The sequence below is a fragment of the Hipposideros armiger genome, unplaced genomic scaffold (assembly GCF_001890085.2).
Source record: "Hipposideros armiger isolate ML-2016 unplaced genomic scaffold, ASM189008v1 scaffold_44, whole genome shotgun sequence".
Classification (NCBI taxonomy): Eukaryota; Metazoa; Chordata; class Mammalia; order Chiroptera; family Hipposideridae; genus Hipposideros; species Hipposideros armiger.
This window is the reverse complement of record NW_017731394.1, coordinates 967,936-1,099,535: the sequence shown is the minus strand read 5'-3', so window position 1 is coordinate 1,099,535 and position 131,600 is coordinate 967,936. Positions and strand designations below refer to the sequence as shown.

At 36.7% G+C, this 131,600-nt stretch overlaps 2 protein-coding genes and 1 pseudogene across 3 annotated transcripts; 1 reads left to right on the top strand and 2 right to left on the bottom strand.

Annotated features, from left to right (window-relative positions):
* Nucleotides 1-33,067: 33,067 nt before the first annotated feature.
* LOC109381127 (40S ribosomal protein S3a pseudogene) lies at nucleotides 33,068-33,865 on the bottom strand (annotated as a pseudogene).
* Nucleotides 33,866-36,939: 3,074 nt separating this feature from the next.
* On the top strand, nucleotides 36,940-62,191 carry CCDC73 (coiled-coil domain containing 73). The gene is made up of 8 exons (XM_019639486.1): nucleotides 36,940-36,996; nucleotides 37,902-38,006; nucleotides 45,261-45,371; nucleotides 49,815-49,949; nucleotides 51,276-51,465; nucleotides 53,045-54,556; nucleotides 57,045-57,178; nucleotides 61,777-62,191. Exons 1-8 carry the CDS (start codon nucleotides 36,994-36,996, stop codon nucleotides 61,993-61,995), a joined length of 2,409 nt encoding a protein of 802 aa, XP_019495031.1. The 5' UTR covers nucleotides 36,940-36,993; the 3' UTR covers nucleotides 61,996-62,191.
* A 102-nt stretch (nucleotides 62,192-62,293) lies between these two features.
* EIF3M (eukaryotic translation initiation factor 3 subunit M) lies at nucleotides 62,294-80,050 on the bottom strand. Of its 2 annotated transcripts, none has more exons than XM_019639487.1 (11): nucleotides 79,913-80,050; nucleotides 77,353-77,485; nucleotides 76,251-76,389; nucleotides 75,897-76,020; nucleotides 75,649-75,743; nucleotides 69,642-69,725; nucleotides 68,577-68,676; nucleotides 67,925-68,006; nucleotides 64,017-64,160; nucleotides 63,011-63,071; nucleotides 62,294-62,563 (listed from the first exon to the last, which is right to left on the bottom strand). In XM_019639487.1, exons 1-11 carry the CDS (start codon nucleotides 79,952-79,954, stop codon nucleotides 62,443-62,445), a joined length of 1,125 nt encoding a protein of 374 aa, XP_019495032.1. In that variant the 5' UTR covers nucleotides 79,955-80,050; the 3' UTR covers nucleotides 62,294-62,442. The 2 variants fall into 2 exon arrangements, with proteins under 2 accessions (XP_019495032.1, XP_019495033.1); XM_019639488.1 differs by having other exon boundaries at nucleotides 63,011-63,068.
* Nucleotides 80,051-131,600: the final 51,550 nt, after the last annotated feature.

The following is a 131,600-nucleotide window of genomic DNA, read 5'->3' as shown; positions in this document are numbered from 1 at the left end:
ATGGTGCCAACTTGGACCAGTGAAGCAACGTCCTCCACAACTAGACTGAAGAACAAAAGGACAGCAACTTGTCTGTTTCCCTTCCCCCAATTCCCCAGCACTGTTCCCATCCCCCCAATTCCCCAATAAAAAAATCTTAAAAAAAAAAAGTAATTTGGCATTTTAGCATTGTATCAGTAAAACGTCATTAAACATGTAAGCTAGCAAAACAAAGCTAGCAAAAAATTCATATATGATACATAATTTAGTACTTTTTTCCCTGAAAGTCTGTAGTTTCAAATTAGAAGGATTTTTACTTCATTTTTTTATTTTGAAAAGAAATGTTGAAATAACTTTTATTATTTCTTACAGTAATACAATTAAATAGATAGATATTGTTTTGAATACTTTATAGATTTCAAAAACAAGTCAGGCCTATATATTATAACAAATTAACCCATGGTCCTTAAAACTTAAAATAACATTGATTGAGTCATTATTATTTGCTAAGTAATGTGCCTATTTTCTGTAAATACAAAGACGAAGAAAACATCACTTTTGCCTCTAAGTTGTTCACAGTCTCATAGAGAATACAGAGATATACAACTCATGATGTTTTATCTCATATATATCTATTGAAGGTCTGTTGTGTTCCAAGTACTGTTCTAAGCACCGGGGATACAGCAATGAATAAAAAGGACAAACACCTCTGCCCTTGTGGAGCTTATATTCTGGTAGGGAAGACAAACAATAAAATGAGATCAAACAGTAAAATAAAGATTGTAGTGGGGGAAGATATTCACATGATTTCTAAGTATCGCCGTAAAGATAACATTAATTACAAAGAATAAAATATATTTTTATGATGGAAGGCTCCTGATGGTCACTACCTTAATTAGATAATTCACACTGTCATGTGGACTTATTTAAGCAGATGATAAACTTTCTTCCTTTAGTCTGATTAAGGTAGTACAAAGGTTCCCTTTTCTTCACATCCTCACTAACGTTTATCTCTCGTCTTTTTTATCATGGCTATTCTAGTAGGTGTGAGATGATACCTCATTGTGGGTTTGATTTGCGTTTCCCTGATGATTCGTGATGTTGAGCACATTTTCATATTCCTATTGGCCATTTGTGTATCTTCTTTTGAAAAATGTCTATTCAGGTCCTCAGTCCTTTTTAAATTGGGTTGTTTGTTTGTTTTTGGCTGTTGAGTATATGATTTCCTAATATATTTTGGACATTAACCCCTGATCAGATACATGGTTTGCAGATAGATGTTTCTCTCATTCCGTAGGCTGCCTTTTCACTCTTTTGGTTATTTCCTTTGCTGTGCAGAAGCTTTTTAGTTTTGTGCAATCCCACTTGCCTATTTTTGCTTTTGTTGCCTGCATTTTTGGTGTTATATCCAAAAAAATCATTGCCTAGACTAATGTCAAGAAGCTGTTTTCCTATATTTTTTCTTCTAGTAGTTTTACAGTTTCAGGTCTTATGTATAAGTCTTTAATCCATTTTAGAGTTGATTTTTGTATATGGTGTGAGATTTTCTATATGTTCTGAGATAAGGGTTCAATTTCAATCTTCTGCTTGTGGTTATTCAGTTTTTCCAACACCATTTGTTGAAGGCTATCCTTTCTCCATTGTGTATTCTTGGTACACTTATCGAAGATCAGTAGGCCGTAGATGAGTGGATTTATTTCTGGGCGCTCTATTCTGTTTCATTGGTCAATATGTCTGTTTTTATGGCAGTATCACACTGTTTTTTTTGTTTGTTTGTTTGTTTTTAGCTGAGCCATCCTGCCACCTGTTGGCAGCTCAGTGGCATCTCTGCTCGGGCTGGGACTCAAACAGCTGTTACTCAGAGCTCAAACTCTTGAGCGAGCTCTTAACTGACTGAGCCACTCGTCCGGCCTCCTGTATCATACTGTCTTGATTACTATAGTGTTGAAATGTATTTTGAAATCAGGAAGTATGATGCCTCCAGTTTGTTCATCTTGCTCAAGATTGCTTTGTCTATTTAGGATCTTTTGTAGTTCCATATGAATTTTAGAATTGTTTTTTCTGTTTCTGTAGAGATTGACATTATAATTTTGATAGGGATTGCATTGAATCTGTAGCTCACTTTGGGTAACATGGATGTTTTAACAATATTAATTCTTTCATCTATGAACACGGGACATCTTTCTATTTATCTGTGCTTTTTCAAATTTCCTGCATCAGTGTTTCATAATATTCATATACAAGTCTTTTACCACTTTGGTTAAATTTATTCCAGAATATTTTATTCTTTTTATTGCTATTGTGAATGGGATTATTTTTTAATTTCTTCTTCAGATAGTTTGTTGTTTGTATATAGAAATCTCGCTAACTTTTGTATGTTGATTTTGTATCTTGCAAATTTACTGAATTCATTTGTTCTAACAGTTTTTTTGTTGTGGTTGAGTCTTTATAGTTTTCTACATACATGAACATGTTAACTTCAAACAGATAACTTTACTTCTTCCTTTCTGATTTGGATGTCTTTTTTTTCTTGCCTAATAGCTTTGGCTAGGACTTCCAGTACTGTGCTAAATAGAAGTGGTGATAATGGGTGCCCTTGTCTTATACTAGATTGATTATGATTTTTACTGTGTGCTTTTTATATATGGCCTTAATTGTGTTGTGGTAAGTTCTTTGTACACCTATTTTGTTGAGAGTTTTTATTATGAATGGATATTGAATTTTGTCAAATGCTTTATCTGCATCTATTGAGATGAACATGTCTTTTTTTTTTTTTCTTCATTCTGTTAATGTGATAAATCACATTGATTTGCTATGTTGGACTACCCTTGTAGCACAGGGATAAATCCCATTTGGTCATGATGTATAATCCTTTTAATGTGTTGTTGAATTCATTTTGCTAGAATTAAGAATTTTTGCATCTGTGTTCATCAGGGATATTGACCAAAATCTTTTTTTGTCTTGTGTCTCTGTCTGGCTTTGGTATCAGAGTGATGCTGGCTTCATGAAATGGATTTAAAAGTATTCCCTCTTCCATATTTTGGAAGAGTTTAAGAAGGATTGGTATTAATTCTTCTTTGAGTTTTGGTAGAATTCATCCATGAAGCCATCTGGTCCTCGGCTTTTCTTTGTTGGGAGGTTTTTAATGATTAATTCAGTCTCCTTGTTTATTATTGGTATGTTCAGACTATTTCATCTTTCTTTAGTTATGTTAGGTTGTATGTTTCTAGGAAATTTAGGTTATCCAGTTTGTTACCATATAATTGTTCATAATAGTCTCCTAATGATGTTTTATTTCTGAGACATCCATTGTAATGTTTCCTTTTCATTTATGATTTTATTTATTTCAGTCTTTTTTTCTTAGTTTAGCTAAGGGTTTGTTGACTTTGTTTACTCCTCTAAAAAACAACTCTTAGTTTTGTTTGTTTGTTTGTTTTTTTAGCTGAGCCATCCTGCCACCTGTTGGCAGCTCAGCGGCACCTCATCTTGGGCCGGGCATTGAACCGCTGTTGCTCGGAGCTTGCACTTTTGAGCGAGCTCTTAACGAACTGAGCCACTCAGCCAGCCCAACAACTCTGTTTTGTTTATTTCTTTTTTCTGTTGCTTTTTTACTCATTATTTGATTTATTTCTGTTTTAGTCTTTATTATTATATTCTGATTTTGGTTCTAGTTTGTTCTTTTTCTAGTTCTTTGAGATGTAGAGTTAGGTTATTTTATTTATATATACATTATTTATTTTTTATTATTTATTTATTTATTTATTTATTTTTTTTAGCTGAGCCATCCTGTTACCTGTTGGCAGCTCAGCGGCTGCTCAGCTCAGGCCAGCCTCAAACCGCTGTTGCTCAGAGCTCAAACTCTTGAGCGAGCTCTTAACCAACTGAGCCACTTGGCCGGCCCTATATATACATTATTATTTTTAATGTAGGCATTTATCACTATAAAATTTCCTGTCAGTACTGCTTTTGGCGCCTCCCATAAGTTTTGGTATGTGTTACTGTTGTCATCCGCCTCAAGATGTTTTTAAAACTCCTCCCCCTTTTTTGACATAATGATTATTCAAGGGTGTGTTATTTACTTTCCATGTATTTGTGAATTTTGTTACTGTTTTCTCACTGTTATTGATTTTCTTTTCTTACTGTTATTAATTGTTAGTTTCATTCTGTTGTGGTCAGAAAAGATACTTGGAATGATTCGGTTTTTGTAAATGTGTTAAAGACTTTTTTTGTGTGATCTAACGTGATTTATCCTAGAGAATGTTCCATGTGCTTTTGGGAAGAACGTTGGATGGAAAGCTCTATATGTGAAATTTCTGCTGTTCATGTCTACGAGGTATGATAAAATAATACAGTGAATGTTTAAATAACAAAAAAATTATTACGGTAAAAGACACATTGCCATTAATCATCCTCAGAATATTCCCCTTTCCTTTAAGCACACTTATCCCATCATTCTTGCCAGTTTCTGAAGCAGTTCTGGAAGTCCTTTTTCGTGAGTGTCTTTAGTTGCACTGTCATGGCTGCCTTGATGCCTTTAATCAATTCAAAACGTTTACCTCTCATGGTCATTTTGACTTTGGTGAAAAGCCAGAAGTCACATGGTGCCAGATCTGGTGAATAAGGTGGATGAGGACACATCGTAATGTTTTATTTGACAGAAATTGCTGTACCAGAAGCTGTACCTTTAACTCTAGAGACAGTTTTGACTTAAAGTCTGTTTTGTCTAACCTAAGTATAGCCACCCCTGCTTTCTTCTGGTTATTATTTGGTATATCTTTTTTATCCTATTAATTTTAGCCTATGTTTTCTTAAATCTAAAGTGTGTCTGTTGTAGATAGTATATCACTGGATCTTGTTCTTTTAATCCATTCAGCCACTATGTGCCTTTTGATGGGAGAGTTTAATCCTTTTACATTTAAAGTAATTACTGATAAGTGAGGAATTATTGTTTTCAGTCTGCTTTGTATCTGTTTTATACATCTCATTTCCTCTTGTCTTCCCCCACACTTTATGTTCTTCTAGCCAGTTTGCTTCTTTTTATATTGTGTGTCCATTAACAAAATTTTGTCTTTTACTTTTATATTAGGGTTAAAAGTAATTTATGCATTACCATTACAGTCTTACATTTTTCTATATTTGTCTACTATATATTTACCTCTATGTTTACCTTTACCAGTGAGAATTATGCTTTCGTATGCTTTTGCTTTGCTGTTTGGCATGTTTTCATTTCAATTTTAAGAGCTTCCTTAAGTATTTCTTATAAGGCTAATCAAGTGGTGACTGACTCCTTCAGTTTTTGTTTGTCTGGGGAAGACTTTATCACTCGTTCATTTTTTAAATGATAGTTTTGCTGGATGTAGTATTCTTAGTTGGCAGTATTTTCTTATAAGTACTTTAAATATATCATCCCACTCTCTCCTTGCCTGCAGGGGTTCTGCTGAGAAATACAGATAATCTTATGGGAGTTCCTTCATATGTGACATGTTGCTGTTCTCTGGCTACTGTCAAAATTCTTTGTCCTTCACTTTTGACAATTTGATTATAATGTGTCTCTGTATTCTTGTTTTGGGATCCTTTGAGCCTCCTGAATCTGGATATGCATTTCCTTCCCAAGATTTGGGAAGTTATCAGACATTATTTCTTTAAATTAGCTTTCTGCCTCTTTCTCTTGATTCTTTTTGTAATATTCCATAAATCTCACAGGCTTCCTTCACCCTCTTTTGTTCTTTTTTCTTCTCTGAATGGATAATTTCAAGTGATCTATCTTTGAATATATTGTTTTTTCTTCCATTTGATGGAGTGTTCTGTTGAAGCTCTATATTGCATTTTCATTTTATTTATTATATTCTTCAACCCTAGAATTTCTTTTTTTTATGATTTCTATGTCTTTATTGAACTTCTCATTTTATTTGTGTATTGTTTTCCTGATTTCTTTGAGTTTTCTGTGTTCTCTTATAGTTTGCTGAGTTTCTTTAAAACAATTATTTTGAATTATTTGTCAAGTAGTTCATATATCTCCTTTTCTTTGGGGTCATTTACTGGAATTTTATCATGTTTGTTGATGTCATGTTTTCTTGCTTTTTCAAGTTGCTTGTAACCTTGTTTTAGTGTTTGTACAACTGATGAACTCTTCCAGAGTTTTAACAGTAGCTCCAGTGGGTATAGACTTTCACTTACTGGTGGGTGCCAGGATGCTGGCTGGGTTGGGTATGTGGCTGTACCAGGGGTGGTACTGGGTCCAGCAGCTCTGGATCAGTGTGGGGAGCAGTGGTGCCTCCGGCTCCCAGGAGGGGCACAGTGGCATGGACTCTAGGCATCTTCATCAACTGGGGTCAAGGTAGGCCTGGTCCTTGGCAATTAAGTATGCTGGTATCCATAGAATGGTAAGGTCTGTGCTGGGGTCCTCAGTGATGAAAGCTGTTGGTGCCTTCCAGCTCTCCTTTCCCCTCATTGGGAAGGAGTTGGCTGAGGTCATTCCTTTTGGTGCCTAGCCGCCTGAGCCTATAAGATGCATGACACAGGTAAAATGTTTCCCACACTTTTTTATTCAGCCATCCTTGTCTTTTGTGCTATACTGGGTTGCTGCAGCTTCTTAATTATACTCCAGAGCTCTTCCAGAGCTGCTTTCATTTGTAAGTAGTAGTTAAATTGTGTGTGTGTGTGTGTGTGTGTGTGTGTGTGTGTGTATGTGTAGAAGGGCTGGGACTTCCTAGTCTGCCATCTTGCTATCACTCCCAAAAATTCTTTATATTTCTCGGAAACAAGCCCTCACTGTCTGTGTTCTGAGCTTCAAATAGTTTCTTAGTTTGTCATTTGTGTTTTGATTTTGTTTGTTTTGCATTTTTGTTTAATTTTTGCCATGCTATTTATTTATTTTTTATGGCTTTTGGATTTTGTCATGGTTAGAAAGGCTTTCACCACTCCAAAGTTATAAAGGGATTTGCCCATGTTTTCTTTTATTACTTCCTATCTACTAAAATTTTACATTATATCTTTGATCATTTTAAGTTTATTTTTGTAACAGAATATGAGATATGGATCTAAGTCTGTATTTTTCTAGATTATTATCCAGTTGTCTTTACACTGTTTAGATTCTCCTTATTTGAGATGTTAGGCAGTTTTTATTTAGGATTTCTTTTGTTACTTTGATGTAACAAAATGAATAAAAATTAAGTACAACAAAATGTCAATGAGTTCCAAGAAGAATGTCTTCAATAAAAATAAGAGAATGGATTCCATGCCTCAGATTGGATGAATAAAAGGCTGGAAGATATTAGTGATATAGTAAAGAATCCTTGTATCTTTTTCAGTAAAAAAAATTAGAAAGTGATTAAAAACTCCAGAGAAAATAGATGACTGTATAAATAAGGCATAAAGCAATTAAAATTTGGAATGGTTTTGAGCAGTTGATGGAATATTAAAAGAGAGAAGGTATTCAGGTCCTGATCCTTGTAAAATCATCTTTCATATAGCTCATTGGACCAATAGAGAAGGATATGTAGTATTAGCACCCTGTTGGCCTCTTTGTTAAACAGTATCTATATTGATTGTAATAATGTAAACACTGTGGACTCCATTTTTAATAATTAAGCTGTAAATAAAGGCATGGAAGACTTAATTGTGGTTACAGAACAAAACATAAATATTACCTTGTTGATGAAAAAGTAAGGGTATGGTAAGATGAAGTTGAATCTGATATACAGAAATATTCATTAAAGTTGATGGAACAAAAATAGAGGTTTAAGTCTCCTATTTAAAGTTTATATAGTTATGTAGTTTAGTGATTCTTATCACACTTCAGATATTCAGTTTAAAGTGGCCCCACTAGGTAAACTTTTTCCTTAATGATTTATAGAAATTAAAAAAAATTGTTCTTGTAGTATAGCAAACAGAAATTACCATTGTAGCTATTGTAAAAGATTTCCTGATTGTTTTCTTACAGTATCTGAAACTAGGCATAACTTATCTCTTGTTTTGCCTAATGTCTTAAAAAATGTTACATTTTTATTTTTTTTTAAGATTTTTTTTTTAAATTGGAGAATTGGGGGAGGGGAACAGCATTGGGGAATCGGGGAAGAGGAACAGACAAGTTGCTCTCCTTTTGTTCTTCAGTCTAGTTGTGGAGGACGTCGCTTCACTGGCCCATGTTGGTATTATCATTGCGCTCTTCCCGGGTGAGGCAGATCAGTCGCCGGCCCCTGGACGGCCACTCACGGCGGCTTTTGGCAGCTCATGCTAGCTGCCAGCCTCTTATGCTGGCTGCCAGCCACTCACGGTAGCTTTACGGCAGCTCACTGAAGCAGGGGCTGCAGACTATGCTGTCACCACGATTCACAGAAGCCCAGCTCCAGGTGGAGCTGTTGTTCATCACCTTCGCTGTAGAGGGCGCAGCATCACTGGCCTGAATGTGGGATCCGAACTAGGGCCCTCTGGTGTCCCAAGCCAGCTCTGAACCAACGTGCCACACGGCCGGCCCAAAAAGTGTTACATTTTTAACTACTAAAATATCAACAAAGAAATATGTCAATTTTGTTATAAGTGCTTTGTTTTTTAGCATTTCTTCTTAAATTGTTTTCATTTGATATTAATATCATTCACGCATGTTTGATTATCTGGATAATGTAGTGAGTAATTTCAAAGTAACAAATTCTTCTTGCACAGGCTGACCCTCTGTGGAAGGGCTGTAAGTATTTGTTTTGCCCTGTTGAACCTGTGTCATAATACAGGTGATGTATAGGATACTTCATGGTCTGCTGAACATGATACATGAAAAGTGTAGAGCAATGAAGATACTTGTGATGTTTTCCCTCCAAGTTAAAGAAGCTTAAGGAAAGTTTGTGTTCAATTATGGATCTGATGTAAATTCATTAAGCAAAAGAAGTTCACAGCCTCTTAACCATCATGTAGCAACCTCCCTGTCTCGTTTATTAGGAAGTTACTTATTTCTCTTCCGTTTTTCTTTTCATAATGCATACCTACTATGTGCTAAGTACCAGGAATAAGAAATCAGATAGTGTCTTTTCTTAAAGAGCTCATAGCCAAGGGATTCTACTTACTAAATTCCAAAACAAAGCAAAACCGCCACACACCAAAAGATCAATTATTGTTGCTTTAATGGATTCTTTGAATGTATTCTGTTTCTCGTTATGAGCATGATACCTTTTTACTTGATTTCAGAGGGATTGGTTTAGAGCAGGGCAACCTGCCTGCATCTGTTACCTGACAAATTAAACTTTGTTTATGTAAACAGTATGCCTAGAGGGCTAAATAAAGAGACCTTGCTGATTGTCCTGTCGATTTTAAGTAAACTGTTTTTGCCTATTATGACTTATTACATGATCCTCTGGTAAGACACTTTGTCTTCCTGAGCCTTAGTTTTCCTTTAGGTGAAATGAGGAAATTGAAAAACATCAGCATTTCCCAAACAAGACTATTTTGTGAAGCAATAACATCTACATTCTCTACTCTGGACATCAGGAGTAAGGAAGTTTGGGAGAGGTCTTCATTCACTCTCCCAGAAGAGGCATAAATGAGAGCGCATAGATATAACCTGGTAAAAACTGAATGGGAGTAATGGGATAGATGACCTCTAATATTTTTAACTCTAAAGCTCAACGATATCATGTTATTTCACTAAATTTTAAACTTAACTGAATTTATAAATAAAGATACTAATTCCTCTTACAGAAGTGAAGGCATATTTAATATATAATACGTTGTTTCTACCATTGAAGCTTAATTTTATTAGGGCTTACCTAACCACAGTGACAAAAGGAAATGAAATTCCTGGAACTTTAAGTGTATATATAATTTATTCATAGGGAATCCTTAGACATTTTGGGTAATTTTGTTGTTTCTAAAATCATAAAATTACAGACATGTTGGAAATATAATGCAAAGAACTTATTTTTCCTGAATGATTTAAGAGTAATATGACAATCTGATAGTTGCCTGATCACCCCAAAAACTGTAGTATGTCTTTCCTACAAATCAAGGACATGCTCCTACAAAACCATTTACACAACCATCAAAATTAGGAAGTGAATATTAATATACAACTATAATCTTAATTCTCACACACCATTGCGGTTTCACCAGTTGTCCTAATAAGGTTGTTTATAACAAAAGAATCCAGTTTAGAATCTTACGTTGCATTTAGTTGTCATCTCTTTAATCTCTTTCAGTTGGGAGTAGTTCCTGTGTCTTTCCATGATTTTTAATACTTAGATAGTCTTGAAGATTACAGACCAGTTATTTTGTATACTGTCCCTCAATTTCTGTTTGAATGATGTTTCCTCATGATTAGAGTTAATGTATCTTTGACAGGTATATTACAGAAATATGCCTTGTTCCTATAATTGAATCCTATCAGGTAGTTTATAATTTCAGTTTGTCTCATTATTGTTCACTTTGATAATTTTATTAAGGTAGTATCTGACAAGTTTCTCTATTGGAAAGTTATTCTTTTCCCTTTTGTAATCAGAATATTTTATAGAGAGGTACTTTGAAATTATGTATATATTCTGTTCCTCATCAAACTTTTAATATACTCGTTTATTTATAGACTGATAGTCTTTTATTTATAGACTCCATGGACTCACTATAGACTCATAGTTTATTTTATTCAATGGATTAAAATCTGTGACTATCATTATTCTGATGCTCAAATCATCTTTGGTTTGGCCAGTGGGAGTCTATCAAGCTGATTTCTGAGTCTTTTGGATATGTCTTCATCATTCTTTTAGCACTTTCCTGCTTTCAGATAAAAACAAAATGTGCCAGGATCACCTTGTTATTTACCTGACCTTATCCTGGAACAAAGCATTTCTCCATGTTGCTCTGGTTCTTTTTAGAGGAAAATGGTATGTAGAACTTCTAACTTATTACTCTTGGGGTGTCACTGTGCTCAGACCCTCTCAATGATCAGAGCTAGGGAATTTATGCAGGTATTTATACACACACAAATATATGTACACATTTATAATTATATTTACTTCTCTATCAATCATGTATATTGAAAACCACGAATTCACATTACCTCCAATTCCAATCCAAAACCACAAGGTTAATTTTAGTTTATTTCCCTTTTGTGTTTATGTGCTTCTTTCCTCTTACAGTGAGAAATATTACTTTCATTATCCTTAATATATTTACTGACTTGATAAATTACCCTGTATATGAGCAGTTCACCATGCTGCTACACCTGCCTTCCTCGTGTGGATGTCCGCTTCTCCCTGCTTGGACCCTCACACCTTGAGCTGGGTTTCTGAGGGTTGCTCTCCTCACCCTACTCAGCTTCTGACCCCCCACAGTAGATTGCCCTCCACCTCAAGGGGACATCTTCTTTGCCCCTACAGTGCCACTACCCTGTCTGGAATGCTGCCCCCACGACCCCTTCACCCCTTCTCCATGGACACCTACCTTGTCCTAGCCCACCTAATAGATTAGGACTAAATTGTTCAGGAAGGGGAGTGAGTTAAATGTTTTTAACATAGTATTTTGAGGGACTTTATTCCCAAGTAGCATAAATCTAATTAATGGAAAAATAAGGTTTGCTCTAAAGAAATGTACTTTACAGTCAACTTGCCATAAAATTTTCCATTAAATGAAGGAGAACTATAAGAAAACATTTGTACTTTATCTTTGAAATTGCCTTTTTTAGTTAATACATTAGTTAGTGTCAGTATAATTTTATTCCTGTGTTAGAAAGGTGCTTATATCTGATGTTGTGAACCAATTTTGTGATTTTTTTTGAATAAAAAATCATAACATACAGCATCCATAAAAAGATTTCATGTCAACCAAGGTAAGATATAATCAAGTTCGACTTACCTGTCATAGGAATGCAGATACATTGTAGCTTTTGAAGTTGATGTTGATAAAGTATAGTTTTGAATCATGATTCAGAAAGAATAAAATGCAGAAGTACTAATGTCTGAAGAACAGTGACCTGAAAGAATTTGGTAAATTTTCTCTAGGTGTGTTAGTTTTCTGTTTGGCTAATAGTAGCTGTATTAATGAGGGCTCTCCAGCGAAACAGAGATGTATATCAACAGGAGATGTGTGTATGTATATATATGAAGATATTTATTATGTGGAATTGGCTCACACAAGTAGGAGGCAGAGACATGCCATGATCTGCCATCTGCAAGTTGGGGGCCCTGGAAAACCAGTGGTATAATTCCAATCTGAGCCTGAAAGCCTGAGAACCAGGGGAATCAATGGTATAAATCCCAGTCCAAGGGCAGGAGAAGATCAGTGTCCCAGCTCACTCAGGCAGTTAGTAAAGAGGAGGAATTCAGCCTTTCTCAGCCTTTTGTTCTAGTCAGGTCCTCAACAGATTGGGTGAGGCCCACCCATAATGGGGAACATAACCTGCTTTACTGAGTTTACTGCTTCAATGCTAATCTCATCCAGAAACACCCTCATAGACACACCCAGAAATAATGTTTTGTTTTTTTAAAGATTTTATTGGGGAATCAGGGGAATGGGAACAGACAAGTTGCTGTCCTTTTATTCTTCAGTCTAGTTGTGGAGGATGTTGCTTCACTGGCTCATGTTGGCATTATCATTGCGCTCTTCCCAGAAGAGGCAGATCAGTCGCCGGCCTCTGGACGGCTGCTCACAGCGGCTCACAGCAGCTCACGGCAGCTCACGGCAGCTCACACTGGCTGCCGGCTGCTCACGCTGGCTGCCGGCCACTAACAGTAGCTTATGGCAGCCCACTGCAGCAGGGGCTGCAGCCTACGCCATCATCGGTGACTCATGGCAGCCCAGCTCAAGGTCGAGCTGTTGTTCAGCATCTTAGCTGTAGAGGACACAGCATCACTGGCCCTCATATGTGGGATCCGAACCGGGCGCTGCTGCTTAGAGCTGGAGTCCCAAGCCAGCTCTTAACCAATGTGCCACTCGGCCGGTCCCCAGAAATAATGTTTACTGTGGCCCTGTCAAGTTGACAAAAAAATTAGCCATCATAGTAGCAGATAATAAATTCAGGATTAGAATGAAAGTCTTCTGAATTTTTTTTCCTTATTTTTCTTGATGAGCTACCCTTTTACTTTTCTTTTGTCTGTATGCCTTAAGAAAATACTCGATTTCCTCCAGTCTCGTGTCTTTAAATGGGATCTAGATGCAGAGGACTTCCAAATGTACATCTCCAGCCCCAAATCCATCCTGGATTGCCCATTGGATGTCGAAAAGACATCTCAAACTTGACATGTTCAAAGCCAAGCTCCTAAAATCTTCCTCTCCTGAAAACTAACTTCTTTGTCTTTGCTTTCCTCATTAATTACAACTCCCTTTTTTTCTGTTGTAAATTTTTTTCGGTTTTCCTCTCAGAGTATATCCAGATTGCGACCACTCTAACTCCATCTATTACTAACATCCTAGCCCTCTTTCATCATCCTCTTTCATTGGGATTGTTGCAGTAGTTTATGGTGATCTCCCTGCTTCCACCTCTGTTCTTTGTTAGCATTAACATAACAGAGTGATCCTTTAAAAGAGTAAGTCAGGCTTGGAACTCTTCAGTGGCTTCCTGGCTCATTCACTGTAAAAACCTAGATTTGTATTATGCATTGAAAGACCTACAGTGATTTGGCCCTCCCACTTTCCCTACTCCTGCTCTTCTCTGAACTCATCTTTTGCTTTTCTTCCCTTGCGTGCTCCCTTACAGCCACATTGGCTTCCTTGCTGTTCTTTGAGCACACCAGACATTTTCCCATCTTAGGGCCTTTGCACTTGCTGGAATTCTCTTCCTAACTTCTATCAAGTCTTTACTCAAAAGTTGCCCTCTCAGAAAGGACTTTCTCAGCCATCGTATGTAATTCATTCCCCTGATATATTATTTTTATTTTAGCACTTACGAGGTGTGATTGAAAAATATGGTGAATGTTTAAATAAAATGTATTACAGTAAAAGACACATTGCCATTAACGCCCCTCAAAATACTCCCCCTTGCTTCAAACACACTTATCGCATCATTCTTGCCATTTTCTCAAGCAGTTCTAGAAGTCCTCTTTGATGAGTGTCTTTACTTCATCCTCCATCATGACATTGCTCCGTGTCAGACATCTCTTCTGGTATGGCAATTTCTGTCAAATAAAAACATTACAGTGTGTCTTCATCCACCTTATTCACTGGATCTGGCACCGTGTGATTTCTGGCTCTTCCCCAAAGTCAAAATGACCATGAAAGGAAAATGTTTTTAATCGATTCAAGACATCGAGACAGCCATGACAGTGCAGCTAAAGAATGATGGTATAAGTGTGTTTGAAGCAAGGGGGAGTATTTTGAGGGGGATTAATGGCAATGTGTCTTTTACTGTAATAATTTTTTAAAAAAATTAAATATTCACTGTATTTCTTGATCACATTTTGTATCAATATCTAATAGATAATATATTTTATTTATATTGCTTATTATCTACATTCTCCAGAATTTAAGCTGGACAGGATTTTTTTGTCCAATATTATATTCCCAGTGTCTACATTAATGACTTACTTATAGTAAGCATTCAATATTTGTTGATGAAATTAATCACATACAATCCATTCTACCAAAATGAAATAAAAGGATCAGCTTGTTCAAGGCAATGTGCTAACAAATCTATTTCATAGGAAATATGAAGTGATTTGTTGTATTTTTGCTTAAAATTTAACAAATATAAGCAGGGTTTAAGAAAATGAGTACTCATACATAGCTGGTTGAACTTTAATTTGGTCAGCTACTCTGGAGGACTATATAAGAATTGTTAAGTCTATGAAAATGAACATATCTTAGGAATTCTGCTTCTTGGAGTTTGTCCTGCTAAAATGAATAACCACAGAGCTCTTGGTACAAGCATGTTTATTTCAGAATAGTTTCATAAAACTGAAAACTAGATAAAGCTGCAAAAGTTAAAGTGGTTTGGTAAACTATGGTATAAACAGTGGAATACTATGTAGCCATTAAAAAGTTACATTGTAGATTAATTTGTCATAGAAAAGTGTTTGTTATATATTTGGTAAAAATAAGGTACAAAATAGTACATATGTATATATTATTATTTCTCTCCCCACTGGCTTTCTTTTGAAATATAAATGCATAGAAAAATAATCTGTCAGTACCAGAATATTAATGATTATTTGTGAGTTGTGAGATGATTTGTTTAAAACAACTTTTTTCCTTATTCTTTTTTCCCTATCCCTAATTTGTTTTATCAAATTTTCTTCAATGAAGAGCTAATGTTAAGTAGCAAACTCTAGTAGACTGCTCTTGCTGTCCCTCTTGCTTTATTTTTCTTCATAGTAGTTGTCACACTTTAGCTTCTGTACTTTTTACTTATATTTTATTGTCTGTCTACTACTACCCCTACTGGACATAAAGATTCTTAAGGAGATGAACTTTGTTTTGTTCACTGCTGTATCCTAGTATCCTAGGAAAATGGCTGGCATATAGTAGGTGTTCCATAAATATGTGTTAAATAAATGAATGTGTTGTTTTTGTTAAAAGGAAGAAAGTTATAACATTTTGAAAAAAATGTCACTAGAAAAAAATAATGCATAGAAGATAAATACTACATTTATAGCATACAATTTTAACATGAGGAGGAATTTGTAATAGATAATTAAAGAATTTTAATGAGATTTTCCTTTTATTTTTTCAAGGTTTCTAAATATTCTCTACAGAAGAAAGTTAGTGAAATGGTAAGGAAATTACAAAATATACACCCACCCACAGATTTATACATAATGTGTATAGTATTTTTGTCAATATGAATGTGACATTTATATTAAAAACAAACAGTTGAAATTGGATACTCATATCCTCTTTAAAGGACTGAGATACAATTTCAAATATAGCTTAAATGAATTTATTTCACAAATTTATTTCTAGATTAAGTAGTGTTTACATATTATAAAATAAATGTAACAGTTCCCAAATTATTAGTAGAAATCTTTTATTAAAATAAAACAATACAGAAATAAGAAAACAAAACCTCTTAATGATATCTTTTCTAGGTATTTATGCAAACATAGAGTTATTAATTATAGCCTGCAAAATTAAAATAGTATGAAGTAGCATTTGAATACAGCACTTGAGATATGGTACCCATCCTTTATTCAACAAGTGTTTATTTGTTGTGCATTCCTCTTCTATAGTATATTAAAAGTTAATATTTGCATTTTTATAGCATAACATTTTATGGAATATTTACTTTGATATTCCCTTTTTATTCTTATTTGATTCAAAAAGATTTTTTTTTTAAATTTTGATTGAGCAAAATTCTTCTATATGCACTTAAATCTTCAGAGGGCTTCATAGGTGGGTTTCCTGTATTTCAGTTTTCCTTCTTTGGGCAGATGGTAAGGCAAGTAAAATTAATTTTTTAGTAAGGTTTATATATTATATACTTGAGAAGTAAGAAATGAGAAATTATTCTTATGACATTAAATAAAAAAAATATAAAGTAAGTATTTTCTTCTTGAAATTGTTTTGGTGTGTTAGAAAATAAAGGAGCCATAGAAAGATTGCTAAGCTTGATTGAATAAAAGATGTGAAAATTCTGTCACTGTTCAACTGGAAAGAATAAAGATAATATTGTCAGACTGTTTTAAACTATGATTTTAATTAAGAAGCTGAAAAACTAGATTCTGGTTTAGGTTTAAGTACCATGACATTTGTACTGAAAGTCATCTTCAACGCTACGCTGGTTTTACACAAAATACAGTGAAATTGAATAATGTGCCCTCTGACCCGGGAGATGAGGCTACAAGTTAAAGATCAAAGGCAACATAAAATGTGTTTTATTTTATTTCACTTTAAAATTTCATCAAACAGATATTTATAATCTTAAAAAAACATGGAAACATGCAGTACACTAATGGTCTTTTTTGGTCACTTCTGAGCATTTTGTTAATATGAATTATAGCCTCTTAAGAACCTACTAAAATGATATTTGAATTACAGTTATAATATTTTTTCTGACAGTTCAAAGCATAAAATCAATTTACATTAAAATAATTTTATATATTGAGAAGTACATTCAACATTTTATGCTGTTAGAGAATGTTATATGTATTTTAAATAATTGATCTTAAAGTTAAAAGTAATCTTTTTTCTAAAGATTCTTATATTCTTCTTTCTACATTATTTTTGTATAATTCAGATGACCTTTTCTTTAAAGTGCTATACAGTATGCAGTAATTCAGTTAATCTTATTTTACTCAAGTCAGTACATTATTCTTTATATTATTTGTCTGTGTGGGCAAGACATAAAACAAGATGGTCAGTCACTTGTGTCAAGGCAGGACTTTGGGGAGTAATTGATAAAGCGAAGTGTCCTAAAGGAAATAATTTTAAAAATAGTATTAAGGAACTTTTAAAGAAGTTCATGATCTTCAGTAGGCAAGCCCTTAAGTACTAGTAAGTTTCTGTCTTTTGCAAATTCAATAAGCTCATCTTTGTGTAGTGGTAGTGATAAGCTCTAAGTAGAATAACACAGTTATGAATCTAGAGATTCATCTACTTCTAAAAGTACCCAAACCTTCTCTTGAACAAATGATCCCATTGATCATTAACAATAAAAGGAATGCAACAAAACATGATAAAAACAAACTATAAAACATCAAATTAACTGCCATTACGATTTGGTCATTGTTGAAAACCTTCCCTTTGTGTTCCCATGATTACTTGTATTAGGTGACTATGTTGTCTAACTGAGTAGGTAAGAGAGCTTAACGAATGAAGTAAAAACTTATCCAATCATCTTTTAGTTATATTTTATTCCTTTTTTTGTATATCACTCCCCTCTAAAGAAAAGACTTACAAGATTTATTTTTCTTTGTTAAACTAAAACAAAGTTTTAATATTGAAGGTTTTTGTATAATTTGGCATTACCACATATTTTCTTTTAGTAGAATAGTTTTAGACTGAAGACTTGTCTGTAAATAATCTTCATGATTATAAATATGATGTATATGTACAAAAAGTAGGTGTAACTTTAGATTTTTTAAGTAGGGTATATCTTATATTTGTGACTAAAAAGGTAAAAGTATCTTAAAGATGCCATAGTTTTTTAAGAAGTGAGTTTTATAACCCCATTGATTTATTTTGGGTTCACATTGAAGAAATTGAAAGGTAAGTTGCAAAAATAGAAATGAAGAATGTGTGATGTTTATTTTTGGGTTTTTATTTTTTCCTCTAAAATTTACTTATAATGGAATAATTATTTTAAGGAAAATTAATTTTATCTCCAAAGGTTTTTAAATTGGTCTCCATAAGGAAATAAGAAAAAGGGGAAATGAACAGCTATGTCATTAAGTAGTAAATGTAGCTAAAAAGTTGTGTAAATATTGTTTTAAAATGATTCCTATTTTAAATGTCTTGAGGCTTTTAAGTAATAGACACACACACACACACACGCACACACATACACACACCTATTTATTAATTATGTATGTGCTATGTTTTCTTTCTCTAATCTTGATTTTCGTAGGTTAGGTTTGTTTAAAATGAGGGACATATATATTTGGAAAGCAGTGAATCCTGACATTATTTTCTTGTGGACAGAATCTTTGCATTTAGTAGTAAAATCATGTAAAAGAAAAAATAACTTGAATGAATTCACAGAGGTGAAAAGAGCAAAACCGTATGTACTTAGCTACTTCTTAGCCATCTCAATAAAATAATCTTCATTTATTATGGTATATTATGTGATACTAAAGTTTTAATAATAACACCTTCAATTTATTTGTATTACTCTTTAAAGCCTTAGTAGGTTTCTCAGCCAGGTGTTACCCATCTACTTTTTGCTTCCCAAAGAATTTAAACTATTTGCTGACAGTCATACAGTTAATGGCAAACTTGACAACTGGCCTCTTCATCTCATTATCAAAACTAAATCAGGGCAGCTAACAACATTCATATATGAACAGTCCCATATGGGCCTTTATGGGCTATTGAGCTATATAAAGTGCCCATGTGATTTGAAATTGTTTATAGTATTTATGGCCATTGAATAAGCTAATGTATTTGATAATCAGAATTATGTTATGCAAACAAATGAAACTACATTTTAATTTAATTCAACTTTGGCCTCAAGCAAAGGATGTTGTAATAGAGTATATCAGAAATTGCTCTAATGTATATAGAGCTGTATGTATGTATGTATGTATGTATGTAGAGAAACCTGTAAAATCACTTGATCTTTGCTGCATTTTTAGTTACCAGGACATTTAACTTGTGCAGGCGTTGATGACCTATTTTATTCACTGCTTTTTAACTGAAAGGTTAAGGAAGGCTGCATTAATATTTAGGGCAAAATATTCTTTTTTTTATAATTAAAATTTATTGCTGGGACAGTGGCTAGTAAAACTACATAGGTTTCAAGTGTACAATTCTGTAACACATCAATCTACAGAGGGTGCCAAAAAATGTATACACATTTTAAGAAAGGAAAAAACTATTACAATTGTAATACTCAATATATACCGTTAACAAAAGATAAATACAAGTCACGTTTCACTTCTGCAATTTCTAGAGGTGCTCAAAGTGATTACCATCAGTGTCCAGACACTTCTGATTAAGGTGAACTACTGCTTGAGCAACGTTCACCAAAGTGTTCACTTGTATACATTTTTCATTTTTTTGGCACCCCTGGTAAATATCACATTGTGTGTTCACCACCCAGAGTAAGTTTTCCTTCCATCACCATATATTTGACCCCCTTTACCCTCTCTGTCCCCCCTCCTCTCTTACCCTCTGGTAACCACTAAACTATTATTGTTTGTGTCTTTTGAGTTTGTGTTTATTTGTATTGTTCCTTTGTTGCTTTCAGTTTTATATCCCACATATCAGTGAAATCATATGGCTCTCAACTTCTGTCTGACTTATTTTGTTTAGCATAATAATCTCAAGATCCATCCATGTTGTCACAAATGGCACTATTTCATCTTTTCTTATGGCAGAGTAGTATTCCATTGTGTATATATACCACATCTTCTTTATCCAATCATCTATCAAAGGACACTTTGGTTGTTTCCATGTCTTGGCCACCATAAGTAATATATATATATATATATATATATATATATATATATATATATATATATAATTTTATTTTATTTTATTTTATTTAAAGATTTTATTGGGGAATAGGAGAAGGGAACAGCATTGGAATCGGGGAGGGGGAACAGACAAATTGCTGTCCTTTTGTTCTTCAGTCTAGTTGTGGAGGATGTTGCTTCACTGGCCCATGTTGGTATTGTGATCATTGCGTTCTTTCTGGCTGAGGCAGATCGGTCGCCAGCCCTTGGACGGCCACTCATGGTGGCTCACGGCAGCTCACGCCAGCTGCGGGCTGCTCTCGCTGGTTGCCAGCCACTCACGGTAGCTTACGGCAGCCCACTGCAGCCACACTACAGCCTTCGCCATCACCGGTGACTCACGGCAGCCCAGCTCCAGGTTGAGCTGTTCACCATCTTAGCTGTAGAGGGTGCAGCGTCACTGGCCCATGTGAGATCCGAACCAGCAGCCCTGCTGCTCAGAACTGGCGTCCCAAGCCGACTCTTAACCAACGAGCTACTTGGCCGGCCTAGGGCACCATATTCTTATGAAGGCTGTGTAAAAATGGATTTGAATTGTAAAATTCCTTGAATTGAAAAAATACCTTTAGACAGGTTTTCAGTGAAATCATATGAGGTTTCTACACATCTTCTGAAAGTGAATATAATTCTCTACATTAGAGAATTAAGTTATTTTAGAGGATTGGAGTATGGCTCATTAAAAAAGTATCCTTTTAAAAGTTAAAATTATCAGATTTGCCAAGATAATAGAGTTAGACACAACTTAAACTGTAATGTGTGCTCTTTATTAATATTATAGAGGGCTGGCTGTTCTTATTTCAAATAAAAATTTGAACTATTGAAGGTACTTTCACCAGTTAAGGAGTAATAATAACAAAACATGTATTTATTATGTGGCAGGCTATATTCTTAGTGCTTTATATATATTAATTCATTTTATCCTACAACAATCTTATGAGGGAGATACTATTATAATCTTTATTTTAAAGACAGTGTAGATGATTTTTTTCCCAAGTGCACACAGCAACTAAATTACAGAGGCAGAATTTAAACATAGGCAGACTAGCTTTTGACCATTCTACAACACTGTACTTTGATTTTTAGAAGTATGAAGTGGCTCTAGTTAATTTATGCCAATGGAAATTTAGTGGAGGCACTCACAATCCATCAGAGAGTGAAGACTGGGTTTGAGAATGAACAGGGACCAGAGTAAATTCCAGAGTTTGTGAAGCAGGATGTAGGAACCCAGGACAGAGGTCTCATATTAGTCTGGATATGATCATCATTGAACTTCTTTAGTGTTATAGTCTTTTTTCTCAAGATGCAGATTCCCAAAAGGCAGAAATCAATTGGTTTATTTTGAGCAATATGCTCTTTGCTTGATTAGGGAAGAATAGGACCCTTGAATTTTGGTCGTACTAGGTTGTAATAAGGAAAAATTATTCTAAGTAAGTACCTCAAATTGTGGTACTGCTGGGTAAGGGAAAAAAATGGCCAGGCAAATCTAATAAATATCCACTGTTGGAACTCTGGAACTACAAGAGTTCATTCATAAAACAGTTACTGAGTGCCAGGTGATGAGCCTATACTGTTCTCTATCACTGCTCATCATAGAAGCTGAAGTATGTGGCAAAAGTGAATGTAAGTTGTGAAACCAATCAATGATTCTTCTAACACAAGTCAAGATCAAAACCTTCAAAAAATGTTATTAATTCATTAAAATAATATTTCTTTTTAAAATTTAAAGTCATATTTCTAAGTATGGTAAAAACAAGCTCCATAAGCAGCGAAGGCTCATATTATACATAGGGTCCAATTTTTACCAATTATATCTCTAAGCATAAGTAGACTTTTTACTATAGTGTATTGCCTTCCTGCCACTGATAGATATTGTTCTATTTATACCATTTTTTAATGCAGTGAGAAGGTGCTATATTCATGAAAATTAATCTCAGAAAAATTACCTGAATTTTGATAATGCACATCATAATTATGCCAGCAAATTTAGAGAAAAAAATTCTTCCCTAAATTACCAAAAGTATTGCTTTAATATTCTCCCCACAGTGCTTAGTGTTGGACTGGACTAATTAACTTTTCTATAAATAAATCAATCAGTTGATGTTTGAAAAAGAAACTGTGAACAAGGGTAATATAACCTTAAGTGACCGTTTTGTTATGGAAAAAAAGTGCTTTAATTTTACATAGATTTAAGAATATCTCCTAACATTTCCTCCCTGTGGTGGACTCAGTATTTTTTCATTACATATTTATGTTAATAAAAACAATAATTTTTTATATGTTTAATATATACATGTGCATATATGTATATGTGTGTGTGTTATATGTATAACATTTAAAATAACTGTTCAAAATAGGAGCAAAAAGTCCAGTTACATCTTCTGGCTAAAGAAGATCATCAGAAGCAACTGAATGAAATTGAGAAATGCTATACCACAATAACAGGCCAGTTTGGATTGGTAAAAGAGACTCATGAAAAGTTAGAACAAAATGGTAGGCTCTATCTTATTTAAACTTATATATTTAATAGGAAATGTTTAAAATGGATTTATTTATAATTAATAAATTGAACTTAACTGATACTGGTAAATAGTAAATGACAGTTTAGTGAACATTATTTTATTTCAGTAATAATTATGTACATTGCATTGAGACTACTTTTCCTTGTCCATGTTAGTGATACTTTCCTTAAAATGTAAATCAAATATAATATTTTCCTAAGTGTCTTTCCTATTGCAGTACAGGAAGCAATACAGCTAAACAAAAGACTTTCGGCTTTAAATAAAAAACAAGACTCTGAAATATGCAGTTTAAAAAAGGTATGATACAATTATATATTATTAAAATTATAGCCTAAAGCAACTAGTTTTAAGTAATTAGTTCTAAAGTTGTTAGAAAAAATTGGGTAGATTTTTTTGTTGTAAAGCTAAATAAAACATTTTAAGTACAGATTCATAAACTTTTAGTTATGATTCTAGTAAATATAATGAATAAACTTGTTCAGACCTATTCAAAATACTGTCTCTTTGACTTGTCACCAGTGGCATGCATTTTTATGGTGCTGTGAATAACCTATAAGGATTCACTATATGTCAACCTCATTATTCATTTATTCAATATTTGAATGACTCTGTGTGCTAGATACTTTGTGGCACTGAGGATACAGGTATGAAGAAAATAGAAAACATGTCCCTACTTTTTTGAAATTTGTAGTCCAGTGGAGAGTTAGACATAAAACAATCACATGGATCCAATAATTTAAAACTGTTATAAGTGATGTGAAGAAGAAGTAAAGGATGTATTAACATTTTAACAGATGACATTATTACATTGGAGGTTAAGGGGTGGGGAAGGGAAGAGAATAATGTTTCAGGCAAGTGGAACAGCAAGTGCAAGAGCCTTGAGGCAGGTTAATGTATGCGAGGAACTAGAAAAGGTGTGGTATGGCTGGAGCATCATGAGTGAAGAAGTGCATTGGACATTTATTGGTTGCTCACGAAGCATCAGTATTCCCTTCCTGCTTCCTAAACTCATCCAGAATTTTTTTTTGATGCCTTCATCTTTTATAGATGAGCCCTAAATTGGCAGAAAGCCATAAACGTATTTCATTCCTCTGACCACAGTCATTGGTTCAGGAGTGGACAAATGACCTTATCTAGTGGTTAAACCAGAAAGAATATAACTTCACAGTGTCTCTCAGTCATCCTACAGCCAAAAGAGCCAAAAAGGAGGAGCCTGACAATGTGAATACCAGATTGATGTGATAGAAAGACACCTGTTCTTTGATGACATTTTTGAGTATCTGGCTCAACCAGCCTTACCCTTTTCCTACCTCTAGACTTTTCAGTTATGTGAGTCAATAAATCCTCATTTTTATTTAGGCCAGTTTGGTTAGGGCCAGTGTAATTTTCCATTATTTGCAACTAAAAATATCCCCACTGATGCAAGGGGAGAGAAAGGAGCAGAAGGCAAAGCCTTGTTTTGCTACAGAGACATCTTTTTCTCTTCACTACTGTCTTCAGAGCCCCATCTGAAATCGTTCCACTTTGGACCACCTTTCTATCACTGACAAAATTAAGTGCCTATTCTTACTAACACTCAATAAATGCTTTGAAACTGCATTTGAGTGCCATTTAAATATTTATTTAAAAAATTACACTCACTTTGTACAGTTATTTCATTTATTGGTTTAAAAATATCTTCCATTTGTCTGTGCAGATCCAGACTTACCCTTCCTTCTCTCCTTGTAAGGCTTACCTAGACAGATTGATTGCATCAATGCTCCTGTATCTCCTGGCTTCCTATTAAGTTGGCCCAGTGGAGAGAGAGCCTGGGCAGGAGAGAGGAGGAAGGAAAGAGAGCGAATAGTATATTTATTCTTCCTGTTCGCTCCCTGGGAGGTGACTTCAGGGTGGCCTTGCCCCTGAACACATCACTGCTTCTCTCAAGTTGGCCTACTCTACGTGATGCTCTCTTTCTGGGTTTCAGGAACTTCTTCTTATCCTTTTGGGTCTGGGCATGGTGACAGCTCCATTGCTGCTAGTCCCTAGAACTTGCACCATTTCTTATGGTTCCTTTATTTGGATCCACAGTTTGGCAAATAAATCATCTTCAAATTAGTCCAATTTATGTGTACCATCTGTTTCCTGTTGGGATTCTGACTATACACTTGGTTAGAGTATAACATTAGGGAGGCCAAGGTTGTGAATTCAGTTTCCTTACAGGCTAGTTGATTCAGTACAGAGAATTTTTTTTTCATACTGATTACACCCCAAACCTCAACTAGCCATTTTTTACATACATATTTTGGACTCAAAAGATAAATGAATATGAATGATGTTCAGAAGCATCATTAATTTGAGGAAAATTTAAATTTGGGGTCAGTGTTTTCATCTTGATTCTAAAGGATTCTGATTCTGTTTTTAAAAGGGGAAGAAACCCCCTCCCCAAGCATTTATAGCTTTGTGTATACATCAAATTTCACTATTTTTATTTATTTAAATTAATAAACTTTATTTTTTAGAGCAGTTTTACCTTTGTAGCAAAATTGAATGGAAAGTAGAGAGAATTCTCATACTCCTTGTCCCATTATCAACATCCCTTACTAGAGTGGGGCATTTGTTACAGTTTGTGAACCTACTGTTGCATTATTATCATCCAGATTCCATAGTTTACATTAGGGTTCACTCTTGGTGTTGTACATTCTCGCGGTTTGGACAAATGTATAATGACACATATCCATCATTATAGTATTATACAGAAGAGTTTCACTGCCCTAAAAATCCTCTGTGCTCTTCCTCCCCACTAACCCTTAGCAACCACTAATCTTTCCTCTGTCTCCATAGTTTTGCATGTTCCAGAATGTCATATAGTTGGAATCATAGAGTATGTAGCCTTTTCACATTGGCTCATTTCACTTAGTAATGTGCATTTAAGGTTCCTCTATGTTTTTTTATGGCTTGATTGCTCATTTATTTTTAGTACTAGATATTCTGCTGTCTGGATGTACCACAGTGTATTTATCCATTCACCTACTGAAGGACTTCTTGGTTGCTTTCAAGTTTTGGCAATTATCAATAAAACTGTTATAAATATCTGTGTGCAGGTTTTTGTGTGGACATAAATTTTCAACTCCTTTGGATAAATACCAAGGAATGTGATTTCTTGGAATGTATGATAAGAGTATGTTTAGTTTTGTAGACCTGCAAACTGTCCTCCAAAGTGGTTGTACACTTTGCATTCCCACCAACAATGAATGAGAATTCCTGTTGCTCCACATTCTCGTCAGCATGTGGCATTGTCAGTATTTTGGATTTTGCCCATCCTAATAGGTGGATAGTGGTATCTCTTTGACATATGAATGTTGAGTATCTTTTCATAAGCTTACTTGCCATCTATATATCTTTGGTGAGGTGTCTTCAGATCTTTTTTCCATTTTTTGATTGGGTTGTTCTTTTTCTTATTGTTAAGTTTTAAGACTTCTATTTGGGTAACAGTCCTTTATCAGACGTGTCTTTTGTAAATATTTTCTCCTAGCCTGCGACTTGTTTCTCCTTTTGAAAACAATAAGATTGTCTTTTCTCAAATGCAATTGTGTTGCTCATGAACACACTTGCCATTTTTTTGCTTAGGTCTTGGAGCCTAGACCACGGTTACCTAAATGTACTGATGTGTCTTGCATTGGTGTCGTCTGTCACTCTAGAAATTATTATTCAGTGACCATTCTGTCAAATAGTTCTTGGAAGAGAGATTATTGTGTGGAAGGGTAAAGAGCAGGGAATATTACTACCTTTGAGAGTTCTGAGTATAAGTAGCTGAAAGAGTGAGAATTTAAAAATATGTATTTTAATAGCCAATTTTTAGTATTTTAGACATTCTAGGTACAATAACTTTGTTTTTTAGTTTTTATGTAGTCTAGATTTTTAACTTTTTAAGACATTTCTTTTATTTTTTCATTTCCTTTTTCAGAAGCCAATTAAGTCTAGTAACATTGGTTATATCACTCATTTAAAACTGTAATCATTAATTTTCCCAGAGATAATTTTTGTTTTTCTTTTATACTGTTTTATGATTTTGTCCAGAGCAGTTAAGTTATTGGTTTGTGATAAGATGGAATTCTCTTTTTTGTGGAGCAGAGTTAAACAGGCCAAATCGAATGTTAGATTAAACTAGGTATTACAGTTCTGAATGCCGGGTTCACTATTATGGCAATCATGAAGAATTCCCGATACTATCTGTGAGCAGCATTCATAACCTCTGTTGTTTGTCTGAGTAAACGTCAGAGCACTCAAGGAGATAGTGATATTTAACAGACTACCCCGGACCAGAAAAGGAGGGGTAAAGGAGAAAAGGGCACAATATTTATGACTCTAGGAACTATAAGTTGTAATTTAATGAGATCAAAGCATGTGCTGTTTATTTGCTGCACTAACAGCTTTGAATAAAACGGTTAGAAAACAGACTATGTACTAAAAGTTCAAGATATTTAAAAGCTTATAAGGGCTATAAAATCACAAGCATATTTTCAGTGGAGAATCATTTCATGGAGGTCTCTGATTTTAATTTATTATGCTCTTAAGATTAAGTAATTAATATATAAGAGAAAAAGAAAGGCATAAGAAATGATTGGTTTTTACTTTTGTCAACCATATACTGGGTTCTCACCCCTACCTCCCGCTTCCTATTTCTTGTCGTTTCATAACAATTACATAACAATTAATAGGAATTGATGCATTTTAGAGACTTTGCTATAAAACTTAGCTGATTACAACAGCTCCATGTTTTCAGTTGTTGAAAAATGTAGAAAGATATGGAAGTTTGTTGCACTTTGTAACCTTGACAGAAGAAAAACCTTTTAGAAAATCAATTCTTTATTAATTCAGAGAGTTATAAGCCACTTTGTGAATATAAGTTTTAGCCATATATCTCAGCTTAATTACACTTTCTTTTAAAATTGGGGAATTGGGGGATGGGAACAGTGCTGGAAAATTGGGGGAAGGGGAACAGACAAGTTGCTGTCCTTTTTGTTCTTCAGTCTAGTTGTGGAGGACGTTGCTTCACTGGCCCAAGTGGGCACCATCATTGCGCTCTTCCCAGGCGAGGCAGACCAGTCGCCGGCTTCTGGATGGCCGCTCACGGCGGCTGCTGCCCGCTCACGCTGGCTGTTGGCTACACACAGTAGCTCATGGCAACCCACTGCAGCAGGGGCTGCAGCCTACGTCGTCACCGGCGACTCACGGCAGCCCAGTTCCAGGTTGAGCTGTTGTTCAGCATCTTAGCTGTAGAGGGCAGTGACACTGGCCTCATATGTGGGATCTGAACTGGGGCCCTCTGGCGTCCCAAGCCAGCTCTTAACCAACGCGCCACTCGGCTGGCCCTTAATTACACTTTTATCAATAGGACATTGTGTCTTAGGAGTGAACCTAGAAGAGTTCACTAGTATAAAACAAGCCATCTAATAATTTACTTTTCCCGTTTCTTTTCTTTTTTTGCTGAGCTGAGCCATCTGCCACCTGTTGGCAGCTCAGTGGCAGCTCAGCTTGGGCCGGGAATCGAACCGCTGTTGCTCAGAGCTCACACTCTTGAGCAAGCTCTTAACCAACTGAGCCACTCAGCCGGCCCTCTCATAATTTACTTTTGAAGTTGTTTGAATATTTATTTACTTCATACAGGTGTATCTTGCTTTAGGAAAACCCAATACAAAAAAATAAAAATTCAAAAATTGTTGCAAATTTTATTTTAAAAATCATTTTAGTGCACAAAAGAGCAGCTTGAAAACAAGTGTTTAGGGACACCATTGTATAAGGAAAGATGTACATTATTTTAAACCAAATATTAGTGTCTTTTAAAAAAATAGTATCAATTGAGTATAATTGATTTTTATTACTCAGAAGATGTTTGACCAAATAATTATATATATAAATAATATATATATCAAGCATCCTATAAATATCTGAGTTGAGATTAATATTTGAGGTCCTCTAACAGATCTTTTTCCTTTGAATTAATCTCCTAATTTTTAAGTAGGTCAATTGCTGAAATGACTAGATTCATTTTTATATCATAAAATGTCCATAGTCAATTTCTCATTCCATGTTTTCAAATATTTATGCAGGTGAAAACAATAAGATCAATAAATTATTTTGTTCAGTAAGTTTAAGTAAAAAACCATCTGGTTTATGAACTAGAGTAATGTTTTATTATACTCTTTTATTTCTGTATTTGTTATTTTCTAGCATATGTTGGATCTGCACTTATAATGCAGAATCAACCCATTTTAAACTCAGAAGTTTAGGGCTATTGATTACAACAAAAGTATACTGTTCTCCTAAAGTTAATGTAATTCTAGTGACTCACCAACTACTGAGCTTTATTTTTCCATTATGAGGAAGAAAATCGCACTGGTTTGTTCACATTTAAACCAGGAGCATCAATCTGTAACATGGTTGGTCTACATGGCCGTGGTTGTTGACTCGATCGGAGGTGAAGCCAGCTGGTTCAATCAGTGGTTAAACCCTCAGCACTATACTTACACAATTCTGCAAATTGACTATGAACTATTGTGTCATTAACAACAGTCTGTTTCGCCATCATTGCGCTCACCAAGTATTTTTATTGTTATTTATCCTGCATAAAAGAAACTTTTGTTTCATCAAATCTTATTTTAAAAAGATGTCACATTTTTTTCATATCGTGTTCATCACTCTTTTTCTTTTTTTATCTTTATTTATTAGGATGACATTGGTTAGTAAAATTACATAGGTTTCAAGTGTATATTTCTATAATACAGCATCTATATATTGCATCATCCCTCTTTTCCTATGTTCATCATAATTTTTAGTTCCTCTATATCCCTGAATGTATTACAGTGCAATGGTATAAGAATGAAACATGGTACCTTTCCTTGAGGAGTTCATAGTCTTCAGGGAAACTCTGATAGTTAACAGCTATGAAAGTAGTAGTCTTAATTCTTTATCTAAAAATTTTTTTTAAATAATTAAAATTTTTTTTCAATTACAGTTGACATAAAATATTATATTAGTTTCAGGTTTACAACATAGTGATTAGACATTTATATACCTTATGAGGTGATCCCCCCAATAAATCTAGTACCCCTGCCAGGCACTATACACAGTTATTACAATATCATTGACTATATGCCTTATGCTGTACTTTATATCCCTGTGACTATTTTGTAACTACCAATTTGTACTTCTCAATCCCTTCCCTTATTCACCCACTCCCCAACTACCCTCCCAGCTTGCCACCATCGAAATGTTCTCTGTATCTGTGAGTTTGTTTTTGTTTTGTTTGTTTATTTTGTTCTTTAGATTCCACATATAAGTGAAATCATATGGCAGTTATCTTTGACTTAACTCCACTTGACTTAACAATACCCTCTAGGTCCATCCATGTTGTTGCAGATGGCAAGATTTCATTCCTTTTTATGGCTGAGTAATATTCCATTGCATAAAATATATATACCACTTCTTCATCCATTCATCCATTCATGTACACCAAGGTTTCCTCCATATCTTGGCTATTGTGATTAATACTTCAATGAACATATGGATGCACATGGCCCTTCAAAGTAGTGGTTTGGGTTTTTTCAGATTAATACTCAGAAGTGGTATTAATTCTTGAAATAAATAAAGATACTTAATTATTCATACCACTATTAAGAATTCAGACTATTTTAAAAGTAGAGAAAATAATCATAGATTCCCTTGGATTCATCTAACTAGTACTAATAGGCAACAGTGCCTAACACATAGTAGATGCTCAATAAATACTTGTTGCATGGAGTATTACATGCCAGGCACTTAATCAGTTTTTAAAAAATATTATATCCCCATTTTACAGATGAGAAACTTGAGACAGAATAAAGTTAAGTAAGTTATGTAAAGTTACACAACCAGGAGAATAGACTCATAATTAGATCCCAGACAAATTTGGCTTCAGTACCTGTGATCGTTTTTTTTTTTTTTTAAGATTTTTTTTTTATTGGGGAATTGAGGGATGGGAACAGTGCTAGGGAATTGGGGGAAGGGGAACAGACAAGTTGCTGTCTTTTTGTTCTTCAGTCTAGTTGTGGAGGACGTTACTTCACTGGCCCAAGTTAGCACCATCATTGCGCTCTTCCTGGGGGAGGCAGATCAGTCACCGGCTTCTGGACGGCCGCTCACTGCGGCTGCTGGCCGCTCACGCTGGCTGCTGCCCACACACGGAAGCCCATGGCAACCCACTACCACAGGGGCTGCAGCCTACGCTGTCACCGGCGACTCACAGCTGCCCAGCTCCAGGTTGAGCTGTTGTTCAGCATCTTAGCTGTAGAGGGCAGTGTCACTGGCCCTCATATGTGGGATCTGAACCGGGGCCCTCTGGCGTCCCAAGCCAGTTCTAAACCAACGTGCCACTCGGCTGGCCCAGTACCTGTGATCTTAACCATTCAACTAATAACAGTAGCAGCATAAATGATTTAGCCACCTAAGTTTCTTCTCTCCTTCATTCCCCATTAGAAAGCATATGTTTATTAAAAGGGGACATTGTTAACTAGTCATACTTCTGAACTACCAGCTCTTTATATTGCCTTGACTCTGCAGATCTGTAAGGTAGCATGTCCCTACCTTGAAACTCATCATTAAACACTGCTTCCTTTGGGCTCTGTCATTCAGCCCCCCTCTTTCTCCATACAGAGCATCTTTTTCTATCATTTGTAACATTATAGTCTCAAATCTGTTTTCTTTACCCCTAGTCCTTCAGACCCCACTATTTCACCCAGTCCATTGGCCAATTTTTGCCTGCACATAATTCCCTGAATAATATTTCTAATTCATTCTGTTTGTCTTAACTCATCACTTTACCTTTTTCTTTAAAACTAGACCTTTCACCTATTGTCATCCCAAGGAAGAGCATGACTCAGACCATACTGGTGTCGCTTTTTCCTTTTCCACCCTTTGCAATATGAGTATAATGATACTGGCCTTTCCTTTTATATATATATATAAATACATAGAAAAAGCACTTCAGAAAATTTAACATGCTGTAGAAATTTATGAGATTGTTGTTACTTGCAAGTGGAAATTAAGTTAAAGATTAAGTTTTGGTTGATTCACCTTTTCTGCACCATATCTATAGGTGGGTTATTTATTTGTAAAGCCTTTCAAGACAACTAAAACACAGCATCATTTGCCTCTAAATTTCTTATCAGATAGTATAAGTCTGGAATTTCAGCTGACTCAGCAATTGCTGTTTCTCTCTTCATGTGCGGACTGTATCCTGTTTCTACAATGATGAGCTCTCTCCAAACTACTTACCTTTTTCAGATCATCTCATTGTAACTGATACTGACACTTGGTGTTTTTCATTACAGAACATTGTGTTTTGTACAATATGGTAGATGTTTAAAATGTAAAATTTGTTCCTTTTATAACATCTATGTGATAGTTCACTTTTTAAGGGTCATGCTACCTATGAAGGTGAACCATCAGTGGTACATTGAAACTTCATTTGGAGGAATTCATCATGTGTAACCTTTTATAATTTTTAAAAATATGAATGAGGGACCTTACTTTTGAGAACAGTAATAGCCTATGGCTAAGTTTTAATGATTTGTGCTTTTTGGCTTTCTTTTTTTTTTTTTTCTTAGCTGAGCCATCCTGTCACCTGTTGGCAGCTCAGCGGCAGCTCAGCTTGGGCCGGGACTCGAACCACTGTTGCTCAGAGCTCAAACTCTTGAGCGAGCTCTTAACTAACTGAGCCACTCGGCCGGCCCTTGGCTTTCTTAACAGTCAGTCTCAAAACATTGTATGTCTCTTGTTTCTTGTTGTCTTAAATACATTTCTTATCTATTTCATCACTGAAGCAGACTTTCCATTTTCTTTGCATTGTTATGTGTCTCTCTTTCACGTTTCATGGTCCCTCTTTTCATTTCTTCTAGCTTGACCTAGATGCTCTGGAATCATCTTTTTCCTTTATTCCCTTTGTCTACTAGATTTTATCTTCCTTTAGTATGTTTCATATTTTCCATTCTCCATTTCTCAATAGTATAGACATTCATCATCTCATGCCTGGATTAATAAAATAGCCTCTTAGCCAGTGTTCTTTTCTCTAGTTTTTATTCAGCCTTTTTGCCAGACTAACCTGACTAGTTTAATTTATTGCTTCTATGTGCCAGACATATGCCAGATACTTAGTATATGTAGAAGGAATGATAGATTGAATAGTTCTCCTTTGCCTGCTATATCGAGTCCCAGACTTGTTTTCCAGCTTTATTGAGATTTGATTGACATATAACATTGTGTAAGTTTAAGGTGTGCAACATGTTGATCTAGTCCCAAACTTCTTTAATTGGTCTTCCATAGCTTCCATGGTCTGGCCCCATTCTATATCTTCAACATTGTTTCCCACTACTTCCCAACAAGCATCTAAAATATTTTTGCCATTATCATAATTTTTTTTTTAAACATCAAGAACAGGTTTTATTTGTCGTCATGAAAAGTTGGATTTCAAACAGATTTTTGGACTGGGAGCTTGTATCTATTAGCTTGTACAACTTTAGCACCTGTCTCATCCCCGGTAGCTTTGCCAGAACTGCTTCCTTCACCACAAAACTCCATGAGTTTTCCCAATTCAAATGTGGGCTTCTTCAGCATTTTGACTTTTCTAACAAAAGACATCATGGAGCAGATAAATAGATTGGCAAGCCTTTTCTATGTCTTTTCCAATGCTACCGGAATCAATGTATTGACCACTTCTTTCAAGTCATTTGTCTGCACCTCTCGGGTCATGATTTCCATCATCTTCTTCTGGATTTGGCGGACCTGTTGATGCTGAGCATAAGAGGTCTCCCGACTCTGATTGTTGCGTTTTTTAGTGAAACCAACACAGAATAGACGAAGCAAATAACCATTGGTAGTCTTGACATCCACATGAGCTTCAGACATGGTTGGCCATGTTTTGACCATGGAGCGTTTTGACCATTTTGTCACGGGTGAGATCCATGCCATGGAAATTAGGCAGTTTTTGCCTTGAACATCCTCAGTAATTACCTTGAATTTTCTAAATGCAACGTCATCATTCTGCAGATCAGCTAGGCTCACTTCAAAAACACGACCCTTGAGACCATCAGATGTGATTTTGATTCCTTGAGTTCTCATGACTAGTATTTCCCCAATATTTCTTACATGGAGCATAGCTGGTGCTTTCACATCATACCAATCTTTCTTAGAAAATGGGTCAGTCATTTTCTTCTTGACTCCCTTCTTGCCGCCTTTCGTAAGGTGCTTGTTCTTGCTGACCACCATGGTGTTGCTCAGAGAGCCAAAGGTGCCTTTATCATAATTCTTAATTCTTCCTGCCTTTTTGCCTTTGCTGTCCTCCACATTCCCTACCCCGACTTGAAATGCCTTCTCTCAATTTATTTGTATTAAATAGGATTGAGGCAGAAAACCGATGGCACACTGGAATAGGTAATTGAGGAAAGTTTGATGAAGAAGCTGTTTACAAAGTTGTGGGCAGAGTTCAAGGAAAACAACAAGGGGTAGTGAAGCACCCCAGGGATAGAAGCAGTGGGGGAATGATATGCCACCTAGACCCGAAGGGGCAAGGGAAGGAAGCAGACACTGGAAGCTGGAGAGAGCTGTAGGCACAGCTGTAGAAGAAAGCTGCAATTCAGAAGCTTTTCCAGAACTGCTACCTTTACCATGAAATTCCATGAACTTTCCCAAATTCAAACTTGGGCTTCTTCAGCATTTTGACTTTTCTAACAAACGACATCATGGAGCAGATAAATAGATTGCCCTTTGTTAAAGGTTCAGAACTGTTGCCAGTTTATGGTCATGTAGGGAGGGAGCTGGGGAAATACCTCAGTCTCTCTCTCTTTCCCCAGCATACTGACTTACTGGTACCTCCTACAGAATGAATCCAACCAGGAGCCAGAGGGCAACAGAACCTGTTCGCTATATCCACAGATACCAGCCACACAGGGCACAGAACAGTGTGGAGAAAGGGTGGAGAGAATCAGGGGAGACAAATAAATGGAGGCCAGATGGGACAAACATACCACTCATTGTTCAGTGCCTACCACCTTCATTCAAACTTGTTTTATTACTCAGTACATACCTGTTATTTTCTCAGTACCAGACATTAATTTGTCTGCCTGCTTTTCCGAGAATAGAGCCCTATCTCTTGACCCACAAGTTTACTTTAACAGTAATTTTATGTAATGCTTCTAAATGCTTAGATATGCAACATATCTAAAGGGGATTTGCAGTCTAAGACCAACGAATCCTTCCTCCTGGATTTTGAACTAGGGGGTTAAGAGATAATTAGGTGAGTTTCTCTCTGGGTGGCGGAGACTGTAACAACCTTGAGGTATTGGCAGCCCCGTTTTCTGCTGCTGCTTTTTCAGTTTTCTTGATAACCACACTTGCTGGGTTTTCCTCCTACCTCAGTTGATTGTACTTCTCAGCCTTATACTAGCTGCTTTTCTAATCCATTAATATTGGAGTTCTTTAGGACTCAGTCATTCGTCATCTTCTCTCTTTGAACTAATAACTCTAAGTGATTGTACCTGTTTCCATAGCTTTAAATACTATTTTAAAAACTGATACATGAGAAATACGTTTGTTTTAGAAAACAATGAGAAAATACTAACTGGCACAATGAAGAAAATTAAAATTTCCTATAATCTCACCACCCTAATAAACCAGCTTTTTTCTACAAAAAAAGTTATTATTTATTCAGTCCTTAAATACAGCCTTTTAAAAATTGAAGTATATGTCAGGTTTCTTAATTGTAAGATGATTTTGTCCGAACAGGAGTTTGGATGTTGGTCATCTCAGACTTGGAAAATGGTCAGAAATAAGGGAAGCTATACAGTATCCAAGACCACAGCATGAAAGCAACTTCTACTACTGAGCACTGTACACTGCAGCTTGTACCATCCCTGTTGCCTGTAGTGGATGCTGCGACTGCTGTGGTGCTATCACTGTTTCCCATAGATGCTTCACATTCCCAGTACTGGCCCCATTGGTGACCAACACATGGGTTTGCAACAGTTCTTGTTCTTTGTGATACTAGCTTCTGATCCAGTGTCCAAGATAGGTGTATCTGATTGATCAGCAGAGCCTGCCCTTATGCTTATAAAGCTAGTGCCTGACATTTCTAGCTTCACTAGTGGGCTCTTAAAATGTAGAGTTCCTAAAATTCAAAGGGAATTCAGATGCTGTGTAGTCAAGAATGTGAAAATCAGATCCTTGAGTATTTAACATAGTCAGTATACACAGAACAGCAATACAATAAGTACACACCAGCTCAGAAGTTGTTAATTCAGGATTTTAATGTGTTTGGATGGTATCTGTTAAGCTCAGTGGACATGTAACTTCACAAGTTAAGACTTCTTTTATATCCCCTTCAGTTCTATCCTCTATAATGATGCCAGACTTATTATTTTTTTTAATGCAAATCTTATGTTGTTCGCCTACTCAAAACGCTTCAGTAGTTAATTCCTCATTGCCTGTAGGATAAAATTAAAACTCTTTAGTTTGGCCTACAAATCCCCTTAATATTTGAATCCTGCCACATGTCTAGCCACAACTACCAATAATCCAGTTATCCCCTTTACCCATAACAACATATTAGCTCTAGCCATGTCATATTAATTCTTTTCCCTGAAAATTATTATGCTTCTTTATGTTTCTGTACCTTTGTGCATGTAGAACCTTTTTGCTTGGAATGACTATTCCTTTTTTGTCCTCTTTGCAAATTTATTTTTAAAGACTTAATTCAGATACCACTTTTCCATGTAATGCCTTCTTGATGCCCTCAACCGAACTGTTTCCTTCTTTATACTTCTATATGTTCCTGTAATACAGCACTCATCATGTTATATTGTAACTATTTCTTACTTTTTTTTTCTTATTAGATGCTAATGAACTTGGGAATTGGTAATCTTTTATCATCTCTTTATTTCAGAAGATTTTTGTTGGATAAATAATGAATGAAAACACCCTACTTAGTTTATTTAGTTAGTCGCTGTTTTTAAGAGCAAAGAACATGCGTTCTATCCCTGTATCACTGTGTTTGCCTATTCCATAGCCACAAATAGCATTCTCACCTTGGCTAATTATCGTGCAGTGGAACTAGGGGAAATACACCTTGATGGACCAGAAATATTATCTTGATATATGACGTATAGTACATTATCATGATAGCTTTAAAAATGGACTTTAAAACTGTCAGAAAAGTACCTTACTTTGATGAAATATTAATACTGAATTTTGTGTTTCATTTGTCTTATGTTAAGGAACTAAAAAAAGTAAACTCAGACTTGATAAAGTCCAAAGTCACATGTCAACATAAGATGGAAGAAGAAAACATCAATTTAACAATTAAAGAACAAAAATTTCAGGAACTTCAAGGAAGGCTCAAGATGGTATTTAATTAACTGTCTTCATGTTTATAAAATTAATATTTTTTATAAAATCTATGAGAATTTCAGGATTATAACACAATGTTCATTTTGTCAAGTTAATACATAGGAAAAAGTATTGTGAATTTTTTTTAATTGTTAGATATTTACTATTATCAGCAAGACTTTAAGACATTAAAATTTGTCTGTAATCATTTTATTTCCACTTTAATATGGTGTCAGGTCATCTTATGGTACAGTGGTAGCTCCAGAAAAGCTTTTAGAGATGAGAAATTCTGTGCTTTTTAACATTAAATTTGTAAGTTTGCACCAGCCTATATTGCCTATCTAATACCATCTTTAGTTTACTAGAGTCACTGCTTCAACAGCAAACAAATGTTGGTACTCTGAAGTTAAATAATAGGTATGACACTCCCAAATTTGTTGAGCACTGCATTGAATGTAGAATTTGCTGGCTTTTACATCATAACCTAAAATTTTTCAATTTTTTAAAGGAATTGGAATTAAATAAGAAGATTAATGAAGAGATTACCCATATTCAAAAAGAAAAACAGGCAAGCAATCCTAAAATAGCTTGGAAGCTAGTAAATATTTTCAAAACCAGATACAAATGTGGGCAAACACATTAAGTTAAATAACAAATGGAATCATGCCTACGTCAATTCTTAGCACATAGTAAGCACTCAGTGTATATGAAATGTATACATTGTACCTTTTTAACCAGGTCTCACATATACTCCCATTTAAGAACAAAATCAGAGGAGAAATGTGGAAATGTTCATCAAAGGGTACAAACTTCCAGTTATAAGATGTGTAAGTTTTGGGGATTTAATGTACAGCATGACTTTAGTTAACATACTGTCTTAAAAATTTTTTAATTGATATATCATATTTATACTTTTTTGAAGGGTATCATCATTTCTTTCCAACATATGCAGCAGTTACTACAGCAACAGACTCAAGCTAATACGGAACTAGAAGGAGAATTGAAGGTGCTAAGAGAAAATAATCAGGTTATAAATATATATGTATTTTAAAGTATATTTCCATCTAATGAGCTTTACCTGTTTAGTTGCAGTCATTTGTCCAACTTTATTTGAGATCATTTTGAATTTTGCGGGTAAGATATTGTCTTCTTCATCAACTTGGTATCAATATCTAAGATAATGAGCATATTTTTTAACATTTAAGTCACTATTTAAATGTTCAACTGTAAGAAATATCTGATTTCATTTTGTAACAGATCGAATAGGATTTTTTTCTTTGTCTTAAAATTGTGGCCAAGACTAAAACTGAAAATAAAAAGCGATGAGTATCACCACGTTTTAAGAGAGTAATCAGTGAGCTCCCAGTAATTAGGGGCAGAGTGCTCTTTATAGAAATGTGATAGAATTGACCCTATTATCGCAGCAATCACCCTGTCATCTTCTTTTCAGCACATATAAGAAATGATGGGGGAATGGAAGAAGTTATGGTCACTGATGTTATGGGAGTGAGGGTTCAATAAGAGGGTCTTTTCTCTTACATTCCCAGTGGAGGGGCATACATCTCCCCTCATGAAGCTAAGTGAAGGAGTCTACAGAAAATCCCTTGTAAAGACAGGAGTACGAGAAGGGGAGGGGGAGACGGCCATCTTGTTTTTAGATGGATACTTGAAATGCTGTGGAAACCTGAACATCTGCTCCGGTGTCACCAGTAGAGTAGAATGTGATAAGTTCATGTGGAATAGCTTGACATAATGTTTCCTGAAGTTTGGAAGTGTTGCAAGAACATGTAAACTAATATCTTGTCATAGTCTAGAAATTTCAAGTAGTAAAGTTTTGTAGTAATCTGTGCCAGTGGGTCTTGAAGTGTATTATACTTGTTCCAATATTATACCTGGAAGGATGCAGAAGAGAGAACTTTGGTGGTTTCTTGGATCCACTGGAAGGAACATGGAGGTTAGTGGAAGGGCGGGCACTGCCCTTGGTGTTACTGGGCCAAGTGATGTCCGACTCAAAGAAGGAGCTGGGGACATGTCCCACTGAGTTGGCCAGTGGAAGGTATTTATGCCCCTCTGAAGGGACTCTTGGTAATAAAGGATCACGCTGAACATTTCCCAAGAAAACTATAATCTTCCTATGTAAAGACCACCATCAGCAGAGCCAGGGCCAGCTTCATGGTTACGTAACCAGTGCACGTACATAAGGACCCATACTCAGAAGGGCCTCATGCTTCAGGTTTAATGTTCTGTGGTTACTGTCTTGAAGTTTTTATTAATTTTTATCCTTGAATTTATGTTTTGTAAATTCAGTCTGATGGGGATGGTGAATTAAGCCTGATGATGCACTGGGCTTAGAGCCTCAGCTCAGGCACTCTCCGGCCTCCCAGGACCAGTCCTTGGCTGCTGGCTCTTCCACCCTTTGGTGCCCTGGGCCCTGCCTGGCCTCATACTCGCTGCTCCAGTCTCACCACTGCTGTGGCCTGGGCCACGTTGTGGGGAGAGGCCTGTGTTCTCTTGCTGCCCTTTACCCCTGGTGCAGGCCTGGACACAGCAGGGAGGGTCTGGGTGGAGTGCGTGTGCCCTGCAGCATCCTTTGTCCCAGGCTGGCAACACCTCGGCACTTCAGGTAGGTGACTTGGCAGGGAGTGAATGCCCGTCCAGGTCCTGAGGTGCATCTCTACGTGGCAGTTGCAATCTCTTGGGGGTTACCCATCTGCCATGGGTTGGGGCAGAGGGCCCATGGGATGAGAAGATTTACTTCCACACCCCCAGCCAGCACATGGTACCCGAATCCAGCCACTTGTAAGAGGCAGGAGCCAGTAGCTGGTGGATCACACTTGTGCTGAGTTGTGTGGTGAGGCCTTTAGGCATCTGTGAGGATCTGCATTTTCCCTGTGAGTATCCTGCTTCCCCAGGACCGTGACATTAAATGGAAAATAAAAAGTCCCATGATGGTTGACACGGGAGAAAGAAAGGGAAGGGACCATGAAGAAAGGAAAAAGTTTCGATTCTAGTATCTTTAATAGCACTTTTTTTTCTGCTTTTTGCATTTTGTACCAGGCCTCACAAATTATGTTGAGTCCATCACCATTGAAAAGAACCAAATCTGATCTGAACCATGCGAGATTTATCTCACCATTGATGTTCTGTGAATAGTCACATAAAGAGGCTTTCACCTTCCTTATTTCTCTTGCCTGCCCCCAGTACTATAGGAGTTAGACCTGGGAGAGGTGTGCTAGTGTCCAACCTCTCCTTCCTCTTAACCGCTTTACCTACTCCAATGAAATACTAGTAAAAAGCATTTCTCTCAAAGTCTAGTTATTATATAAGCAAGTAATCCCCCACCTCCTCTGCTCACTCTACAGACGGATAACTGAAACTATTTCTCTGATATCTTCAACCTTCTCCCAAGAAACACATCATTTACTCACATTCTTTATCAATAGCAGTTATCAGGATTTTTTCCTAATCCATTTAAAAGAGTTGAAACAGATTTTTAGGGTGATCAAAATATTAGAGATTAGCCAGTCCAATCATTTCATTTCACGATGAAGTAGAGATCCAGGAAGTATAAGCAATGTAGTTTAAGGCCTCCTAATTAGTGGCAAAGCAGGGTTAAATCTTTGTCCTGATTCTACTCCAGCACCTTTTCTACATTACATTATTATTGTATTTTTGCCAGACCTATGAGGGCTGCCACTTTTGTTAGATCAGTTATATGAAAACTACAACTTTTAAATTGCCTTTCATGGGCTCTAAACCCAGTGTTTATGTACTGTTGAATTCTACAGGGCCGATAGTAGTTATAGATCTGAGTTAATGATGACTGTAACTATGGTTCCAGGATCTTTTAACTACACTGTCAATATCTTAGATAATCCAAAAGCCTCTGTCTCTAACTGGCACCATTATTAGCTGAGCCTTGATAGTACATAAACTAGATTTTATATAGTAAAATTTAAAACAGTATTGGCAAGAACAGGGTAGAATTGTCAGCTTTTTATTTTGATAAGTAAAGATGTTAAAAAATAAACAATACTATCATTTTAATTTTATAAAAGAACATTTGAACACTAAAAGTATATTAAGGATGTAATCTCAGGAAAAAGTACAGTCTGTTATAGGAAAAGACACTTGATGACCTTGTATTGACATTTTTTGCCATGGACTAGTGAAATTTTGTCACAGATCAGTACTTGTTTGCAGACTGGTATTGGAGAACCACTGATATATAGTATAACAAAATATTAATGTAGAACTGTTGCTGAGGATTATGCTGCATAGATAGCTCAAGTGTTTTCTCAAGGAGCATTCTAATTCCTCCTGTACTAAAAGGGGTCATTACTCTTCATAATGGCCTGCTCTTTTTCAGTGATCTGCTATCATGCTGTCATCTGTCTTATCTTTTTAATAGTACAATTTGGAGCATAGAGAACTGCAGTCTTATGATAGAGAATATTTGCTACTGTGATTTAATTAATAGTTTTGTCCAGATGTAAGTAGTTATGCTACTATAGTCATAGTATCACCATGGTATTAACCAGGATAATTTACTCCGTTTTGGGTATACTAAAGTATGAACAAATCGTTTTATTTTGACTTTCCACAACATCTATTTTTTCAGAGAGGGTTTTTAGATTTGTTAATCCAGATGCAAATAATACCAAATAATTTCCTGATAGAGTATAAATTCCACGACAACAGTAACATTTTCACTAATGTAGCATAGGGGCCTAAAAGAGTATGTGGCACATAGTAGGAGCTCATTCATATTAAATTAACAAAGAATAAATTCAGACCCTTTGCAAGTTCAGATATTGCCAGGTTAGGGCTTCTAGTTAAATATTCAATTGAACCCACACATTCATTTCTATGTCTTTCTGAAATTGCAATAAAATGACGTTGTTAAATTCACAAGGACAAGAAATAGGTAGAGGAAATAACAAAAATAAAGGTTTAAAAGTGAGAACCAGATGGAAAATTAGGAATTTACTTCGTAAATGATAGAAAGTAGACACATAAGCCAAAGATGCAAAAATGGTCAGGAATTGCAAGCATTGTGTGCCTCTACGGAAGCCTGGAACTGGACGGTCTGTGTAAGAAGCTACCACACCTCCAGATTCTCTCCCCTACCCTGCACAAACAGGCACTGCCTGTCTCCTACTTGGCAGACGATTGGAGGTTTACGTTGGAGAGTCTGAAGGACAGCTGAGGTCAGGGAGAGCCAGTGGTGTGCTGGAGACAGCTTATACCAGAGAGACCTGGCTGTTAGAGCTGGTGCCACTTTGTGAGCTGTTCTTTCTACAAATGGTAGCTTGAAATTGACCATGGTGGGAATATTGAACACTATTGAAATTGGCAAATGCTGCAAATCAGGCTTCCTTTTTTTTTGAAAGCCTATTTATTAGCATACCACTTATAGTATTATATTGAAAACAGGGTGGAAAGTCTAAATACTGAATTCTGAGATCGCTCAGCCGTTTCCCCTTGTAAAGGGCAGCTAGCCTTATAACGTCCAGGCAGAGAATGGAAGATCCCTTTCTGGGGGAACTAACCTGCTCAAGAGAAAAGACTGTAGCTGTTGCAGTTAAGTTTTCCCAATAAAATAGCTCAGCCAGATCAACTTTCAGTGAAGCCCACCATTTGGCAAAGCTTTCAACCAGCCTTTTAGTACTTCATCCTTAAATATGAACAGGCAGTTAAGGATCATTGGACATTTGAAAGTCTCCAACATGAAAAACAGACCAAACCAAACAGTAATGAAAAACAGTTGAAGAAACTAAGAAAACATACTTATGTAAGAGAATTATATTTTTTAATCCACAAAACAAGAATTCGAAGTCTATGAAAAAAAAACATTCATAGAATAAAAGAGAACCCTTAAATATATTAGCAGAAATAAAAACTACAGTGCAAAAGTTGGAAGATGATATTGAGATAGTTTCCTAGAAAGTAGAACCAAAAGACACAGAGATGAAAAATAGGAAATAAAATTAGGGGGTCAGTCTAACAGGTCTGGTGAGTTTGAGAACAGAGAAAATGGAAGGAGAGGAAATGACCAAAGAAATAGGTCTCACTAGAACTATTTCTTTGGTCATTTCAAAACAAACTCAAATCCTTCAGCTCTGGGTTACTTTCTTGTAACCCAGAGCTGAAGGATTTGAGTTTGTTCTGCCCAACACCAATGCATATTATGAAATTTCATACTAAAAGAGAAAATTCTAAAACTCTGTAGGAAAAAAAAAAGTTAGGTCACATACAAAGGATTCAGAATGAGAATGGCAACATAATGATTTCAGGCTTCTCACTGGCAGCACTGGCAGGTAGAAAATAATAGAACCAGGTCTTTAGAGGTTGGGGAGAAATTGATTTCCAAAGCAGAATTGGGCCGTATTCAATGAAATGAATTGTTAAGTGTAGGTAGAATAAAGATATTTTCAGATATGCAGGGTCTCAAAAATGCACCATCTGTTGACTCCTTTATCAAGAAGTAATAGAAAGTTTGCTTTACCAAGAGAATGGAATAAACCCGGAAAGAGGAAGCTATGGGATCTAGAAAACAGGAGACCCACCACAGAAGAGAGAAGGAAATCTTGAGATAACCTGATCAATGTAGCCGACTAAAAGAACAATAGGTCCAAATTGTGATGGAAGGATGGAATGTCTCCAAAAAATGGAAACAGAGAGAATACCTGATATAGGCAGTTTTTTGGTGTTTTTTGTGTGTGTATGTTTTTCAGGTTGGGGTATGGGTAAGGACAGGAAATGATTGACATATCTAATGCACTGTTTTAAGAACATAATGTTCTTGATCATTTATTATTACTAAGATAGAGACTGTGGTATATACTCCCATATCTCCTCTAAACTTTGATTTGTCTATATTTTAAAATACAGTGTTGACAAGATAAATAGATACTATAAAATTAGAATGTTAAAGTGTTAAGCATCTATTAAATATATACATTGTAAATATATATAAACTGCCGTATTATCACAATAGGTACCTATAAATTAAGAAAATATGACTTCTGTAAAAGTATTTATGTGATCCTAAAGTAGAGGCAATCATAATAGGAATTCATGGAGTGCTCTCAAAATGCACAGCTCTTTATAAGCTAGAAGAGAATCTTCTTGTTAAAGTTATAAAATGTTTGTATTATATGTTTCCATAATTTTGGATAATTATGTCTGCATACTGACATTCTAGATATAATTGAGAACTCTTTAAATAGATGGAATACTATGAAGCCTTTAAAATGAGAGCTATATATAATAATATAGAAAGTAAGACATAGTATTATTCATCTTTAAAAAAAAGTGATTTGCAGAATAACATGGCATGGATGATGTGGTCTCATCTGTATTTTAAAAATACATTTTATATACTTGTATGCTTCTAGACAACTTCTGGAAGGATACATCAGAAACTGCTAGAATGGTTACCTGGGGAGGAGAATTGGAGAACCAATAGAGGAAATCTTTACCTTTTCTTTCTGTATCCTGTGTGTGGCTTGTAATGTTTACACTGAATGTATATAGCTTTCATAATGATGAACAAATGAACTTAAAAATCCCAGATGTATTAGACATGTAGGTAGAGTTCTTACTATTTGTCTTTTTACCAAAGTTTACTTGGATTATCAGCAAAAATTGAAAAAAACTAATAATACTGGTGACACTGATTTAATAGCTTAAAAATCCTAAATGTCTTAGAAAACACTTAGTACTGGTTTTACTCTTTAAGAGTTATTTTTGGGAGAGAGGGTAGTGTGATGGTTATATTATGTTAATTTATTATCTAATAAATTAATATAGTAAATATTGAACCTCTACTAAATTGTTAATTTGAAATTAAAATTGTATTTAAGGGTTTTCTAGCTAGTTTATTTTCTAAAATAAACAGATACGAAAAAAAATGTTCTGTGGTAGTTAAAAATTTTTAGTACGGTTAGGCTGGATTATGCTACATTTCATATTTTTCAGTGCTGTACTTTATATTACTTTTTCAGTACATTAAAACTTATGCAGTGAAACTGAATAATGGCAATGTTTTTATACCCTTTTATAGCCATTTCTTTTTCATAACCTCCCCCTATTTCCTGTTAACTAAACTATAAGTACCTTTCTGTTAATTTATGAAAATTATTGTTGAGATAGCACATTATCACTGATCTGTATGGCACTTTCAGCATGTTAGAAGCAAAGGTCCAAGCAACATAAAACACATCAAAATTCATTAATGTGGTATTGATTATTTTTTGGATAATTAATTTTATTGCAGACCCTTGAAAGAGATAATGAGCTGCAAAGGGAGAAGGTAAAAGAAAATGAAGAAAAGTTCCTTAATCTTCAAAATGAGCATGAGGAAGCACTAGGAACTTGGAAAAAGCATGTAGGTTTATTAAATAGTAAAATAGTAAAATATTTTAAATAGTTGTAGACATTTAAGATAACTATTAAATGCTAAGAAAATATTGCAAAAATAATGTAGGAATAAAATCAGACACATTTTCTTCTTGCACTTCTAGTTCCAAGAAGTGAATACTTTTTAAAAGCTAAATTTAATAAAATTTCCTGTAGTGCTTTTATGCATGAAAAACCACATGTGTGTATGTGTGTATGTGTATATATCTAATTTGAATGATGTTACATATGTGACAAAGAAAAATTAATTTACCTTTTCATAAAACCATTGATAGTATTTTAGTAAATGATTAAAATATAGAATTATATAGGTATTATTGTTAGCTGATCTGTTTAGCTTTCCTCAGCAATTTCGTTGAGATGTATTAAAGCCATGTTTTTAGAACATGTATACAGTAGTTGAGTTGTATAGTATTAACATTTTATCATAAGAATTGATGGTTGTAAACAATGCTATTTCCTTAAACCACGTTTATTTGATACTAAATTTTAATTTTAATGAAGTAGATAATAAAATGTACAATGATGTAAATTAAAGTGAAATATAAGGATTCACTTTTTAAAGATGGATGAACCCCAAAATTGAATATTCTATTTTAATATCTATTTTCATTGCCTTTCTTTTACAAGAATTCACACAATAGAAAGTCATTTATGAGTTTATGAAAGCTATATTTTGGGAAAATAAGATTCTACTTCAGATTACTATAGTAATTATACTATATTCTAATGCTATACTAATATATTTTATACTAATATACTATATACCTAAGTACCTACTTGATAACGTTTTCTGTAGATGATCTTGTGTGATATAAATTGTTATATAAGTAACTTGATTTTTCAATTGCTTGCAGCTAACATGTTAATTTATATTTTGGAGAGATCATGTCTTCACTGATGAATTTGATAAGCTTTACCCAAATCTCAAAAAGTAGTTTGTAATTAATTCTATCAGAATACTAAAAAATCCTTAATAATCTCGGTAGTAAAGTTTATCACTAGGCACCAAGCATAGTAATATTCATTTTAGCTTCAGCTAATCCACATTGCATCCCAATACTTCCTTCACATTCCTAATGTTTAAAAGACCATGGAAATGGCACTCACAGGATAAGCAAAAACTATCAAGTGAAAAGAGAATATAAATTTAAATATGCCAACCGTGCAAAAAAAAGTAGTTGAGCTAAGAAAATTAAACATTTACTTTTCCTGATGAGACCACTACCATCTCCCTCCCTCAACAAAAAATCAATTTCATTCAGAAAAATAAACAGCTTCACTGGTGAGGCCTATAAATTTGGATAAAATTGGTTTTGTCTTAGGATTTTTAGCTTCTACAATCATTTCACTTCCATGCTTTAGTACTAAACACAAAATAAAATTTTAAAAGCTCTTTGGTTCTATAAGAGTTTTCTTGAATGGGAGGTCAGATCCACTCTTTAATTATATTTCTGTCTCTATGTAAGTTTTTCACCATTCTTGAGTGGATTGCTACTGAGATTTGATCAAGATGGGTTAAAAAAAAACATAAAAAGATACTTCCAAAAATAAGGTGCAATCATATAAACTGCTGTTTTTCAAAAAAATAAACAGTGAAAGAAAATACTGTACAAATAAAACTTAGTGAATATCATTAGATATATATTTAAAATTCATTGAAAGATAAAGAGCAGTGTTATGTGTATCTATTTTGATTTGACTAGTTGTATAGCCAAATGGATATGTATAGACAAAAAGGCAGTAAATGAGGATGTTCAGAAATTAAGGGAAGGGGGGGGTGTCACAAAAAGATTTTAGTTCACAGCATTTGTTGAGCATCTATTATGTGTGAGGCACTATTCTAAGTACTGGATTTTCAATGATGCCTAAAATACAAAGAGTAATAAAGAGCTCTTACACTTTCAAAGAGATAGATAACTATGAAATTAACCACAATTAACAGCGTGGAGTGCTTTTAGTAGTATTAACACATTACTATGAAAGCACAAACTAAATCATGTTATTTAGGCTGGAGAAAATTTTAGAGAAAAGATGACAGAGTTTGGCCTTGAAAGATGAGTAGAGTTTCACCAGGCCATAGGTGCCCATTTCCTACACTTCCCATTCCATCCTGTTGGCATTCCATTTAAGAAAGGGAAAAATCATGGAGACATGAAACTGCATTTTCAAGGGTGATGATGTGGAATGTGACAATGGAAAATAGGTTGAGATCACCTTCTGAAGGGTTCCTTACGAAGGAAGTTGAATTTTGTAAGTAATGGGAAGCCACTGAGAATTTTGAAGCAGAGAAGTGCAACAGTCAGATCTGTGTTTTAGAAAAATAACTCTTGCAACAGTATGGAGGATGGCTTTTTGGAAAGGTCTAGACCAGTATGAAGAGTACTTCAAATAATCTAACCGTGAGCATCTGAGGGTGTGAATTTGGGCAACAGTAGTGAGAACAGAGAAGAGGGATAGATGCAGAGAGCATTTTGGAAGTAGAATTGGCAGGGTTAGTGACATTCTATATATAATGAGTTTTAGAAGGGGAAAAGGGAGTAAATATGTCTTTGAGATTAGTGTAACTAGTAAAATGATAATGCCACTGACACAGGGAATGTGACAGGAAAAGCAGATTTGGTAGATGAAATAATGAATTTGATTTGGGAACTGTTGACTTTATGGTGCCTGCAGGAAACCTTCCTTGAAATGCATTCAATGTATTTGAAAATGTGAACTTATCTTAGGAGAGAGGTTGGGAGATGAGATATAGATTTAAGATTTATTTGCATAAAGATGAAATCTGAAGGTATAGATATTACAAGATCATCTGTGGAAGGAATGGAGGTCTTGAAGAGAAGGCTAAAGAAGAAAAAGCCTTGGGAAATGCCAACATTTTTTTGTTTGTTTTCGTTTTTTGTTAGAGAGCGAGCGAGATCAGTTGAACAATAAGGGTAGAAGTTAGGTTGTTAAGGAGTGATGAGAGGTTAGAATTTGAAAGTAGCAAGTGTGGACTTTAAAAATTGAGAGACAGAGAATTGGGTCAAGAAAAAACAATTAGAAATGTGAGAAGAGCATGTTTGTGGGCTGAGGAGAACATGCTGGTAGAGCAGGAAAGATTGAAAATAGGCAGGAGAGAAGAGATTGCTGCCAGAGCTAGCATGAGGGGAGATGGGAGAGGATGGGCTACAGGACACATGGACAGTTGAGCCTGTCACCTTGCAGAGATTGAAAAATGGTTAAAATTAGGTAAAATGAAGGGAAAGTAATAGGCGAGCTCATGTCTGTTAGCCCCTATAAGGAATATTATATGCATTATGGAATTTTTTGGTAGTTTAAAAATTGTTCAAGAGAAACTCTTATAATCTTTCATGAAAAAAGTGCATGTATCTCCTCAGTGGAGCTTTTAGCTATTTTAGGTCACCATGAAAGAGTACTCCCCCGAGACAAAGATTATGACATTTTATAGCCAGTGAAAGTCCAGTTTATAGATGTAAATATTAGGCTGAAGAGTCGGTTTCTATTTTACTACTTAGCACTCAATACTCTTCATCTAGTTAAAATCTGTGTATCTAATATGCAACAAGAAAATAAAACTTTAGTAAAGCAATGAAGGAATTACATAGAATTTTTATTAAAAATAAATTTTTTGTTTGTAACAAGAGGTCGTTTAATGTAATAGTTAAGAACACAACCCCTAGATTTAGCTTTGGATTTGAATCCTGATTACCACTTTATATCCACCTGATCTTGGGCAAGTTACTTAAGGTCTGTGAGCCTCACATTTCTCACCTGGAAACTGGGAACTGAAAATACCTCATAGGGGTTTTTTTTAAATTTTTTTTAAAGATTTTATTGGGGAGCTGGGGGAGGGGAACAGACAAGTTGCTGTCCTTTTGTTCTTCAGTCTAGTTGTGGAGGATGTCACTTCACTGGCCCTTGTTGGTATTATCATTGCACTCTTCCCGGGTGAGGCAGATCAGTCGCCGGCCATTGGATGGCCGCTCATGGCTCACAGCAGCTCATGAAAGTGCACACCAGCTGCTGGCCAGCCCCACTGTAGCCTACGCTGTCGCCAGCGACTCACAACAGCCCAGCTCCAGGTCGAGCTGTTGTTCACCATCTTAGCTGTAGACGGTGCAGCGTCACTGGCCCTCATGTGGGATCCAAACCAAGGCCCTGCTGCTCAGAGGTGGCGTCCCAAGCCAGCTCTTAACCAACGCGCCACTCTGCCGGCCCCCTCATAGGGTTTTTATGAGTATGAAATGATGTTTGTTAAGTACTCATTGCAGTTCAGAGAATGGTACCTCTTAGTAATTAATTTGGTATAGTTTTCATTTTTTACTATTTCCCAAAACTTGTGTTAATAAAGCATTTTCATATAAGACACATTTATGTATGTTCTCATTTTGATTGAATTTTATATTAGGTTGAAGAACTAAATGGAGAAATTAATGAGATTAAAAATGAGTTATCATCACTTAAAGAAACTCATATTAAGTTACAAGAACATTACAATGAATTATGTGATCTGAAAAAGTCAGAGGAAGACAAGAAGTTTCAGGTAAAATTCAAGTTATGTTGGGGAATCAAATTGTTAAAGAAATTAGGACAAGGGTTTCCTTTTCTCCACAATTTCACCTACATGTTATTTGTTAACTTTTTGATATTAGCCATTCTGACTAGTGTGAGGTGGTATTTGATTTGCATTTCTTTGATGATTCTATCTTTTCATGTCTGTTGACCATCTATCTGTATATCTTCTGGAGAAATGTCTCTTCATGTCCTCTGCCCATTTTTTGATCAGATTGTCTGTTTTTTTTTATTGAGTTGCATGATTCCCTTATATATGTATTTTGGGTTATCAACCTCTTATTGCATATATCATTTGCTAATACATTCTCCCATGCAGTAGGTTGGCTTTTTGTTTTCCTTTGCTGTACAGCTTTTTAGTTTGATGAAGTCCCATTTGTTCATTTGTGCTTTTGTTTCCCTTACTTGAGGGGACACATCCAAAAAGATATTACTTAGACTGATATCAGATAGTTTACTGTGTCCATTTTCTTCCAGGAGTTTTATGGTTTCACGTCTTACATTTAAGTCTTTCATCAGTCAGCTCATGTTCATCACTTTGTCTAAAACCCTTCAGCGACTTCACATCATCTTTCAATAGTTGGAACTCCTTAGCATGCTATATCTAGTAGGCCCTTAATGACCTAGGCCTAGCTTCCCTCACGCCGTCATTCTCTCCATGTTCCTATTATAATAATAGCAGAAGTAAACCACAAGTAGTTCATGAAAAGACTATAATTTTGCTTGCTTTTAAGCACCTGTATATGCCATTTGTTCTCCCTGGAGTGCCTCATCCCTGTTAAAGTTGTCTGTTATTTCTTTTCCTGTCTTCCCCACTGGACTGTAGGTTTTTGAGTATTTTTATGTTCATCATTGTATCTCAAAGCCTAGTTCAGTGCTTCCTTGGAATATGTGCTCAGAATACAGGGTAAATAAAAGGATGTTGAACTGATTCTCTATTTTAAAGATACATAAAAATACCAAACACTCAAAACAATTTGCCTGCCATGACTACTTTGCTTTTAATAAAGGAGTGGTTTTTTCAGTACATATAATATGTGGTATTATCTAATAATGTGGAATGCACATTTGAAAAATGTCTTAACTCTCCATTTTGTTTAAATATGATAGATTATACAAAATGAATTTTAAGTGATTTTCTTACAGAGTATATTAAATTTAGTAAAACAATAACCATTTGGCTTTTAAATAGAAATTGTCAAATGATTGAGTTGAAACAGATTCCACTTTTATTAGAAAACTTTGTTTAGTTTTTTTATGTTTTTACATTAAAGGGATCTTTTCCATTTTACACTAGAATCTTCCAGAAGTAAATACTGAAAACAGTGAAATGTCAACGGGAAAATCACAAAACACCATCATACAGAAATATAACTCTGGGCAAGAAATAAGGGAAGAAAATACTGTGAGTTTTTGTTTAGATACTGAGTACAGAAAAAAGGAGAGAAACAACGATGTCTCACTTAGAGAAGAAGTCATTATAGAAGGTAATCTAAGATAATACTGATATTTTCTAATTTGTATATTGAGCTTTTTGGGAAAGAGCAATTACTACAGTCTTTGCTTTGAGGACCTTGTAGTGGATTTGGAGAAATACTTTTTCGTATGTCTAAGAAATACAGCTTCCTGAGAGCTAGTCCTTACAGTCAATACTTTTGGGAAAAAAATACATTTCTGCCTTCGCTTCTCATCACTTCTTTGCTTTTTGCATTCTGGCTTCTGCCTTCACTGCTTTGCTGAGAATGTGCTATGAGCTACCAATAACCTTTTCATGACCAGACCTAGAGCACTTTCCTTAGTTCAAATGACCTTTCTGTAACCATTGAAATAATTTACTAATTCGTCCATCTTGAGAGTTGTTTAAAGATAATACTGACAGTTTGAAGGTGTTCAAACCTGGTTGAACAACCACTTGGTGGGGATGTTGTAGAGAGAATAACTGGACTTGAGAAAAGCCCTGCGAGCCCTGAACTTAGCATTCTAGATTGTTGGAACCAAACTGAAAATTTGAAATCTATGGTTGAAACCAGATGAATAAAATAAATGTCTTAAGTAGATGTTCTATACACTTGCCCAGGAATATTCAAAATTCAAAAATATTCACAAGGTATTAAATTAAAAAGTGATTGTTAGTCTTGAAGAAACCAGCAAGCAATATCTGGATCTAAGTAGTAAAAGAAATTAATAGTATAACATGTTAAGAGAAAATGATTTTTATCTAACCAGTTATGTGTTTATATGGAATTATATGCTTAAAAGGAAGCAACAGACTAGGGAAATAAAAACCATTTTGTAATACCTCAACATATTTCTCTCATTTTAAATAAAAAATACTTTGCTTTAATGAAATAAAAATTTAATAGGGATAGAGCCAAATCTTTTAGCATGCTAAATATATGCTTATTATGAAAAAGGGAACTTAATATTTAAGTAAAACTGGTGTCATTATGTTTGTGTAATAATTGTCCAATGAAATATTTAAGGCTAAATTTGTTTTTGTTTTTGTTTTTTTTAAAGAAATTGTCATATTTTTTTTTTTAAGATTTTTATTGGGGAATTGGAGGGATGGGAACAGTGCTGGGGGAATTGGGGGAAGGGGAACAGACAAGTTGCTGTCGTTTTGTTCTTCAGTCTAGTTGTGGAGGACGTTGCTTCACTGGCGCAAGTTGGCACCATCATTGCGCTCTTCCCGGGCGAGGCAGATCAGTCGCCGGCTTCTGGACGGCCGCTCACGGAGGCTGCTGGCCGCTCACGCTGGCTGCTGTCTACACACGGTAGCCCATGGCAACCCACTGCCACAGGGGCTGCAGCCTACGCCGTTGCCGGCGACTCATGGCAGCCCAGCTCCAGGTCGAGCTGTTGTTCAGCATCTTAGCTGTAGAGGGCAGTGTCACTGGCCCTGATATGTGGGATCCGAACTGGGGCCCTCTGGCGTCCCAAGCCAGTTCTTAACCATCGCGCCACTCGGCCGGCCCAAGGCTAAATGTTTTTATAAAAATAAGGTAATACATAACTTATAAAAGCAAACTTAGTGTATAAAAATTGACTGTGTTCTCATTATGACAGATTTACAGCTTTCTGAAAAAATATCCAAGAATGAAATTGATACTACTGTACCTCAAGATGAAAATCAAAGTGAAATCTCCCTAAACAAACCTTTGTGCATGGAAAAAGAATTAATTAGTCAAGAACAAACCTTGAATGTTACTGAATTTAGAAAAGCAGTTACTACAGAAGTAAAAGACAAGGTGGGCATGGAAAAAGACAATGGATATACGGAATTTAAATCACCAAATAATTCCTTTTTAGTGGCAGATATATCAATAGAAACAGAGAAGACACGCCTAGAAAGAATTGAGGGATTAGATCTCTACCATGCAGATGCACATTTAGAAGATGGAAGTAACAGAACATCATTTAACAGTATCTTAAATGAGATGGCTCACAATACAAATCATAAAACAAGTATTTCTGAAGATGAACCATTCAAACAACAATTCAGGTTGCTTCCAGGGACTCAAGAAAATGCCACAGGGAAGGAAATTACAAATAGTGACCAAACCAAAGCCGATTTGGTTTCATCTCTAGATGTAGAAAAGAATCCTGTTCAGTGTCAGAAATACAGTTTACACAATTCAAGTAATGTTATCTTAGATGATAAACAGTGTAAAATAAAACAAGTACAACTGTTAAATAAAAACAGTGAGTGCAGCACGTTGCCATTTAAACAAATTTTGGATGTTCAGCAAGTCTGTAATGATATTTCAGAGAAGCCTGAGCTAACTGTTCACTGTGATGTAGCAGTCAACCGCCCTACTTCATCTACTGTTGTCAGTGATGATTTGAAAGTACTTACGAATTCAGATGAAAATGTTAGTATTATGCCTGTGTTGGTGAAACCCAACTCAAGCCCTGGGGAAAGAGCCATGTATAAAAATCTGGATGATAAACAAAACAGTCAATTTAAGAACTGTCTGGGATGTTTAGAAAACAATGTGAACATTTCCCATCTTCGGGTTAACAATGAGAACATACGTGCTTCACAAGCCAAAGATACGAAAACTGCTGTTCACATGAAAACTTTCACAGAAGTACAGTTTTACAATACAGAGAGTAAGACTGATGAGAATCAGATAACTGAAGCTGCAGAAAAGGACCTCTTCCTTTTTGTGGACGTTAATGAAAGACAGCATACATTGTTAAATAATACAGAGAAAACAGAGTCATTAAGTGACATTGTTTCAGGAAAAATTTACAGTGAAGGACAGCTGGAAGAATCATGTGCACTTCACATAAAGCCATCTGGAGATTTAGTAAACAGAAGTGGAAGGTCAGCCTTTGATCTTTCAACTTCAGATAAAAAAACTGAGAAAACTCCAGTATATGTGAATGTTTTAGAACCTAGTCCTTGGTCAAAAGTAAATCAAATTGAAAGTCAAACAGTGAGCACTTCAACTTGTAGCATTCCTTTGTTGCTGAAAGAGAGACCAACAGGTCCATCAGAAAACATAAAGATTGTTTCAATGACACTTTGTAAAAATATTGGTGTGGATGAAATCAGGAAGGATATTGGACCAGGTAAGAAAACAAGTTTTCTTTTAAAATTTCTATTTCTACTTAGTATTTTTGATAAATATCCTCCAGATTGTTGAAAATTAAAACATTTTTTTCCCTAAACCTAAAATACTCCACATGTGTATATGTAAAAATAGGAAAGGTTTTATTTAAATAAAGTAGATTTCTTTTCACATATATCTGAACCAGTATTTATCAACATGTAGTGAGATGCTATTGCACTTTGGGAAAAAAAAAAATCAAGGAATTGAAAATAACCATAGGTCCAGGTGATTACTTATAAATTAGGAACAGCTACGTAATCTGAGTGTTTACTTTCTAGAGCAAATGCAGTGAAGTTGTTAGTGAGGTTTCTGCCAGTGTGCATGTTTGTTCCTTTAAAAAAAAACAAAACAAAAAAACTTCCTTCTCAGAACCATTTTGTTGCTTTCTTCCCCCAACTTTCTCCCTTTCCTTCATTTTTCTATTTCATCTGTACTTTCACCAGCACCATGTCCAGTTCTTTTATTTTACAATATTGAGGTATAACATGAACACATTTCATATCATTTGTCACTGAACCTCTTTAAATTGAACCTCTTATTTACCTATATTAATATTCAAATGTAAGTATTTCATACTGTTCTATTCCTTAAAACTACCACAGGAAATAACATAATGTCCCAGTTTTGCGTTAAAAATACACCAGAATAAAAAAATCGGGGGAGAGGTAAATGGATAAAACATGTGACTTGGCATTTATTGATGGATATTGAAGCTGGGTAATGGGTACATTGAGATTCATACTCTCTACTTTGGTGTATTTGAAACGTTTCATATTAAATATAAAAATATACTACATATCATGTATAGGTGCTGTATAAGTGTAACTTGGAGTTAGCAGTGAGCAAGTTTTATAAGTATAATCATGAGGAAAACTTCTTTACTTTGCCAATAGCAATCTCATAGTCAAAGTTGTTTAGGTTTTTAAAGACAGTTTTAGATTTAAGGGATTTTGTTTAACAATATACATGTAGACCCATTAAAGAAATGAAGATTTTAAGGAAAGCTTTGCATGACTTTCAGGCTTAACAGGCTTCTTTTTAGAAAAAAAAATTTTTTTTTTAAACTGAGAACTAAAAGCAAAATGAGTATTTGTTTATCCCTCAGTCAAGCACAACTAATCTCAGATTCATTGCACACAAAATTTTCAAATATCTAAGTATCGTGACTCATCGCTTCCATGATCTTCCCCGTCTACTGTAACCTATCGCCATCATGTTTGTGGCTTTGTAAAGATGTATTTTATAGCATCTGTGTGTGCAATGAATCTGTGAGATCAGCTGTGCCTGACGGAGGGTTTTTAGCATGAAGTAATGTAGGGAAAAATAGAAAACACCAAAACACTGTAAAACTTCCATTTCACAAACTCTAATTTTCCTAATAAAATGTATTAACTTCATTAATTTTGTCTGGCAAATGCTGTGGTTATCAAGTACTGGTCTAATGTTTACCATTTTCTCACAGGTCCTTTCTTCTAAATTAAGTCCCAATTATGTAAATAGTAAGAATGGAGTAGGAGATGTCTAAAATTCTGAAGAAATTCAACTTGTATTCATAAAAGATTCTCATAAATATATACATTGTTTTTAAGATTTTATTGGGAAATTGGGGGAGGGAAACTGTTGGGGAATCGGGGAAGGGGACCAGCCAAGTTGTTGTTCTTCAGTCTTCATTGTGGAGGGTGCCAGTTGCCATCTGGCTTCCCATCAGCAGCTCATGGCCTAAGCTCAAGGTGCTGTGTTCAATCTTAGTTGCAGGTGGGCATAGCCACCATCAAACAGCCAATCTTGTTGTTACACCAGCTGAGCCATCCTGCCACCTGTTGGCAGCTCAGCTCGGGCGCAGCATCACTGGCCCATGTGGGAATCGAACCGGTGGCCTCGTTGCTCTTAAGCCAACTCTTAACCAGTTGAGCCACTCAGCCGGCCCTCATAAATAGCTTTTAACCTTTAAAGTAGACATGTTTCTCTAGGTTATTTTTATCTATTTATTTGAGCCCAATGACCGCCTACTGAACAGCCCTTTGTTGGACTTCTTACTACGGCCATTTTCTTTAAATATACTTTGTAAAATTTTTAGTTGGTTCAGACTTTTCCTATTAATTTGAATTGGTAAGATGTTCACTATAAATGTTCACATGTGTGGGCAACGCAGGAACCAGGGTAAGGAAAACATATTGTTATTTTGTCTTAGAAGATATTTATTCCATTTCACTCATTTTAATGTGAAATCAGGTTTAGAAAGTAACAATAACATTTTGTTTATTGAAATGAAATGCCTAATGTAAGCAAAGTCTATGAAAACTATAAAATGTTCAAAGTAAAAAGAAAAAAGAAATTGTTCCTTTTTAACTACACAAGCACAGAATTAGAGAAAAACAAGTTCAGTCACTAAAATGAGTGTTTGGAGAATAAAATTCAGTTGTTGTCATTTCCTCTTTGTCAACCAGATACTACCAGCATTAACAGAGTTGCTGACACTTTGAATAACTCGACTATCCATCCAGATCCCAAGGGAGAGCCCAGTGAAGAGAGGAATGCAATTGCAAAAACTTTTTATGATTCTTCTTTTCCCACAGAACATGTAAGTCAATTAAAAATATTGCCAAGCAGACTTTACTGAGCTAATTCTACAGATATGTGTAGAACTGTATGCATCTGGATGCTTTAAGACCTAACTGATCTCCAAAATAATATCAAGAGGGCAACATGGCACCATTTTTCACAATTAAGGTTGATAGAAAACAGCAGGAAAAAGTCACAGTGTATAAATCAAATAGATATAATCCAGCCTGTTCTGGGAAGAAGAGTGTGAGGTAGTGTATTATGTACTTCTATTTTTTAGTCACCTAAATTTAGGAATAGTGCCAGTGAAGCATTTATTTGAACTTAAAAAAAAAAAAGTTCACCAGTTTGAGCATTTAAAAATTTATTTTAATCAAGGTTGCCTTAAATAATCTAATCAGGCAAATTCAGTTGTTTTTAGTGCTTAAGGTACTTCACATTTTGAGAAACTGACTTGCAAAGGAAGTGTACCTTTTAATTATTTCAATTAGAACACAGTATATGAAAAGATCAAATATCCATAAACATATCAAGTATGGATGTAAATATTAAGCAAAGTATTTGTATAGATTATATGGCTTCAGGAGTCCATTTGTCACATAAAAAGCAACTAACTACAACTGACAGGATTTTTTTGTTAAAATGTATGTTTTTTTATCTTAGTATGTAAAACTTGAGTGCAAAAAAGGCTGTGTTGTTCAGTCTAAAAACCAGACAATTATAGGTGTAACTGCTAAAAGCAACCTAAAAGGTTAGGAAACTTTACTTATTTTAAAAAACTGCATAGTGACTGATTTTAAAGTTACTGTATATTTTGAATTTTATTAGAAGTGCACACTAAACTTTACGTTTAGCACATATAAAATGAAAATTATAGTACTTACTAACAGCCTTAACATGTAACAGCTTTTAACCATATATTCCATTTTCCTTTTCAAATCCGAGAAACCTCCACTGAGGTAGTGTAACTTCCTCAGAGAGCTGAAACTAAAGTCAGCTCCAGTCAGGTGGAAGCTAAAGGATACACCTTGCACCTTTTCATAATTGCACTCAGCAACAAATAGTTTCGGCTTGATGTGTCCAAGGGTGTATCTTTAGAATATAGACACCTGGCATTGGGAAATTCTTGGCCAATTGGTTAAGTCACAGCATAAAAGCAAAAAGGAAGCTTGAAAGTATCAAAGCTAGCCACTAATTTCTAATTTGGTTGAATACTTAACACTTATAATTGTCCTACTTTCAGTTTCAGATGGAAATTTCAGATTCCCCTTTCAAGCCCATTTTTATTTTTATTTTATTATTTTTTTAGCTGAGCCATCCTGCCACCTTTTGGCAGCTCAGCGGCAGCTCAGCTCGGGCCAGGCATCGAACCGCTGTTGCTCAGAGCTCAAACTCTTGAGCGACCTCTTAACCGAGCCACTCGGCAGGCCCTTCAAGCCCATTTTTATAATTAACACAATAGGGAAGTTCTTTGTGTCTAACTCCTAATGCTTTTCCTTCAACTAATGTTGTTTTTAAGAATTTACATTTCTAGAATTAAAACTTTTTTAAAGAAATATTCCCATGCCAGTCCTGTGAGGTACATCTATTTTACAGATGAGGAAACAGTGCCATGAATGTGAAATAACTTTCCAAAGTATTAAGATACAATCTGCGATGGATTTAGACTAGGTATCTTGGCTCTAAGTCAAATGCTATCTACTTTCTCAACTTCCGTAATAGAAAAAAAAAGTTTCTTCTCAAAATACTAGTGCACATAAAACAAACTCAGCTCAGTGGCTGAACAGACATTTCTAGATACTTATTACTATGTGTCAAGCAGCATGATTACCAATTAACATGTAATGTGGGACTTATTTAAAAGCAGATCTATGTATGCTTTTGCCTAGTCTACTGAAAATGCTATTATCCCTGCATTAAACCAGACAAATCTAGTCTCTTCATGAAGACTGTTTACTTGCTCCTTAATATTTTACTTTTCTAAATCATAGTCTGTCACATGACAGCTGGTGGGCCAAATGCAGCCCACTGACTCATTTTAGTAAGTAAAATTTTGTTAGAGCACAGCCACACCCATTCCTTTACCTACCGTCTAAGGCTACTTTTTGTGGTGCACTGACAGAATGAAGCAGTTGTGAGCGGGGACACTTGGCTCTCAAGGCCAAAAATATTTACTTCTGGCTCTTTACAGAAAGTTTGCCAACCCTTGTTCTAAATGAAGACAAATGGATTTTATGAAGACATAATAACCAGAAAGGGAACAGAAACTTATATTTTTCAATATATTTTTATGCATACTCTTCCCAGCAATCCTGTTGAATTTGGTTCATTTAAATTAAATTTTAAAATGCAACCCTAGGACTAGTACCAGGCTGGGGGAAATTTTAGGCCAGAGACCTTTTAAGTCAGAAAGAAAGAGGTTAGGAGATAAGTGATTTTTAAAAGGATATAGGAAAGGAAGGAGCCAAGATACGTGACAACATATCTAGAATTATTGCTTGTAGGATGCAAAACCTCAAAAGTAAGTGAAACAGGACAAGTTTCATTAAATATAAAACTTGAATCTACATTACATCTTGTTTATCTCTACAGCCAGTCCCTGCTCCTGCCCCCTCTCTCACCAAGTAGGTAGTTAAGGGGAAAGAAACTAAAGCAGATAGGTGTAAATGTCTCCTTCATTTCCATCATCAAGATCAAAAGTCAAAGAATCAAGGTTTTGGAAAACAAGGTCATTTGTACTTGATGTCAGTTGCACCAAAATGTATCAAGCATTTTGATGGCAGAACAGGACAATTAAACTATACAGATCACCAGTCAGTTAACTTCAAAATCAGTAGCAACCTACATATAGATTTGATATATTTTTTTGTATCAGCACTCATGAGTAACTTGTGTATTCGTTTTGGCCCTGTGAGTTAAGTATGTTGAACACACTTTACCAGACATTATCAGAAATACACATTTATGCACATTTTTATCCATTCCAGTTACTCTTTACCATAGTACTTTGTAACTAAAAGGAGCTTACGAGAAAACTGAGGCCCACAAAAGTTAATTGACTTGCCTAAAGTCTCTTGGCAGTCCTGTACTGGTACTTTTGTCTTCATGTTTGATATAAGAACACAGGCAATCAGACTGATATGAGCACAGCATCATCCCAAGGACCAGAGGCTAGGACTGTGAGGGGATGGGTAGCTGACTGTAGAATTCTCAGGAGCCAAGAGCAATCCTTAGGGAACTGAGATTAAATGTGAACATTTAAGATCATTTAAAAAATATTACTACATACTCTCACTTTGTAACATTGTCATGCTACTTTTATGAGTTAAGTCGGAAAAGATTTTAATGTAAGGCAATATTCAGAGATCTTTACAAGACTTACGAACAAATGACATTCATCATAGCCTAATTTATAACAATAAATGTTTTCCAATGACTTAAATGTCCAACAATATATTGAAATTATGGAACATGGAATATAATGGAGCAATGTTCTTAACAGACTTAATAGAAGGAAATGCTAAAAATGTTTCTAACACAGCAAATATGTGATTCAGAAAATTTAAAAGTATACATACAGAAGAGACCAAAATATTTACATTAAAATGTTTAATGGTGGTTGGAATCTTGGGTGATTTTAACGTAATTCTTACCCTGTTCCATATTTCTAAAATATAATATTCCCTTTTAACAGGAGGTTTTACCTGATAATGATTTTTTCCCCAACAAATTAACTCAAATTTATTTGATAGAGATAAATTGAAATAAATATTCAATTATGAGATAAATTATCATACATCCATAAAAGGGAATATTTTGCAGCCACTGACAATTGTTATGAGAAATTCTAATGACCTAGGAAACAGCTCAGAGGGGAAAAAAACCAAGGTATAAAATTCTATAGAATAATCAAATATGTTAAAAATAGGAAAAAGGTCTAGCAGCAAACATTACCAAAATGTTGACAGGTCTCTCTGGATACTGGATTACTAGTGATTTTTACTTTATACTTGTCTCTAGTTTCTAAATTTCCATTAATATTATCAGTAAAAAACCTGAAAATGAAAAACATATTTTTAACACAGTATTATGACCCAATCCAGGGCCTTGGGAACATGCCAACTTCCAAATACTGCACTGCTCTTTCCTGTTTCTCCAACAATGCTGCTTTGAAGCATGAGAGGAAATATGAAGTAAAAGGCAGTTTTTATATGGCAGTTTACTTCTGTTAATATTTTAAATTTTCCCCTGGCTTCGATAGAAGATACAAAACATAGACATGTTTGGAAAGGGAGTAGAAGACAAAACAGATTTTTATCTGCATGTTTTAAATATAATTTCTTTCAGTGCAAGCTCAAGCCCTTTTAGAAAACGTTTGTGGCATTCCTGGAATATATTAGGAATCTTGCAAAGCTACTACATAGGCCCACAAATTCACATTTTAGTTTTTTGGTGCCAAAACTAAGGTAGTTTTGTTGGAAATTAGCCAAGAAAATGGTGGCTTTATCACATGCTCATAATCGCAGAAGCTTAAGGATTTTCTTTAAACTCTTTTGTTGATGAGTGTTTAGAAAATGAGCATAATTTCAGTGGTAAAACAAGTTTGGTCTTTCCTAGGTGAAAGCAAAGCCTCTGAAATCAAATCTACAAAGCCACTTTCAGGTAATCAAGATTAAAGACACTAAGGATTTAACTGTGTCTTTTACTTGTGAAGATGACTGGCAGAGCCTGGTAACAAATCAAACAAACAAAATCGAAAAGTTTCTAACCTTAGAAAATGACAACCAACCAAAAAAAAGAAAAGCAGAAGAGATGTTGGAAAAAACAACAGATTAAAATAATGCTTTCAGTGGTGAACCGAAATACCGATGTGGTTTTGACTATAGCAAGATGATTGTTACATCTAAAGCTTTACAGATGTACTCACTTTTCCAATTTTTTCTGATGTGATGAAATTATATTACTGTTTTTGCTCAGCAAATGTTTCATTTAAGATAGCTAAGGCTGTTAGCATTCAATTCCCCTTTGTCTTTCCTCCATATATCCTTTCATCAGCGTTCTTGTTGCACCTTCAAAACCCTTCCTTACAGAACGCAACTTATGTATTACATAAGATAGACACAGTGACCCTTTGTAATTTATTACTTTGTATTCTCTGAAGATTGTGATTTCTTTTGAATTTGAGACAATAAATGTTCAGACTGTAGTCAGATTTCAGTTTATAATGTTTTACTATGATTTAGATATTTTCCCCAAAAAGAACAAAATTTATAGCTTAAAAATTCAGGTATCAGAAAGACTCAAAAGGCTGTTTTTCACTTTGTTCAAGTTTTGTTTCCAGGCATTAAGCGTGTCATACAGTTGTTGCCACTGCTGTTTTCCAAATGTCCGATGTGTGCTATGACTAAAAATTAAAAAATTAAAAGTCATTAGTTAACCTTTTATCCTCTGCTGTTCTTTTACCATACTAACTCTTGTATCTAGTTAAAAGGTTAAATAAACATTAAAAAACATAATTCAGAATTTTAAGAGGAATTATAAGCTTTTTCTTAAAAAATCTTTACCATATTGATCCTGAACCTTCTATTTTCCCGAACTACATAAACCAGACACAAAAGTCATTAGTATTCTAGCCAATGCTGAGCCATTAAATGAAATGTGCTGGAAAATAGGGCTCTTTCATTAAATGAGCTAATCACATTCAGTCTGAACTTTAATAAAATTATGATAAATAGCAATTATTTAACTACAGTCAACTGATAAGAACACCACCTTGGTTTTCTAAACATTTAAGTGAAATAATCAGAACTAAATTGTTCTACAAAATGCTGCAAAGTATTAAGTGTCTTACCTGACAACTACTTTTCTCTGAGTCTGATCAATTTTGCTGTAGACCATTTTTGTTTTCACTGCTGAACAAAAGATGTTTTACATAATGTTATATGGAAAATTCCCAAGAAAAAGAGCCTAAGGTATGAAACTGACCAAGTAAACCATAATAACACTAGTTCTCCAACATGATTTTACAAACTGGCTCTCTGAATCTAATAACAAGCACAGCAATATGATGCAACCAAGAGGAAGATCATGCATTTGTTCTATGGTTGCTGAACCAATGTATATTAAACATCATATACAGTTTTCATTAAGAATTCTAGGCGTTCTCCCCTATAACCACCTATGGGGGGGAAAAAAACCTAATTACCTAATAAGATATTTCTTAATAGGTATGTCTAAGACTTAGCGCATTAGAAAGAAACCATGTCAATAATTCTGTTCATTTTATTAGTGTCAACTGTACAATCCCCACTTTCAAACTTAAAAGGCTCAGAAAAAATTCCTGATTAACAGTTAAATCACTTTATAACACCATTGTTGGGGAAGAAGGTACTGTTTCTAGGCCAATCATAAAAAATTGACAGTGGTTAGGATTTGTAGATGATTTATGTGCCATGTGCACTGGGCTTGAGTACTTTACCTGCATTAATTCATTTAATCCTCAGAACCACAAATTACTACTATGTTCCTCTTTCATAGAGGAAGACCTGGTGTGAAACCCAGGTCTGGTACTAAAATCTAGGCTCTTAGCAACTATGGTATATTCCCTAAAGACCTTTGTTTCATATGACTTCAAGGGATAGAACCAACACCAAAACCCACATAGTCATTTATATTTCCATTGAATTTTCACTCTACTACAAATATAATCTGCCAATCTAGTAAACATACACAGTTGCTACAAAAGAACTTAGCTTTGTTAGCATAAGGCTCAGCTTCAAGGTTAAAAATCTTAATATTCCACGGGGTAAAGGACAAATTCTAGAAAAAAAAAAAAGAAAGTGTTCTAATTGCCTTACCATCAATTACAAATGCTTCAACATCATCAGCTCCAATCTGAAGTTCTTGTTGCATTGTATCAAAAGAAATTTCTTTATTTTCCACTGCCATTCCCATAAAAGTAAGTAGTCTCATTTTTGCCATATTCTGTTCATGTAACAGCCCTGAGTAACACAAAAGTGAAGTTTGATGAGTATCCATACTAATAAAAGACCTACATGATTACAACTCTTACATTAAATTGTGGAAGTCACTGTGTTTGATCACTTATATAATATTTTGATAAAGCTTCATTAGCAAACCATAAACTGACCCCATAATTATATGGAATATTTAAAATTATTTTTCTAGAACTACATATCTTTATTATTATAGCTCCACTGGTGATTTGTTCTGTTTTACCAGTAAACAGTTTTAAAATATTTTCACACACATTCAATTATGAAAACATTCCATTTCCCTTTAGGTCACTTTGGCTTTAACACTTTCAAAGTCAAAACTGTAAAACTGTGCTCATCACTTAACATTAATAAGCTAAAATGATTAGTACTAGATACAATTAAACAGTACCATTAATAGTGATACTTGTTCTTTATAAGGCAAAAGTAGAAAACTATTCAAATAATTTAAATTCTGCCTTATAATTTATAATGCAACATGGTGTTATAATTATATCACACAATTGTCAGACTTAAAAGGAAACTTAACAAATTCCCTAGTCCTGATCCTTTCACTTTAAAAAATAATAAAATTGAGGAGCAAAAAGATGAAAGGACTTACTTATAGTCACACAGTGGCTGTACTAAGCCTAGAAAACAGGTTCATTTATAAAATAAATGACTAGAATACAAATAAATGTTTACAAATTCTGACTATCCAAACATTTACCTATTTCTAAGTAGAAGCATTGTAACATATATACTTGATTTGATGCTAATTATTATAAAAACAAGCTTCTAAAATTAATTTTGAATTACATGTTCCTTTTCTCTGAACTTTCAAATTATGTAAACTCAGTAAATGATCATTGCCCCTTAATAATTAAGAGCCTCAAGTTTGTATTGTTAAAATTCTCTCTAAGCACTCCATAAATTTGAAATGTATAACATTCATATATTAGTAGAAGACTAGAGAAGCCCATTAATATAGCACATAATAGTCTGTTAATTAGCTGTAATTATGATGCAGACTTTCTATTTGGCACAGATTCAACAAAAACATGATCATCATAACTCAAATGAATGAGGTACCCAAATAAGTATTGCTAAGCGGGTTTAATGGAAATCTACAAGCATCAAAAAAAAAAAAATCAATTAGCGCACATTAACCCTAATTAACAAATGAAAATTAGATGCTGATTAACTTTCTGAAGCAAGATAGTAGCAACTGGATAACACCTGATTAAATGTGGACATGTCAGGGCAATTCAGCTGACACAACATAATGCTTCTGTTGGCCCAAGTTGTCACTGTTAATAAAACAGACTGTTGCCACCTGTGGAATTTATACATTTGTAACTAGGTTTTCAGCTGTAATAAATGTCTAACAGTAAGTCTAAACCAAAATATACATATTTAATAAGATGTTTTCCCCAAAGCACCTTTTATAAATTCCTAGTAAAAGATTGCTAATTTGCAGAGATTTTCAAGAAAGAGGCAAAATAGAGAATTTGATTTCCTGTTGGCACAATAAATAGAAATGTTGTGTTTTTCCTATCAGACAACAAATACTAAAGATTTTTCTCAGTATTTGTAAATACAAGAAAATTCCTTAACATTCCCAGTTCTACGGGCATATACAGTTCTCTTTTAATATGGTAAAATGATAGAAACTCTTCAAGTTTCCGAGATATAAGCAAAAATACTCTTGAAATAAAATTTATTGTACTACTACTCTGTGCAGTTACAAGCTTACCATAAATCAAAAAACTTAAGAAGAATGAAAATTACTTCTAGAATAAATTATGTAAACCACTGTCTATAATACATGGGGAAATCTGCATTTAAAAACATTTCAAATTGATGTTTACAGCCACTACTTCAAAACACATAATCAAACTTAAAGCCTTTTAAGACTCTTGTTCTCAAAATCAAGCTATTAAGCCAGTGAAGTATGAGTTAAAGACTTGTAAGAAGCAGTGCTTTATTTCATGAAAGTAGAATACCTTCAAAGAGGAAGTCACAGTGTTCTGTGTCATATTTCAATTTTAAAGCTATAAAAAAATCTAATTTTATGGAAACATTTATTCATTACTAATATGTCAAAACCTTAATGCAGTAATAAAAAAATGTGCATCATTGAGCAATTTCTGCATTGTCGCTGACCCCTGCCTTAAAATGCTGCAATATAGAAAACGTAATTTTAATGCATGCAATAGCTTATGAACCAGTGCTCCTTTGAAACAGTCAATTACACATCAATGGGGGAGTGTCAAAGTGTTAATTACTACTCCTTTTTCCTTGGTGCGTAAATAAAGAGGTTGCTGACATTAACATTCCATCACATAGCTTCATGCCACAAAACAAATTAACTGGGACAGAATGTGATTTTCTGGGTCTAGTGCACCTGGCAAAGCATTCTACACAAACACACTTGCTCCTACTTTATCTTGGTATATTTCAAATGCCTTATTATGCTCAGACTAACTCAATCTTCACCAATTCCAATGGCTGCACAAAATTTTCAGGTGACAGGAATTAATGATTACTAAATTGAGGACTAATAGTATAATCAAAGCAGATTATAAATGTATTCTTTATCTACATCTCAAAAAACCCAGGAAGCTAACAATTCAATTTTAATATGGAAAATATAACCTCTAATGTATTTTGATTGCCTAGTAGGAAAACAAAGCACCTTAGTTTCATATCTGATTTCACTCAAAAAACTGGTACTTTCACTATTTAAACCAGTTCAACTACAGATTTTCTAAGTTTTCTCTTTGTAATTTTAGTATGTTAGACGTGCTCTAGAAGGAAAATACTGTATGTGGAGTTTGCGCAATGAGGCTGAATAAGATCAATTCAATTTGGTAAACATTTACTGAGCTCTGATGCTCTAGAAAGAAAACTCAAGAGACAAAAATCATAAAGCTAAGACTTTGCTGTCTTCAATGAACTGTAGTCAGGCAAGTTTCTCCTATAATGTAAAATCACTACAACTCCTAATTCTATCTACAGCTTCACTCAGATCTGCTTAGCAATACCATATACTTATATTGTATAATTTGTTAACTGGGGTAGGGTGTGCATCAAGCATAAAATATACTATATTCGAGGGGAAAAAAACTATTTGTTACAATTATGTGACCATGATTTTTTAAAGAAAGCACCAAAAATATAAATCACCATGCATATGAATAAAGAATAAGATCTTTTACAAAGAAACAATTTTATTTTAAACAGTAATAAAGTAACTTTAACCCTGTTTTGACAGCTTTTAAGATAGATAATTGTAAAATTATGATCAAGGTAATGGTGGTCCTTCAAGTTGCTTTTCTGCTCCATTCCCCATTTCAAAATTTTAACAACATACATATCAATGGAACTATTTATTAATAGGTCCAAACCTTTTCTAAGCACCTGCTTGTTTCAAGAACTTCACCTCAGAAAAGCATGGTATAGAAGTGAGAGGGCCTAAAATTCAACGAGCTCTTATGGAAGGGCGGAATGTCTCGGTTTTCTAACTCCTATTTTCATGCCCTTTCCATCACAAGTGCTTCCTCCTGTATCTCCTTGGTTTCTGATTCCAGTTCATTCTGAGTAATCTTTTAGACTGTGTACCTGTTTGTTGCTATTCCATCATACACCACAGGGTAGGTTCATCTACACAGAAGACCAGGATCGTATCTGCTGGACCTCACAGTACACAGCAGCTCTAGAACACTCCCATCTGTCTACCCCTCCAAAGAATAAACCCCAGAACTTACCAAGTGAATCTATGAAGTCTTTATTATTCTGATAAAACTTGACATATGATGCCAATTTAGCACTCACGAAAATGGTTAAAAGCTAGAGAGACAATAAATAAAGATACAATATTCAATATAGAATCAAGAGTTACATTTCTTCACATTTCAGTGCAGAAATTTCAATGTGATCAAATTACCTTCTAAACCATTTGTTTAATAAAGGACTCACTTAGACGAAAGAATCGGTAAATACAGTGAGCTCTAAAGATGGTGGCATAGTACAAATGGAAAATAATCCAAAACATACTGCTACTTGCATTTGACAAGTGTGTCAATGTGTTTTTAAATAATAGATTTATTTTCCTAATCGGGACTAGCTGACACTATATACTAAAAAGAAATTTATATTATCTAAGTTCAGAACAGCTAGGCAAGTGAGATGAAGGAAAAGGAGAAAGAACAGAACTGTGTTCAATATTTGGAGAAAAGCTGGTCCTACATTTCAGTCTGCTCCTGAGAGTAAAATAATAAATAGTTCTTCTCTTTCCAGATCTAACCGTCATGTGCATTAATACGAAGTAAAAGAGTTAATTCATACAAAGAAAAAGCTCTGCTTCAGTAAGTTAGATTTAGGAAAAAACATTTTTCACATTAAGGATGAACTACTTACATCATGAATAAGCTCGCCTTCCAAAAACTTGACTGGTTTTAAAGTAAGAAGATGGTCAAAAAGAAACGCATTTGGATCTTTCAACGCTCGTACAATACACCTTAATTAGAAAACAAAAATCCAAGCTCAGAGTCCTGAAGTTCAGGTACATTTCACTGCTTTTGCAGGATGCAAAACATACTTAATTCAGCAAAATATCTAAGAGTTCAGTATACAAAGCCTTAAGCTGTAAGACTGGGGTTAAAATAGGACAATAAACCTATTTATCAAGTATATCTGTTTTAACAAAATACTAAAATAGTTATGGACAAAAGCATAGCTGGAGAGAAAGTATTACCAAAGTAATCAAAGAATAAAGAAAACAGCAGCAGCTGTCCTACCACATTGCCAGACAAGGCAAGTGCTAAGGCAAGTAAGTACTTTACCTGCATCACCTCATTCACCACAACACCCTGAGAGACGGGTAGTCTTTTCAGGCCCATTTCGTGAATAGACAAAACAAGCTCAGAAGGAACTGGCCAGTAGTGCTAATTACGTGGTGAGCATGTGAAGGCAGCAATCTTACCTCAGTCAAAGGTCTTCTCCACTAACTACCCTTTCTACCAACGCTTATCACAGGGTCTTGTGAAGCAATAACTTTATAAAGAAGTTACCACAATTTGTTTCATGGATTTAAAACACTGATTCTGTTCTTATCACTACTACATAGACTTAGGAGTGTCCGCAGCCACTATTATTAGGAATAGGCTAATTTTTAGCAAGCCACCAACTTTCCCTCATCTACACACTTAGTATCAAGGTAAAATCAATTTAAGACTAGGTTCTGTTTTTCAGGTTGGGATTTTCACCCCAATACCAGCAATATCCCACACAGCAAACACCACATTTCTACGTTTCTTCCAATAACAGATCTTGAATTTTAGTACTCCACTGGAATCACCAGAGAACACAGTATCAAATGGCTTTCGATCACTGATGGATGCAAACATGATTTCAGTTATGTGACTGAATAGTAGTAGCTCACCTCTAAGCTGCTGAGAACCATCATTAGAACAATGTGTTTACCTGTGGGCATCAACTCGAGCCTGGGAAGCATTGTCCTCCGTGTAACTTCCTAGCAATTCGACCATAACTTTTGAAGCAGCATCACTAAAAAGAAATACTGCTTTAAGAATTTCAGAATATCATTATTGCCATTCATTCATTCAGAAATATTTACCAAGTGCCATGTACTGTGCTGATAAACACATACAATGGTGACCAAGAGAGACAAGGTCATGGAAATGTGACCTTGTCTATGTGGGAAAAGTCATGGAGTTTTCTTTCCAGTAGGAAAGACAGACAACTAAGAAAAAATAACAAGAACATGCCATGAAGGAAATAAATGGCATTGTAACAGAGTAACAGAAGCTGAGGCAGGACAGAGGGCTACTTTATATAGAATAAGCAGGTAGTCTCTGTGAAAAAATAACATATAAACTGAGATCTAAAGGATATAAAATAATTGGCCAATTTACTAAAGATATCCTTTTAATCAAATTATCCTTAAAATTATGCAGATGATCAATTTTAACTGCAGTGAAAAGTACAAATTAAATGCATTCATTCAATTTGAACTCTTGGAAAATGTTTATCTTCACCCTTCATTTCTTCCTTTAAACTCATGAATCTTCAGCCAGTTATAAAAAGCTTCGCTAAGCAGGAGAAAAGGTTTTTTTTTTCTTTTTTCATTTTATAAAATAACCCCTCCCCCCTCCCACACACACCTGGATTCAACCTGGATAAAATCAGTAAGAGCTGTATGATTTATTTGAAAAAGTTAAATGGTATTCTAAAACTTCCTACAAAACTAAGGTTTATTAAAATATATAAATATCACTGTAGGACTGGTTAAGTGGTAACATAACATATTTAAGCATCTTAAATATAGTGATGTAAGAATTCAAAGAAAAATTTTAAGAAAAACTTTTACTCCTTGTTCATTCTTGTGCCACACTGTAAGCACAGGTATTTTCCAGTTTTAGTAGTGACAGTACACTTTAATCCATCTTATCAGCTACAGAAGTCTGAATTCACAAAGATCAGATGAAATAATCCACTTAAAGTACACAGTATCTGACATGTAACATCAAAAAAATGTTACACAATTTGCATTCATCAACCACCAATACATATAAATAAAATCATGAAGGTACACCCATGAATATAAGCATTTTTACTAAAAGGGCAGGGCAAATTCAGAATTCTATTTAGAAGAAAAAAGAAAAAAACATTTGTATGCTAGGCAAAAACCAAACCTTAGAATTTACATCAGCAGCATGAAAGAAATTTAGCATTTAAATAACCATCCTCTTCTAGTTCCCTAAGTGTGATTCATCCATTGTGGCCCTTTATGTTCTTAACACTTTGGGAATACAATGGTTGACAGACAAGGTTCCTAGCCTTCAATGAGGTAACAACTTGATAAACCATTTAACAAAGGGACTTAAGAGCCGTGAAAAAAGTTAGAGGGTGCTGTAGAAAGGAGGGACCTAACCTACTACAGGAGGAGTGTTTCAGACAGAGAACCGAAGGTGAATGCAGTTCTAAAGACCAAGGGTCGGCAAACTTTCTGTGAAGGGCCCAACAGTAAATATTTTAGGCCTCGCAGGCCTTACGGTCTTTGCAGCAACTACTCAAGTTTTGGCAAAAAACAGCCAGACAATACATAACTATGGCTATGTTCCAATAACATTTTATGGACACTGAAATTTGAATTTCACATAATTTCACATAATGTTCACGTCATGAAATATTATTCTCCCTTAGATTTTTTTTTCCCTCAAACATTTAAAAATTTAATAACAATTCTTAGTTTGTAGGGCATACAAAAACAAGTGCCAACCCTCCCCCTGGGTCCAGACTGCGAGAGCATGGTCCTTCTGTAACTGACACAGGTTCTCTATGTTTAGGGTGTGATGTCTGAGAGAGATTGGGGAGGGGGCAGTACCCATATAAACAAAGCTTTTGTAGTTTGTCACTGCACCACACAAAACTGGGAAGCCCACACTACAGCAGGGGGTCGGAGCTGATGCCAGAAAGGACTTACATGCCGTAGTAAGGATTCTGTACTGCATCCTAAAGAAAATGAAAACCTAAAGGTGATCTGCTGAGATTTCAGTTTCACAAAATCATTGTGATGCCCACCGTCACCACTGCTATTCTCAACACAGTACAGGAAGTCCAGCCAAGAGCAATCAGGCAAGAGGAAAAAATAAAAGGCATCCAAATTGGGAATGAAGTGAAACTGTCACTATTTGCAGATGGCATGATTCATGATTCCACCAAAAGACTATTAGAAAAAATAAACAAATACAGGAAAGTTGCAGGATACAAAATATACATATAAAAATCCATTGTATTCTTATATACTAACAATGAAATACCAAAAAGAGAAATGAAAAAAAAAAATCCCAGTTACAATTGCAACAAAGATAAAATACCTAGTTATAAACTTAACAAAGGAAGTAAATTACCTGTACACTGAAAACTATAAGACACTTTTAAAAGCCACTGAAGAACACACAATGAAATGGAAAGATATTCCTTGTTTATAGATTGGAAAAATTAACATTGCTAAAATGGCCATGTTACCTAAAGCAATATAAATTTAATGCAATCCCCACCAAAATTCCAATGGCAATTTTTCACAGAAATAGAACAAAAAATCTTCAAATTGCTATGGAACCACCAAAGACCCCAAATAGCCAAAAACAATCCTGAGACAAAAGAACAAAGCCGGAGATATCACTCTCTGACTTCAAACTCTACTACAAAGCTACAATAATCAAAACGGTACGGTATTGGCAGAAAAAGACAGACTAATGGAACAGAGCTGAGAGCCCAGAAATAAACCCACACATATACAGGCAACAAAGTTTTGACAGAGGAGCCAAAAACATGCAATAGAAAACACTGCTTCAATGAGTGGTGTTGGGAAACTGAAAAGCCACATGCAAAAAACAAAACTAGACTGCTGACTCCATACACAAAAATTAACTCAAAATGAATCAAAGAGTTGAATACAAGACCTGAAACAATAAAATACATGAAAACATAGGCACTAAACTTATTGACCTTGGTCTCAGAAGGGTTTTTTGTGAACTTGACCCCAATGGCAAGGGAAGTTAATGCAAAATTAAATGAATGGGACTACATCAAACTAAAAAGCAGAAACCATGAACAAAAAGGTAACCAACGTATGAGAGAAAATATTTGCAAACAATACCTCCTATAAGGGGCTAACTTCCAAAGTGTATAAAGAACTCACACAAATCAACAACAAAAAAACAATCCGATTACAAAATGGGCAGAGGACCTGAATAGACACATTTTTTCAAGGAAGACATACAGATGGCCAACAGATACATGAAAAGATGCTCAAAATCACTATAAGGGAAATGCACATCAAAACCACAATGAGATACCACCTGTTACAATAGCTATTATCAATAAGATAAGAAATAACACGTGCTGGAGAGAGTGTGAATAGGGAAACCTCACACACTGCTAGTGGGATATGAATTGGTGCAACCACCATGGAAAACAGTATGGAGATTCCTCAAATTAAGAATAGTACTGTATGAGCCAGCAATCCCTCTTCTGGGTATCCACCCAAAAACACTTATTTGTACCCCTATGTTTACTGCAGCAGTATTCACAATAGTCATACACGGAAACAACCTAAATGCCATTCAGTGGATGACTGGATAAAGAAGATGTGATACATATATACAATGGAATACTACTAAGCTATAAAAAAATGAAACACTGCCATTTGAGATAACATGGGTGGATCTTAAGCGTATTATACTAAGTGAAATAAGACAAAAGGAAAAGAACCGTATATGACTCATCTGTGGGATATAAAAGAAAGAGCAACAAATGAACATACAACACAAATATAAACAAACAAAAAAACAAACTCAGATACAACAGAATGGTGGTTATCAGAAGGAAAGGGTGGAGGGAGGACGAAGAGGGTAAATGGAGTCAAACACATGGTGACAGGAGACTAGACTTCAGGGGGTGAGCATAAAAGATTATACAGATGTCATATTATAAAGCTGTAAACCTGAAATTCATGTTATTAACCAATGTTACCCAATAAATAAATTTTTTTTGAGTGATAATCTGTGACAATGCTGCAGATATTTTCTAATGTTAGCATTAGGATATGTCCAGTACAGCACAGATGGATACTGGTGTCCTACCTCAATTTCTCTGAGAATTAGCTTTGGAATTCTTTAGAACATTACTTTACTTACTTCCTTATTATATATAACAGACTGAGGACCTAAGTAAACAGCAATTAGAGAAATTATCCGATGAGTAGTCATCTGTGATAGCACCAAATAGAGGGAAACTGTAACAGTTATTTTAAATTATCAGAAAAAAGACTAACTTCTTAAAGATGAGCTTGAAAAAATGAAAATGATATTGACAGGAATAATAGCCAGCATTTGCTAAGTGTTTTCTCAATAATGAAGCCACTGTTTTAAGAACTTTATGTGTATATCTTGTTTAATCTTTCTGACAACCCTTTGAGCTAAGTACCACTATTATTTCCACTTTGAAGCTGGAAACTGGAGTAGAGATGGTTAAGTAATTTATGTAAGGTCATACACAAATAGGAAAGCAATGATTTGAATCCCAGTAGTCTGACTCCACAGCCTAGATATTTAAAATGTGGATTATTTCTCCAATAGCTTTTATGCCTCCCCAACATCTAAAATCGTCTTTGTTGGGCCGGCCAAGTGGCGCGTTGGTTAAGAGCTGGCTTGGGATGCCAGAGGGCCCCGGTTCGGATCCCACATATGAGGGCCAGTGACACTGCCCTCTACAGCTAAGATGCTGAACAACAGCTTGGCCTGGAGCTGGGCTGCCATGAGTTGCCAGAGACGGCGTAGGCTGCAGCCCCTGTGGTAGTGGGTTGCCATGGGCTACTGTGTGTAGCCAGCAGCCAGCTTGAGCGGCCAGCAGCCGCCGTGAGCAGCCATCCAGAAGCCGGCGACTGGTCTGCCTCGCCGGGGAAGTGCGCAATGATGGTGCCAACTTGGGCCAGTGAAGCAAAGTCCACAACTAGACTGAAGAACAAAACGACAGCAACTTGTCTGTTTCCCTTTCCCTAATTCCTCAGTGCTGTTCCCATGCCCCAATTCCCCAATAAAAATCTTAAAATAAATAAAAAATAAATAAAATCGTCTTTGTTATAAACTACTTACTCTTAACACTTTATTGACAACTGGCTGGAATAGAATGCTGCCACAAGTGTGCCAGCATGTAACAGGTAGTAACTATTACTTCAGAAAGAAATTAAGCTATTAATGCAAGATCCCCTGCTTATCTTTTATAATAAAATGTTCCAACTTTCACAACAAAAATAATTTCCTCTTGTAGTTAAATTTAAATTGTCTGCAAAAAAATTTAATTATTCTAACATAATAGAAACATATTAACCTTATTGATCCTAATATATTAAATACCCTAGCACTGCAAGCTAGTATAAAAATTGAGCAATAAAATTAACTGAAGACTGATTACTTACTGGGTATATAGCAGAATAAATTATTTTGGGCATGAAGTTTGCTGGGCTGGATACAAGCCCCTCAATACCCAAGAGGTATTAATTTCGTAAAGTCTATTGCAAAGTTTCGGGCATTGTTTCTATAAGAGACTGGCTGTGGAAACAGCCCCTCATCACTATTAAACAAAAGCAACAGCACTATTCTGTACCAAGACATCAAAGTACCATTAAATTAACCTAGTCTAATATTATATACAGCTTTGGGAATAACAGTTGTACCATTTTTAGAACAAAAGCAAATTTTACTTTTTAAAAAGTTTAAAGATGAGGAAAAACTATTTTAAACTTTGCAGTTATCTTTAATAGGGGAAATTTACAGAAATAGATTTATAGCAACTCCGTGAAGAACAAAGTAGAGCAAAATCACTCACCCTACTTGTATTTAAAAAACAGCCTCAACTACTTATTTTGCCTGTTAAGTTTTGTTAGTTCATTAATTCTGAGTACCTTTTCTTACAATCCACAAGTGCCTCATAAAGTAGCCTTAAAAGGGTGTGTTTTTTTTCAGTGTTGAGATTCCAGTCAGAAATCCATTTCCTAACCTAAGATGAGAGATTGACAAAAGGAGGAAATTTAGTGACACAGCCGAACACATTTTCACAATTTAAAATACATTTAGAACACACACATTTGCTGCTTATTTTAGCATAAAACTATACTTCTTATAAGCAGAACAAGTATTCCACGTAACTCACTTGATCCAGCTCAGTTGGAATATACTGGATGGCCCCACAAGATGCTGCCACTTTAATAAGGCTGCAATATACTGTGTATCTTACAGGAGTATTCTTATCCATTCCATGGAAAAGGTTGCTTAGCCTGGTTAACAAACAAATAATAAAAAAGTTATCTGCTCTCACAACAAATCTAAGACTGATACTATTAATAACTTCACATTAGTGGGGAAGTGTGGCACAGAAAGGTTAAGTGACTTGTCCAAGGTCACATAGTTAATAAGAGCCACAGCTGACTGTCAAGTTCCAGAATTCTTGCTTTTAACCATCAAATGACAGTGACATGAAAAGAGCCTCTTTCAGTTCTTAACTTACAACTGCAGTCTCAGAGATGGGCGTTCACCTTCCCGAAATTTGACCAACTTTTCACAGAGGTTTTCAATCAGAGCTTCTTGCTTATCCGGTTCCAGGATCAACAAGAGGGATACCACGCTGTTCATCACACTCTCAACATCTATACATATACGGATAACACAACAGTGATATTATAATATGTAATGTCTCTAGTTAAATATGTATTTCCAATGTTCAAAGACCATTAAACATAAGACACTTTAAAAAGATGTAACTTGGCCACTGTAAAACAGTTCTAGAGGCTACTTTTCCTTCAATGGTGTACATCATACCAAAAATATATACATGAATTCAAACTAAACCAGCTCTATTGTATAGCTAATATTTAGAAAACAACTTGTACATTTTATTAAAGAGAAGCAGTTATTATCTAAGACTTGGTTTTCAACCAGTAAAACAAAGACTGAGTTACATGTCTAATATACAGTTTTGGTTTTCACTAGCAAGATATTCAATCATGTGGAAGTAATTGGTTAGGTCTTAGGCTAGGGTGACTTCTCAATTGAAGAATCAACTTTGTACATATAAGTAGAAAATTATTTAGAAATGAAAGCTGTCTACTTTCTGGCTGGGTCACTAATTTTCAAGTGTTAAGATATTAATCATATATCAAGTTTAATCTCAAACTTTAACTAGAGATTTGAGGACTCCCAATTTCCAAAATTTCCCATTTTATTTATTTCACTAAATAGGATATAAGCCTAATAATTAAATGGCTTTTAGATTACTTGAAAATATATCTCATTTGATATTAATCTAAACCTTATGGAAAAGAAGTGTTTCATTTTTTTCTTTTGTTCATTCTAAAATGATCAGTACTTAGTGTGTGCAATAACACTCAAAAAACATACCTGATGTAAAAAAAGATGTTTTCTCAAAATAGGCTTACTTTACTTCATGGGTATCACAAATGAGAATAAACGGAAAGTGCGTGTGAAGATTAGAAACAACGATGCTGAAGAGTTTTACGATCCGAAATAAATATAATTCACAAGAAAGTTTAAAAAGTAGGTCCTTTATAATTATCAACAGTAGGAAATATTATAAAACATTAAAAACAAACCTTTATCATCTTCCTTCAGACACACATCACAGGCTTCAATAATGTGAGCTAAATCTACATGAAGTCCGCCTTCCGAGTTCTCTTCTGAAATTTCAGCTCCTTTAGATTTCAGGTAAGCTCGAAGCTCAGCAGCCTGTTGAATCGAACAGGGTTGTCATATATCTATAAAACTAACTATGAATGACAAAACACAAGACCTCAAAATATCATGTTCCATTTATGAAAAAATAAAATGTAAATTAAAAATAAAATTTTTATTTTTAAATAAAATGTATTTAACAACAGCTTTAAATTATGTTGAAGTGCTTCTTCCCTACCTCATCCATCATCAGAGCCCCACAGGTATTCCTTTACAACACCCAATGGCTGCTCAGACCCACTCCGGCCCTCATGGATCATCTTCACATTTCTCTCATATCCTCTATATCCTGCTGGACGCCCAGTGTACAGCAAAAACCTTTCTAATATAACTCACAGCTTTTTTTAGGAGGAGGGTGATCTGACTTGGTAAATACAATTTGTTTTAAAGAAATGAAATTGTATTGCTCTCAGGTGTACAAAACATAGCTACTTAAAAAAGTTAGACATTACCTTGACAAGAGGGTAATCATTTGTGAGCTAAATGTTTGAGAACCTGAGTCAAACATTTGGGAGACAAAGATAAAAATATGCCTTTGAACGTTGCCTTCAATTAAATACTTACATCAAATTTGATCTACTATGTAATTAATTTTTAAAATGCAAAATGTACATCTGGATCAGAAAGCAGCTTTGGATCTATAAAAACATAACTACAGTACCGCATCCAGCTATTTAGACATTTTCTACTCTAATGCATATATACTTAATAACTTGTTCTTTTGAGAGTTTGGTATTTATGGAAGCTAAACATGAATGCAGATGGTATTTAAGATAATAAAAGAACTGAAACAGGGAGATGTAAGGATACCATTAGTAAATGAGTATCACATTTTCTAAACCCACAAATATGTTTGGTTCCCTAAGAACAGTATATTCTATCTGTAGATCTGATGTGCTATCCTTTCAGATAACAACATACTAACTTCACATAGGAGTTGATATTAAAACAAGATTTCATAAAACACTGTCACCATGTCAGAGAACACAGAAATACTGCAGGCAAGTATGTTTGCTTCTCTATGAAGAAAACATAACTGTGCAAAAAAACCAAAAAAAGGCATTTGTTCAGTTTCTGCCTTGTAGACACAAAGTGAACTTTTTCTAAGAACTACTCAACCAACGATTTGTTTTCATCTGTCATCCTCACTGGTCACAAGTTGCAGTTACAGAGTGATACAAAGAAAAAAATATCAGGATTCTGAACAGAGAATTTGATCAAAGTTAAACTCCTGAAGCTTTCATCTATTTGCCTGAAAGGAATGGCACCTGTGAAACTGATGTACAACAAGAACAGTAACATAACCTAATGAGAAGCGACACTTTAAAACTAAAATATGATCAATCACAATAATTTCCTGCATCTACAAATCGTTTTCTGTTAAAAAAACCTTTTTCCAGTAACCTAATAGCCAACTGTTGATAACATGATTCCATTACCAATAAGATATACTTTTTTTCTTGTTGTTCATTTCTTTTTTTCTAACTGTGCCCAACTCCTTCCCTATCCTTATTTGTTTTCCATTTTCATTTCTGCTTCTTACTCTTCAAGGCTGAGGGTCTGCATTTCTATGGGGGGAAAAAAATCACATCTGCAGTTCTAAAAGTTGTTAGATGGAAACCAAAATTTCCATGTTAGTGGAGTAGCAGAAAAATACAAAATGACAACACGACTTGACGGAATAGTTTTCAGTTCTGCTAAAATTAACTTAAAGAACATTTCATGTTTAACTCCCACCAACTACAGTTTAACTCTTGTTATGGGGGAATCGAGAAGCATTAGCCATGCATACCAAAGAGCAAACCTCAAATAGAAAATTTAAAAATACTAGGATGGTTCACCAGATGTATGCCTCAAAGAATAAGGATGGAATGGACGTTATATTTTCAGATTACTGACCTCTCACTTTGCACAGTAAAAATATAAAATACGGTCTACGTACAAAATAGAAGTCACCTGTGCCTCTGTAAACCCATACCACCATTTTGATCTTTAGTACAAAATTATTTTTCCCTCGACTTCTTACGCCGTATAAATATTCGCCACCTCCCACTCCGGATGTGGCTGCATTTAGGGGACGGAAGCAGATACCGTTCCACGAGTCAAAAAGTACTGTGTCGTCAGAAGTGACTCCGGGCTGGAAGAGTCCTGACGCCGACCAGGAAGTTGGCCGTGGGGCCTCGGGGCTGGCTCTGGCCGGCGGGCTTATGCAGCTCCAGGGCGGAACGAGCACCCCCGCCTCGCGGCCTTCCCACTCGCGCGCGTGGAGGCGTGAGCTGCGGCTCTCAGCCCTGGAGCCGGTACCGAGGGTCGGCATTCCGCCCGCCCGGCCCCGGCCCGGCCCGGCCCCAACTCGGCCCTTCACACCCACAGGGGCTTCCCCAACACCGCCCTGGCGGCCCCCGTGGCCCAGGAGCGCACCTGATCTTCCTCACTGATGTCGATGAAGGCCGGGACGCTCATGGTAGAGGCCGGGGCGCGACAGACGTTCCACTCGCAAACCACGCCGATCAGAAAAAGGAGTTGGCACGACCGGTGACACCTCCCAACCGCTTCCGGGTCACCGTGCGCGGGTCCTGGGGGGTGGAGTCACCGAGATGGGCGGGGCCACGGGATCCAATCCCACCGCGCGCTTTGGCTGTGGCTGTGGCTGTGGCTGTGGGCGGGCGTGCCCTCTGGGGCCACCTCCCTACGTCGCTCCTCGCGGCCTTCTAGAATCGTGTCGCTATCAGTTTAGTGGCTGCCAAATTTCCTCCTCAGTTAGCTCACCTTCCACATGAAGACTGAAGACTGTTGGGTCAATGAAAATTACTTGTGATCGGAATAGTTGTTCCGTTCTAGCTCGCCCCCTCTGCCCTCTGCCAGCCTTTCCAGGCCGCACAATCCAGGCGCTTCAAACGTTTCTCCCTCCAGCCACTCGGCCCTGCCTCCCTTTACAGGCCAACCTGGCAGCCTGGAAAGAGCCTTAGGGGATGCATTTGTTGCTAACCCCGATAATTTATTTTGTAATTTAACTCATTTTTCAGCCTTTATTGAGGGACCAGCTGGCAGGCACGGTTCTCTGCGCAGGGGATAACAGTAGCTTTTAAAAGAAGCTCTCATATGCAGCTTACACACCAGTGGGGACACAGGACGTACGTAAACACTACAAAGTAATTAGAAAGGCGTTCCTGGATGGCATGTGTTTTACAGCATGGACTCCAGAATTATACTCCTTGGGATGGAATCCCTGCTGCACCACTGATAGATGCGTGATTTGGGGCAATTGCTTAACCTCTGTGTTTCAGAGGATTTATTAAATAAGTAAAGCACTAAAAACAGGGTGAGCACCGAATGTATTAGCTGTTATTAAATAATTACCGTATGTAACTTGTTAACCAGCACTAGGAAGACAAAAGCAGAGAAAGGGTGGTGTGTGCCTGTGTGAGTGTGTGCATGCCTTTTTAGATAGTGATCAAAGAAAATGGCTCAAATGATATTGAGAGCTGAAGGAAATGAAAGTACCAATGAAGAAACCTGCCAGAAAGCTTTTCATGCAGAATAGCAAGGAAAGGACAGGAGGGAGTGGCAAGGAGGCCTGGGTGCTGATCTGAGTAAGAGAGGAGGAGAGCAATAAGTGATGAGACAGCCATGCCAGGTCATGGTCTTGAATTTTGGCTTTGACTCTTAATGAACTGGCAAGTCTCTGACAGATTTTGAGTAGAAGAGTGAGGAGATCAAACTTAATTTTTATGTATATATGTATGTATGTGTGTATGTATGTATGTATTGGTAAAGGATCACTCTGGCAGGTGTGTTGCAAACTGACCGCTTCTGTGTCTGGCTTTTTTCATCTTGCATAATGTTTTCAAAGTTGTAAAACGTATTAGTTCTTCATTCCTTTCTATTGCTTAATAATATTCTATCATTACACGTTTTATTTATCCATTCATCAGTGGAAGCACATTTGGGTTGTTTCCATTTTCTGGCAATTATGAGCAATGCTTCTATGAACATTTAAGCACAAGATTTTGTGGGGAACATAGGTTTATATTTCTCTTGGGTATATATGTAGAAGTGAAATTACTGGGCTATATGGTAACTTTATGTTTACATTTTTGAAGAGCTACTTTCCAAAAAGGCAGCAGCTTTATTTTTAATAGGCAAAAGCAGGAAACAATCCAAATGTTCATCAACTGGTAAATGGGTAAACAAATTGTTGTGTGTGGTAGCCATATCCATGTAATAGATTATTACTCTGCAGTAAAAAAGGATGAACCATTAATACGTGCAACAATGTAGATGAATTTCAAAATAATTTTGCTGCATGAAAAAAGCCAGACAGATTGTTTGATTCCATTTATATAAAACTCTAGAAAATAAAAACTAATCTAAAGTGACAGCACTGTAGATTGTTGCTGGCTTGGGGGGGTGGGGGAGGGTGGACTTGGCAAGGAGGAGAGAGAGATGGATTACAACGGGACATGAGGAAAAGCCTTTGGGGGCTATGGATATGTTCATTGTCTTGATTGTGGTGACTGTGTCATGGTTGTATCCATACATAAGATTTATCAAGTTGTACACTTAATAATATGCAGTTTACTGATATCATGATTATACCTCAATATTAAAAAATGGCAGGCAAAGCAAAAAAGAAAAAGGGAGAGGGATAGGACAAAACTTGGATAGGCTATTTCATCGAACATTTCAAAGTCTTATCATTTTTGCTATTTTTTTCATTCTATGGTCTTTGTGAAGTAAAAGAACATCCTTTCAAGAGAATTTCTTGAGAGGGAAATGAATGGATATGAACAAAACTGTTGAAACTTTAAACTTTCATTCATTTAGTCATACTTCACTCATTCATTCATATATATTTATCTCTATTATGTGCCAGTTACTGTTTAGACACTTCGGTTATGAGAGAAAACAAAATTAAGGAATACATCTTAAATGGGGATAAGAATGCTTATGTGCCTCAATTTGAAATTCAGTTTTCCAAACTTTTCTCCTAATTTTAAAAACACAGGAGATTGGGTTCCATTCCTAATAGCTACTCAGTAGGAGAACCACTCCCAGATGGGTGATACAGATCAACCTCATGGGAAAAGGTGTACATTCTATATTCCTATGCTTTCTATTCATTTAAAAATTATATCTCAGGTCTAATTGATTTTTAAATGAATCAAAATACTTTTAGCTTTAATTTTTTTTAAAAAAAGTGTTTTGTGGGCTTTTTTTTCTTCTTCACTTTTTTTTTTTTCACTTAAGATGCTCTTAGCTCAGACAAGTGGTATAAAAACTATTGTCTAGGGCCAGCCAGGTGGCACGTTGGTTAGAGTTGGCTTGGGATGCCAGCTCTGAGCAGCAGGTCCCCAGTTCGGATCCCACACGTGGGCCAGTGATGCTGCCCCCTACAGCTAAGATGGTGAACAACAGCTCAAACTGGAGTTGGGCTGCCATGAGTCATATGCAACGGCGTAGGCTGCAGCCCCTGCTGCAGTGGACTCACGAGCTACCGTGAGTGGCTGGCAGCCAGCTTGAGCAGCCCGCAGCTGCCGGGAGCTGCCCTGAGCTGCTGTGAGCTGCCGCGAGCGACTGCTTCACCCGAGAAGAGCGCCATGATCACAATACCAACATGGGCCAGTGAAGCGGTGTCCTCCACAACTAGGATGAAGAACAAAAGGACAGCAACTTGTTTGTTCCCCTTCCCCGATTCCCCAATAAAATCTTAAAAAAAAAGAGAGAAATATTGTCTAATCTATATACTATATGTTCCATATATTCCCAATGTTTCAGGTAAAGAAATTTGGAGTAAGTTGAAATTGGAGCTGGCCAATTTCAACTTGATCCTATACTCGAAATAAAATACAGGTCACTGTTGTGTTAAAGGTAATAAGAATTGTCATTTATACCATCACAATAGCAACCTGTTGTTAATACATCATATGCTTTAGAATTTCTTATAAACATATGTAGGAACTTTCAAAAAATGAATTAGCAAGAAATTGAACAAGGCCCCAATCTTCTGCAAGACAATATTCTTTTAGTTGATTTTTTTTACCTGAAAAATATAACCAAATATTTACAGTCCTTTGCTTTCCCTCTAGTGCTATCTTCTTGTTCTTTCTGATTTAAAATTCTGGAAAACCTGGATTTAACTATATTTTTAATTATTCCATTTGACAGGGCCATATTAATATTCTCACTTGAAATTTTATTACTGGACCAAAACTATAATTTTTTTTGCAAGGAGAATGCTTTGCTTGATATTTATATCTAAAATTTGTTTTCAAGTCTATATCAGGCATCTCAAAACTATGGAACAATTCAAATGATAAAGGAAAGCATATTTTTATGTTATAATAGTACATGTAGTTGATTACCTAAATAGTAATGTTATAGAGGGTAATCCTTTGATATGGGCATCATTTATAATAATTAATCATCCTTTTACTTAATCAATGTACTGTGAGCTTTGAGAAGGTGGAGATGTGTTCTACACTGTATCCCTTCACTTATCAAGTACCTGGTTCAAAGAAGGTACAATAAATCTTTGTTATGTTAGTGAAGGAACCATAAAATTTTACTAACTAAATTGATTTTTAATAAATCTCTGACAATTGCTTTAAGTTTTAATTTTGAATGAAAAATAGTTGAATGATTACAACATTCTAAAAAGACATGGAAAAGAGTTTTTGAAAAAGTGTGGCAGAGATGACTATTTGTCAACCTGTTATCCATCCTCTTATTTCTTAGTAGCAAAACCCTCTTTATAGTATAGGTGTGGCAGTGTACCCTTGTATGCAACTAAATGTATCAGCCTTATTATGACTAGGGGTAGCCAATGCAATGTGAATGGGAGTTTTGGTAGTAGCTCCTGGGAAAACTCTATAAAAGGAGCTGACTCAGCCTGGCAGCTCTTTTGCCCTTGCCGTTTTTCCTTGCTGCCTAAAACATGAACTTGATGGTGGGAGTTGCAGCAACTAAACTAATACCAAGACATAGCCTTAAAGGTGGAAGCCATGATAATAAAGAGGAAACATGGAAGGAGCCCATATCCCTGACGACATCAGGAAGATGTGCCAGCCCATGACTGCCTACTACCTCCGGACTTTTTTTACATAAGAGAAACATAAAGCTCCATCTTGTTTAATCCACCATTATATCAGATTTCTCTTATATATAGTGGAACCTAATCCAGGTTGACACAGAGAGAAAAGTTTGAAATCTAAAGTCATAATTTTGTAAATAAAAATTTTATGCAAGTTCAGGTTAACAAATTTTTGTAATGTGTATTTATGGTGGGAATCTTGGAATCTCTCTTAGTGCTGTTGCGGTGTAACACTTAATTTATAAAGTAACTATCATCTTAGGATCTTGGAGATTTATAGCTAATAATTAAATTTTATACCCGTAATGCAACATATAATTATAGTGGCTTTATAGGTGAAACAACAAATGTTTAAACCAGTTTATTGGTGGCTTACTGAAATATATTGCACCTGAGCTGTAGATTCAGCAGTAGAATTAATACAGTGCCTTAAATCTCAAACACTGTGACCATTAGAAAACATTAATCTTCCCTTTAGTCTTTGTAGTAAGAGAAAATTCAGAAGGTTAACTTCTTCACTTCACATGACATCGCTGATTATTGAAACATTCATAAATCTGCTGAATCCAAGGAAGACACATTCATCATTTATATTTTAAAATGACCTCGAAAGGCTATGCCAGAGGAGAAAAAAATTAATGCACTAGTCAAGAGGCTTATCAGCTGCAAATAATACAAATGCAAGAATAGCTTATGAGCTAATAACTTTTATATTTTTGGCAAAATACATTATTTTGAGCTCCTATATGAGCCACACAACTCTATAAGATATTATAATTCTTATTTAAAGATGAAGCAACAGAGGAATTAGGCAGCTTTGCCTACTAGGAGATACAGAGCATTGGTCAGCATGGATTCCTATCCAGGTTTGTCTCACTTAAAAGCTGCTGCTCTTGTTTCTTCTTTTTTTGTTGGTTAGTGATCATTTCATTTTTTAAAATAGAATGTAAGTCTTTACTTGATGTGGAATTGTTTTAAAATAAAATTTTAAAATAAAATTTTGTATTGAAGTATGTTCAGAAAAATGCACAATTTTTTTTTTTAACTTTATTGGGTAACAGTGTATTTTTCGAGGACCCATTAGCTCCAAGTCAAGTTGTTGTTTTTCAGTCTAGTTGTGGAGGGCGCAGCTCACTGGCCCATGTGGGAATCGAACCGGCAACGTTGGTGTTATGAGCCTGCGCTCTAACCACCTGAGCTAACCGGCTACCCAAAATGCACCAATCTTAAGTGTACACTTTGATGGTTTATTACAGTGAACATACACATGTAACCATCATCCAAGTAAAAAAAAAAAGAGAGATCATTCCTTAGCCACTGGGGAAATGCAAATCAAAACCAAAATGAGACAGCTTTTCACACCCACTTGAATGGCTATGATAAAAAAAGACAAAAAATAACAAATGTTGATGATGACATAGAGGATTTGGAACCCTCATACACTGATGGGAATGCTAAGTGGTGCAGCCACTTTGGAAAACAGTCTGGCTGTTTCTTAAAAGGCTAAACATAGAGTTATCATATGACCCAGCAGTTCCACTCCTAGGTATATATCCAAGAGAATTGAAAATATATGTCTATGCAAAAACATGTATACAAATGTTCATAGCAACATTATTCATAATAGCCCAAAACATTCATTAACAGCCAAATGTCCACCAACTGGTAAATGGATAAACAAAATGGGGTGTATTTATATAATGGAATATTATTGGGCAATAACAATGAGTGGAGGACCGATGCATGCTATAACATGAATGCACCTTGAAAATACCATGCTCAGTGAAAGAAGCCAGAAACAACACATATTGTATGATTCTATTGGTGGTGGGAGGGATGAGTTTGAAGGGGAAGAAAGGGAAGTGACGACGAAAGGGTAAGATGTGTTTTTATGGAGTGATGAAACTATTCCCAAATTGACTGGGTGCCAGTTGCACAGCTCCACGAATATACTAAAAACCATAGAATTGTATACTTTAAATGGGTGAATTGTATGGTATGTGAATTTTATCAACAGGCCTGTTTTTAAAAAAAAAATAAAGGAGAGGCAAATGGGGGACAAAATGACATCTTCATTACTGATAGAGGCAGATCATATGGTATGGCTTTGACCTGTTAACTGATTATGTCTGGGTAAACCTCAACTCCAGAATTAGGCAGATTTATCCACCTCGCCATAGGCAAGGCTAGATAGGGAGGCCTCTGACTTACACCAAGGGAAAACATAGAACTCATGCTCTCTGTGACTAACTTACCCAAGAAAAAATTCCTCTTTGGCAAGTTGTTTCCCCACTATGCAGGGACAGAAGCTGCCTGTTTCCCAGCGCAAAGCTGCACTCCACGGGAGGCCCACCCCTGGTGGAGAATGGCGGACCTGAAATGAATGAGCCTTGTTATTCTTCCCACATGTACCAGTCAGAGGAATCACTCAACTTCCCATTGGGTGGGGGGAGATAAATATATGGACAGCCCAGAAGCGTCAAAGTGGGCACTTTGTAGAGCTCTCTTCACTTGGAAGGAAATATGAGGAATACGGATGGACCATTTCCCCCAACTCTGAAGAAGTTCTATCTTTTAGATTTACGTTGCTATTCAGACCCTCGTCACCTCTTGTCTGGATTATTGAAGTCCTCTCTTATCTGTTCTCCGTACCTCCACTTTCAGTGTCTTGTCACTCATCCTCTGAGATTGAGCCCAGAGAACCTGCAGAACAGATATGTTTTATTTGTCGTCTATAGCATTTAAATTTTTAAAAAATTAATTGCTGTGGCAGACATTGCTGGTAACTTATCCAATACATGTTTTTCTCTTTTTAACTTCATTAGCAGAACACTTCTTTGTTCAGGGTGGCATCATACCCACCTAAAAAATTGTTTCCAGGACTCTTTTGCAGTTGGGGTGGTGATGTGACATCTTGTGGCTAAGATGAAAGAAAAGTTGCTATCTGGGACTTTCTCGAAAGTTCTTTAAATGGAAGCATAATACTTCATGGGCAGGAGCCTTTATCCTTTTGCTTTTTCCCTCCTTGCTACCTTGGTTGTACCCAGGAAACTGGAGGTGGGGCAGCCAGTTTGCAACCTTAAGGTAACAAGCTGAGGATGAATTCCACATGCTATGGGGATGGAGTAGAAAGCTAGAAGGAGCCTGGTTTCTGGTTCATTATGGAAACACCTTTTCAGCCCTGGGGAACTTACCTGTAGATTTCGAATTTTGTGAGGAAAATTTACCCCTTATTTGTCCAGGCAACCATATGTCAGTTTTATATTGTTGGATTTATATTGTTACATATTACAACAGGTTTGGTATCAAAAATGGAGTTCTTCCAGTAATAGAATGTAAAATATGTTATTGACTTACTGAGAGAAGTGAGGCTTTGACAATGAGCATGCAGATTCTGTTGGCTAAAAAAAGCATGAACATTCCTATATGATGTCAAGTTATTTTCCATGGAAAACTGTCTCTTTTTGTTTCATGGGACATAAACCATGGTGTTTATGTTATTGTCATTAGGGGAAAGAGGAGATATAATTCGTGTTAACATACCCTGGTTACTCCTCGCCACTTTCGGCAAAGATCCAAAGGATAGGGGTGAATTCAGAGGAGATGGGCGGGTCCCATTGTGTGTCAGATGTGTGCATTACAGGAAAGAAACCCGGAGCCTTGGGAACTCAGATGGTTTATAATGCACTGTAAGCATGCTTGACCTTTGTTCTGGAGGGAAATACTATGTCTTTTAAGGCTGTTTTCTGTAGAAACATCCTTGAAATGATAGTCTGAAACAAAGGACCATCAGTGCCTCTGAATACAAGGTATGTAGAGATACAAGAAACACAAGGAAAATTGTCTTAGACAGTATATTGCCAAAGAAACTCCAGACTTTTATGACAATAGCTTATAATTGTTCACCCTCTAAGGCCACTCCAAGTCCCTACACTTGCATCTATTGGAAGTAGATTGGGAGGGTTCTGTGAGAACCTCAACAAAGGCATCCTTTCCAAAGCCCATCTCATACATGGACTAAGAGGATTCCTCCAGAAAGCCTAACCAGAGGCTATGAGACATGCTAAGCAAGGTCTTGAACCACCAGGAAGGCAAGGAGTCCTCAACCTCAGTGCCAGAACAGTGTTTGATATTTGCTCTGACTACCATGTGTTTCCCATTCTCCTCTTTCCTGAACTGGAGTTACTGCTGTATTCTTGCTCCCTCTCCATTGTATACTCAGGAGGCAGTTACCTTTATCTTTCAGTGTTAAGGTCACTGGCCCCGAGGAGACACATCTGGGCATGCACATCGTCCAGACAGCTAAGATTCTGAGCTAGATGCAGTGCTCGGATGAGATTTATTTATTTATTCATTTATTTATTTAGTTGTAGATTGTCTCCCTTTTAGACAGAGAGTGAGCGTTTGTATTTGCATTATGTTCCACAGGAGAATTTTATTGTGATTGTTCGTGTGTTGTTATTAAGTATAGAACAAGGACATATTGACGATGAACAGCTAAGAAGTATGTTGTAGTTGACTTTCTCATGTTTTTTAGTTATGTATCAGTTTTCGGACATTCTTGTGATTTCTAACCTTCTGATTCCTATCTCCCGCGAGGGGGAATCCAGAAAACAAATTCCCCCAAATTTGACCTAGGCTCTATTAGCTATAGATAGACCCACTTGAAAGTGATATTTGGAAATGGGAAACTTGAAGAACAAAGCTCTGTGCATCATCTGTTTGCTTGGCATAAGTGGTAGTGGAGGTCTCTTGCTTCCAGGGACGATAGCGTCAGTGGGGATGGCCTCTACATTCCCTAGGGCAGCAGCACCCACAATAGTTTTATTAGGCCAGCTGGGCCTTGTGGCTTTGGGGTGTTGTTTCAAAAACAGCCTCAAGCCTGTTTGTCCAGCTCTCCAAAGAATTCTGTGAGCTGCCCCAGACATCCTTTCTCCTTCTTTTCACCTTGATATTGAAACATAATATGCATACAGAAAAGTGCATCTATCTGGTGGCACACCAAGGGCATAGGAGTGAGAGGAGTCCACCCCAGGGTGCAAACGATAGGAGGTGCAATGTCTGTAGATCATTTAAAAGCAATAATAAAGCTGATTAATCTGCTTTTTATTACCACCATGCTCAGCCACTTCTAAATAATGCCAGTGATAAAATAGTCCTCCCTGAAAAAACTTTAGTGCAGTTACTATTGAATTTATATATATATATATATATATATATATATATATATAGTGAGATATTATATATACATAATATCTCACAATTTGAGAAACACTGGCCTATTGAATGAAATTACAACCCTTAAAACCATGGTATATAAAGAATCATATGCCTGGGCCGGCCGAGTGGCGCGATGGTTAAGAACTCGCTTGGGATGCCAGAGGGCCCCGGTTCGGATCCCACATATGAGGGCCAGTGACACTGCCCTCCACAGCTAAGATGCTGAACAACAGCTCAACCTGGAGCTGGGCTGCCATGAGTCGCCGGCGACGGCATGGGCTGCAGTCCCTGTGGCAGTGCATTGCCATGGGCTACCGTGTGTGGCCAGCAGCCAGCGTGAGCGGCCAGCAGCCGCAGTGAGCGGCCGTCCAGAAGCCGGCGACTGATCTGCCTCGCCAGAGAAGAGCGCAATGATGGTGCCAACTTGGGCCAGTGAAGCAACGTCCTCCACAACTAGACTGAAGAACAAAACGACAGCAACTTGTCTGTTCCCCTTTCCCCAATTCCCCAGCACTGTTCCCATCCCCCCAATTCCCCAATAAAAAAAAAATCTTTAAAAAAAAAAAAAAGAATCATATGCCTCAGTGCCTACACACACACACACTCACACACTTAGATGCACACCCCAGGTCCAGTCATATTAAACTGGACTTCCTGAACTCATCAATCTGTTTCATACCCTCAAGCCCTCCCTGTGCTTTCATATCCTCTCCTTTTACCTTGAATGTCAACTGTACAATGTCCACTGGTGAACACACACTAACTTTCAAGACTCCAATCAAGTATCGCCTGTTCTGGAAAACCTTGTGTGCATACTTCCCTCCCCTCCTCCACCCAGAGGAATGGAGCACCCCCTTCTTTGTCTGCCTTCTGTGCCCTATGTATACTTCCATACCTGATCTCTACGTTATATTATACTTCCATCTCTGCCTATCCTTACTAGTCAGTGAGCCCCTCAACAGCCATGACCTTGTGTGTATTAGTCTTTGTAGCACGGAGCCTAGCATAGAGTTTGATACTCATTAGATGGCTTACAAACATTGAGTCATTTGAAGAAGAAAAATATCACTCTCTTAAAATTAAGCCAAGTACCACAATCCATCTCTAACTAGATATACCTCTAGCTATAAACATTCTTTTGAAACTATAAAAAGTAAAAAGAAAGGGCTTAAGAAAAGAAAACGTATCAAATTTCTGCTGATCCAGAAGCTGCACAAATGAGCAGGATTAATATTTCAAGATATGCACTCCATGTTTTTATTCTAAAGTCTCGGGAGAACGAGGTGAAGCATCCTGACTCCAGACTGTTTTCCTCTCTAAACGATGAGCATCAGAATTCATAGTATCTGGCAGTTTTTCATTGCAGAGAGAGGGTGTCCTGAAGCATACCTGTTTTGGAGGTAGAAACAACCTAATTACGTTTAAATCGGAGGCAAAAACATGGCTCTTTATATTCAGGAGCTCTGTCTCCCTCTTCTGTATAGATAATGCTTCTCAGAGCATTTATCCTATGCCCTTATGCACCCTAAGATCAAGCTATGAAAAATAACTTGTAATTTCTCAATTGCAAAGATTCTCCCCACCTCCTTCTGAACTTGGTGAACTGTGCATGGCTGTCAAGGCTCTCTTTAGGAATCGCCTTCTGGATGAAGCCTAAGCCTTTCCTGTCTGCTGCTGTTGCCTGCACCCTGCCTGGCCCCTGCTTCCCTGAGTGTGTTCTCATCTTCCTCAACTCATACCACTATCTCTGCATTACCACCCTGCACAGTGTCATGCTGTACTTCACTTCGCGTTCTCCTACACCAGCGCGACAGTGCTTCATCTCTGTAGCCTTGGTGCCAGAACAGCAGTTGGTTGTTTAATTAATGCTTTATGAATTTCCTGTGCACTTAGTATGTGTCAGACACTGTTCTGAGCACTTGGATACACCAGTGACCAAAGCCAGCAAAAGTCCTGCACTCGTGAAGCTTACATTCTAGCAGAGGAAGACAGATAAGAAGACAACAAATAAGCCAATCAGATAATATGTTAGAAGATAATAAGTCCTACAGAGAGGGGAAAAAAAAAGAAAGAAATAGAGCAGAGTAAGGGGGACCAACAAGGTAGGTTTGTAAATAAGCAGCCAAGTTACCCAGCAGAGGGGCAGCCAGAATCAAGGTTTCATTCGACCTACATGGAGAGGACTGAGTAGGAATTTCTCAGGTTGGAAGGTGGTAGAGAGAGGTTTAAACCACAAAGGGCTTTCCAGGCAGAGGTAGCCATATTTCCAAAGGCATGCAGTCTTGAGAGCTGATGAGTGGGGGCGGGAACTGGGGGAGTGCGGTGTGCTGGGGAAGCAGTGGAAGATGAAGCTGGTGAGGAGCACGGGGCCAGGATGTGAAGGGACTTGGGTGCCCTGCTAAGGAGTTTGCACTTTACCCTGTAGACAGCCAGAGTCCTGTTGATGATTTTATGCAGGGAAATGTCATGTTTATATTTATTTTTAGGAAGATAATTCTGGCAGATGTACTGGAGTGGTGAGAGACTGGGCAAGTCACTTAACCTCTTTCTTCCTCCGTTTTACCATCTATCAAATGAGACGAGCCATATCTGCTCCTCTTACCTCATAGGATTTTGGTGAGAAATAAATGAGATAAGAGACGTGAAAACACTTTGAAAAGTATATGGTACCGTGAACATGCATGCTGGTGCTGTTGTTATTTCAGCTGTGCTGTGTTTGGGAATGTGGTTTTAGAGAAGCCCAAAGGCTCAAGAAGTGGAACACAAGGACGACTCCATTTCTGTCTCTCTAAAAGAATAAACCTCAATAATACTTTAATTTATTGAATGCATTTTCCAGCACTCCACTGTGCAAAGAGCTAAAGGAACTTACAGAAGATAGGAAAAAGCCAATCTTGGAGAGCTTATAGTCTATCTGGAGAAATGTGATACCTCTGTGAAATGAAAACAAATACATGAAACTGTGATCCAATCCAAAACGAAAATGGTAGAGGGGGATGGAGATTGAAGGAGTTGAGAGAGACTCCCTACAAGAAAAGAAAGTTATGTAATTTGCCCTAATGAAAATGATGCTTTGTTAAATAACATAGCACCTCTGTCATTCCACTCCCTCTGATGAGGCAGAATGGGCAGAGGAAACAGGAAAACATTTCACCAGGTAGAAAATTTTATTTCACAATTAGTCACGTCATGCAACCCATGCTTCCAAAAGGAATGAGTGTAAACAAATGATGACATCTTGATATTTTTAACATTATGAGTTCCTTGGTCACAAACACAAGTAAACCTCACTATAGGAACATCTTGGGTCAGTCTACCAAGTGCTTTTCCCTTCTCAGGTATTTGTTGGGTAAAAACAGGTCCTGAGCATATTCAACTACTTCTTTAGGCCCCGTGTATGCAAGTCCAAGTTGGCTTCACCCACTTTGTGTTATATTTTTCTATCTCCTACTAGCCAACATAGTTCTATAAATATATTACATTTTAAGTTTTATATGTGGGTGTGTTTTCTTTTGTAGATTATGATGACAAGGTGTATGTCTTTGTAAGGGTGGCAGAACCTCAGTGTTTGGGAAATATTAACAGAGGAGGATGTAATAAGAAGTTTAATAAGGGATATGTATTAGCTTTTTTTGTGGCCTTTGTGTAAACATTATTTGTTTATTAAACATTTTCTAAGTTGGTAAATGATTCTTGTATTAAAAGATTTTGGTTAGGAATCTTATAACCTTTAAGGTACTATTTTGATAAAGCAAGTGTTCCACTGAAATGAAGTTCTTGGTATGTTGGTTCTTTTACGTACTTAGAATGTGCTACAGCGAGTCCTCAGTGTGTGCTTAGCACACGGTCCTCACATCATTAAGCCCATAATCTAATTAAGGAGACAAGATTTATACATAAGAAAAAGTTAGCAAAAATACACTATAGTATAAAATATGCTAAATTATGAGGCATAGGCTACCAGAGCTGTGGGAATGAATTGGTTTGGTTAGAAACAATTTTCTAATTGTTCCTGATGCATCAATGTGGGCACCTGATAGTGAATATAAATACGTCTGGTTCTCTTTGCCAAGGGTGTGGTATAATGGAGTATGGCTTTGGCATCCAGCCTCCCTGGGTCCTAATCCAGGCTCTGATACCTTCTAGTTAGATGACCTCGGGCAAGTTACTTAACCTCATCCATGAAATGCAGCTATTTATAGTAGCAATCATGACTCTTGTAAATAAATAATGGCGATTCCTAGAAAGGAGATAAACGTGTCAGCATCTTTATATTTAGTTCTGCCTCTTACCACCTAGCCAAGAAAGAATTCTTAGCCATTGCAGAGTATTTTTCTGAGAGCCCACAGAAATAAGAAAAAGGCAGTTATTTTCTTATTGAAATTTAAGATTATATCTTTGAACCATAAGAACGAGCAGTGGGAAATAGGAGAAAAAAAATAGGAGGCCACGGTTAAGTCTTAAGCAAGGGAGTGTCAAAATAAAAGTGATGGAACTGGAGAAAGTGGGAGCAATGGGGAAAATCAGATAGAAGAGGCACTTTAAAATATCATTTTATCCTCTTACACTAAATGTAATGTGTGCATTGCAGCAAGTTGGAAAGTATAAAAAAATATAATGAAGAAGCAGGCACCAAAAAACATTTAAGCTGCATGAAATAATTGTAATTAATGTAAGTTATTCTAGAGGTGACTGCAGAATTCGTTAAGGGAGGATTCGTTAAGGGGGGATTGCTCTTTTATTTGTAAGAAAAAAAACTTTAATAGGCCTTTTGAGTTAAGCAAAGGCAAAAAGCAAATTCTGCTTTGGGACAGAGCAGTTCAGGATTGCTAAATTGTTTTGCATAAAATGTAAAAGACAGTCTTGCTGTGAGCAGGGAACATTTCTGTAGAAATTATTATTTAAACAGGGCTTTTACTTGCTGGGTCTAAAGGAGAAATTTGGGGGTGCCTGACTTGGGGTAAGGGCTGATAACAGGCTGTAGGGGACTCCTGTCTTGAGGTTTAAGAGCTGACTCTTGCAACCCAACAGCAGGCTGAGGGCTGAGCGGAGAGATGTCCTATAAGTGACTTCCTGGAAAGGAGCATCTTCAATGGACCCCAGGTTCTAACAATGTCTCCATAAACACTAGAGTATTTATCTCCATAAACACTAGAGTATTTATTAGTAGTGCTTTGTGGAATTAAAGGAAGCAATTATGGCTCCTAGAGGTGCTATAAACTGATGGGGAGACAGCAGCCTGAAAACGTGGATAAGATGTGTAAGCGAATAAGGTCCCTATTACATCAGATACTATTTTTTTAGATACTATTCTGAGACCTCTACAGATATTAACTCCTTTAATCTTAGCAACAACCTTATTACCCTCTGTTTATAGATGAGGAAACAGAGGCACAGAGAAGTTAAATACTTCCAGGATATCTAGGAAGTAGTAGAGCCAGTACTAAAGCCCATACAATCTGGCACCCACGCCTGTGCTCTTAACCACTGAACTCTTATGTCTCTTGGAAAGAGACCATGCCATCTGCAGTCACATAGGATGGTGCTTCAGACAATGTCCACTGAGAATGGGAGAGATAGTGGACATACAGAGGCTGGAGAACCTGGGGACTTCCCATCAGAGCATTACCAGATATTTTCATTCATTCATCTCTCCCACCCACCAGGCTGACTTCTTCATGGACAGCAATGTGTTGTATGTCCTCTGTACCCTCAGTGTCAAGCACAGTGCCTGGTATAAAGCAACCATGCAAAAATATTTACCCAAAAAAGCACACAGGACATGTCAATCATGCCTCCAAGGTGTTGAGTCTGGTTTACTGAGAGCATGATGTAGCTATTTAGAGACAACTAACTCTTCAGTTGCAAGAGCCTTACTGTCTCATAATCCTGTTATTATTTTGAACAATTTTTATATTTTGCAGCCTTGCTTTCTAAAACACTCTACATTAGGAGATGGGCTAGATTTTGCTTGTAATTTTCTCCCCAATGCCAAGGTACAAGAGGGCAGGAACCAATCTGAGATTTATAGCCTTGACCATTATCAAGATATTTGAGAACGGGTAATAAGAGCAATTTATGAACTTGGTAGGATTTACAGCATGTTTAAATCTTGTGTCTAGCCCTGATATATGACAAAACACAATGGGACATTCAAGTAAAATTCATGTAGGATGCACGGAATAGCTAGCTAATGCCCCAATGCCTGAACTTGGAACTTATGTTCCCTACGAACAAGTCTATGGGGGAACTTTGGACTACTAGTGCACTACAGCTAAAGACATTTGTTTGTGTATAACTTAAAGCAAAATGCCCTGAATAATATGTGTTTCATATAATTACTGTTATTGTTGTTAGGTCTAAGTCAAGAGCAAAAACAAGATTTTACCTGGAAGCCAAAGACAACTATGAAAAAATTCAAACATATACAAAAGTGGAGAGAATAGTATAATGAATTCTTATGTATTTGTCACCCAGTTTCAACAGCTATTAATTTGTGGCCAATGTTGTTTCATCTATTGGTTCTCATTCCACCCCCAATTATTTCAAAGCAAATACCAAACACTGTACCATTTGTCTGTAAATATTTCTATATGTTGCTCTAAATGATAAGAACTCCTTTTTTGAAACTTACACCTAAAAAATTAATCATAATTCCTTAACACCATCAAATATCTAGTCAGAGTTCAAGTTTCCTTGATTATCTTATTGTTAAATTTTTGAAGTTTGCTAAAATAAGGCTGCAAATAGATTCTATACCTTGTGACTAATTGATATGTTAACTGAGTCTCTTATGACTTTTAGGTTCCCTCTCCATCTATTGTTTTCTATTGATTTTGGTTCTGTAGAGTACCTCACATGTGGATTATACAAATTGCATCTAATCCACTATTATTTAACATGTTCTTTTCTCTCTTGTATATTCTGTGAATTGGTTATTAAATCTAAATTTTTTAAAAGATTCATTTTGGTAGGTTCTCTTATAAGTAATGGCTTATAAGTGGGTGCTTTTATCAGTAGGCACATGTTGTGCCTGATTATTTTAGTTTTTGTGACATTGGCAGCCATGGATCAATATTACCTAGACCCATTAATTTATTAGGGGGTGCACAATTCACTAATCCATTAGGGGTTATGTTGATTTTTCTAATTCTAACATTCCTTCATTATTATTTATCAGTTGAAATAATTATACAAAGAGAAATTTCCTCTCATCGACTATTTGATTACTCTAGGACAGGGGTTGGCAAACTGCGGCTCGCGAGCCACCTGTGGCTCTTTGGATAAGTTCCGTCTCAAAAGTTTGCCAACCCCTGGAAGAGCCAATCCTGTCTCTCACAACAATTTAAAAATTATTTGACAGCCATAAATATATTATTACATAATCACCATTTGAGAGAGGGAGTAGGGTGATTTATTTTGGAGTGTAACACAAAATCGGAGAGGTTGTGAGCCTTAGGTTTCTGGGTCCTGGTGAAGGGCTTATGTTTGTGTGAAAGGAAGTTAAGAAGACTAGTTAACCAGGCAGTTGTTCAACTTCCCCTTCCACATCTGTGTTGGCAACTTAAATTTACCCTCAAGCAGCACTGGAGAATGCTTGTTTGGAGGCTCCAAAGCAGGAGGTCTGATTGTAGGTCGTCACTGCCAGGTTTGAAGGAATGTGTGAAACTCACAGGAGCAATTAGGTGCTGATGTGACGGGGATTTGGCAAACCCAGGGTGTTAGGTGGGGCTGGCGGTAGGATGGGAGTGGGGATAGCAAAGCCTTCCAGACCCGCTGTTCTTGGTAATAACACTGACTGTTAGCAAGTAATAAAAGTGCTTTTCATCAACCATCAGCCGTGGAATAATTCAAACCACATTTTTGTGAGGAAAGAAGAGGTAATAGGATTGGGCAGTAGTAGGAACTCAGGAGCAGAACATATTGCGTCTTTAATGGGGGTTCAGAGGCTGGTGCTGCAACCTCATACTCTGTGTGGTTTACACGACCAAGTGGGAATCACCCTGCTGACCGAACGCTCCGTAAACTCTTCCCCCTGACTTATGGTTTCTCAGACAGACACAGTACACACTGGCTGCATTTTGCTTCATGCTTCAGAAGTTTAAATAAATAATCCTTCACTTCAATTCAGCAGCTATCAGGGAAAATGATATTGTTTTTACTCATCCTAGTGAGGGGAGGTTCTTCTGAAGTGTCCAGGCTTTCAAGCAGAAAGAGAGCATTTCCGCCAATGAAGCGTGTAGTGAGTTCCCAAGTCACCAGCCTAACTTTTTTTCTTTTTATCATAAAGGAAAGATAAATGTCCTAATCTAAACTTTGGCTGCCTGCTATTTTCCTATATATGGTCAGTGGTTTCCATAGAACCAAGTATGAGAAAGACTTGGGATAATGATGTTTTCTTCTCCTGGCTAACTGAAAGTTTTTCATATTTAGGTGAAAAAGTCAGAATACTTTGTTGGATGGGTTGTGCAATTCATGAGAGAGCAGCAAATTCACACTAGTGTTGAGTAGGTTTAAGGGGCCATGACAAGGTTACTGTACTTAGGAAGAAGGGAAATGGATGTCCTTTTAAAATTCCTCAAAGTCCCTTTCATAAAAGTGTATCAATCCCCATTAAAAAACACAACTTGATAGCTTTGACTTCCTCTGGCAAAATAACCATGAGAGTTTGCCCATGAATTGAACATCAAAGAACCAATAAATTTAATGACTAGTTTTCAACACTGAAGGTTTGCTAGCTAGTATGTTTCACTATTACTATGTCCATGTTGAGAAAAAAGAATCTGAATTCTAGTTAAGGACATGCCTCTCAACCTTTAATACAGGGAATGTGCCCAAGACCTATCTTGTGAATAGGTAGAGTAGCGATGTTAAGACTTGTGGCCAAGAATACGCCTCGTGGTGCCTAGAATGTCGACTAAAGATCCACTGCTTTCAGTTAAAAAACACAGTCTTTTCTAGACATGCAAAGGATGCTATGTTAAGTCACACACTGTCAGATTATTTTTCTCTGGGAAAACAGGAAGCATGTTAAGAAGGCTTGGGAAATAGGGGTAAAATGAGGCTGAAAGATGAGGAAAGGGTGCTAAAAGGGGAGATGATAGAGGCTGGAAGGACAAGCTTTATCTTCTTCATAACCTTTCATAAGGTTGCCCTGAATCTCCCCATTATCTCAGCGGTTGCAAACTCAGATGTCAATGGGGCATCTTGGTTACAGGGTAGCTTAAGTGAGTGCTAAACACTGTGGCAAACTGGATAACAGGTCTTGTCTAAAGAGCCAACACCTTTTTAGCACCAGCACATCGTCGCCATGCTTCCAGCTTTTCAAAGCAAACTGGAAATCTATATGCACCTACATGTAACCCTTTGATTTTGAAATATAAACAACTAACTCCAGTATTCTTAATACATTGCGCAGATTAAACAAAGGGTGTCTGTAGGCTGAATCGTCACCTTAAGCCTCTAACCCACCTTTGCATTAGCTTAGGAATAAACCTTGCTTTTTCAAGAATCTGTAAGTTATATATGAGAAAAGACCAGGATTCTCTTATATCGTCCTTACTGAAATGTCCCAGGTAAGAATAAAGAAAGGGAAAAAGCAAATCACTTGAAGAGAATTTAAAATGATAACTTTAAAGTTATTTTAAAAGTTATTTTGGACTTTGATCTTACAGACTACTCATTTCCAAAATTACTTAGGGTGGCCTCTTTCTCCCTTACTCCTTCAGTGAGGTTGTTTCAGATAATTGCAAAAGAGTTGATTATTTTTGTCACATTCTTCAGGAGGAGCCTCCTAAGTGAATTTTTGAGATATTGAGTTTATCCAGACTTACTCTTTGTGCTCTGAAGTTCTATGGGTTTTAGCAAATGTATAGTCTCATCTACCCACCATTACTATGTGACAGAGAATAGTTTCACTGCCCTAAAAAACATGCCTGTGCTTCATTGTTGAACTGACTTTTTGGCTTATTCATCGTGATCCAGACATAAAAGACAATCTAAAATGATACTATAAAAATAAACATTTCTTTTCAGCTGCAAAAAAAGTATGTATTGATGGGGTTTTATTGCAAGAAACAGAACTAACTTGCTATTTCATGCAGAAAGTGATTTAATATAGGTTCTAGGTAGGACCTCCAGAATAACTCCCAGAACAACACCAAAGAACTGGCCCGCCAGGGGAGCTGCAACCTCTGCCCCTATTGGGAAAGGGGGAATCAGGAGTTGACACAGGGCTGGAGTTGCATTCTAGGGATTAGGAAGCCTCCACACTGCGCTGTAACAGCCCTTGACCTTCACGAAGTTAAAGGCTACCCCCTGCTAACTTGCTGCAGTAAATCCCAAGATCTTAATAACTGTGATTGTCAACAGCTTCAGCCAAAGTAGTGGAAAGAGGGCCCCCTCCTCAGTTCTGCCTCCCACCTCCCACACCGTGCATCCATCTAACGGAGAATCTAATTCACATCCAGAAACCTTAATGTAGTGGATTGAATGGTGGCTCTCCAAAAATAGGTCCGCCTAGAACCTGAGGATGTAATGTTATTTTGGGAGAAAAAAAGGATCTTTCCAGAAGTAATGATGTTAAGAATCTTGCTATGATCATCCTGGATTATCCAGATGGGCCCTAAATCCAATGACAAGTGTCTTTACAAGAGACAGAAAGGACATAACACAGAGAGGAGAGAAGGTCGTCCGAAGACAGGGACAGAGAAAAAAAGCGATGCAGCACAAACCAAGGAGTCCCTGGAGCCATCAGGGGCTGGAAGAAGCAGTCTCCCCTAGAGCCTGCAGTGGGAACATGGCCCTGACAACACCTTGATTCTGGATTTCTGACCTCCAGAACTGTGAGAGAATACATTTCTGTTGTTTTTAGACACCTAATGTTTGGTAATTTGTTATGACAACCCTAGGAAATAATACACCTAGCTTTAAGTTACTCTAGAAAGTATTGTTCACTAGAACTTGACAGCCTCTCATATAAGAACTCTATGAGAAGGAGGGAGGCTGGATGGATGCTGAGTGCTAACCTATCATGTCTACCCCTTGGAAAAAGAAGTCATATGATCATAATAGAACAAAGATTTCTTCTGAGCATGTCTGTTTGGTGATAGCTAAATTCAAACCAGCTTGTTTACATTTATAAATCTACACATTTAGCCTTCATGTTATGCTCTTAAATGAATTCACACCAATCAAGCACACATAAAGTTCAGTGTCAACAGCAGGGTCCTTCCGCTTCCTTTAAAAAGTTGCCTGTGTAAAGGCTCTCAGGCCAAGGCTAATCTCGTTGAATTTGTCTTGGTTTATGAAGAAGCATCAGAAAGTGTCTTACTTTCATGAGAAAAAAACTTCTGTATTCTTTATTTTCACCGCTGTATGCACAGCCACCTTTAGTGTCACAGGACAATATGCCCGCTGAAGTTAAGTATGAGGCATTAAATGCCATATCGTGGAACAGACATTCTATTTAAGATACGCAAGAATATGTCATGTTTCTGGCATCATATAAGGTTGGTTAAATGGGGTTTATAGTCTTACAAAGGAAATAATCATTTTTTTTCCTCAGGTTGTCCCAGCAAAGTTGAATCTAAGGAGGTCCTTAGGTAATAAGTCGTTATCTTATATAACAATTACTAGTGTTGAGGGCAAGATCCTTCCTGTGAAAATTCTACCACCTCTTTGGAGGGAGTCTGGGCTGGTCCCCACAGGATTCTACACGGGTGGAGTTTCTCATCTGAAACAAAGTGGGATGCCAAAACTAGAAGAGGGAGCAGAGTTTAGAATTTTGTGAAAATCCAAAGTTCAAAAAGTCAGGGCCGGCCGAGTGGCGCATTGGTTAAGAGCTGGCTTGGGACGCCAGAGGGCCCCGGTTCGGATCCCACATTAGGGCCAGTGACACTGCCCTCTACAGTTAAGATGCTGAACAACAGCTTAACCTGGAGCTGGGCTGCTATGAGTCACTGGCGACAGTGTAGGCTGCAGCCCCTGCTGCAGTGGGTTGCCATGGGCTGCCATGTGTAGCCAGCAGCCAGCGTGAGCGGCCAGCAGCCGCTGTGAGCAGCCATCCAGAAGCCGGTGACTGATCTGCCTCACCCGGGAAGAGCGCAATGATGGTGCCAACTTGGGCCAGTGAAGCAACGTCCTCCACAACTAGACTGAAGAACAGAACGACAGCAACTTGTCTGTTCCCCTTCCCCCAACTCCCCAGAGTTGTTCCCATCCCCCAACTCCCCAATAAAAACCTTTTAAAAAAAAAGCCAGAAGGGAATATGGTGGGTCTTCAAAGAGATGGGGAGTAACACATACTGAAGTAAGGGTGCGGAGCCAAGTATCTGAGACCTTAAAATGATAACACAGTGATGAGAGAATCCGGGAAAAGGTTCTGGGTGGGGGCTGACAAGGAGGCTTCTGCTGTTTGTGCCTCTTTTTCACAAAGAGCTAAGGTGTGGTGCCTGGTGGGTTAGACAATTTAAAGGGCCAGCGTAGGAGGGATGCCCCTGAGACAATGAACAACCACAGCGTAGTAATAAGCTTTTGATAAACATGGTCAGAAACTCACTGAAGTGAAGTAACCCACGTTTTCTCAGTCATATGGATAGTATACATACAATAATAAGCAATTTAGCATTGGAGATGCAAAATTCAGTCTGTCACTACAAACTCATGAAATTCAGAAGCCTTATACGTTTAACAATATCACAGAGTAAATAACAGCTATATGATGGGATGGATGGATAGATGGATGGATGGATAAATGGAAAACCTCTAACTCCCAAAACATTCCTCCTATTATCATTCTACCATTACAGTTTAATTCCTTGGGTCCAAGTATCACCACAAGCAGCCTCTTTTAATATGCAAATAAACTACACTGAGTATTAACACATTAGTTATAAAAACAAAAGCCATTTATAGAACTGTGTAGTTTTCAAAGATCATCTTGTAAATAATTCCATATCACTTTTCTAACATTTATGGGGCAAGATCAGTGAGGAAATAGGAGGTGGAGAGATATGGGAAGGCTAATTTGGGAGCAGAGAGCATGGTCAGAGGTGACAGCTTGAGTGGAGAGACACATCAGAGGGCTTCAAGGCATCACAAGGGGGCCAACAGGGCCTGAGAAACAAGACAGAGAGCCATGCAAACGAGAGCGTGCTCCAGATGACCTCACTACTTCAATGTCTTGTGCCCCCCAACTCACAGTGAGGTGCTTGCTCCTGCTCTTTGCTGCTCGGATACGTGACTCTGATCTACCCTCTCAGTGCTCTTAGCAGCACCACAGCCTCTGCTATTTTCAAAGGCAAGCCCATCATAGATTGATCTCCAAGCAAAAATCTGGGTCAGTGTTTTGTTGTGGAAGAATATGGTGGGAGCTGTGGAATTATAACTGCAACCCTATTATTCGGGCCCTTAATTCAAGAACCTTTTTTTTTTTAACCAATTTATGCCTGGAATTAAAAAGATATTTTGTATGTATTCTCTCAGTACTTTAGTATCAGTGTCATACTCCCTAAGTACTATGCAACAAAAGCAGGCATTTTTGTTGCCTTTTTTGCAGTCAAGAATACTATAATTAAAAATTGTATTTTAATACAATGTGCACCTGAATAATGGGTAAGCCATGTAAGTGGAGAACACACACACACACACACACACACACACACACACTCTCCATATTAACAAACAAACCCTAATAACTATGAGCAGCGATTTTCAGTTTAGTGAGGTTTTTTTTGGTGCTATGGCTTCAAATAAGTTTCAAAGTAAACATTACTTTGAATAGCTGATCAAATGGAGTGTGTGAGTTTACATATTGATTTTGTAGTGCTGATAGTCTTGTTAGAGCTGAGCTGAAGACGCTGGGTCACATTCTTTCCATGACATTTTAATGAGCAGTTTAGGGAGTGTGCCTGGCATGGTGATAGTAAGTGGGGACAAGTGGCAAAGATTAACTCACTATTCATTTTGCCTGACTGCAGAATTTAATACCTCACTGTGGCTGGTACTGTCAACACAATGGTGGAAAATATAAATTAGACTGCTTTCTGCAACGTTTTGTATACAGTAACTTCACTGGCTAACGTATTTTTTAAGGTTTTCAGTTGCTCATAATATTCCTTTCCTTAATTTTTCTATAAGGATCATGTATTATTAAAAGCATATTTAATGTTTGTTGAGATATAATTCACATATCACAAAATTCACCCTTTTAAAATGTACCATTCAGTGGGGGTTTTTTCCCCAGATAGTTGTGCAACCATCACCACTATTTAATTTTAGAACACTTTCATTACCCCAAAAGAAACCCATTAGCAGTCACTCCCCTCCCCAAGTGTATTTATATTTAATTTACCTACAAATAAAAAGGTAGAAGAGGTTGTTCAGGAAAATATCATCCATGAGAATCAGGTGCTTAACGTGTATCCTAAAATGGTGTGAGGTTGCCACTTTCTCTGATGAGCCAGCTTGTGCCAGGCCCTCAGTTTTTCATATTCTTGCCATTTTTTTTAACTGCATGCAAATCTCAGCTGCTGCCCAAGCAGAGAAGAGCAATTTGGGCAGTGAAAAACTAAAAGTGTAAGTTAATGAGTGGTTCGCAAAATTTTATATATCATTTTATGTCATTCCTTTTCTAAACACACACACACAAATTTATTTTACCAGTTAAAAATAATAAAAATTTAATAACCTACTTGCACAGTTGTAAGAAGAATTTTGCAAATGTTAAGTAAAGGACTAAAAACAACATCTGGCACAAAAACCACTAAACACACTATGACTACTGTTGCTAACAAGAATAATTTTTGCCCCCATGTAATATTTAATTCATAGATATCAAAGACTTTGTGAATTACCCATTATCAATTTTTCAGGAGAATTGAGTAAAATCCTAATATGAAAAATATCTTACAATAAGCTAACAGTGCATCATTATCAGCAAGAGCTACAATTTATTGTCATGGATTCCAATATCTGCAGGCTTTACAAAGCAGGCAGCAATAGAATACAACAGTGGTAGTGAGTAATTAAAAAAAGAAAGGTAACTGAATTTACCAAATTAACTAATAAAGTTTTAGAAGACCAATATCTAATTCTGGATATAATGTGAATAAGAAGATTCAGTCTTGTTTCAAATATATCCTTCCATACATATTTTGAGAATAAAAGCATGTAATGCTAGCCAGTTGCTAAGTGATTACTACTTCTAGCTCTACTTCTTGGATTTGAGGGTGTGGCAGTTTTTAAAGATGGCCACAAATTCTTTAACACTTCTCCCTTCAAAAGGTGGGATCTATGTCCCCTTCCTTTGATTATAGGCAGGTCAATGACCAAAAGAGTACAGGGAAGTGATTTTGTGTGACTTCCAAAGCTGGGTCTTCAAAGGCCAAGCAGGTTCTGCCTTATTCACTGGGACACTAGCTGTCCCCTTAAGCTGCCATGCTGGAGATGCCTCAGGACAGCATTCTGGTCAACAATCCCAGCTAAGCCTTCGCTTCACAGCCACCCCTGTCGAATAACCAGACATGTGAGTGAAGGGGTCTTGGATCCTACAGATGAGCCCACCCACCAGCTGAATACCCACCTGTGGTACGAACTCTGTAGATACCACCCGAAACGGCCAAGCCCTCCTCAAAATCCTAACCCATAAAATTACGAGATATGGTAAGAAGAGCTATTGTTTTGAGCCCTAAGTTTCAGGATAACTTGTTACACAGCAATAAATAGCTGGAACTAAGGGTGATCTGCCTTCATCATCAGCTATACTTTCGATCCCTTGAGTTGATTAAACTGGCTAAGCTGATATTACCTTCCTCCCTCACAGCTCTAAATGTTCTCTAAAGATTAGAAACATTACCAGGAAGAGACAGCTATTTCAGTTCTAGCCTGTTCTTCCCTCCCTGTCCCCTGCCCCATTCTTTATCGTTTGTTTGTTTGCTTTGTTGTTGGTGTTGAAGGTCTTTGGATTTATGTCAGACCTTAGCTGTTGTAGTCTCTGAATAGTTTAAAAGATCTGACCTAAGGCTTATAGTGTATGCAAATGCATTTGGAAATTTTACAAAAATTAAGTTCTTCAAATATTTAAAAATTATTTCTACTTATATTTATCCAGTGTAACCTGAGTATTCTTGAAGTCTTTTCTTTCATTAAACTGGATAGTCATCTACAAAGTGAAGGGTAAAATTAAGGTCATCACCCTTGATTTATGCTCTTAAAGAAATACAGAAAATGGAAACAAAGAGATAGCACAAAACTGAGATATCAGTTTTCTACCTTTTAAATTAGTATATCTCTTACTCTAAAGAGAAAAGAAGAAAAATCCATGAAACTCTGCCTGCAACAATAGATTCTAAGCTAGTCAATTATTTTTTTAACTTGGGAAAAATTTTAATTCATATCTTGGCTAAAGGTTTAAGAATCACTCATCTCCAGCCACATATACAGTATGAATGATATAGGAATGAGTTGGTACTAGAAAAAAAAAAGATCTCCTGGATTAGTAGCTAAAGCTTCAGGCTATCTTGGGAACATTTATACATATATGAAGATTTTCCATTTCCTCCCCTCTTTCCTTGAGAACACAATCATGCTTTGAGTAAATTTGTGTACTTTTTACCAGAGGCATAACTCAGTATCATATTTTCTTTTTTAAAAACAGTACAACTGTGAGTTTCTACATGATGGTTGATGAATGAAAGCAAAATTTATGTAAGTACAGGAGCTACTCAACTGAATGTGTGTGTGGGAGAGAGGTCAAGGTTATTGGAACAAAAGAGAGAAGGAGGGGAAAAGCATGAAAATGAATAAAATAATTTTCTCTTGACCCAAGACAAAGACATGTTCAACATCACACTTGCAGCAAATCAGCTAATAGTAAGTTTATCTTAATTCTCTTGGTTGCATTTTTTGAAGAAGGGCCATATATGTGGCAATCTAATTTTTTGAAATTTTCTGATCAGAATTTTGGGCCACTTCCTAGACTTTCCAGTGACCCACAAGAACCCCGTTGGAAACCCCAGGAAATGATGTTTAAAGTTGGAGGAGATCTTTATTTATTTATTTTATTTATTATTTTTTTTTAAAGATTTTTATTGGGGAATTGGGGGGATGGGAACAGTGCTGGGGAATTGGGGAAAGGGGAACAGACAAGTTGCTGTCGTTTTGTTCTTCAATCTAGTTGTGGAGGATGTTGCTTCACTGGCCCAAGTTGGCACCATCATTGCGCCCCTCTCTGGTGAGGCAGATCAGTCGCCGGCTTCTGGACAGCCGCTCACTGCGGCTGCTGGCCGCTCACGCTGGCTGCTGGCCACACACGGTAGCCCATGGCAATCCACTGCCACAGGGACTGCAGCCCACGCCGTCGCCGGCGACTCATGGCAGCCCAGCTCCAGGTCGAGCTGTTGTTCAGCATCTTAGCTGTGGAGGGCAGTGTCACTGGCCCTCATATGTGGGATCCGAACCGGGGCCCTCTGGCATCCCAAGCGAGTTCCCAACCATCGCGCCACTCGGCCGGCCCTGGAGGAGATCTTTAAAATCATCTAGTCCTTGCTGTTGAAAGTGTGTTCCAAGGGCCAGTAGCATCAGCATCCTGGGGACTTACTAGCGATGCAGAATTTCTAGCCTCACATCAGACCTACTAAGTCAGAACTACCCTTTTAACAGAGCGCCTGTGTGATTTGTGTGTACCTTAAAGCATGAGAGGCACACACATCTAGTCCATCTCCTAGCCCAGTTAGGAACCAAATGGAATGAATGTTGGTATATCCTCAAGTGATAAAATTACCATTTTAATGGCAGGAAAAGAGAGTTTAAAGTTTCATTTTTAAGTAGGAAAACAACAACATTCTCAACCAAACCAACCAAACAAAACCCATAAGAAAATGGTGGGAAATCACGAAGATGAATGTGGAAGCTTTAATGGGAAGAATGAAAAGTAGCACCAAGATAACATCAAAAAAAGAAAAAGCTGGGGTGTGGGGTTCATGACATAGAACAGATTGGGAACCACTGACCCAAGGGAGCAAGGTGACCTGGGGATTATTCTATACATTTAGTACACAGGGGACATTTCTCTAATGTTTTTCAAACAACCCTGGCCTTGTGGATTTGTTTGTGGAAATTCCTAACCTGTCACAGACCAGGAAGACTACAACAGAAGTCTTTAACAGTACTGAAGTGTTTGTTTGTTTGTTTGTTTGTTTGTTTTAGCAGTTTCATTTGAAGCACATAAGCCATGTTTTGAGACTGTTGTAGCAGGTGTTTTTCTTAATCTTTTTTTTTTTTTTAAGGAGAACTGCTGAGTTCAGAGGAAATGAGCACTCTTTTATTTAAATTTCCTGAGATTAGAGGAAGAACATATTGCCAAACAATGCCTCTTCACTTCAAAACCTCTCCCCATAAATTATTTGTGGATATCTTATTAAAAGTCTGTAAAATTTCCTATTAAGAAGAGTTGATTGCAGTCCAGACCATCATAGCTTTGGTGCTTTCCCTGAAATACCACAGCTGTCGGGAAGAAATATATTTTGAGACAAAAGGTTTTGTTTCCCCAGCAATAAATTATTTTAGTGATATCTCAAGATAGATAAAACTTTCACTTATGTTTGAGTGAAAGAAGATTCTACTGATAACTTGTTAAAAATCTATAAAAAGAATATGAGAATGCAGATGTAGATAACAAATTAAAATCAGACTTCCTTTAAGTTTAGCAAAGCAATTATTTGTAAAGCCAGTGAAGATTATTATTATGGATAATGAAATGATTTACTGGAAAACATGGACATGACATTCAATACGGCCACATCTCTGCACAACTTCAAGTTGGTATTTTCAACTTTAACCTTGGTGCCTTAAAAAAAAACAAACTACCTCTAGTAATATTTTATGTAAATTGCTAAACAAAAACCCTACGTATCGTAATATGTATCCCGGATGAGGTAGGAGATGCCTCATTGTAGTCCTAATGTAATAACCCGTTGATTTAATGGTAGATGAGCTCTTTAAAATAAAATTGCTCTCCTTAACCATAGTAGAGTAATCCCCTAGCTTCCCCTTACCCATAAACAAGAAAGATACTCATATTTTTTTTAATCGTAGTCATAAGAAAATGTATTTTATCAAATACATTTATTTTAAGAGTTGCAAATATCCTTTTACCCACTGGAAGTAATGATGTATACCGAACAAATTGCTAAAGACTTCTCATTTTATTTATTTCCTACAAACCTTCTCAGGGAACACTGGCTCATAAAACATTTTGCTTTTGCTTCCAACTCTGGTGTAAAGCCAGTGAGAAAAATTTGTTGTGTCTTCCCCAGAATGGTGTTAATTAAGAAAGATCCACATATGAAAAATAAAATCATTGCCGAGACCAATGTCAAAAAAAAAAAAAAAAAGAAAGGAAGATCCGGTCCATTTTTTATCTAGTCCCCGAAAGCAAATCTATTGACTTCTGCTAAATGCAAATCTTTGATATTTAATTGGATATTGATATATTATTTTAGATATTAAGAAGAATATTAACATAGGAGAAAGTTGAGGGGGGTTGAGACTTTACATAGCTCAATAATGATACAACTCTCCAACTTTGATAACAGCAGAGTTGTACAAAATGCTACTATATAAAGTGAAATAATTTAAAATGTGTGATAAAATATTCTTAATCGTCCATTCGTTTTTAGTTTGGAGATGATGAATAAATGGTGTTAACATAATGTTCATTTTTTTTTAGAAATTAAAAAACTAAGGGGTTCTTTAAAACTTTTTAAAATAAAAAATATATATATCTCAAAAATACATACTGCCCTTTAGTAAGGTAACTGAAATAAAATATGATACAACACCCTGAGTACTAGGGTACATATTACTAACAGTTTTATGTTTGAACAACTTTTTGCCTCAAATAAAGGACCTGCACACAGTAAGTTCATGCTGCCTCCTGCAGCCTGCAGTTGTTAAAAGAACATTAATCATTTAAACAAGGTCACAAGCAACAAAGGCCAATAAGGGTTCAAAGTTTACAGGTCCAGGCATTTATCAGGTAGAAATAGGCTACATTTCAATATTTTGTAAAATATCCTTTTATGAAAAAGCTATCAGTCATTGTATAGCCAGGCAAAGCTCTGGTTATTCCAGCGAACAAAATGAATGATGACATCGAATGCAAGAACCCCTTTATGAGCTTATATTTTTTGCAGGACCACCATAGCTTGAACATACGTTTTCAATTTCTGTAAGGATGTGATTATTAAGGGGGACTGTCTTCCTCCCTCTGGCTAAAACAAAAGTTATATCAAAATTGTCTCCACTTTTGATAGGCAGATTGGGATCAATTAGTTAAGGAAATCGTAGAGCTAATATCACTAAGCACCATGCAAATTATGGTTTTCCACTGACTTTTGTGGTAATTTAAATTCTTTTTATGGAAGAGGTATAAAACTGAATGCTTTGGTTTATATGTAGCTTGTTTAATTGCATCAACTTTGTCATCTGCCATTTGATGGTATCTTAAATTAGTCTAGGTGTATTGCAATTCTAATCTGAGTTTTAATCAGGTATTTTTCTCATTTGTTGGTGGCTTCAGATATGCCTTTCCCCATTCATTTGAAATCTTAACTTTCAGGTACCTCCAACTTTTCAAGTTTAGAGAAAAAACAAATACTCCATTTCCCAATGTGTGTGACTTTGCATTTAATTGGAGAAGAGCACTTTAGTATCTGAGTTTATTTTTTAACAGCTTTATTGAGATATAATTCACATACCACACTAGTCACCCATTTAAGGTGTGTAACTCAATGGTTTTTCATACATTCACAGAGTTGTATAACCATCACCCCAATCAATTTTAGAACATTTTACCACTTGAAACAGAAACCCACTAGTAGTAGAAAAATCTCTGTTTTCCCCCAAACAGCACCCATTCCCCCCAACCTCAGGCAACCACTACTCTACTTTCTGTCTCTATAAATTTGCTTATTCTGGACATTTCATATACATGGAATCATGCATACATGGTGTTTTGTGACTGGCTCCTTTCACTTAGCGTAATGTTTTCAAGGTTCATGCATGTTGTAGCATGGTATTTCATTCCTTTTTATGAATGAATAGTATTCCATTGTCTAGATGTACTACATTTTATCCATCTCTTCCTCAGTTGATGGAAATTTGGGTTGTTTCCACTTTGGGGCTATGATAAATAATGCTGCTATTAACATTTGTGCACAAGTTTTTGTGTGAACATATGTTTTAATTTATCTTAAGTATATATCTAGGAATGGAATTTCTGGGTCATATGGTAACTCTATGTTTAACATTTTGAGGAACTGCAAAACTGTTTTCTAAGATAGCTATACTATTTTACATTCCCACAAGCAATGTACAATTTCTACACGTACTTTCTAAAATTATTACAGTCTTTTTGGTTATAGCCTGCTAGAGTTTATTCATACCATTGTTACAATGCCAGAATTAGACACTGAAAGACTATGAGACTAGAGAAAGTATTTACTTAGTAGAAAAAAGTACTTCATTATCTAGACTAGAAAAAATATTTAACAGAGATATAGCACTTAAATTTATATAACACTTTTAACTTTTCAACAGTTTTCACACCTTTCACTGTAAAGGATTAAACCCCATTTCTAGAGTTATATAACTATCACCACCCCCATCCTCATAAATCCTATTGGAACCCAGAAATTGTTTGTAGTAGTCATAGATAAGAGGCTTCAGGATGGGCCAGATAATATGATGATTAGAAAATGGAAATATTATAAAGGAACTCATACACGTACAAGGTCTCACCCAGGCTAAGTCAATACCATGTCAACATTTGTCACAAATATAAATTTTTATTTATTTACTTATTTATTTTTAAATAGTTTTTATTTTTGAGTTAACAGTTGACATACAATATTATATTAGTTTCAAGTGTGCAACATAGTCATTAGACATTTATATAACTTATGAAGTGATCACCCCAATAACTCTAGTGCCCATCTAACACCATACATAGTTATAATATTATTGACTACATTCCCTATGCTATATTTGATATCCCTGTGATTATTTTGTAACTATTAATTAGTACTTATTGATCCCTTCCCCTTAAAAATAGAAATTTTTAAAATTAACTGTGTAAAATGCTTAGATCCTAAGAAAGCATGAGTTTCATTGGCTGCACAACATTCCTTCGTACAAATGGATTGTAATTTATTTAAACATTTCCTAATTTTTGGATGTGTATGCAGTTTCCAAACTTCACTATGAAAAATAATGTTGCGATGGACCATATAGCAGTCTCTCCCATGCCAAATAAAGAGTTGATAGACTGAATTTCCTATTGCTGGCTTTGGCTTCATGGAGATCCAGTCTGAGATTATCTTGAGATTGTGTAAAGTTGATGCAAAGCAGACGGAGCTTCACTTGCAAGGGGCTCATCCGAAAGACCCCTACGAGCCCACTAAATAGGGGCATTCCAAGAACTCAATTTATCTGTCTTAAAAGGTTAAGCTCTCATGTTGACCCTGCCAAGATTCAGACCTGTGCTCCCAAGAAGGCTACATATTTTGAGGCTGCTGTTGGCCCTGAGTAGCCATTCCTTTCAGCTATATGAGCGTGATTTTTATCACCAAACTAGAAGGCAAGGACTCTATGCTTTAACAGAAATTTCTATTCCCATTTCCATTTACCAATGTTTCCATTTACTAATCATTAGTATAGATTTATCTCTTACTTCCAAAGAAGTAGATTTCACTATATTGAAAGATTGGGAAAAAAATCACATATGATATACCAGAAATAGCTTGCTATACATACTTTATCATATACTACAGTGGAATAAATACAGGATTAGGTCTCAAGAAAGCTGGACTCAAGTCCTCATCCTGTCTCTTACAAGCTGTGTGACCTTGGATGAGTCACTAAACTTCTCTGCACACCTGCTTCTTTTCAACAAAATCAGAGTTTGATTAGATGATTGCTACTGACCTTTCCAGCTCCAAAGTTCTGTGCTTTCCGAAATAAAAATATTATTAGATGAAAAAGTGCATAGAATTTTCTGAAGAGTGTGAAGGCGCTGGTGCTGGTGTATGTGAGCCAATTCTAATCTGTATGCTGGTTACGGTTGCTATGTAATATTATTTGTTTGTCTCTTTACCGTTTATAAAATAGTTGTACACATTTGGCGATTTCATCATTCCATTTTACATATGAGAAATGAAGTTTGGGGAAGCTAAGCGACTTGCTCAGTTATACATCTATTTAGAGGCAGACCCGGAGCTCGAACCCATGTCTTCTGTATCTAAAGTCATACATAGATACTTTATCCATGCTGTTTCTCCAACATCAACTATTTTATAGTTCATGCATATTGAGAAACTGTTATAGGTGAATTTGAAAATCAGATTCTTATCTGCATGGGGGAGAGAGGGAACACTGAACACAGATAGAATGTTCCATGAGTGATACCCTCTCTTAATATAATCACTCCATCTGGTTACCACCTTCTCTCCCTCTGTTCCATCATGGGCAGGTTCTTAAAAGCCTGCTTTCTCATCTCGCATTCACTCCTTGAGCACTGCCCTCTAACGTCTGCTCCCACCAGTTCCCTTGCTGAGGCAATCTGGGGTTGATGGCACAGATCTGGGTGGCTGCCTGCTCACAGTAATATCCCCCGCTCTACCTCAGCCCCAATGCACAGGAATAGGCCCACACTGGCCACTTCTGCACCACATTATCATACCCCATGGCAAGGTCTGATTATTGAAGAGTAGATGCCTGTCCCGAGCTGGGCCAGTCTCCCAGGAGTTGGAAACTTACGTAGAAACCCAGAGACCGAAAGCGATTGAAGCGAAGCTGGTGAATGGCAGCAACGCTGAAGAGTGAAGCGAGTCCACCCAACTCTCCAGCCCAAGTCTCTTCAGCTGCCTTGATTCCTGCTCAGATGTTCAACTCTTCCTCTGACTTTTTATGCTACTATTTTTCTTGCTTAAACCACTTTCTGAGGCTTGCTACTCACAGACTCTTCACTAACACATTCATTGGCAATCCTTTCTCCCTTTAAATCCAGTGGACACTGTTGTCAGTTCCCTTTCTTGAAACTCTCTCCCCTCTCTGCCCACTCCTTGGACCACATCTTCTTAGTGTCCTCAGGGGCCCCTCTCCACCTTCTCTAGTCCTCAGGCTCTGTTCTTAGACTCTGCTGCTCTGCTCATTCTAGCTTTTCACCTGGACAATATGTCTACTCCCATGGCTCCAGCTATCTGCCTGGGGCTTCGTTCCAGCTGCGCAAAAATCCTTTTTCCTTAAATATGCCATCCTCTCTCCCAGCCTTTGCTCATGCCCTTCCGGGATTGCCTCATGGCTCCCAGGCCATTCCCCCCTGAGTAGCTTGTTTTCATGTTTTGGATTCAGTGTGGACATTATGTCCCACAGCAGGGCTATCCCAGTGTTTTTGCTGTACTACGTACCAAATTCATTTTGAAAAATTATACACCCCTGTGCACAATTTATGTTTACCACCAAAAAGGGTTAAAAGGTTAGAAAGTTGCAAATGAAGTAATTTTTGGTTTATTGTAAACATTAACGTTTTAAAATAAAACTGGACTTAAATACTTAAAGCACTTCAGTGATTTGATGCCTGTCATCACACTTTTAAAGAATCCATGAAAATAAAGAATAAAAAATAAATAAAAAAGAAAAAGGAAAGAAAATTAAAAAAGAAAAGAATCCATAAACCTGTTCTTTTTAACAGTCAGAAATTTTATATCTTTCTCTTTTCCCTTGAGTTTATATTTTCATTCTACTTTCCCCACAGAATTTCACTCTCATGTAAATTATTTTAATCTTGAAAGTCTTTTATTGATCACTCTTTCATATTTCTTTGTCACTGAAACATGTTAAATAAATTGAAATTTTTAAAAATTCCTATGAGGGCTGGCCGAGTAACACGATGGTTAAGAGCTGGCTTGGGACGCCAGAGGACCCCAGTTCAGATCCCACATATGAGGGCCAGTGACACTGCCCTCCACAGCTAAGATGCTGAACAACAGCTCAACCTGGAGCTGGGCTGCCTTGAGTCGCCAGTGACGGCGTAGACTGCAGCCCCTGTGAGAGTGGGTTGCCGTGGGCTACTGTGTGTAGCCAGCAGCCAGTGTGAGCGGCCAGCAGCCGCAGTGAGCGGCCGTCCAGAAGCCGGCGACTGATCTGCCTCGCCCAGGAAGAGCGCAATGATGGTGCCAACTTGGGCCAGTGAAGCAACGTCCTCCACAACTAGACTGAAGAACAAAAGGACAGCAACTTGTCTGTTTCCCTTCCCCCAATTCCCCAGCGCTGTTCCCATCCCCCAATTCCCCAATAAAAATCTTTTTTAAAAAAATTCCTATGATTATAAACCTTTAAGAGTTAAATTTATTTATTCTGTATTGAGTTTTCATTACAATTATGCAGTACATGGCAGTACACCATTAAGCAAAAGATTATAAAATATATTACAAATTTTGACAAATAGTTATTAACCACAAAAAGTAAATGATTAATGAGACCGATGAATCTTTTTAAAAATTGATTTGTAGAATGAGCTACTGTTTCTGTGTCATATTCCAATTTTTTCTTTTGTATGTAAGCATTGAGAAATCTTACTCATAAATAGAAGAGGTTTTATTAGGGTGAGGCCATTTGATTCTTTGTGCTCCTTTCAAAATGTGTATTTAAAATAACAAATATTTATGGTAAAAAATTATTTTTAATTTTCTATTGACTGACAAATATATTATATCCTCCTTTAATTTTAAAAGGATTTGTGCTTCAGCTATTAGAATAATTTTCTTTCTCAATTGCTGGGACATAAACCCAAAGTTCTTACCAAAACTTTTCAAACAATTATCAGACCTACTACTCTTTCACTTAGATGTATCTTATTTAACTCATTCCATTCAGAAAGATTGGGGAATATATATATATATATATATATATATATATATATATATAATTTCAGTGTTTTATTGATGCTTTTAAAATTTATTTTATATTGCCACATTCTTTAAATATATTTTAATAAAATTCTTGGAGCTTCTGATTATACTCTTTCAATTTATGCAAATATCTAATATACAACCTAATTGGCATAAACAGTCCTCATGCTTAATAGATGTGTTTGATCTTTCTATGTGGAAGGAAAACAACTGTTTTATGATCAGTTGTTTCTGGCTTCTGGTTGTGTGTGTATGTTTTATTTAATGACATCATAACTGACCAGGCTGTTCAGTTAATGTTCACATTTCTCTGACTTTACAGCATCTTGTGTCCTGCTGGCATTCCTGAGGGGCAATTATTGTGTGGAAATTGAACATCAGAATGAGTTCATTTAATCTACAAACTATTTTTAAAGCTTTTTTCTTCATAAATTTTTATTATATGGTTTATCTGATTCAGTTAAGATTGGTTAAAGAGGGCCGGCCGAGTGGCGCGATGGTTGAGAACTGGCTTGGGATGCCAGAGGGCCCCGGTTCGGATCCCACATATGGGGGCCGGTGACACTGCCCTCCACAGCTAGGATGCTGAGCAACGGCTCGACCTGGAGTTGGGCTGCCGTGAGTTGTCGGGGACGGTGTAGGCTGCAGCCCCTGCTGCAGTGGGTTGCCATGGGCTACCGTGTGTAGCCAGCAGCCGCCGTGAGCGGCTGTCCAGAAGCCGGCGACTGGTCTGCCTCGCCCGGGAGGAGCGGAATGATGGTGCCAGGTTGGGCCAGTGGGGCAGCGTCCTCCACGGCTAGACTGAAGAACAAGGGGACAGCGGCTTGTCTGTTCCCATCCCCCCATTCCCCAATAAAAATCTTAAAAAAAAAAAAAGATTGGTTAAAGAATTAGATGCAACAATAGGATTGTATTGATCATATGTTGATGTGATTAAATTATATCAATTACATGATAACCAGACTCAAATAATCAGAATAGTTGCAATGATTATGTGCTCAACCAATGCTTTACTGAATAAATGAATATTAATGAATGGGAAAATCCCGAACAGTTGTCTGAATAGTTGCTTGAAATTTTCTACTAAACTCTACTTTTGAAATTTCTCTTGTTTCTAATTCTTTCCCCACCCCCCAAAAAATCAATATCAGCAACTTACATTTATTAAATCTTTACCAGGTGTCAGGCACTGTTCTAAGTGTTTTGCATGTATTAATTAATTTAATTATCACAATGCTATGGGGTTGCTATAAAGATTAATAGTGTATAAAGTTTTTACACAAACATAGAAATCTGTATCTAATATTAAGGTGTCAATGTAACCCAACAGAGAAGAAAAGAAAGAAAGAAAAAAAGAAAGAAAGAAAGAAAGAGGAGAGAGAAAGGGAAGGAGGGAAGGAAGGTTAGTTTTATAAAAATTAAGTACTGAGTTACCATATTTCGAGAAAGTTGATGAACTTATAACTTGCACATAATATTTGTGTACATTTACCATCTATTATGGGATCCACAATGATATCATTGACTAATGAAAACCAGAAGACACAAACATTCTGAAAGTATTAAGTTAGTGAGGCTGAAAAAAATCTGAAGTGGTTCACAATATTTTTTTTTCTTGTAAGAAATACAGCAAAAGTTATTAATGTGTTATCTTCATTAGAAGATGAACTTCGCAAATAGTTAAATAATGATTGATTTGTATGGATTATATCATGTATTTCAAGTAGAAACTCAAATTCATTTCAATAGTGGTTCCACTTTTTAATCCAATTCATGAAATTAGAGTAAAATATTTGAAAGTTCATTTGGTCAAAGGTGAAACATCTGCCGTTATTGTGAATGCTATTAAAAATTTAGTTTAAAAGCCCATCATTGACTAATCAGGGGGATCACTTCATAAATTATATAAATGTCTAACCACTATGCTGTACACCTGAAATTAATACAAAATAATATTGAATGTCAACTGTAATTGAAAAATTAATAAAAGTGGGGAAGATAAAGGGAAATAAGAGGTTCAAAATTCTAGGTGTAAAACAAATAAGTCTTTGGGATATAATATACAGCATAGGAAATATAGTCAATAATATTGTGATAGCATGGTATGGTGTCAGATGTTTGCTGGACTTATCGTGGTGATTACTTCTTTCTCATAGGGAATATGATCAACAATATGGTAATAACTATGTAAAGTGCCAGGTGGGTACTGTTGAATAACTATGATGTACACCTGAAACTAATATAATATTGTGTTAGTTATATTTTAATAAAAATCTTAAAAAAATAATTATGTAAAAAAGTCCATCATTGCAGATAAAATGATAAAACGACTGTTTCTGATGATAACAGGAATACAAATTTTGGTAGAGCACAGTTTTTAAGTAAAAATAATGCTTGTATTGTATTAACAAACTTAATTTGGATAGAAAAGTATTTTGGAATTGGTTGTGGTGTACATATAATGCATAATCACACCTGTGATATTGCTGTTGACCCACAGGTTGTCATGAAACCAAATCAAATTGGCATTCCCAATTTGTAAAGATAAAAATGTTGTAGAAATTACTTTACTTGATTTAGAGACTTGCTATAAAGCTGTATTAACTGAACTGTGTAGATTTGGTGTAAGGATGAAATGAAAATCAATAGACTAGAATATGTAGCCCAGAAATAGGCCCATACATATATTATAGGGGACTTTTGACAAAGGTGTCAAAGTAATCCAACAGAGAAAGATAGTCCTCCCATTTCCCAACAAATGGAATTGTTCCAACTGGATATTCATATGGAAAAAATGAACCTCATCCCTTACCTCAAAGCATACATAAAAAATTATTCATAATCATAATGAAAATGATCAAACCTAAATATCAAAGCCAAACAGTGTAACTTCTAGAAGAAAACAGAGAAGAAACTTAAGCCAATATTTCTTAGATAGAACACAAAAAATACAAACCACAAATGAAAAAAATTGATAAATTGGATTTCATTAAAATTGAAAACTTTTGTTCTTCTAAATTAACCATTAAAGTAAAGAAGAGGTAATCCACTGAATAGGAGGCAATAGTCAATATTTTTACCTGACATGGGACTTGTATCTAAACTATATAATGAGTGCTTACAACTCAATAATTAGACAAAAACCCAATTAAAAATGGGAAAAAGATTTGAACAAAAACTTCACTAAAGAATACATGAATAGCTAACAAGCACGTGAAAAATACTCAACATTTTTAGTCATCAGGTAAAAGCAAATTAAAAGCATGAGATAGCACTACATACCTACTAAAACAGTTAAAATTAGAAAGGTTCACAATACCAAGTAATTGGAACTCTCATACACTGTTGGTGGGAGTGTAAAATGGTATAGCTACTTTGGAAGGTAGTTTGACAGTTTCTTATAAAGTTAAACACTCTTTTTCCATGTGATCCAGCAATTTCACTCCTAGGTATTATCCAAGAGAAATTAAGACATATATCCACACAAAGTCTTGTACATGAATATTCATAGCAGCTTTATTCATCACTTAAAAAAACTGGAAAGCAAGTGAATAAAGACATTACAGGGCTGGCCGAGTGGCACATTGGTTAAGAGCTGGCTTGGGATGCCAGCTCTGAGCATCAGTGCCCCGGTTCGGATCCCACATGGGGACCAATGACACTGTGCCCTCTACAGCTAAGATGGTGAACAACAGCTCGACCTGAAGCTGGGCTGCCATGAGTTGCTGGCGACCGTGATGGCATAGGCTGCCGTGGGACTGGCCGGCAGTAGGAGTGAGCTTTCTGTGAGCAGCTATCCAATGACCAGGGAGCGACTGCCTCAGCTGGGAAGAGCACAATGGTAATACCAACATGGGCCAGTGAAGCGATGTCCTCCACAACGAGACTGAAGAACAAAATGGACAGCAACTTGTCTGTTCCCCTTCCCCGATTCCCCAATGCTGTTCTCCTCCCCCAATTCCCCAATTAAAAAAAAAAAGACATTATGGTGTATCTATCTGTACAATAGAATACAACTTAGCAATAAAAAAGAGCAGACTACTGAAGCGAACATCTACATGAAAGAATCTCAAAACGTTATGTTGGGTGAAAGAAGCCAGATCCAGACTACACATGTATACTTCCATTTAATGAAGCTTTAGAACAGGCAAAACTTACCTGTAGTAAGATAAAGCAAATAACTTGTTCCATGGGGCCAAGGAGAATGGGTTGGTGAGACGGACTATAGGAGGAATGAAGGAACTTTTTGATGTGGCATAAATATTCTGTAGCCTAATTGTGCTGGTGGTGACATGGATATGTATATATGTCAAAAGTCATTGAACTATATACTTTAAATGGGTGCTTTTATTTTAGGTAATTGCACCTCAATGAAGCTGATTAAAAGGCATTTTATAAATTATTTAGACTAAAATATTTACAAGTTTTATTTTTTAAAATAGAATTGATCTTATTCTTTATTTAGTATAATTTTCTCTGTCCTTAACAGTCACCTGAGGACCTGTAGAGCAAATGTGTTTTAATAAAAACTTACAGTCTCTAAAAAATAATGAAAAGTATCAGAAGTTTTAAACTCACTTTAAAATGCAACTTTGAAGAAAAGATAATATTATGAAGAATTTAAAAATAATACTTTCTTCAGAAAAATACTTGTGCTTTAGCATTAAATACAGATCCACTCAATAAACTGATTCACCAAGGATGATTGCTTTTTGTGTTATTTGTAAATGTTCAGATGCTCAACATAAAGATTTACAAACTTTGCTTCAATGTCCCCAGATGATCCATTTATCTATATATAATTTTTAGTATGTGTTAAAATTTCACTTTTTGAAAATAGGTTTTAAATAAAGCTTTTTTATGAATTTATCAATATAATACAATGTGTTGGTCAATAAGGAACTGTTTCAAATACATATATAATTTTAATTTTTATATGCCCTTTTCACTCTCAGATATGTCCTGATCTGGATGATAAATTATATGGTCACCACAACTATGAATGTATACCAAATTCCCTAGTTGGGCATTCATGAGTTGCCACTCCTCACTTTTTATTTTTTAAAGATTTTATTGGGAAATTGGGGAAGGGGAACAACCAAGTTGTTGTCCTTCAGTCTTAGTTGTGGAGGGTGCAGCTAGCTCAGCTCCAAGTCCAGTTGCCATCTGGCCGCCTGGTGGTAACTCACAAGCACTCAGCTCAAGGTGCCGTGTTCAGTCTTAGTTACTGGGGTACAGCCCGCCATCTCATATGGGAGACGAACCAGCAACCTTGTTGTTAGGAACACGTGCTCTCACCAGCTGAGCCATCCTGCCACCTGTTGGCAGCTCAGGTTGGGCGCAGCTCACTGTCCAGGTGGGAATAGAACCAGTGACCCTGTTGCTCAGAGCTTGGGCTCTTAGCCAACTGAGCCACTTGGCCAGACCTCCACTCACCACTTTTTGATACACATTCTGCTCCCATCAAATGAAACTATTCACTTTTCCAGCCAGGTCTTTCATTTTTCTGCCTTGATTCTTTTTAATTCCCAATCCTCAACTTCATTACCATTTCCACATTGACTTTTTCCTACCCCTTTTTCTAAGGCCTGTTACATGTCCTATGAAGCCCTTTTCTCTAACCAGATCCCTATCCCCCTAGTAGTTTAATTCTCTTGGATGATTTATTACATTTTTAGTCTGTAGTTTTTTAAGTGCATGTTTTGTTTCCTCTTCTTTCCTCCAAGTGCTATAAGGCCAGACGCAGTATCTTATTCATCTTTATATCACCCATAATTCATAGCACAATACCTGGCACATAGTAAACATTTGTTAAATAAATGAATATGTGAAAGAAAGAATAAATGAATGAATGAATGAATGAATGAATGACACCTGTTTAGCACAAGCTCTGAGCATAGTATCAGCATGCATGGCATAGTGAAACAGATTTTTAAGTCATTTTTGCATTTGTGAACATTGGTAAAATTTACAAATCCATTTTAGGCTAAGGTCTGTGCACATGAAGTAGTTAAAAATCTTTTTTTTCATTCTTCTGATTTCTTGTGGTTTATTGGAATGCTTTTAATATCCTGCTACCAAAAGAAGAGGGAAGTTCCGAAGTAGAAAAGGGAAGTCCTGATTCAAAAGGCACATCCATGGTTTGCCTCAATCCAGGACATCACTTCCCAGCCCGGAGGCAGGAGTCCAGCCAGCAGCCCAGATACTGACGTGCGGTGTCCATTGTTTGCCGATTCTGCCCACAAGGTTCTTCCTCACAGATTTTATCTGATCATAATTCAGGCAGAGCTAAGATATCCCAGACATCATGGCTCAGAATTTTTTTGTGTGTCCTCCATAATGCCTCACACATAGTACGTGCTTACGACTCAATAATAATACTCACTGAATATTATCAAGTGAGTGAACAATCTAATCATCACAGAAAGCAGGAAGGGCTGCCCTTTTGTCCAGAATTGTGAAACTGCAGGCCTTCCATGGGCGTGGGAGGGCTGTAATGCTCAGCCTCCAGCTTTCCAACTTTAGTCACCACTTAAGAGGTAGACTTACGTGCCAATGACAAGAGTCTACTGAGAACAACTACACTTTCCATAACCTCAGCTCCAGTGCCCAAAACTCACCGCTGACTTAAAACAATAAATATCAGTCAACCAGTATTTATTAGACACGAACTGTATGTACGTGTAACACACTTGTAAGGCTTACAAAATTTAGAGATGAAATACAGGACTTTGCTTTCGCTCTTCAAAAATTTACATTTGGTTAAGATGCAATATTAAAATAGTCACAAAACCAAAAACAATGCAAAACTCTACACACAACACAGTAACAAATTGTGTGGTTCAGAAAATAAGGAGGTGCTGAGATCAGAGAAGAAACTGAGATAAACAAACCTTTAACATACAGGTGGTTAGTATTTGTCAATAAATACTATGCAGGTTGTTTCTGAGAACATATTCAAGGTTGCAGCCCAAATTCCTTATCCTGATTCCAGCAGTGCTTACAAGCCAACTCTCATTCTCTAAGCGTCTTGCCATCTGGCTGGTCCTATGGGTGGGAAAGTGAGCTCCAGGTACGAAGCCTCCATCAAAGTGTAGAATATCTAGAAGCAGGCTGGACCAGGTGAAGTATTTTTGTAGGGCCACCAGAGATGTGCACCTAGAGAGAGAGCGAAAACAGGAATAGAAGCCAGATAAAGGGTAGAAACTAACAGATATCGGGGATAAGGAGAGTAAACCTATAACCAAGCCGGTGAGATGCTGGGTCATAAATCAAGAACCTCTCACAGGTCAAGAAGAGAGGTGAGAACTGACCCAAGTGGTCCTGGATTGTGAACATTGTCATGGTGTTAAAAGCCCAAGGTGGTCAAGAGCTGAAAAGGGAAGGCAGGGCCGGCCGAGTGGCGTGTTGGTTAAGAGTTGGCTTGGGACGCCAGCTCTGAGCAGCAGGGCCCCGGTTTGGATCCCACATGGGGGCCAGTGATGCTGTGCCCTCTACAGCTAAGATGGTGAACAACCGCTCGACCTGGAGCTGGGCTGCTGTGAGTAGCTGGCGACGGTGTAGGCTGCAGTGGTACTGGCCGGCAGCTGGCGTGAGCTTTTGTGAGCTGCCATGAGCCACCGTGAGCAGCCGTCCAGTGGCCGGCGACTGATCTGCCTCAGCCAGGAAGAACACAATGATAATACCAACATGGGCCAGTGAAGCGACATCCTTCACAACCAGACTGAAGAACAAAAAGGACAGCAACTTGTTCTGGTCCCCTTTCCCATTCCCCAACACTGTTTTCCTCCCCCAAGTCCCCAATAAAATCTTTAATAAAAGAAAAGGGAATGCAGGGGTTAGACTGCAAAAGGACTACATAGAAGTTAGATCAGAGGTAGAGAAGCTTTATTTAAACAACCACTAGTTAAAGATTAGTCAGTCTAAGAAGTCTAGAAATAGGCTTTTGATCCAATCTCTGTGTTGAGGAGCCCCAACCAGAGTGCAAAATTTTCAGTGTTATCATTTCCAGTTCTGTCATTTATACCAAACTGTGAAGGAGACACTTGGGAAGTAAGAATAAAACTTACGTAGGTTGGTTTGTTCCATGTGACTGCTCACTTACTATACACCAGTCTCACTGGCATTTTTCTATTTCTTGTACATGTAAAAGCATATTCACACTTCAGGACATTTGCATATGCTATTCTTGTTCCAGAGAATTCCTTTGAGTCTTCATGTGTCACCATTTCAACCACCCCCTCTAACATTGGTTCCCAGCTTGGCTGAGCCTCTATTGAAGACCTCACTGGGGTGGGTTCAATCTGTGGTATGCCACCTGTTTGAAGAGACTTATCCACACCCTGAGTAAGCTGCTCATTGGTGCTGGTGACATAGCATGAGTGAGGCTTGATGATTTGGAGGAGCCAGGGAAGGCTGGTCGCTATCAAGCAAGGACCATTCAAACTTAGCTTTTTCTAAATTAGAATTAATTTTCAAAACAGAAAGAAGAGTGTGGTCAGCTTCAGAATATTTTAATGCTTCATTTCTACTGAGAATGTAGGATCGATGAAAGTATGGGCATTCTTAGCCCACCAAAAACCTGGCAAGGTTGGAAGTGCAGAATAATCAAAGCCAAATATTCTCAATGAATTCTCACAGCAGTGCAAACATTAAAAAGATAAACTAAGGATAGGAATATTAAAGCATCTTGCTAAATGCTTTATTCATTAAGCCATTTTTATACCTGTGATGAAGACTGACAGAAGTTTAGTTCATGATTTCAAGCGGTATTGGTGGATCACATGGTCATCCAAAACTAGGAACCAAGATAGTGATCTAGAATTTAGAACAAAAGAATAACTCTTGAAAAGGCTCTGAATAAATGAGCAGAGATAGCTCAGTCAATTCTCACTGACTCCCTAAAAGATATTCAACTCTAATTTTGATCACTCTTGTGGACTTTCGATTTTCTGAAGTAATATGTCTAAGATTTCTGAATTTCAAACTAGAATAAAATGACCTAACAAGGGGATAGACCATTATAAATAGGACTGTTTTAAAAAATCCTATGATTTTCTTATATGACATCAACTTGCCTATCTTTACGTATTTTTTATTTTTATTTTTATTTATTATTATTATTATTATTATTATTATTATTATTAGTTTCAGATGTACAAAACAATGTAATAGTTATCCTTTTCACCCCTCACAAAGTGACACCCCCCCCGCCATCCACTGCCCCCCACCTCCGATATCATACTACAATTCCATTGACTCCACTCCCACACTCTACTCCACGTCCTGTGACTATATATGTATTCAATTATAGTTGACATATAATATTATTCAATGCAACTTGCCTATCTTTAGAAAGACTCAGACTTTGGGCAATGACACCAGTATCAAAAGATGAGCCAGTCTCTTCCATCCCATTCACGTGTTGTCTCAAAGCCCTGGGGCTGTCTAAAATGTTTCAGTAACCATACTTGACCTAGACTTTTTAAACGAATAAAATTAGAGGAAGACGTGGCATGAAGGCATAGGTCCGTGGAATCCAAAGGCTAGTCAAGATCTTATTGTCGCTCTCAACTCCTTCATTACTTATAGGGAGAAGCTGAGTCCACTAAGGTCAAGAGATTTTTTTCCCAAAGTTACTTGGGCTCTGGAGCTCGTTATCCCCATTTCAGTATACTCAGAAAAATAATTAAGATGGTTTAATTCTTTCGTTCAATAAGTGATTATGGAAGGTCTATTTGTGTGCCTGGCATTGTGCCAGGGGCTGGGAGTATTTACTGAGTGAAATAGCCAACATCCCTGCTTGCATAGAGCTTAGAATCCATTAAGGCAGACAGATAATTAAATAACTGCAATGAAGTGGGATAGTGTCATGGTAGGGCAAGTGCAGGATAATTTCATTTATCCATCCCAAAATAATTCAATGCCTACTGCACATGAGTCACGGGTCATAAATCAGTGATATCACAGTAGAAAACAGACAAAATCCTGCCCTCATGGAGTTTATGTTGTAGAAGGAGAGTCATACAATAAACATAAATATGTGACATATATACAGAGGGTGCCAAAAAAAATGTGTACACATTTTAAGAAAGGAAAACTGTATTAAAATTGTAATACTCACTATATACCAGTAACAAAAGATGAATACACATCACATTTGACTTCTGGAATTACAAGAGGTGCTCAGAGTTGTTACCATCAGCGTCCAGACACTTCTGATTATGGCGAACTACTGCCTGAGCAACGTTGACCAAAAGGTCCACTTGGATACATTTTTTTTTGGTATTTTGGTATTTTTGGTATATTAGAAGGTAATAACTATGGGAAAATAGGGCCAGCCGAGTGGCGCATTGGTTAAGAGTTGGCTTGGGATGCCAGCTCCAAGCAGCAGGACCCCGGTTCGGATCCCACATGAGGGCCAGTGACGCTGCGCCCTCTACAGCTAAGATGGTGAACAACAGCTCGACCTGGACCTGGGCTGCTGTGAGTCGCTGGCAGCGGCGTAGGCTGCAGTGGGGCTGGCTGGCAGCTGGCCTGAGCATTCGTGAGCTGCTGTGAGCTGCTGTGAGCAGCCGTCCAATGGCCAGTGAGCGACTGCCTCACCTGGCAAGAGTGCAATGATCACAATACCAATATGGGCCAGTGAAGCGACGTCCTCACAACTAGACTGAAGATCAAAAGGACAGCAACTTGTCTGTTCCCCTTCCCCGATTCCCCAACGCTGTTCCTCTCCCCCGATTCCCCAGTAAAATCTTTTTTTAAAAAAAAAAACACCAAAAACATATGGGAAAAAGGAAAAAATAGAGCTGGGTAAGGGGGTTGGGGCAAGTGGAAGGAAGACCTTATCGAAAAGGTGCCTTTGAGCGAGGACAGGAAGAAGGAGAGGGAGGAAGCCATACAGACCCTAAGGCGGGGTGTGCCTCATAGGTTTACGGGCTCCCCGAAGGCCGGTGTGGCTGAGCGGATGTGAATGAGGACAAAGTAGGCTCCTTTGGGCTCCACTTCAGGGCCCCAAGCCAGGGTGGATGGAGCATGTGTGTGCTGCTGTGCACAGCTCCCGGAGTTCAAGGGCAGGCCTGACTCTCTTCTCTAAGCTTGCTCAGATCTTCAGCCAGCTTACCCACTTAGGAAGTCACCCTGCCCTTGCGGAGAACAAACATTTGTAAAAGATGGCCCGGAATTTTGCTCCGGTTTCATTTAGAGAGGCCAAGTATTCCGAAGGCAAACCCTATCAGCATGGGAAGAAAGAGCTGGATGTTGCTTCCCTCAGCCGGAAGGAGCATGCTGTCAGCTGCTCCACATGGGCCGTAATTACATAGGTAAGGGTGTACATCAGGTTCATCTTCTGTCCCCCTCTTTCTCTTCCTTCCTCTCATAGAAAACAAGCTCCACAGTGTTTTCCTTAATTTTACCTTCATTAATCTTATTAGGCTTTGGCAAAGCTTGTTCCATGAGCACCCTGATGGGGAATGTTTTCTTTACCAAAGTTCATGATTCTCCTATTCAAATCACTAATTTCCATGGTTTCACTTCAGTGCTTTAGTGCTCCTTAGGCCTCTCAGGAATGAGCTCAATTATCAACCCTGAGTGAATCTGAAACCTGATTCAGTCTTCTTATGATCCGATTAAAGCAATGGGCTTTTATAAATGTCACTAAAGAAATAGTCAAACCTAGACTGCTAGAGGCCGGCCAGGCAATAATTTCCTCCTGTGAATTTGTGGCTTATTATCTTTTGAATATTTGAAGCAGATCAGTGGTCCGGTGGTCATTGCATGTCTTAGGGGGTTAAGATTTTACCATGAAAAACATTCCTTATAATACTTGGCATGCACATTCCAAAAAAAAAGCCTATCAAGAGACTGGCAGTTTTTAAATTAATTATTTGAGCTTGAACAATTCAAAAGCATCATCAAATTAAAACAAGGTAATTTGGCACAGAGGTTATTGCCCATCATATCTTCTAATTACTTTTCTGTATTTTGAAAAAACAAAAACAAAACATTAAATGCTGAGATAATGAACTTTGGGGGCGCCGTTCCGCAGCAATCTCCTTGGTGATGAAAAAACAGCGCTGACTTCCAAACAGACTCATCTGATCTTTCCCAGAAAGATAGGTTTGTAGGAAGTGGCAAGTCCAAGACCCATTCTCCTTAGAACACCTTTCCAGCACGCCAGCCACAAACTGCGCAGATGCTTATGGAGCACAGAGAATAAGAAGAAAAATAGACACAATGGTACTTTAAAAGCATTCATATATTTCATCAAAGTATAATTTACATTTAAATAAGTGCATCTATTTTAAGTGTGTCGTTTAATGAGTTTTGACAAATGCATACAGTTGAGTGACCACAAGTACAATCAATATATAACACATTTCCATCACCCCAAAAACCTCCCTGTGTCCCTCATAGTCAATCCCCATCATCATTTCAATTTCCAGCCCCAGGCAACCACTGATCTGTTTTCTGTCACTTCAGATTAGAATTTCATATAAATGGAATCATCTGGCTTCTTCATTCAGCAAAACATTTAAAAAAATTCATCCGTGTCGCTATGTATATCCCTAGTTTGTTCTTTTTGATTGCCGAGCAGTGTTCCATTGTATGGATGTACCAAAATTTGTTTATCCATTTGTTTATCCTGTTGATGGACATTTGTGTTGTTTCCAGGGGTTTTTTTCTATTTTAATAAAATTGCTATGAACATTCGTGTGTAAGTCTTTGTGTGAACACACCAAGTTTTTTTTGTAAGAATAAATATAAGAAATATAAAAGGTTTTTGCAAAGGCCATAAGTTCAGTTGTCAAAGGAGAGAGGCGGGTAACAGTCTAGTTATAAGACAGATGGGAGTGATGGGGACTGTTACAATTTGCCACAGGAATACTTTGCAACTCCTGGTTTATAGAAATGATATTGGAAATATGAAATGGAAATGAAGCAAAAGTATCAAAAGAAAAAGCTTTATAGGATGAACTCATTCCTTTGGGTCAGGGAACAAAGAGCCTTATTCTGACTTTTCCCTTCTCACAGGCATCATGGCAAAAAAATCAAGAACCTAAAATCTGAGCTTAGGCAGTCTTGGGTTTGAATTCTTGATCCATAATTACTAGCTGGCTATGTGACCCTGGACAAGCTTCCCAGATTTCTGAATCTTAGTTTGCTTATTTGTAAAATGGGGATAATTTAATAACAGCTATCTCATAGAGTGGTGGTAAAGAATAAATGAAACAAAGGCATAGTTGGAGTTAGCCTAAACATTTTCAGAAATACGTACTGATTCTCTCCCTCACTTTGGCATAAGCTGTATGCCAGGCCCAGTGCCAGGCACTTTACTCTCACCATCTTGTTATGTTAAATCCTCACTCTGTTTTGTGAAACAGAAAACCAAGTCTCAGAGAGGTGGTGAGCTAAAGGAAGAAAGTGGAGAATGAGAACCTCCAGCTCTAGCTGGACCTTGCAGTGTTTCCCTAATGCCTAAGCCAATGGCATGGCAGTCTTTGGAACCCTAGATGCATCTCTTCACACATTTGTCATGAAGTTCACCTTTCCCCGAGCACTGCAGCCTCTGCCAGTTGTCCATCGCCTACGTGTCTGATGTCCTCAGAAGCATCTGGGAGCAGAGCTTTTCTAAGAGCACATCTTAGGCTAAATGCAATCATGCTTTCAACCAAAGTGTCTCCCCCATGAGACAACATAGTGCTGCTCTACAGTGTTTTCCCAAGACCTAGTACAATGCCTGGAGTGTAGGAGGACCGGATCAATGTGAATCAAGTGAAGGAATGAAGGAATGAGCATACTGAGAATAACACAGCTGCTACCAACAAGGGCATTCTTCTTCTTGCCTGTGCGTGTGTGTATGCACGTGTGAACACACACACGCAGCTTGAACCCATGAATGACTGCAATAAAATGTAATTATTTCCAAATAAAAGTAGAATTAAGCAGATAACTTCTATAGATGTGATGTCACTTTAGGGCTTATACAGTCTCTATTGAAAATTTAAAATAAAAGTCTAGGGGGCGACCGGTTAGCTCAGTTGGTTAGAGCGAAGTGCTCACAACACCAAGGTTGCTGGTTCGATCCTCACATGGGCCACTGAGATGTGCCCTCCACAACTAGATTGAAACAACTACTTGACTTGGAGCTGATGGGTTCTGGAAAAACACACTGTTCCCCAATTAAAAAAATATATATATATATATGGTAAAATAAAAGTCTATAGCCACTTGCTTTAAATTATACACACACACATATATAGGCACAAACGTGTGTATGTGTGTGTGAGAGCTGATAAGCTGACTTACCCTAGACTTACTTAAAAGCTCAACTAATTAAAAGATTATATTTAATTAAAATATTAGGGAATATCTGTGTCCTAAACATTTTCATTCTGATACGTAACTTTTAACTCTGATATTGGTTTGCTTATGAAAATTTAGTAGCAATTCCTACCAAGAACACATTTCTGGAGTTTTTGTTCCTTAATTAATTGTGGGGATAAAACAGTACCAAAGTGTTTCAACTCCTGGAAGTATTTGTCAGGACAGGACTTATCACAAGGAATAGAAAGGGGATAGATTGAAGACCTTAAATGATCAGGTGTTCTGTGAACTGCATATTAGAATGATTTAAAAAAATGTGTTTAGAAACCTCTGACTTCTCTCTGTGGGCCCTTGATGTAATGAATTTTCTGTTGGGGTTGGGTTTTTCAGTGCTGTGAGAGGTTGACTTTTCAAAGAATTACACTTTTAGGGATAGAAGGAACCTGAGATAGCGTGTGGTTCCAAAGCTTCACTTTACTGAAAAAGAAAGGGAAATGATTCATTTAGTTCGCAAAGCAAGTGGCACCGTTTTGTCCAGAAGCCCAGATCTTCTAATACTCATGCCAGTACTAACAAATGCTATAAACTTTTTATTTTGAAAAATGTCAAGCTTGTACAAAAGCAGAAAGAAGTAGTACAATGCACAGTATACCCTCCACATATGTTCAACACTTTTGAATATTTGCCACATTTCCTTAACCACCGCCACCTGTAAACCTGAGTATAGTTTAAGACTTATTTACACTACTTTTTTCCTTAGAATATATTCCATTAAGGAATAATATACTGGAAAGTTACTTTGAAAAGTTCTTTTCTCTGTATGGTTATGATATCAATTTGATATATAGTTAGATTCATTTGTTTCTGTTTTGTTTCAATTTTTAGGGCTTGTTTGTTTCTTCCATTTGACATAAGTTTACTTTTAGAACATATAAAACATTTACGGTGTTCAAAAGTCAAAGTGCTATAAAGAGGCATCCTTAGAGAGCCCACTCCCATCCCCAGCTCCTTCCCATAAACAAAAATTTTCATCGCCCTGCAGTTTATCCTTCCTGTAGTTCTTTTTAGAAAAAAATAAGCAAATATGCATCATATATGTTCATATTTCCCCTTAATTTTTACATAAAAGGTAGTATACTATACATACAGTTCTACATCTTGATTTTTTTTCATTTAGCAATATATACTGGAAAGCTCACTGCATCAGTTTATCATTTTATTTTATGGCTACCAAACTCTATATAAAATCTTGAGGGAGATACTTTGAGATTTTGAAAATCTTCACTCTGTTGTCTTTTTTTTTTTTTTTTTAGCACCTATTAGTGGATCTTATCTGCAACAAGTATTACTGTGATATTTACCTAATGGTGATTTTCTATTTCCTGCTTTCCTTCTACACCTATTCAGTTAAAATCTACTCTAAGGAAGAGAGCTATCTCTTCTTAGCCATTTATTTATTTATTTATTTATTTATTTATTTATTTATTTATTTATTTATTTT

Coding starts and splice junctions, on each gene's coding strand:
- CCDC73 (XM_019639486.1), top strand. Junction 54,557..57,044: donor CAGGAAGGATATTGGACCAG/GTAAGAAAACAA, acceptor TTTGTCAACCAG/ATACTACCAGCATTAACAGA. Junction 57,179..61,776: donor CTTCTTTTCCCACAGAACAT/GTAAGTCAATTA, acceptor GGTCTTTCCTAG/GTGAAAGCAAAGCCTCTGAA.
- EIF3M (XM_019639487.1), bottom strand. CDS start 79,954: ATGAGCGTCCCGGCCTTCATCGACATCAGTGAGGAAGATCAG. Junction 76,390..77,352: donor TCTGAAGGAAGATGATAAAG/GTTTGTTTTTAA, acceptor GTATATGTATAG/ATGTTGAGAGTGTGATGAAC. Junction 76,021..76,250: donor CCATCTCTGAGACTGCAGTT/GTAAGTTAAGAA, acceptor TTTGTTAACCAG/GCTAAGCAACCTTTTCCATG.